The sequence below is a fragment of the Diadema antillarum genome, unplaced genomic scaffold (genome assembly GCF_040938485.1).
Source record: "Diadema antillarum isolate AM-2024a unplaced genomic scaffold, OU_Dant_1.0 seq00000609_RagTag, whole genome shotgun sequence".
NCBI lineage: Eukaryota > Metazoa > Echinodermata > Echinoidea > Diadematoida > Diadematidae > Diadema > Diadema antillarum.
In genome coordinates this window covers 397,485-541,663 of record NW_027271534.1, presented here as the reverse complement: position 1 = coordinate 541,663, position 144,179 = coordinate 397,485, and the positions used below count along the sequence as shown (strand labels likewise).

The window sequence follows — 144,179 nt, the reverse complement described above, 5'->3', positions numbered from 1 at the left end:
ATATTTGGGCTTTAGTTATCTTTACTGGTGGAATTGCTGCAAAGTGCTATGTGACATTTAAAGTGATACAATGCTATCCTGAATGAATGTAGTAGGGGTGGGGATAAGGTTATTCAGAGAGTGTTTGTATGTGGCAGCATTTTTGTAATGAAAAGTGCAGTCACTTTCTATTCATCACCGATGATTTGTGGAATCCTGTTTGTTCACCCGAAAATTCGTTCCCTTTACAAAGCTTGTGGATTAAAGTATAATTTTTTTTTTCTAAATCTCTTACTCATACTTATATTACGTATAATTACTGTTCCTGTCCAGAGTTACATAGCTTGTTGACCTGTCATTGAAAATGTGGGAAAGCTTCTCCCATTACACCTAATTGCAAAACTTGTTCACACCCATGCTGCCCCCATATATATATATATACATAACATAACATCTATTTATAGGATCATACAATATCAGTAACATGTCATGAAGTTATTAGCAATTCCAAGGTTTTCTATGGAGATGAGCGCTGTAAGTCATATATTTCATATAAAAATATTGTGTATTTAGTATATTTGATTCAAATTTTGAGGATTATGCAATTCTCTGTGATTTACTAATACTTTGAACATGCTATTATGAGTATAAAGAGACAAGATTTATGGAGATGACAAGTATCCTTTTTATTTTTAGTTCCATTTCTGTTGACTCAGGCGAAGAGTAAGGGTAAAATTGTGATACCAGATTTCCAGTGAGAACAAGAAGGTGTTAACTCCGCAGACAGACAGACTTTGTACATATTTAATGCTGTTTTGGTTCTCACATGTATTATGATATCTTTGGTGTGTATGTTATAAACATGGAAAAAGCTTTCCGCAAGTTGTCGTTTATTCGCGACCAGCCTCGAGAGGCATTTTTCTGCATAAGTGCTGCACATCCAGGGAGACTCTTGAAATGAATACCATACCCCACAGACCAGCAGGATCATGACAGTGGTGATGGTGTTGGTGGGGTGGGGGTGGTTAAGATGGGGACACTTGTAGGAGTCAATGAACCTCCTCCAAGTTTGCAAGCAAGAGCCTGCTCATTTCCATGATTTCATATCTTGACACCAAGGTTGAAGGGGGGGGGGGGGGGGATGGAGAGGGGAAGGGAAGGGGATAAGATTTACCCCCATGCACACACACACTCATGGCTCTCTTACTTTCAATTCATTTGCAAAATTCATCAGCTACTATTCCACTCTGCTGAAGGCTGAGCACACTGTCATTAGTTACCAATCGTCTGCACGTCCAATGATGGATGGCGAGAGGAGAGTGTGGCGAGATTTCAGTAGCCTAGTTGCTCCAAAGCTGAGATTGATTTTTTTTTTCTCATCAACTCTGCCCATTAGAATGCTAATTGTGTGTTTATGGTGAAGGCTGGTTTGAATGTAGCAACAGAAATTTAATAAAGTCAATTTTTGCTTCTCAGGGTATATTGGCAGAGCTTCTTAAATGTGAAATCATGGATGAAGATATGATATCTTAACTTTATCATTTCTAAATATTCAAGTCTTAGATTTTCAATCTGAGGAGATTTTCAATGTAAAATTGAAAACCTTTTTAACTTTTTGATGAAATATGTACTTGTTATTAGTATTGAATACTCTAAAAGCTGCTATTTTCAAAAGGGTTTAGTTCTAGCAAATTTTGCAAATTGCTGGTGAGCAGCAAGATTGTAATAGCCTTGTTCCTAAGCTGAGATTGATTTTTTTTTTAAAAATCTGCCTACACAGAAAATTCTAATGTGTCCATGGTAAATACAGTGATTTGGATATAGTAACAGAGACCCAGGTAGGGGCGCACTGAGCACGCGCCCCCTCTTTAGTTCTTGTTAAAACAAAAGAAATAAAAAGAAAAAATGGGGGTGCGTGCGCCCCCCTTTAATTTTGTCAAGGACTTATGGAATTACGATATTCCTGGATCCGCCCCTGGAAACCAGATAGAGTATGTTATAGTTTATTAGGGTACACTAGCAGGGCTTGGTTAAGGCACCACACAAGTTGTGAGTTTACTGATCAAGATGAGCCTTTCATAGTTGGGGATGGGCAGCATGCTCTGAAGTGCAAGTAAATGTCAAGGGGTGGAAGAGACCATCGACCATTTGAGAGTTCCACATTTAGACCGTCTTGTCCACACAACTTCAAAGAGGTCACAATCAGTGTGGACAAACAGAATTCATGTGGGATGAATATATTTCTGCGGGATGAATATATTTCTGCCTGTTTGATGTAGATATGAGATGTGAGAGATTTATCAGTCCCTCCTTGACATATGTATAGGTGTCCCATTACCCCGCTGCACAGATGAAGGTGCATACATCAAAGCCAGTATAACTGAAAACAATCTATTTTGTGCAGATACTACTCTTACGACATTTACATCCAATGGAAAATGTTTTATCTTAAATTTAATATTCCTTTACAAATGTCCAAGTCACAAAATGTTTTGATATTCAAAACCTTTTATTTTTTCATTTAAACTAAAGCTTGTAGTTCTCTGTATTGAAGAATCATCTTTCTGATAGTTGAAATGCCTAACATTGTTGCAAAGCCAATTGCTTGTAGAATTCTTTTTTTTTTCAAAAGTATGTTTGTCTTGAGGCAAGCACTCTTGCTGTTCTTTTCCAGTAATAAATCATTCATTAATGAAAGACTTTGAGTCTAAAGAATATAGTGGGAATATCAAGTTAAGGATATCCATATCTAGTGGTTGTATAGTGCAGTTTTGTAGTGTCTGCTTACATGTGGAGCTCTCGACATGATGACAGGTGATCATTTTCCCCCGATCTCTCTCCTCACTGTCTGTCCCCTTTATAGACGCCTGGACAAGTCATGTCACACCTGCCCCCCATTTGTATCTTAAAGGGATGGTTTAGTATAGGTGGAGAGGAGGGTTCGGCTTTTAACTTTTTGCAAAATACCAAGAAAACACTTGAAATAGTACAGAGCATACCATTCTAAGAGGAGTTCAAAGTTTATTTGATGAAAATCAGTTTTAGAATTGCTGAAACATCCAAAAACAAAGTGAAACAAAGTGAAACAAAGTGATTGTAATAAAAGGTGGGTCCCACCTTTTATTTGGATTGCTCTGTTTTGGATATCTAAGCCATTTCAAAACCAATTTTCATCAAATAAACATTGAGTTCCTCTTGGAATTACATGTTCTTCCACATTTCATAAGAGGTTTCTCATTATCTCACCAAAACAAAAAACAAAAAATGTTAGAAACCTGAAGATGTCTCAACCAGAACTATACGATCCCTTTAAGGACAAATGGCATCTCAGTGCAGTAATGTGTGTGTGTTTGTGTGTTATGTGTTATGCGTGAAGGGAGTTTGGAAGTATATGCCTTGATTGCCGGCATAAATGTATATGTAAATGTATATTTGTGTGTGTGTGTGTGTGTGTGTGTGTGAGTGTTTATGTGTATAGATATAAATGTAATGTTGGTTACAGTAGTGAGGTTGCTGCTTGTATAAATGCATTTTCAATGTTCATTTCTATACGGCTGTGTAAGAAAAGTATTCAAGGAATGCACATCACCTCATTATCAAGGGCACACAGAGAAGTCTAGTCCTTACATTAATTGCTGCATAGCTCAAATAGGCCATAGATGCTCTCAAGATGGATCCACATAAATTGTTCAGTCCATTCCTGTGGGGATGTCATAACGCAAGCTTGCTGTACCTCATTCCCAGGTCTTCTTATTCTCTATATTGTCCACACATTCCTCTCTCTTCTCATGCTACATACTCTCATCATCATTCCAGCGCATATTTCTTACCCCCTTTGTACGTTAACATTCCAAGTCTACCACCGCTCATTTCCAAGGGCGCAATGTTGCCCCTCTTCTCTCTTTCCTGTCTACCATCATGTAACAAAAGTTTTCTGTCAGATCTGCTTATAAATATATTTTCCTCTCCCCTTCCTAAGTTGGCAATCTAATAGTTTTCATCTTCCCCATCTTCTCCTTTCCTCTCAGTGACACCTTGTTAACAGTCAATTCTCATCCCCAGCAGCTCACATTTTACTTTTTTTTAATTCCTTTTCCCAGCAGGTAGATTTTCACTAATTCCCCAAGTCGCATTACCCATCTATTGTCCCATTGTATCCTCCCCTCTCTGCTACGCCCATCCAGGCCAACCGTACAATGCCATTGCTACTTGATCACAACATGTTTACACCACTGGCATCAATCAACATCAGTCCCTGCCTCCTACTTCTCCCACTTCTCCCCACCCCACCCTCAATCTTCCCTCCACATCCAACCTTTTCTTTCCACCGCGTCTGAGCCTGGAAGAATCACCGCTGATCCCCCATGAGCCCAATCAGGCCCCCCTCCGAAAGCCCATTCTGGCACCTTTCAGATCTCTGCAGTGCTACCTCAATAGACTTTTTATTTGCTCATTGCCATTTGGTGTGCTAAATTTATCCCCTGATGTTGAAAATTGCTCCAAATGACAGTTTGCATATAGTCTCAGGTTTGTGCTGGTTGAAATATTGCCGAGACACAAACATATATGTCTATATCTTTCTCTCCCTTTCTCTCCCCCTCACTTACTCTCTCTGCATATATTTCAAAGTATGCAGAGTTTAACACAGGTGCATAAGAGCAGTATGATTGTTTTCATGTATTAATGCTATACATTTAGTATTCATTTACACAAATTAAAAACAAGTATGCAATATTTTACCATTTACAAAAATGCCCAGGAATGTGCAGAATATGTGCTCATATTATTTGAATACTTGTCTGTGCATAATATATAGCACATGAAATAAAACAGCTATTATTCACTCTGTAACATTAATCTGTGACTGTATGTGGCACACCCACAAGAAGTTGACAAGAAGGTGTGAGAGTTGTTTTTTTTTGTGTGTGTCCAGAAGTCCTGTGTTACATTGACAAGGAAAAGTTTGGGTTTTGTTTTGTTTTCTGAGTTCTAAATTTGAAATTTGGAGAGTTAAAGCCAAGTTGGAGGGTGTTTCTATCAGTTTTGTACACCCGATCATTTAAAAAAAAAGTCTCCTTGTGTTGGTTTTCTCCAAGCTCTGTATGTGAAATTGTAACATGAAAACCCAACAGAGGCGCTGCCTTAACAGTTAACAGTAGACTTGCTGTATGACAAAATCGTGAAAAGAATGTTGTTAATGAGTGTGTTGTGTTCCAGATTAATTTGACCATCCGTTTGTAGTGGTTGCCATGGCATCTTAAATCTCTTCTAGTGACACCCACACAAACAGTAGAGTCAGTGCATTCAATAAATCCTGACTTTAAATGGCCATTATTTTAGAAAGGAACTTTTCAAATATGGATTTGTAATCATTTAGTTTAGTTGTTTGTGACATCAAGTTTTGATGAGTATGTATCAGTTTAAGTCTGAGAGTATCTTCTTTCAAAATTTGATATGAACTAAAAACCGAGAACATTTTGTCTGACAGCTTTTTATGAAAAGTGGCTATAAAGAAGTATTGGAGGAAACTTCGTGCTTTTTAAACAATAAGGCAGGAGTTGCCAAGTCAGACCTATCTACTTTGTAAAGGAGGGAGACCAATGGGGGTGGGGTGGGGTGGGGGAGGGGGATGGGGGGAGGGGGAGTGGATGACAGGTTTAAACTACCTGATAGACCTCTCTCTTTGGAGCATGATACCATAGAGACAGACCTCATCAGTTTGCAATTAGCTAAAATTTGCACACCTGGGGCTCTCCCCCGCTTCACTTCCACCGGTGCATTCCTGGCTGCATCTTGCGAAAAATTGCATTAACACGTCACGCGAGCCCGGCCTGGCGGAAGCTAATTGCAGCCTTCGCCGAGCGATCTCCAACAGCGGTGGAAGCACAGGTGTTTGGAGACTCACTAGTCGAGGTCAGCGTCACCAAGTGGCATCCGTGTCTTACCGTGCTCCCTTAACACCAAGTGATGCCCATTTATCATTTATACCCCCCCCCCACCCTACCCTCTCTGGTACCCCACCCCAATCTTACAGACACTATCTTCTCAGATGAGGTTAATGTTCGTAGGGCAAGACCCCAAGACCCCACACCTCTTGCCTGAGATTAGAGTTTGAGCTTGGTGTTGCCAAACTTTTTTTCAAATTCCTTTCCTCCTCCGTCTCATATCCATGAGAAGACTTCGCCATCTCCTCATTCATCTATGAGTTGCCAAGTGTTCACAGCATCTTTTTAAAAATTATATATATTTCATTTATTTTTTGCAAGTTTTGTCAGCTGGGTGCTATTCGTGAATTAAATGACATGTAAAAACAATCACTCTGATCCTGACATGAATGCGATGTGCACACACTCATGTACAGGCAGGCATACATACAAGCATGCAGTACACACTACCTGAACAAGGTGGGTGATGATTATTGTACACTATGATCACAAACATAACCACTCACAAAATTATGTGGAAGTCCCAATTCGCAAAAGATTAGACTCGCTGAATATCTTGCATTGTATACATTGATTAATGCCTGCCGTACCAACAGTCATCAGCTATGACTTTGTCATATATATTCAAACTTTATAGTGAGTGTGCAGAAACATGAATATGCTGTTAATTGGCCAAAAAGACAAACAAACAAACAAACAAACAAACAAACAAACAAACAGAATTAAATCAGAGTGTTGTTAATGGCTGGACTCTAGCATTCCATAGCTCAAGGACTTTAATCACATACATAGTGTGGGGTTTAAATCACTATTGTATTTTGTCTACCAGTTGGAAGAACAGCCAGGAAAATCACAGAGCTACCATGCTACAGAAACTCAAAATAACTTCTTTATTGGAAAACACAGAAAGACTGTGAAATTCTACCAGAAATCATTATCTCCAGATCATAACATTGTCCAGTGTTGTTTGTTTTGTTTTGTTTTGTTTTTCAGAGTTGAGAACCTTCACATTACTTCGGATTTGTTCTTCTTTATTTTGAACATGATAAAGAATGGCAAGAAAGCTGATGGGAAGGAATTTTTTTTTTAAAAGACAGTTCCAAGTCAATACTTTGAAGGGACCCACACTTGTAGCCTTGGTAATTATCATGTGTTGGAGGTAACTGGTAAATTTTTAAGCTTACAGGCTGTTCAGACACAAAAAATTTATACTGGAACGGTACAGCTATACCAAAACGGTATAGCTATACAATGAATTTATACGTCTGAACTTGATTAATGAAATGACGTAGAACGGAACGACGTATAGCGAAACAACGGTCAGAGTGTCGTTTCAAACTAGAACTCAATAACAAATCAGCACTCCATCGCGTTCATTGTGCGTTTGAACGTATGGTGACCATAGAACGGTATAACTGGGCGGGGCTTAATGGGAGTGAGCACAAAAGATGACCTAGTACCTGTCACTCATGACCATTAAACAACATGCGCAGTGAGAAACTGCACATCTATATGACGTTATTCCAGAATGGTCAGAATTAACGTCTGAACGGTCTGTCGGCCATACGATGATTCTTTATACGTTGTTTCTTTATCGAATTTTGGCATAAACTGGTGTGCGTCTGAACAGGGGGAGAGATGCAGCCTGCAAAGCTTCTAGGGGGTAAGGCATTTAAAAACATCATTGATCGATTCAAAACAATGCAGCAACGTGCTTCTCATATTTCAAAACATTCTGAGACTGTGAAAATATGCACTAGAGGTAGATTAGATAGTAAACATTCTATGTTAGAACAAATGAAAGTTTTTGTTTGTTTGTTTTTTTTTTCAGCCCCTTGCACCTTTGGCTGCAATATCGTCTGAAGCAATGTCCATGACCGTTTAAGTTGAGTATTAAGATGATTGATCACACGCAAACAAGAAACTCTGCGATTTTATCTAGCACCTTCTTTGCTTTTCGTGACAAGAGATGAGAATATGTTGACAGATTTGAGTGCCTTTGAGGTTGTTTTGAGCATGCCTTTTTCAAATTGTCAAGACATCTTTTAGAGAGTGATTAGACAGGCCATCTTTGCCAAGGGATGTGAGGCTTATTTTTTTTTCTGAAAGATCAATTCACATCAGAAGAGAAGCAACACAAACAACTGAACCTCTCACTGTGCCACAGCTGCTTGTATTCATCATCCTATTTTCTTTTGCAGTCTCAGCAAGGCAAGCGTAGACAGTGAAATGCCCTGCAGAAGTTTGACTTTAATGGTGATAATGGTGGTGATTATATGTGACCCGCTTCGATGAAAGGATCCGAAAGTCGAAGGAGGTCAATTTTCTGAAATGATGTGACATTATTCCTTTTTACTCTTCCGCTTTAATTTCATGTATACTACAACTCATAAAAGTACTCAGTTGCAGAAATAGTGATGATTTTATGATACCATGTCGAGTGGTCTTGGTAATCAACGTTTCGAGAAAACTGCCTTCAAAGTTTTCTTTCTGAGGCAATCGTGATCGAGGTGAGGTAAGACAGTTTTCACCCCATGACAATAGAAAGTCTGCTCGTAGCAAACTCCGCAATGTTCATTCAAGCTTAGCGCCAGCGTTCTACGCATGACCACTCAGTAACCAGGATGCCAGGCACTGACCAATTAGATCACTCCATGGTTGCTAGGGGCAGAGTCTATCTGCAACGCTAAATCCAAATCTTGGGACACCTTCCCATTCTTTTTAAAGTCGGACAATCATTGCCCAGAAAAATGCTGATTTCTTGCCTTTCCTTTGGTCATTTAGCTTTGACATTATGGCATATGATAGATGAAACATTATATTACAACATTATGAAAAAAACAGAAATTTGATAGCTTTGACCGAGTTTGACAATCTGATTTCAAACTCGATTTTCTCGGCTCAGCCATCAGCGACTTTCAGATCCTTTTGTTGTGGTGGGTCACGTGCGAATATGACAAATGGCTATATTCACATAGTTTATCATCAATTGGAGCATCAATTGAAGATTATGCAAATTATATCTCATAACTGTGAGTTACATTCACATAACGCTTATCATGCGTGATAGGATTCATAATCTATTGGCTAATTGAGATACACTCAAGAATAAACTATAGAAGTGCAGCACGTCACATGCAGTGAGCTTCATTTCATGCATGCTGAGCAATTATCAACTTGACTGCGGCTCCGCACAGGTCTGTGGCTATATACAGGCTATGATATGCAGTTTAGAAATCCATCATGGGATACAAAATTGGTGGCTACTGGCCACATTCAAAAGACAAGTGGCTGCTGTGCACAGGGTCTTTAATGTGGCTTTTTTGTCAGGGAGTTTCTTTAGTGGCCACATACAGCAGGTGGCCACTTAGACAGGTTTGAGTGTACTCACACAAACACACACACACACACACACACACACACACACACACACACACACACACACACACACACACACACACACTCAATAAACATGAATTTAGGCCACGAATGCAAGTACTCTTGTCTACATTTTCGAAACCTGGTATACCAGGCTCCCGTATATCAGCTGACACCACAAAAACCAGGTATGCCAGGTTCCCGTAAGCAGCAGGTTAACTGTGAGAACTCCTACTCTTTAACCTGTTGAGGACGAGTCCCGAGTATACTCGGGCAGATGTCTATGGGAAATGTGTGTTGTAGCAGAATCAGTCCGTCCTTAATGGGTTAAACTGTGACATCTGCCTTTCAAGTCAGTCTATTTCTCTCTGTCTTTCTCTCCTCCTCCTCCTCCTCCTCCTCCTCCTCCTCTTCTTCATCATCTTCTAGTTTTCCCTCAACCGTACCTGTTAAACTCCTCCAACGTCATCGTAATTGCTGGAATTCCTCACAGAGTTGGAGAGGGCGAGGTGAAAATGGCAAAATTAATTTTCCTAACCTAGACCCCCGCACACTTGCCTAAGCAGCAATGATTTGGTGATCAGCGAAAATCGTACGCAGGGGTTTGACGTTCGTCAGTCTCTAGGTGCGACTGATTGCCTGGCACCGCTAATTGTGCATTTTAAACTGCTTTTCTTTTTTTAGAGATGGAAGAGCTGAAAGTGTGCGAGAAGATACAACAGAGTGTATTGTGTGTGGAGAAGGGAATGTTAATCACAATATCCCTCTTGATGATGAGCATAAAGCATGATCGTTTAAATAATCTGAAAGGTGTGTTTACGCCGCAATCTTAGAGATGTTGTCCCCCCAAAAGAGAAAAGTGTAAAATAAAAATGATATCCTGAATTACATGCATAATATTCTTATCACAAGGAAAAACAGTGCTCCAGGTTTAGATGACTTGAGTTGATTCTTGTCAAAAGGTGAAAATAGGAAAATGGAATAAAGCATTTCATCGTAAACACACCCGTTTCAAGTGTATATGCTACTTCTCTATGATCATCTAGCTTTTAATATGAAATTATTTGTATGACTGAGCAACAACTGCTCTTTATGGAGTTATTACTATCCCTCAGTTAATGGGGGTGTAAATATAGAACAATTTGCTGTGTGACACATGGGTATAATGTGAAGGCCGAAACTATCACTTGGGATTACCAGTCTGCAAAATCTCATAAACAGCTAATCTCCCAGGAGCTCATCAGAATATAATTATAAAATGTCCCGTCTAACAGTGAATCTTAGGAACAATTATTGAATTTCATTGTCTTCAAATATAATATTTCCTCCAGAAAGTATTTTGCCTTTTCCATATAAAAATCAAGGCCAGTGAGAGGTCTCCTCAAAATTATGGCCTATATTTTATCAATTTTTTGCTATGCATCATACTATTTTATTCAAAATTGTTCAATTGCTAAATGCTGACAATGAAAAGCAGACTTGGTGATAAGGGAGAAGAATCAGTCATTACCTGCAAAATAATACTATTTTTGCAAGTTCTTGAATGTACATCTGCTTGCTAGCATCAGATGAGCACATTGCCATGCTTTCTCGGTCTACTGTCCAATGCAGTGTCCAGTGAGACAGACACTGTAGATACTGTATATGCCGTATATTTCGCGAGGTTCTCATTTTTACGAATTTCGTGAAATTAAAGACATGCGAAAATATTGACTCTGATTTCCGATGTGAATGTGACGTACGCTAATGTACACTTCTCCGTTCATTATAAGACTCTACTATCGCGAATTTAACCACTTGCAAAATCGTCGGGAATTCCTGATTGGCGAAAATTTAGACTCGCGAAATATATGGCATATACAGTACTGTGGAATTTAATCTGATAAACCTCTGCTTTCCATCGAAACTGTTCACATCTGTCGTACGGTTTCATTCGCAGGATCGTCATTCCTATGCAGCGTCCTCGTCGCCCCGGTCAAGAACGAGAACGAGGAGATCATCATGTGCATCCTCAACTTCGAAGACATCAGCGAGGCCAAGTTTGCACCGCCGCCAGAGGAGACGCCACCGGCCGCCGCGGCAGCAGAAAACAGTGTAGGCTATAAATGGCGGAGAGGAAGAAGTGAGTATTGCCTTGACTGCTTCCCTCTCTCTCTCTCTCTCTCTCTCACATGCACATTGTGAAATTTGCATTCACAGGAGCCCATTACCAGACCATTTTAAATACTGTTAAAGTGGATATTTTCGCGCTTGCCCAGATAAGAAGAGTTTCGCATGTTTTCAATCCCGTGAAATAAAGACATCAAGAACTGGAACATGTGGCAACCAAAAATATTTGCATGTTTTATTTTTTTTGGTGCTAGTTTCTGGTTGTGCAAAATGCGCGAAAATTTCAACACTGTGAAAATTTCCACTTTTACAAAACATTGATGCATAATTGTATCATCAAAACATGTCAGATACCATTTTCAAAGACTTTGTACTACATACAATGTAAGAATCATAATCTCTATGCTCGTGTATTCATTTTTCCTCTTTACTAGGAACAGCTCTTTTTAAATGGGTTAACCTGTTTCTAAAGCAGATTGGCTGAAACTCCTTTCTTTTTTGTAAAGAAATGCATATCAGGATTTAGATGTCTTATATCTATAATTGCTCTTGGCAACCTATCCTAATTCAGTGAAGACTTTACTTTTTACTTCACAGCATTCAGAATTAGCTTACAGGCATTATTTACCATTTGCAGATGAAACAAAAACCCAGCTACAGAGCTTCAAAATAGTTCCAGAATGTCAGTTAAAGACAGAAACAACCAATGTAAAAAAAAAAAATAATCAGTGGAATCGATGATAAGCATTGTTAAATATATAAAATGTGAACAAAAGTGTTTCTAGAATAAACTGTTTGCAGTTATGGTTTATTGAGGAAAAAAGTGATATCTCCTTATATATGGTAGGCTTTATTGCAAAATTCTATATGGCAGAATGTTTTGTGATCTTATGCAAATGCATCAAATGTGATAATTTGAATATCTTTTTTCAATCTTGCTCTCAGTGGTAAACAGTACCCTTAAATGGTTAGTGTCCACAGTCACTGCCAATTTTGCCTCTATATTAAGTTAAGAAAAAAATCTTTACTATACTGAAAGAGTAGTAGACAAAATCAAAATCACTTAGAATTCATGCACCTACATTGATATCAAAGATTGCTCAAAACAAAGAAGGTTTAAGAGGTCTGTATCCTTTTTTCTTAAGTCTCAGCTGATTTTTGTCTAATTTTGTATGCTGCAAACCTTGTAGGATTTAGCTTACCAGCCCTGCTACTATCGGGTAAGAAAATAACACGAAAAGGAAAAAAATAATTTTGTTCTAACACACTACAGGTGCAATCTGTCTGTTACAGAATCACAAATTTCACTGATATATCTCCATCTCAGTTTATTTCACAATCATATAATGGAACTATTATTAATTTCCACCTTTATACTAATCCAAGCCAACAACTTGACCACATCAGCAAAATCTTCCAGTGTAAAGGAAAGAAGAGCGAGAAAGTTTTTGTTACAAGGCAACATTTAAACAGTCATTTAAAACAAAAAAAGTTGGATGTACTTGATTTCAATATGAAGAGGGTACTATTGTATAATAAAAACCTGCTGTAATATAGTGTGCTCCTTGTAATACTTAACTGCTGTATCAATGTGCTGTATTCAATCTTACAAAAAAAAAACATACAAATTATTATTAAGGACACACTTTATATGTAAACATTGATTTTTCATACTTTAAGCTTAACAAACGAAAGTAAAGACATTGTTTCTTATAAAGACATGAAAGAAAGATATGTATGCAACTCTTTCCTCATCTGAACCAGATGTGCCTTGAAGTGAATCTATGGGAATTCATGTACCTCACATATAGCAGGTGGATGACACTAGCCATATTTATGGTATAAGGACCTGAGTGCAAAATTAAAAAAAAAAATTAAAGAATACATTTTTTTTCTCTATTTGGTAGGTATCAAAGACCAAAATGTCCTTCTAACAAATTTTCAGAATTCATTGAGCTTTTATTTGTGAGATATTTGGGGCTATTTGAAGCCTTATGATCAACTTTCTTCCTGTTTATTGGGGAAAAGGGCATTTCTGTAGATACACCCCTGAATTTACATGGATAGAGTTTGGCAGAAGGGTGTATCTCACGATAATTGTACACCTTTCTGCCAAATAAAATGGGTTGCAGTACTCGTAAATATGACTTGACAAAAAGCATTTGTGAATAAGACCATACATTTAGATACATTTTTGGAAGAACCTTATACAAGAAAGAAATTGGAAATGAGCAGAATATTCTGGAAGAAAACTGACTGTCCGCCTAAAGTTAAATAACTTCTTCAGTAAAGGAAGACACCAAAACTTCAATGTCAATTTTCTTGGCTTTTGATTTATCATATCAACATGTATTTAGGCCCTTTAACCAAAACGTGGCCACACCATTATGATCAAGGAAATATTGTATGAAAACAATTTGAAGTCATAGTAACACTAAGCACATCCATAGTGTGTCTTCCACATTTTGTACATTGAGTTAAGTAAACTAATTGAAAAAATAAAGATCTGCATGTAGATTATTTCATCATAGTATACTGTTTTGTGGTCAGTCATTAACCATTACTCGAAAAGAATAATGTTCCCTATTTGTCATCCAGATATCATATACCCTAATTTTGTTTCATGTGTTTCACTGTATGGTATTACCTGTATTTCAAGCAATTCTTCTGTAATTGTACATCTTTCATGATGATTTGCACATTGTAAATGCTTTCTGAACTTTTTATCTATAGATTTGTTCTATTTTGTGTCCACGGTATCATATAAGATATGTTACAGTCATAACTCATATTGACATTGTTGATTTTCTGAAATTTTCTGTCCATTATATATACTGATAATTTAAGTGAGTTTATTTGTATTTTTACTCTGAATTCATCATATGCATCTATTTGATTTTTCATTTTGCCCATATTTTTCTATGGATTCTGTCATGATATTTTTGCATTAACCTTTTCATACTTCTTCTTCTTCATTATGATGTGTGTATATTTATATATTGTGATATGATCAGTTTATATTCATATTATTTTCATATGATATTATTCAAGAAAGTGATATGGTTTCCAAAGTGTGTAACATTTGTGTGGAGTGTCACAACATATTTTGAAGTACTGTGAAGGAAAAATGGTTGTGATCCAGAGACGATTTAAGAAGTTTTAAAGAAGTTGTCTCCAAAGTAAATGTCTAGTTAAAAAAAAAAAGAAGAAACTCTTCACCTGAACTCTTTTTTGGCTATAATCGCTCATAATGGTTTTTCCCTGTCTAATCTTTTATATTATGATTTCAGTGCAGTTATACCAAATCTTCTGTGAAGGTAATTCCTGGATGAACATGATAGCAATTTTTGAACATTCAGATATGATGCATACAAAAAAAAAGAAAAGATAAGAAAAGCTGGTAAATATCAAGTTAAAAAAAAAGAAACTCTTCTCCTGAACTCTGAGACTATAATCACTCATAATGGGTTTTCCGTGTCTAATCGTTTACATTATGATGTCAGTGCAGTTATACCAAATCTGTGGAGGTCATTCCTGAATGAACATGATGCAAATTTTTAGACATTCTGATATGATGCATATTAAAATAAATAAATACATACATAAAGCTGGTGGGTTAAAACCAAGTGTAGTATTAAAAAGTAATACCATTTTGTTTTAAAGGTGTGATTTTGGATATGATTATATTATGTTTTTACACCCAAACTTGTGATCTATTCCAAAATTTCCCTCACTCTTGTAGATAAACTGAAAATAGCAATGTCCTTGCAGCGAGCACTTGACCAGGGCAAAGGTAAGATGGCGTGCTCCGACTTGTGCCCAATTTAACCTCCTCGAGACCTCTGTTAATAGCGATGTACACTGTTCCTGCATTTGTTTCAGTTTCTTTTCTTTTTCTGCTGCTGTCCCTTTTTTTCCTTGCCAGTACCAAAAGCGCTACAGCTTCCCTTAATTTTTTCTTTATTTCTTATAGCAATGATCAGAAACAAAATTACAGTGATTCTTTTCCTTCTGCAAGATTAGCAAAAAAAATATATATATTGCAACCATGGTCAAGTATTTCAGACTACCATACAAATGAATGCAGTCACACATCTTCTGGTTGATTGCTGATTACCTGCAGTAATACTAATTTGCACACATGATAATATTTTAAATCCTGCCTTACATTGACGTTCCTACGTGCTTTACATTGAGTTCAGTTTAAAGAAAAGATTGAGAAATTCCTTTTTACCTCATTTACAGTGGAGATGATGTAATTAGACCATGGTACAATATAATATTGTTGGAAATCACTGTGATTTTGTTTGCATTAATTCATGCATCATGATCATTTTTTTAACCACCCATTAAGCCTCAATGACAGATTCAAAATCTTAGTTTGGTCTGGAATATTGCATTTCAAGACTACCATCACCATCACACGTTTGTAGTGATTTTTAGTGGATTAACACCGGAAAATTCAGAAGATTGAAGTTTGTTTTTTTTTTCTTATATGACTTCTGCATACTGGAAAGGTCATATGTCACTGGCATGACTCTGACTTACGGCATCTTTGCACTCAAGTGTGTCGGGTTTTTTTTAGACCAATTGTGTCAGGTTTATTTCAAACAGCAGAATGCAGATGAACTGGAGATATTTCAAAGGCATGCAACTGACAAGGATTTTGAAAATGGGATTTTATGTCCTAGGGGATGCTTGCAATGACTATTCGCTCTTTGTGATGGATGCACATGTGATGCTAATAGCATCACATCCTGAAATGTTCGGTACTTAGAAAAATTTATGGTACAAAAATAAGTACTTTGCCACCATGGAACAAAGTGCATGACATCTCGGTTATTAGGATTCTGATGATTTTTCACTCTTTACGATAAAGGAAAAGGGATGATAAAGCTCAGGGATAGATATTTCCTTGAAAGAAAAAAAAATCCTTGTTGAAACGTGGAAAAATCATTTTGCGCTTTTGATTAAAGCATTTAGTGTCATGAAGCCTTTAACAGTACCAAAAAATAGGTATTCTTCTGTTCCAGATATTACAATTTTTACATGTTATGTCTTGAATAACATGACAAGAATGTGAGATCACTTGCATCTTTTGATTTCCATTTGGTTGCACTAACAACTTTTTACACTTTTGATACCATTTGACCGCCTAATATTTCGCCAAATTACTTGCTCTTTTTCTGGTTTTGTTTTATTCTTTGTTCACTTTTCTTTTGTTAATAGATGATTCTACATTTTATCAACACTGTAGTCTTTCAAAACTTCAAAAATATTAATCCTTATGTATAGCACATTGGGTCATATCCACTAACTTGAATGTGTCTTAAATTTGAACTTTTGCCTGTAGTTGGTGAGGAAATTTCAGTGTATTGCTATTTAAATGACTTGTCAAGTTATATAGGAAAACAATAAATACAGCTGTACAAGAAGAAAGCAAACAAGTGCTATTCCAGAAAACAGACAAGAACAGGCACTATTACAATATCCAGTATCCTATTTTTCTGTGATATACATTTGTATATTGTATGGAGAGTTCAAATGCAAAAACCCATGATATCCATTCTTATCAACTCGAGGTATTTGAGATTGAAGCTGGTGAAAAAAAACAAAGAAAATAATTAGAACGTATGCGGTGATTTTGATATCTTCAGAAATATTTTTGTTATGCAAGTGTGCAGTATCATTAGAAAGATTTGATTCTTCTCTCTTCTTTTTGATGATGAATTTACTTTAAAAAAGAACTTTGAAAGTGGCATTAAAAGTTTTGGAGATCATGTCACAATGGCAATTGTGTGATAGAGTGACTGCAGCTCACCAGCAGAGGGCGCTATGCCAATGACATTCTGGTGCATGGCTTTTGCCATGAATGAATGGATTTGCCCAATTTTTAGGCACACATTGATTGAGATTAGTATTCTTTGCAATGGATGGGAAGGGAAGGGGATTTTTATTTACCTCCTATGTATTTCCTTTTCCAAGAACAAAAAAAGAAGATAAGAATAAGTTTCTGCAGGTTACTGCTACTTACATTTCAGTGATATCCTAAATTCAATCGTCTTTCTTGGTTTCATTTTGTTTGGTCTCATGTTGGTACTTTTTTGTATGGGTACAGTTACCAAAGGATACAACGAGTGCAGCAAAGTAGAAGATATAAACCATTGTAGGAATTATAATTTCTATTAACTCGTTCCATACTGAATTCTTAAATCCCCATAAACTTAACACACAGGTAACCAGGTTCCCGTAGGTAACGGGTTAACAATGGCGTCCATGATATCGTGACATACAGGAAAGTGACATCATTGCGTGCTATAATCATTGTGAAATGAGGGATAAACCTACACAGGATATAATTAATATCAGGAAAGCTTGACTTAATGAATGAGCCCCATCATTATACATAATTTACTATACCATTACTATTACATTTACACTACAATACTATCTATGCATTACTATTTAAGGGAAAGCCTATCTATGCATTACTATTTAACTCTTTATGTGCCATGGTGATAACCCCCTGTGTGCCACGTTATTCTGAGACAGGAAGGTAGTCATGCTTTGAGAAAGAATTCTGTTTTTCCAATTTGTAGTACTTCTACAAATTTCTGTTAAGATGGGCATCATAGTAGGCAAAGTTAAAGAGGAATGCCAAGCTTTGTTTCGATATAATTTGTATGACGAATCTATTTTACATTTTTCTTTTGAATGACCAGTTGCTCCGTTACTGTAAAGGCATGACTTTTGCATACAAAACGTGACAAAAACTTAGAATATACTAGCAAATCTAGTTGGGAACACCGCTTGATTGTCAATCACCACATAGAATGCAAGCCGTATATGAGAGGAACAAAAGCACGAGAAACGCTTTCATTGTGCCGCGGGATTAGCAGTGATTAGTGATTTATCGATCGGTTTTGGCGGCTTTGTTTGTTGAGCAGAATATGCGAAGTTGGCACGCCGTCGACTGAGTCGGACGTGCGAACGTGGCACATAAAGAGTTAAGGGAAAGCTGACAAACTGGGGGGTGATAGCAAACTTATCTAGAACAAGGTCCCCTCAGCACCCAAGTAAAAATGACAGAAGGATCTTCTTCTACCTTTTAGGGGAGAATCAAAACATTAACAAACTTAACCCATTGAGGATGGGTTGATTTTGCTATAACACACATTTCCCATAGACACCTGCCCGAGTATACTCGGGACTAGTCTTTAATTGCTTAATCTTCCGTAAGAATTGTAAGAATCAGCAACAGGTGTGTAGTGTAGATGATAATGTTACACACAGAGTCATTTTAACGAATCTTTCAAGGAGATTTTAAGCAATTTACATCTCAATATCAAAGGAAAGGAACATTTGATTCTGGCCCATGATAGTGTGAAGGAAAATACAAGGACATAAATGACAAAAAAAAATATGGATGATATATTCAATTCTGCACGGAAATGGCACCAAAGATCCCCCAACACATAGGATGTGCTGTAGGAGAATTGGGGATTTTCCCTGAATTGCAGGCACAGCAAAACAGAGAAGATTAATTCGTGTCAGGAGCTTGTTCTTGGATGCATGAATTTTACATCTACTCTTTTTATATACTGTTTTCTATATTTTTCCTCCCCCCCCCCCACTATATTGTCACTACTGGTAATATATGAGGAGTACATACATCTTTTGTATATTCGTTGTAGTTCTGACAGGATGCTGTCTAGGGAGGACCTTCAGAGGATGGCCATTTATCACTGCAGCCTAGTCTTGCTGCTACCCCCCAGGGGTTTCGTGTGGGGGAGGGGAGGGGGAGGGGGAGGGGAAAACAGATATGTCTCTTTTGTGCCAGAGGATTATGTTGCTGCTTTTTATCCACTTTTCCAAAATTGGTCCTCTTCTGTGTACACTTTGCTTTTGCAATAATTTGCTTTCCTGGTTTTGATACCTTATCAGTGATGCTGAGTTGTAGCATTGATTGCAAGTGGTGGACAGGTGTAGAACCGCCTTTTCTATCATCAAATATCATTAGATTCTTAGGAGAGGAATGGTACCTGCAGAGTGGAAGGGAATGAATATTGTTGGCCAAAAGCTTTTTCCAAACCATCCCTTATTTACATATTTTTGTTTGTAAGCACAAGTTTGTGTAGTGTAAAGGAATTTAATGGGCTAGCTGTTACAAAGTTTGAACCTTCGTTCAATTTCTTTGAGTATGTTGTCAAACTGTCACAAACAGGTACTGTCGAAGTTCTTCTTTTGTACTGATTAGAAAAGTAAGACAGATGGAATACCTTATGTACTTTTCCACATTTGCCCCCCTGGCCTTGGGTTACTATTACACAGTACTAAGTCCAGTTGCAGACATTTTTCGAGGTGTCGGGTATGAAATGAACCCCCATTAATATGTGTTGCAGCATGTATAATCTAATATCTCCGTTTAAAGAGCAACCCGTCATAAAGCTGACATCCGATGAAGGTGTGAAGTCGTACGCTCCATCGTGATCGAGGAAGATGATGGTGATGATTATTCCGATTTCAGGCCCACTTTTGTTCCTCTTCCCGAGGGATTGATAAGTGCTAGATCACACCTGCAAGTGGAGTTCGTGGGAGGTTCTTTGGGGAAGTTCTGCGGAGATTTGAATCTAAATTTCCTGAATGAGAAGCTCTAGGGGAGTCTATAAAAAGATGCTTCTTTTTTGCGGGGTCACTCATCCCATTGTGAGGTCTTGTGTTTTGCAAATTTGTCTCTTTTTATTCGGTTCATCATTAATTCAATGAGGCCAAACTGAGGTGAAGAAATTTTGACTTTTTTGCCCCATCAGGCTTACCTTTTCCATATTCGTCTTGTTCATCAAACAAACATGTCATTTAAATATTTTGCCAATTATATATATGAAACTGTCATCACACATTGTCAAGACGTACCGTAGACCTATTGGGAGAATTAATGCATTATGGCGGAGGAATAACAGTCGCTATAGTGACATTTGTAGCTTTATTTTTATTTATTGACTCTTTTATTTATTTTATTTTATTTTTTATTTTTTGTTCTGTAGAAGATGATGCTGGCAACCTGCAGTTGTGCACATATTTGAATTAATGTCCCTTAGCATTTTTTTCTTCAAAAAACACTGACAAAATGTGCTCATCCACTTATACTTTGCTGCTATCAACCCCACAAATCAATGTATTCTTTAAATATATTTTCCCCACGATGGCCGATGTGGCAACAGCTATACCATTGTACAACCAAACTGCCGAATAAAAAATAAAGCAACAAATATGCTAATGTCAAAACTGTATTTAGCAAATACCTATGTATTTAGCAAATACCTGATTATTTCACATGATTATATGTATTGTGCTAGAGCTAGGCAGTCAAAAAGGTAATTCAGCTTTCTTTTTGATTAGGCCTACACTTCCTGCGCTTTTCTGCACACAATTTCCATTGCTTTACAGGAACATTGAGATATTAGTGCAATAAAAAATATTGTATTGCCTTTTTGACTGTCTGCAAAAAAAAAAAAGTACATATGCCCCCCACTCTTTGTGACACTTGACATTATGCTTATAAAAATCTACTCGATGTTTAATAGTCCCAACCCATATTATGTGTGTATTGTATGATAGACTGGAGTGTATAGTCCATGTTTCACCATCTTAATTTCACCATCATATATCATTGTATACTCCATGTGTAAAGTGCCATTCACTGATGTAATATGTAAAACTATGGCTAGCTTCAGTAAACTTTACAAAATATTTCTAAGGAGCTTTAAGTAATTTCACTCCAAAGTAAGGAACATTAATTATTAGATTAAGTATTCTCATCCCTTCATGTCACAAAATAGGACATGGTTTTTGTTGCATAAAAGAAAAGAAAATATAAATATGAATATGTATGTTTTATCTAATGTTTATTCGACACCAACAACTTATAACAGCTGCTTTATTTAAAGTTGACCAGTGAGGTATGGAGAGTTTGAATATTCATCAGTATCTAGTGATCAGAAAAAAGAAGAAATAAAAGGAGAATGAAAGTTTGAACTAGCATTTCAAATTTCTTCAGGTTTCAGGGCGTAAGATGTAAAAACATTCCTTTGTGTAATCATTGGTTTAAGGAAATTTGATGATGAAAACTCAAAAAACAGAAGCATTATTTTGGCCAGAATGGTTAATGTCTATTAATTTCTATTTGCACAAAACTCTGTAACCTATTTTAGCAATTAAAATATCAAACCTTAAAAACAGGAGTATTATTCTGGTGAAGATAGTTAATGTCTAATAGTTCGTACTCACAGGAAACTCTTTCTAGTTTTCACTATATCCCTACTTTTGTATCAATTTTATTTATATATTTTGTTGTCTCATTTTGCTATTTTTATTTATTTACCTGATTTTACAAGCACTGTATCATTGTTTTCTTTCACATAACAACTTCATTAACCCTCATATCATATTCATATATCTATGTTTGCATATCTATAGCAATCATCTTATTTTTTGTTCACTTCTTTTACATTCTCTTTTTGTTTGATTTTGCAAAGCCTATGTATATTTACGTTTTACTTTCTTTTCATATTTTCATCTCTTTTTTTGTATATGTTTCTATCAATCCTTGCTTCATATACTCTCATTAATGCTGTAGAGTAGTTATGATTATGCATATCTAGCAGATGCAAAGTGCAAAAACGCTTTTAAGAAATACTACCTCAGATATCATGTATAATTAAAGTTTGTAAGCTGAATATTGTACATGAAAGTATCTGTACTGTCAGTCAACGTACACCTTTATGATATTTCCAGTGTGACAGAAACACTGTTATTGTCTTTCTGTTAAGAGGTCTTTTCTTGCTGTGATTACAATGACAGTATATGAAGAGTTTGTTCGCAAAAAACGATAAGTCCATTTTTGAAGATTTTGGAGTACGGTCTCTGTCATAAAGTACAAAATAACACCTTTTAAATGATATATTTGTCACTACATGTAAAGGTACATTTTTGAAGTTATGGTCAAAAGAAGCAAAAATTTTCTTATTATTCTCTCCATTTTTCTTGACCTTTAATCGCAAATATCTCCATTTGGCAAATATGGACTTATCGGTTTTTGCGAACAAACTCTTCATATGTATCAAATGTCAATATGGGCTGTTTTGAGGACTAATAGATTGCAGGAGATAAAGGCCCATAGAGAGAAATGTGTACTTTTTTATAAAGTTTTAACAAACCAGGAAATTGTTTCAAGCCATCTGCAAGGACTGTCCAATGTGCTGTAAGATAAGGACGAAGTATTGACAGTGCATTGAGTCCCATGCAAGCAAAAGTCCAACCGCGTTTCTTTTCTTTCGACAAAGTGGACTTTACATGTGCAGAATAACTCAGATGGCAACATTACCCTGTGTCATTGAAAAATGCTGTATCACAATAAAGCCTTGTATTATGTGTGCCCTGTATCACTGGTCGCCAGTTGGCTACTGCAGAGCTGCAGTTTGTGAACTGTAAAAAGTTAAAGATGTGCTTGTATCGCCAAAAAAGTAAGGAACAAATGAACACTTTGATTTTTTTTTTTCCGAGCTGAAAGTTCCTTTCTTTTTGTGATTGTTGTCAATTGTTGTTTTAGTAATATCTGCAGCAGCAAGTATCAATGAAACAAAGCAAAAAAAAAAAAAAGAAAGAGAAAAAAATGGCTGCAGCAGTAAAATGGCTGTCTTAGAAGCTGTAGTAGTTGTCATATTAGTAGCAGAAGTAGAAATAAATTAAAGAAGTTAAAAGAGTTACAAATTTTGATTTGAAATGCAATGATGCCAGAGAAATGGACGAAGTGTCTGTTCATTCGTAGTGCCTCCATTTCTAATTATTCATGAACCATACATATTGAACACAACTTAGGTTCACATTTGGATTATCCCACTACTGTAAATGTTGATATTTTAGCACAATTAATTTTTCCCCACTGAGCGGCTCAAAAACATATTTGCAGGTTCTTGAATTCACAATGTGGGATTGTCAGCCCATTCAAAATGTGCAATAGAATTGTGAAGATATTGTCATGGGTTGTAGAATTTGTGCCAGCCAAAAGGAGCACAAAATATGCAAAAATTAATGTGTACAGCAAAAATTTCTGTGTTTACAGTAACTTGATGCTACATGGAGTGATGATGTCAAAGGTCAAGGAGCAAGGTCATACATGTTTAAACTCTTACCAAATGAGAAATGAAGCATGACAAGTTTAGTGAAGATAAATCCCGGCTAGAAAAGTTGACAGTTTTTGAACTGAGATGCAATGAGATAAGATAACAAGCATAGTCATTATGTTCATGTAGTGGATGTTTGAGGAGATGACGACCAGGTAGGTATTGTATTCATACCAGAGCAAATTAGATAGAAGAACTGCAGCTGGCTGGAGACACATCAGTTGATTTTTTTTGCAATGTTGCTTTGTATGATTTATGACACTCGAAACCCGCTTTGTCAAATATGTAGCAATAGATGAATTAATTTGTAGAACACATTTTGTAAAAAATGTTGTAAAAATTTTTGTAAAGTCCGCGTTAAGATTTATTTCAATTCAATTCCGTCTCTTCATTGTCAGTTCTATTCTTATCACTCTGTGATTTGTATTTGTTTGATGAGTGACCAAGTTTCCCCTCTTTTTGGATCATGTGCTTTCCATTTTTTATGTCATTCCGTAATCTTTTAAAGATTTTTAAAGCAGTCACAAAAATAACTGAAGTTCTTTACTTGACTAATCTATTGCCTACCAGAACCAATTTGATCCTGTATGAAATGTTGTTATAGTTTGTTATTCTAATTGTTTGTAAATCAGAAAACAAAACGAAAAAAAAAAAGATTTGTAATTTTGAAGGTTTCTTAGTAGGCCTCTTTTTTGCTTTCTTGGATCAACGGACCCTTTTTCATTTTGAGAATATTGGACCTTTGGAAAAACAAACCTTATTTCATATTTAGATTAATGAACCTTCAGAATAACAAACCTTATTTCATTTTCAGAATAACGAACCTTTGGAAAACAAGCATTATTAAATGTTCTCAGTGAAGAACCTTCTGAATAATGATGGAATTACCAAGCCCTGCATCATTTTTGGATTAACAAACGTTTATGTGCAAGGACTATCTTTGTGTATCTCAGAATTTCAAATCTTCAGATTAACAATCCTCATTTCATTTTTGGATTAAAGAATCTTCAGAATAATGGACATCACTCATTGCAAGCATAACTGATGTTCTGACTTGACTAATCAATTGCATAACAAAACCACGGTGATCCTGTACAAATCTAGGGAATTTCAAAAGCTCAAAGGAATTGGTGTAACCCATCAAGTCCCAAAAAAAAAATTCTGCCACAGAAGAAATCATCTTCTTATCATTAAGTTGGTACCTCTGAACTTCACCACATGTAAATTCAATTCAATTCAATTCCATTCAAATATATTTTCATTTTTCAATAAAAATGAAATGTGCATTTCAGTTGTCTAGTGTTGGAGAAAGATTACACTGAACTGGTTGAAATCAAATAATAAACATATTTAAAACGATAGAGTATTTTTAATGAAATGAATAAACAGCACCAAAACATGAATCTGTGGTTTGTGGGGCTAGACGGGTTACAGACCCAGTTGGTTTGAGATTTGTATTTTGCACCGCTATCACTTGGAGATCCTAATATTCTATCCCCTGTATTGCTGCACATTTGAATTTAGATTTTGTATTGTCTCTTGTAAGCTTCAAAAGTGCACCAAAAGGACTAACACTATACCCGCACCTTAACAGAGTATTTCACCCAGTATTCGACATTTGATGCGATCTTTGATGTCAGATTGTAATCATGTCTGAGCACTAACATTGTGAAAAAAATTTCAGTCGTCATACATGACACTTTGTTTTTATATTTACTGCTCAAAAGTGGGTTTTTTTTACCAAGAAAGAAAAGACTATTTATGGTTTTGTCAGAATTGAAACATACTGAAGATAGGCTTTTTAAATGTTAATTTTTTCATCATCATATATAATATTGACTTTGCGATTAAACGGAAGCTTCTTCATCTGAACACAAAAGGAACAAAAATGATATGAAAAATACCAAAATCTATCTGTTTTTCTGGAAGAAATATTTTCATATTCCTCTCCTACCCATCCCCCTAGCCCCAACCAAAGATAGAAAATGTTATCTTTGTATTGGTCAACAAAGAACTATGTAGTTCTGCAACAAAAATGTTTAGAGTTAGACAAATCCATTTCATCACTTTGATTAGAATGGCCCATTTTCTTTCTTATCCAAGATTGTAATCATGAATTATGAAGATTGGATTAATTCCCTTTTATTTTGATTGTCATGCCCCCACTCCCACCCCCACCCCCTTCAGATAACCATAGGACTTTCAGGCTTAAGCTGCCCCAGATCTACCGGCAGCGGGACAACGCCCAGGCCCCCTCGGGACCGGCGGAGACAGACGGGGAGAGGGAGACAGACGCCCTCCAGGGTCAGGCTTGCTCCTCATCATCGTCCGCCACCGCAATGGAGCCTGAGAGCTCGATGCCACTGCTGAGCCTCAAGAAGCTGCCGTCGACCAACGACCTGCCGACGTCATCCACGCAGTCGACGAAGTCGGTGCACTCAGACTCGCTGTCGGCGGGGGACATGTGCAAGCAAAGCACGGAATCTCTCCAGCTGAGGTTAGCGTAAGGAAATAGAGTCATGTCAATTCTTTGCTCTGTAACTGGCTGAATCAAAAGTTGTCTATTACTAATAATGGTAACGATAGTCATAATGGTCTATTGAAATGTAAAGTTGCTTGTTAGTGCTATCACTAGTGCCTGCACTGCTCTTACAGAAGGCACCAGACATAAACGCATCATCAAGTTTAATATATGTCAGTATTTGTCCTTTCAAATTTTCAAGAGTTTTAAAGAAAATCCATCAGAAATATCCATGTTTTTGTGGTGTTTTTTTTTTGTGTAAAACAGGAAACAGACCTCAAATGGCAAAATCCATTCTTGTATATTTACACTCACATCCCTGAAATAGAATAGATAGATAGGTTTTATTTAAATAGTTATTCACAAAGTCAAAAGTTAACAGTCTGTGCAAGACATTCATTTGTGCTACTGAAAATTTTCTGAGGATAATTAGAAGATAACCTAGTGGCATAAAATATAACGCAAAATATTTTAATCTGTGACTTTGGTTGGGGATGTGCAGAAGAGACGGTTCGGTTCTCGTCAACAACGTGGCAGCCGCCAACCAACAGGACAGGAGTCTGACGGTGGACAGCGCCACCGGTGGCAGGCACCATCCAGTCGTGAAGACGTGGTCGGACCAGAGCATGCGGAGCGGAGTGAGCCTCCGCCGCGCCTCCTCGCTCGACACCACCGACAGCTTCAGCATACGACCCAAAATGCGCAATTCATACCTAAGTGACCTTGGTGAGTTTTGCTATTGGGAAAATGGAACGAGATTGCGACAAATCTCATTTACAAAAGGAAATATATTTTCTGTCGGCCAAATGAGTGCTAGGATATCGGTTCACAGGTCATTTCTTTACTTGATATCTCATTCAACCTTTACAGACAACTACTTTGATAACATGTTGGCCTGCTTCATGAACTCCTCAGTGCAGTTGTTCAATCACTAATAGACATCCATTCATCACCCCATATCCATTCTGTAGTAGAATGATCTTCATTTTGGTCTTTAGCAACATCATGCTTGCGTATATTACCCAATTCACATTCAGGTCAAACTTGAGGGTAGTGAGATAGAATGAAGGCAGATGGATGACCAAAGTTTAATGAAATTAAACTTGGCAAGTTAAAGGGGCATAGTCCCCGTAGTGTAGAGGGCGCTGTTGATGATACTGCCGATCACCGTTAGCATTGATACGAAGATTACTGAAGTTGAGCTGTCATCAAGAGTAATGTGCGTAGGTGTTGCTGACTAACGTTGCCTTTGTTGTCTTCTCTGCGCATCGCGCAGTCTGTAGTAATGCCAGGGTGCGTGCATATGTGCTTGTTATTATGACATCACAAAAGAAGTTTGCTTAAGCTGTCATCCCCCTCAGCCGAATCATGAGTCGAACTGTGATCCGACCACTGACTTCAGTGAATCGGATTTCTTTGGACTCGGGGAAGTGGGCCAAAGCATAAGCGCTAAAGAGGAGTCGATAGCGTAGGTCTCTGTAGGAAACTTGCGCCGTGAGCCCGCGTACGCATTTGACTAAAACACCGGGACCATGCACCTTTAAAACTGGGTGCATGAGCACATAAAGGGCTGACAGGGATTTTATGATAGGTCAGTTTTGTAGCAAAAGAAGCTGCTGAAAACTGCTTGTGAAATAGTGGCGAGCCAACGGAATAAAATGGAGTCAAAAAGGGACCTGAGCTTACATCAGTTTTTGTTACACTCTGTCCAGCATTGGTCAATCATCATCGGAGGCACAAGGTTATGTAAGTTAAAGGGACTGTACAGTGCTTGTTGAGGTGAGAATTCAGCTTGTGAAATTTTGTGAGATATTTAGAAACCACTCTATGAAATGTAAAAGAGCATACAATTCTAAGGGGAATCAAAAATTTATTTGATGAAAATCGGTTTTGAAATGACTGAGATATCTATAAACAAGGTAAAACAGAGATCCTAATAAAAGTCTTGGCCTGCCAATTTTATTAGAATCACTTTTTTTGGATATCTCGGCCATTTCGAGGCCAATTCTCATCAAATAAACATTGCATCGTTCTTGAAATTACATGTTCTTTCATATTTCATAAGAGGTTTCTCCTTATCTCACAAAAAAATGTTATAAACCTGAATCCTCACCTCAACTAGTACTGTACAGTCCCTTTAAGGCTTGCAGGAAGATTGTACTGTAATCCTTTTGAAATTTGTGTATAAGCAGAGTTAATACTGTAAAGAGATGCAAGAAAGAGTATGCCAAATAGGGTTAACCTCCAGTGAGCCTGAACAAAACACGACTGACCACTTTGACAGGCGACCCACAATTCGCAAGTGACCCTGATAAAGTCAGGAGAAGTGGAACGTTAAGTGGGACAAATCTCATTACGGCAAATTTTCTACGCGCGACCGATTTCTATGATGGGGCGAATGAATGCTAGGATATCAATTCATTTGGTCACTCCTTGCGTGACAGTGCACCATCAAATGAAAATGGAGATTACAAATAACTTCTGTCCACATCACCAGGTTAGGTGCACTCTGTCCTGAATTGTTCGAGTGTAATGAACAAGGTCATGAAGTTATTTATATGAAGCGAGGCAAGACGGAGGAATGAGTCCCATTTGTAGATTTGAGTTAAACAGTTAAAGTTGTTCAACGTACAGTATGCAAGGATGATGTAAACGATGCTTTGATACCAAAGATGTCAAATTCATTTTTCATTCTCCTCTGATATTTCTTGATGCAGTTTCTTTCTAAGTGCATAGAAAAGGCCTAACAGGCTTTGCCATCACTGTCCTCAACCAGCTCTTCGGCAAACTCAAAGCCATGCCAACGTTATTGTCAATTTTATCTTTAATTTCATCATAAGTGACACTGTCTTTAACCCGTTGAAGACGTTTTGATTTTGCTACAACACGCATTTCCCAGAGATGCTTGCCTGAGTATACTCGGGACTCATCCTCAATGATTTAATCAATAAGGTTTTTTTTTTTTGTGTGTTTGTTTGTTTTTTGTTTTGTTTTTTTTTGTTTTTTTTTAACCAAACCTAAATAGAATAGTTCAATAGTTCTAGAGTCTGCAAGTGAAAGTCCACATTATAGTCAAGTAAACTTCTCATTGATATCATAGATTCTGATATTAACAGAAACAGTGAAAGCTTCCTCAAGGTCAGCAATAAAAATAATGATGGAAGGTGTAGAATTTCAAATCATTCACATTTTTGTCCAAAAGAGTGACGTGAGTCACAAGCTGTAAACATAATGTAATGGCAAGTTTCCCATTCATGTGCATACCAATCTTGACTGAATTTCCATTTTGACATGTGTTCATAAAGAATAAATCTTCTCCTTCATGTAAAATTGTTCAAGAGATGATTGTGTCATTATGACATTGTTATGAGAAGGAAATCCTCACTTGTTGAATTATAGACAAAAACCCCTGTAATATTGCATAGTTTAACCAACTGGAGAGGTATAATGCAATGATACCATTTTCTTGTCTTATTCACTGCTGTAATTGTGATAAATGCTACCTCTTGGCAAAGACATGATAGTCTTCAAAATTTGGTAAATTCCTCATTTTTGTGTGATTTAGAAAGCTTTTTTGTTCAACGTACCTCTTCTCTTTGAATAAACGTGGAGTGAAGCGATCCCTTAAAATTTCCTCTCCAACCAAATTTAATGTGACTAGCCTTTCATCGCATCATAAAAGCACTATCATTCATATATTCATAATGTTTTGATACGTACATTTGAATTTGAATATCTCCTCTGGCAAGACATCCCACTAATGGGCTTGCTTTCCTGCCCAAGCAGGCAGTTAGTTGGTCTTCGTTCGTAGTTGCCGTCGCAAAAATTGTGGGTCGCATGTCAAAGTGGTCAGTCGTGTTTTGTTCAGGCTCACTGGAGGTTAACCCTATTTGGCATTCATCAAGAATATATCTTTTCCTTCATGTGAAATTGTTCAAGAGACAATTTTGTCATGATGACTTTGTTATGAGAAGGAAATTTCTCATATGTTGAATTAGACCAAAAAAAGAAAAAGAAAATAATGTATGATATCGCACATACTAGCTAAATGAAGAGGTATAATGCAATGATACCATTTTCTTGTCTTATTCACTTCTGTGATTGTGATAAATGCTATCTCTTGGCAAAAACATGATAGTCTTCAAAATTTGGTGAATTACCCATTTTTTGTGGGATTTAGAAAGCTTTTTAGAACTTTTCTCTTTGAATAAATGTTGAACGTGGAGTGAGGCGATCCCTTAAAATTTCCTCTCCAACCAAATTTGATGTGACTAGCCTTTCATCGCATCATAAAAGCACTATCATTCATATATTTATAATGTTTTGATACGTACATTTGAATTTGAATATCTCCTCTGGCAAGACATCCCACTAATGGGCTTGCCTTCCTGCCCAAGCAGGCAGTTAGTTGGTCTTCATTTGTAGTTGGCGTCGCAAAAATTCTCGTCACGTCATCGTCTGCTCGCTCATTCACTGACAGAGAAGAAGATCATTTGCCATCTGATTAGCATTCCTCGAGGAAAGCGGGTCGTAAAGTATGACCTTGTCAATTACCACGGCTAATTATTTCAGTGGCACTGATAAATACTGATAGCCCAGTCATATAATGCAAAATATCATATCTGTGATGACAACAACATATTAAAAGAGATGAAAGATGATGAAACAGCAGAGTCACCGCGAGTGATTTATTCATGACGAAAATTATCTTGTGGGATAAAAGATTGAGTCTGCCGTCAACAAGGAATAAAAAGAAGAGAAAGTTGGAAAGGGGTCATTTTTCAGACATTCTGTATGCATTAGGTAAGAGGATGAAATGACTTCTCATGGGACACATTAGGAACTGAACTCATGCCATACATTTCAATGTTGGTTAAATATCGTTTGCCATGTTCACGCAACCCCTGGTACACAGAGAGGATGAAGTTAATGAGGATGTACTGTCCTGCATGATGAAACACTGCATGCAAATTAAGAAAGTGCTGCTCAGGGCAGATTTTTTCCCCCTGTTTGTTTCAGTTTCTTTCTTGGCAGATTTTTTCCATCTGTTTCTATTTCTTTCTTCTTTTTTTTTTTTTTTTTTTTTTTTTTTTAGTAAAGTGCATTTTACCTGAAGGGTATTGCTTTTTGCCAAGCGCAGCAGTACTTCCTACATTGTACGTCATTTTTAAGATTTACAACTAATGATGATTGCTAAATATAGAGATTCAGAGTTACAGAGCTTGTTCTTGTTGTTACTTTAAAAGTAATATGAGGCTTTATCAGAGATGATTTATCCCAGGCAATGCCAATATTACCCCCCCCCCCAAAAAAAAAAACACCACCACCACCACAACAACAACAACAACAACAACAACAACAACAACAACAACAACAATATATTAATCAAGCCCGTGCAGTAAATAATTGTTTCAAATAGGAGCATATAAATGGATTTTTATTTTCCATGAGGAAGTTCATGTCAGGGCTTGGTGAGAAAAAAAAAAGTATGCTTTGGCACTAAAAGCAACTGATATTACATCCATAATCATCTATCCAATGGAGTTGATTCTGATGCAGCATTGCTTCAAATTGTAATTCTGAATTACTGTGAACACATACATTTTTGAAATACATTAATTTTTGCATATTTCGCGATACTTTTAAAAATTATGAATTAAAAAAAAACCCATGAAAATTATATCTTCACAATATTCTAAGCGCATTTTTAATGGGTTGACAATAATATTGCACAGCGCAAATTCAGGAACCTGTAAATATGTTTTTGAGCCACTTAGCAGCTGATGTTTACAGTACCGTAAATCCAGAAATTCTCTCGTGCATGAAACTTTCATGAATTTTGCGAGAAGCCAAGATTTGTGAAAGTAAAATGTATTCAATTTTTTTTTTACAATGCATTGAATGCCAGTGACAATTATTTTGAACAATTAGTTCCATAAGTATGTATGCACATTTATTGTTTTAATGCATTGTACATATTGCTTTCTTTGAATCTGTATCGATATAACAAGCAAGTGTTTAATATTGGAAATGAAGTTTCATTGAATTGCAAAAAAAAAATTGAATTTGCAAAAGTTTCGTGCCGCAAATGTTTCTGGTTTTACCATATTCAAAGTGTTGCCAAGATATCATGTTGCCATCAATCACCACCAAGTTTTTGAGGTGCAAAATGTCATTTCCCTGAGTCCACTTTCTTCCTCCACGCAGGAAATTTTGCTAAGAATCTACCCTCTGCGGCCTCCGACTCGGACCTGACGAAGTACCGGGTGCTGCGCAAGGACGTCTCGGTCCACAGCCTGCGCAGCCTTGAGGAGGTGCCGGTCGAACTCGGGCTCGACGACGACGACGAGAACGGGGACGACTCAGCCTCCACGGCGATGACCAAGAAGATCCTGAAGCCGGTCAAGGAAGCGACGCAAGTCGTGGGCAACAAAGTGACCCAGGTGAGTTCGCCGACAACAAATGATTCTTCATGTGCCACGTTCGCACACCTGGCTCAGTTGACGGCGTGCCAAGTTCGCATATTGTGCTCATCACCAAATGCTACAGGACAATGCTAGTGTTTCTCGCAGTTCTATTCCTGTCACATGTAGCTTGCATTTAATGTGGTGATTGACTATCGAGTGGTGTTGCCTACTTGATTTGCGAGTAAATTCTAAATTTCTGTTACTGTTTTGTGTTCGAAAGTCATGTCTCTACAATAATGTGTCTACTTGTCATTTGTCAGAAAGACAATCATAGATTTGTCAATACAATTCATATCAAAGCAAAGCTTGTCATTTTCTCCACAACATTGCATATTACATGTCGAGGGCAACCAGAATCTACATGAGTTACATAGATTTAAAAAATGAATGCTTCCCCAATGCATGACTATGTTGCTGTCTCTGAATAATGTGGCACGCAGGGGGTTTTCACCATAGCACATAAACAGTTAAAGAAATGCAAAACAAGTTGCAGCAATGAGGAGTTGATAGTGTGCCCCTCCAAATCACTGATGCCTGGGACCATGGTGATTTATTTCGAGCTCCCAGAAGTCGACCGCCCCCCTCCTTGATGCAAGTTGTGGGCAACACAGTGACCCAGGTGTATACATTGATAACAATTAAGAAATGAAAAACATGTTGCAACAACAAGAAGTTGATCATGTGTGCCTCCAACTCACTGGTCTGGTGGACTGTGGTGATTTTTTTTTATGTGCTCCCCATTGTTCTTCCCCTCCACTGGGTTGAAAGAAAAGTACAGTTGAACTTCTCGTATCCGGACAAGTCGGGACTGGGGCTCATCCGGATAAGAGATTTGGCCGGATACGGGAGACTCAATGCTTTATACATGTACATATACATACACATGTACTGATGTAGCCCATTGTAGTACCACATGTAGTAATGTGTATACTGCAACCTTTTCATAGTTACATTTGGGGATGTTTGGGGATGTTAAAATGTTTGAAGGTAAGCAATTTGGAAGGAAATTTGATGTAATGTATGTTAATCATGTTGGAAGTAATATGTAATTCATGTGTGTTTGTGTAGGAGTTGTCAAGGAGTTGGGGAATCCCCTTTCCTCCCGTAATTATTAAAAAAAAATCAAGGCGAGATTGCGTCCGTATAATAGAGAGATCCGGATAAAGGGAGGCCGGATAAGAGAGGTTCAACTGTAGTTGCAGGTGGCTCAATTGTCGGCAAGTTACATTGAGAGTTTGGGAAGCTTGCTTTTCATACATCTGAAACCAGAGAAAGTCCAACACCTGGTGAATTTTTTTTCTCTGCAAACAAGACAATGCTCAACATAACTTAATGCATTTCCTTTGTAAATTTAAGTCTTGGCATGAAGTGTTCTTTTTTTTAATGCGCTTTGGCAAAGTTTGCTGCTCGGATCAAACAATGGACAGAATTATTTCCCTTGAATTCTGTGGTTCTGTTTCTCTTTCCCTTTTATTTTGTATATTTTCCTTCTTTTTAATCTTTATATATATGTATATATATATATATGTATATATATATGTATATGTATGTATATATATATACACATATATATATATATATATGTATATGTATATGTATATATATATATATATATATATATATGTATGTATATATATATATGAAGAGTTTGTTTGCAAAAACCGATAAGTCCATTTTTGAAGATTTTCAAGTACGGTCTTTGTGATAAAGTAAAAAATAATACCTTTTAAATGATATATTGGTCACTACATATAAAGGTACATTTTTGAAGTTATGGTCAAAAGAAGCAAAAATGTTCTTATTATTTTCTTTATTTTTTTTTACCTTTAAAGGACAAGTTCACCTTCATAAACATAAGGATTGAGAGAATGTAGCAATATTAGTAGAACACATCATTGAAAGTTTGAGGAAAATTGGACTATCCGTTCAAAAGTTATGAATTTTTGAAGTTTTTGTGCAGTAACCGCTGGATGAGAAGACTACTGCAGTGTGTGAATAACTTAGATGTCACATGCGTACAACAATATAAGGAAAATATTAAGAGAATTTCACAAAATTTCATCTTTTGAAAAAAGTACACATTCCCCCGACTCGTTACCGACAAATGTTATGGGTAATATCATTCCCCCTGCCTTTAGAAAGAGTCATGTCAAGTGCTCTTTTATTATGCGAAAAAAAGTGAAAATATGTTGAATTTTCTTTACATTTTCTTTATACTGTTGTACGCATATGACTCACAAGCTGTAGTAGTCTCCTCATCCAGCGGTTCCAACACAAAAATTTTAAAAATTCATAACTTTTGCATCGATTGTCCAATTTTCCTCAAACTTTCACTGATGTGTTCTACTAATATTGTTGCATTCTCTCAACCCTTATGTTTATGAAGGTGAACTTGTCCTTTAATGGCAAATATCTCCATTTGACAAATATGGACTTATCGGTTTTTGCAAACAAACTCTTCATATATATATATATATATATATATATATATATATACACACATACATACATATACATGTACCCCCGTTCTTGTGGTATTCCATACAAATTTATGATGGTATAAGACCATTGTATTCAAAGCTGTTATCACCTCTGTTTGGTTTGAAGTTGAGTACAACTTACTACAGGCTTGATACTGTGGAGGCCCTGGAGCCAAAATTATCCCATTTCTTGTGTCTCACCTGATGCTGACGCTGTTACATATTTTAATCTCTTTTAAAAAACTTTTTAGTGTTTTGTTGTCGGTATTGTTGATTAGTGAGAAAAAAGCAAATGCTAAGGTTTTTCTAATTATTTAGTTCGTTTGGCTGATCATTGCGCAGAGGTTACTTCGTTAATGTCACGGCTAAGCATTAATCTGGTAATTGTGGGCTTCTTTAAATAAAAGGTGCCTTTTTTTCTCTCTCTGCAAGGCATATGCTAGTAATATCAAGGTTGCATAGTGTATTGAGGGATTGCAATATTCGGAGCATGAAGATAGTGCTTACATCAAAATCTGTCCTTCTTCAAGGATTACATGAAAACTTAGTCTGAAAATAAGCATTTCACCCATTTTGTGAGCTATCTGTCAGTAGTCAACAGAGGGCAGCATATACATGTTGATGAAGAAAATGTTTTCACATCAACAGTAGATGGCAGCATGCCACAGTGAGTCTCTTGCAGAACTGCACAGCTAGTGTGCTCATGCCATTGTTACACATGCTCTTTCTTTCTATCTATATTCCAAAGTCTAATCAACTGGGGGGGGGGGGGGGGGGGGGGGGGAGACACACAGATCCTATCATGACCAGTTTGAAATTTGAGAGGATACAAGTACTTATGGCCACAATTTAGAAACACCTTCTTTGTCACATCACACTGTACCTCCACCTGAACATGACATACATGTAACTCAACACACCTGAGAATCTATGTCGCATAGTTATACTTCACAAGATAAAAAGTGCTTTGATTTTCGTCTCCCCCACATTTCCAAGAAATTGGCTGTTGCGTTATCACTTTTGCGTAAATGGAATATTGTTGATTAAGATAAGATTATCTGTCAAGGACCTTTTGGAATCTCACATGTCATGTGAATTGATTAAAAAGTAACAGAGACTCAGTCAGATCAGGTGCGGATCCAGGAATTCTGAAAGGGGAGGGGAATAAAAAATAATAATAAATGGGGGGGGGGGGCGCACATGTGCCCCCTTTCATTTCTTTTTTCTTTTCTTTTTTTTTTCAACAAATATAACCTCATCATGTGCAATCCCCTGTATGATTGCCTTGAGCCTCTGAAACACTGAAACCATGTATTCCCACTTTCTACCTTAGAACTCCAGAGGGCACTATACCAAGACATTGAGTTGCTAGAGATGATGATAGGGTGGTATGCTTTGCTCAGCATGGGAGAGCATACAACTGAAACAACCATGGGGTGTACTGATATTGCGGCCACTCCCTACCCTATGATAGTGCGCCTTTCTGCTAAGATTGCCTTTCATGTTTTTTTCCTGATTCCAACATGATCCTTTTAATTTTTCTTCCGTTGCTTTGTCTCATTACTTTTAGAGCATTATCACGTCATACTGCTCAAAATATTCTATGTCTCAACTATCATTTTGTGTCTGTGTGTGTGCATGTGGGTGTGTCCTTGTCTGTCACTCTGCTCCGTTTGTCTTTCTGTCCATCTGTCATTTCTTCCCTTTTGCCTTCTCTCTTATCCTGTCCTTTGCTAATGTTTCCCTTAGTTTCTGCTATCATTATCAGAATCACTGGAGAATCTATAAAATCCTATCCATTCACGTGCCTCATATTCTTGCTGCCACCATATTAACAATTTCAACTTATTTTCCACATCCTGATCATCTTTTCTGCATACAATTTCAAGATATTTCTAAATTCCCTCATTTTCCTAGTCTGTTTTACCAGTACTTCATTTTGCCTCATGTTTATTTCCTCGTCTTTCCTATCTGCCACTGAGGTTACCCTTGTAGGCTTATCTTCAGTCTTTAAGTCCCAACAATTTTGAGATTTTTATCAAGATACAATTATTATTGAAATAATGAGATATCATTTTTAGAATCTCTTACAGAATGGCTGCTGAGTTACACATATACATCTTTTTGAACGTGTGTCTCTCAAATATTTTGAAAGATTTTAATTTATGATGACTGCATACATTTTCAGCAGGCAATTTGTGAAGGACTTGTCTGACTTTTCATTGAAGTTTTCCTTCAAGACTTAAAGAATATTCAACTTTCTTTCTGGGGTTTCTGACGCATTCTGAAAATACTCGTGCCATTGATAATGATAGCAATGTAATAAGGCTAATGGTAGAAATATTACTTATTCTAATAATGGTAATGATGATAATGATATTAGCATGACGATGGTGATGATGATGATCCAAGGGAATGGATTGTCTTTAGCTACTATCTCACCAGAATATTATACATCTCTCTCTCTCTCTCTCTCTCTCTCTTACTCTCTTTTTTTCTCTTTCTCTCAATATAGCCTTTGCTAAATAAAACAAAAATAAGCCATTTCAAAGAGGTTTCATCAGAATCAGATTAAGATATGAAAGTTCAGGAGTAGTTGCTGATGTATTATCAAAGTCTAATTGTAATATTTGCTCTAACCCGTTGAGGACAGTTTGATTTTGCTACAACACGCATTTCCCATAGACACCTGCCCGAGTATGCTCGGGACTCGTCCTCAATGGCTTAAGTATCAAGCAAACTCGTGAGTTAAATGATATATCTTGCACACAAACCAATGGGAGACATTTTTAGGTGGTGACATCATCACTACACTTAAATATTTCAACCCTGGTAGGAACCGACCTCACTGTTCAGTGAAAGCATGTGAAACTGTGAAATTCCACAACTGCTTTATAGTCAGTCTTTACAAAATTTCTACCATTATGTTCATATCAGTTTTACATGCAGTTATGTCACTAAACTTGAAGTTGGTGTTGACATGCACTTTAACCCATTGAGAACGGTTTGATTTTGCTACAACAAGCATTTCCCATAAACACTTGCCCGAGTATACTCGGGACTCGTCCTCAATGGGTTAAAAGATTACAATTTGCAGAGAGTACTATTTTACTAAAATTTCACACATCAGGGCCAGAGTTCTTAATTGTGATTAAAGTCCCTGTCTAAATGCTCTTTTTTCCCTTTCTATCTCAACATCATTATTCCATATTCATTATCAGACTTAGTAAAAAAAATGTAAGGCACAATACTCATTGATGTTGGATACATTATGATATGAAAAATTTACAATTTCTTTTGAAGTCAGCCACAAGCTGGTGCATTTTTCTATCATCTGGTTTCCAGTTCTTCACACGTGTTTGTTTTTGGTGTGTGCTTTTTTTTTTTCAAGTGATGTGCGCAATGCTCGCGGTGGTCCCTGTCCGCTGCTGTGCCCCTTTGGGCCCCCTCCTGTGGACGCCCACAAATATATAAATACGTAATGCCTCCTCGGTGCCACTCGCGGAATGCGGGAATGAATTATAGATGGACAGTGCGGTGAGAGCCACGCTGGCGGCGCGGCGAACCTCTAAAAAAAAACAAAAAAACACCAGAGACTCGGGGTATGACTCAACTGGTGATCGGTAGGTCTCAGGTAACAGAATAAAAATCATGTACCGCAGCAATAGAGCGACTGGGAGTGGTTGGCAACAAGCTGATATCATAGTGACGAACGTGACGATGACTCGTATTTGCAGAAAGATTAGAATAATGAAATGAGTATTCATTGCGGACCTTCTGTCCCTCATGAAGAGAGAAAAATGTTAATTCCCACTTGATCACATATCCACCTGTTGAATACACTTTGTGAAATATTGAGATTGATTGGTTTCACTTCACTATCATTGACATGTGTTAATTCATATTCCACACATATTTGTACATTTTACTTTTTTTTTTAATTGATCACTCCTGACCATTATCAACAATTGGCTAGTTGCTATGAAAATTGTGATTTTGGGAAAGACTCAAACAAATCCTAGAGGGCTAGGGATAACCACATTGGGAAAAGAAAATCTGTTTGTGCTAGATTGTGTCATCTGTCACTTATTTCTTCCTCTGCTACTTACAATTTGACACACAGATACACACATAAACACACACACACACACACACCATACACACACACACACACGCACACACACACACATACACTATGAGACATGTATATTCACCCATACTCATCAAATCATTTACATGCAAAAGTTGTCTCCAGTGATTTGTTTTTGTGTGTGTGTGTGTGTTTTTACACAGTTTTGTTGCTTCCCCCATAAAAAAGATAAGTGAATAAAATCAAAGAGATCGAATATTGAACAAGTTTCCAATACATTCATGCTACTCATTGCTAGGCCTACATAGTCTTCTGGATCTATGATGTGTTCCTGTGTTTCAGTGAGCCGCAAGGATGATGCAGATCGCGATCTGTTTTTAAATAAACAAGTCTCAAGTTTTACTGTTTTTTTCACTGAACGATCAATTCATTATACAGAGTGAATTTGTAAAACCCCAGAAATAAAAAAAAAAGAAAACAAACTTGTCTTTCTTTTTGCACATAGGGTTCAGTCTTCATTGTAGATTTTTTTTCTGACCATTCTTTGATAGGTTTTTCAGTATTTGAATATTTTCAGTTTGACAGGAATCTCTGTGCCACTTTTTCTCTTCATGTGTTGTTGCTGTAAAATCAGAAGTATTTGTGAAACTTTTGTGAATTTGCTGACCATGATGTTGTACAGCATTGCACTGGCATTCAGTATATTGTGTTGACAAAAATTTTTACTTGCCTCTTACTAGCCGCATTCACACGTACAAAATAGTGGGTTACCGAGTGCGCTCTGAAATTTTTTTTTTTTTGCAATCGTTCACACTCTACAAATTAGTAGGTTCGAGAGCGTGCTCCAGAACTCAATTTTTTTTTGCAACTGTTTACACGCACAGAAAAACACGCTAATTGCTAATTCATGAGAAATCTTTCTGACCAGCAATGACAGAATTTCTAAATATGTGCGTCAGCCATATGTTTCCATTGTATTTTTATAGTATACAGTTGAAATCTCTTTGAATGAAGAGGGTTTTTTTTCTTCTGAATGTCTGATTCATTGTTTTCTTGCTATACAATGGTTGCTATACTTGTATTTTTAAACTTTTGTTTCTGATTTGTATTTTATTTTGAAACTTTTGTATTTGTAAAATTCCATTTTTGTTTGGATGTTATTTTCTTGAGAATATGAAAATGAACTGAAATCAAGCTTGAAACATATCTGTAGATATATATATGAATATATTTCAAGTTCAACTCAATTCGTTTTCATACTTCTTAAGGGAATAACATACAAACAAGAATTATTTCTCTCCTTTGATGTAAAGCATTTTTTCAGTAAACATTTATTTTTCCCGTTCTTTTGAATTTCGTCAATGACACTCATAGCGCCGTGGCCACAGAGGCAGTGTAAGTACAGAAGCTGTCTTTTGGGTGCTTAAACTTCACACAGTTCGTTAATATCTAATCATATTGACCATTACTGGAGTGATTACAAAGCACCACACCTCATTAACTCTATAACCCTGTGATATTTTCACATTTATTAATCTTTTTGCAATCAGAAGAACTTTATCAGCTAAAAGAGGAGAGAGAAATATCTATATGGATGAAGACAGAAGCTGAGAGATACGGAGTGAGATAGAAAGAAATATGTATAGAGAGAGAGATACAGAGAAACATATAAAGATAAAAGATAGAGAGAAATATATAGTGTGAGAAAGATAGAGAGAAACATATAAAGATAAAAGATAGAGAGAAATATATAGTGTTAGAAAGATAGAGAGAAACATATAAAGATAAAATATAGAGAGAAAGATGGAGATATATATGTATAGAGTGAGAAAGATAGAGCAAAAATATATAGAGAGTAAGAAAGATAGTGAGAAATATATGTAGAGAAAGAAAGATAGAGAGAAACATATAAACAGAGCAAAAGAGAGAGAAAAATATATATAGAATTTGATTTTGAAGTGTGATATTTTATGATTAACATATTTATTTTGTTTGGGACTCACCACGTCACTGATTGTGAGCACTATTCACAATTAACCTAATTCACTCATCATGATTACAATATCATTAGAGGGACTGGTCCACTTGGTGATAGAGAGAGAGAAACATATAAAATTGTTGTATTAAAGTCATTCATCAATTATGACTTAAAAGCAAACGAGGAGCCTGCAGACAAAAAAAAAAGAAACAGCAAAGACTTTGGGTACATGGTGGAATTTGTTTATGTTTATCAACAAACACATTCATACAGCAAAATTTTTTGTTATTTTCATTACAGTAAACATCCGTCCGATATATTACCAAAAAAATAAAAATAAAAATCAGTATGATAATAACAAATTCAGTGATAAAAGTAATGACAGTGATAATGGCAATAGTAGCATCATCAGTAATGGTGATGATGACGACAATGATCATAATGATAACTATGATGATAGTGAAAGTTATAACAAGAAGAGTGATAATGTCAATTAAAGTAATCGTAATAATCATTATATAATGATTAGACAAATAAAAGTAAATGTAGAAAAACAAAAAGAAAAAGAAAGATATGTTGTATGTCAAGATTATAGGTTTTACTGTGATAATCATAAATCTCTATACTTACTATTATTGTCCCAGATACTGAGTATTGTTTAGTAATTTTTACTTGGCTACTATTTAATCAGTATATCAAAATTGTGTTTCATATATGCACTACCTCAGTCACACCTGCAATATTACTAACAAGTAAGTTGGACTGACCAGCAAAAACTAATATTTGTTTTCTGTTGCATTTTATACAATGGTATGGAGATTTTCCATGCTTTGTTCTATGTGCTGATATGTTCTTTCAGTATTACTCTTCTTTGTTTTCTTAATCTGGCAGTCCTCAGTTTAAAATTATGCTTCTTTATTACTCCCTTGCATTCATATCATTATCTTTTGATTTGTTACAATCATAAATATCATCATGGTAATGATTGTAATCCATTATGAGTTTATTCTGCTATTTATTTATTTACATATTCCATTAGAGATGTAGCTATGACACCATTTAGGATGAGAGGAATAGTCAAAATATGAGAATATTACCACGATTAGATCATGATTATAATCTTTCTGCCTTATCAGCATCAATATTACATGATTATGATATACTTCTATCATTATCTCAAATATTTTGCCAAATACATTTCATTTTCTTTTAGTTGCTCAAGTTTTGCCACATATATCTGGGTGTGCAATCAAGATATGGAGCAATGCATGAATCTCTGTAAAAACTACCTTGCATACAAGTAGAGTGAAATTAAATTAAAAAGGAGACAGAGAAAGAGAGAGAGAGAGGGGGGGGGAACACAAATACTGTTAAATGTAGACACTTTGAAAATAAAACAAAATGTACAATGTGTCTAATTACTCTTTTTTAAGGTCCATTTATGAAAGGGAATTCTTTTTCACCGTAATCATGTGAGGGAATTTGCTTTGTCCATCCTTCATTCACGATAACTTCACGGCTAATAGCTGCCAATAGACATGACCGTAGCACAACCTTTATGATTTGTTAACAGCAAACATCTTAAAACCATCATTTCTTCTAGCAGACTAGGCCTACAGAACAGATCATATCATCTTCACTCGGAGGCAAATGATTAATTATTATCTTAACACTGTCAAAACAGTAGATTTTAATATGTTAGCATTCATTACTCATTTATTTATTTATTCATTTATTTATTTATTTGTTTTTTATCTATTCCTGTATCTATTTATTTATTTATTTCATTTTGTTACTTATTTGTCCTTGTGTTTATTTACTTATATTTTTATCCATTGAAATGAATGTCCTCAATTATTCATATTTTAGAAATACAATTTTCTTATTTTATGAAGCCACTTATATGCAGAAGATGCTGGTAGTTATTAAAAAAGATTTGGTACTATGGAAATGATGGTCATTACACAGTAATACAATGGAAGTAATTTGAATTAAAAATATAATTGTTATTCTTTTAATGAGCAACAGTGCCAGTAAATTGCAACCAAAGAGAATTTATAGTTCTTTATATACAGTGTATATGTAAGATAACAAAACTGGCAGCCTCCTTTTGTTCTCTTTATGACATAATAATACTCACAATATCTTTATTTGATTAATTCTAATGGTTTATGTACAAGTGAAGCTATACTCTGCATAGTTTAATGTGTTGTCTGCTAAAATTTCAACACGTGTACTCACAGAGAATTGATCGACCACTATTTTGATGTGCCCATCATACTTCATACAATTTCATCATACAATATTTACTGCAACCATCATCCATGATTTGATGTTTGCCCTGTATGTTTAAAAGATACCTTGAGACTTGAGGAAAAATTTAAGGAAGAAGGAAGAAATACAAGGAAACAGTAAAACAAAAGGGAAAAAGATGAATACATCTACCTGTAGGTTTGTTCTTTGTCATGGTCACATAAGGTAAGTTTTCCTAAGACAATTTGATTGATATTGAATTGTATGTATTTATCTATTCATGTATATAGTTATTAATTAATTAATTGATTAATTAATTGATTTTTTTATATATATATATATTTATTTATTTATTTATTTATTTATTTATTTATTTATTTATTTATTTATTTATTTATTTATTTATTTTGCTGTGCTCTGTCCAGGTATTAAGACTGCACACACTCTTTTTGGGTGATTTTTGTGTGAATAACATTGTGTTCTAAGGTCTGTTGACAAGTAGATGTATAGAACATCAAATCTTAACACAGTGATGTCCATGTGTTCAATGGGATTCGGTTTTTGTTGTTTTGATTTGTTTGTTTTTCTTGGTTGTAAGTGCAGATTTGAATAATGTACATAGCAATCATCATGATAATGAGCCACTTGATGTGTTTTGATGTATTTCATATTTGTTGCATTTATTGATGACAGTCACATGAATATTTGAGTGTTTATTTGAATATATTATACATGTACATGTGTGAGTGTCTGATTTGGGAAATTGATGAAAATGATGTTTTCTAAGCCCATCGAGTTCATGAATGGCAGAAAAAGCAAGTAGCATGTGTGCTGATGCATGTACCTAGAACTCCCCCTGATGCGGGAGACACTATTACAGCCTTATTTGTCCTGCAAAGGGTATTTTCATATCACTCCTTCGACATATATTTCTCCTGCGGGAGGAATATTTGGGGACGATTTTGCAGCGAAGTAAGAAACAAGCGTGTATTGAAGAGTTATGTGTTGTAGTGCAGTGTGAGATCTTATATGCTCAGGTGTGGGGGCAGTGTGTATGAGTCTATGTGTGAGCATGAAAGGAGGCTGCGCAGGAGTCCACATGATTTGGTGGGGGGTTTTTTCCGCAATGTGCCTGATTTTTCAGGTGCAGTGGCATGAGCGGTCTCCATGCCCGTACCTTGTAATTGAAGGTGTGAATGTTTGCTCTGCTGCACATTATGTATGAGAGCTATGGATGTGTGTTTTTGGCTTTGGGGCTCTGAAATCTCCAGCAGTGGCTGCGATCTTCTGCTATATTCACTCAGTTTTCCTTCTCACATTGGTTTGCTCCCACCCCCCTCTACAGTTACCCTACTTTATAATATCATTTGTCTTCATATCTAGGATCATATTCTGATAATTGTGTCTGTATCTTATGATAACAAGAAAGAGTGACATATTTTACAACAGAATGTAGGTATTTTGTTGAGATGAGCAATTGTATATTGTGGATACCAACGATTATTAGGATGTTAGAAAACAACAACTCTTGCTATGATAGTTACAAAGCACTGTTTATGTAATCCAACATATGGGAAAATATGGTCACTATGGTTACAGATGAGATGGGCTGGGGTGTAGGGAAACGATTGATGATGATGATGATGATGATGATGATGATGACGATGATGACGATGATGACGATGATGACGATGATGATGATGATGATGATGATGATGATGATGATGATGTCCTTTTGAGCAATGTGTTTATCTATGGCCAAATCATTCATATGTCGTGTTTCATGCTGGTTTCAGCTGCATTGCCATCTTGGCTCTCCTCTGTGTCCCTGCATGGGAAGAAATGAATCCAAGGCTTTTTAACCTGTTGTGTGCTCTGAGTGCTGATTGACACAGAAAACCCCATGGCATGGTATACACTGTCCAAAGTCCCTGGAACTTAAAGGGTTAAAGCAAAGTAATTGCTAACCCTTTCAAGATCCCCAAACATTTACATTGTACATGTCAAAATAATCTTTTTATATGAATAATTTTCTGAAGTCCTAGAAGCTATCCCTGTAATGTGGTAATCTAATATTGAAGTAGGGGGCAACAAGGAAGTGTGTCTCTACAACATGGCACACAATGGCCACTTGTGTAATGTCGTTAAATTCCATGGTCACAATGTCCTCAGTACAGCTTTGGGCAAATCCCCTACTAGCTACTAGTGACTTACACATTCACGCAGACTGAAAGGTTCCCTGCATACACTTCATGCCGGCAGGCCAACCCCTGTTTCGTCGACATCGTGTTTAGCATATTAGTGGAGTTGGTCTTTTGTGCAATTGCAAAAGGCAAATGGTACAATTTCATTCAAACATTGCAGTGTGGTACAACTCTATGATGTTACACTGTTTTTTTCTTTCCAAATTACATTTGTATTCACCAGTGTGGTTTCCATGGTTACAGTTTGTAAATCGTATTTGATGTGGAGGGTACATGTAGGAGCAAGGGAAATGAAGAAGAGACATTTTGATCAGGTCTGAGTGCAAATTGTTAGTTGCACTGCCTCTGTAAGTGTACAATGCTGGCTTTTCTTTTTATATTTACGCATAGATTTACAAATTTGATCTACAAATCTGATTAAACACACAAACACATGCATGCATACATATTTGTATAGATACATATACTCGTAAGTGTAGGTTTACAAGTTTTGAGAGAGCAACTTCATCCGGGGGGAGGGGGGAGGTGCTGCCCATTAACCCATTGAGGACGGGCTGATTTTGCTACAACATGCATTTCCAATAGACCCTTGCTGAGTATACTCGGGACTCGTCCTCAACGGGTTTACAATTCAATAAGCTTTTATAGCATTTGCAATTGTGTTTAAACTGATGAATGTGGTCAAAATTTGTTATAAGAAATGATATGAATACACAGATATGGAAAATAAAGCAAGTCATATTCCACAGTGTGAAATGAAATGATTGGATACTAAGAACAAATGATCAACTCAGATGTAAATGACTTTGACCATTTTTTTTTCTAGATTTATTTTTCAGTTACAGACTGTCCGCTGGGTGAACATACCTGTCATTTCATACCCAATGTATACTTTTTGATGTCGCTATGAACCACTGATAAGTCATGGGAGTATTTGTCATTGATGCATATTGTATATGCAAGCTGTCATTTTGGTTGGTTTTTCTCACTTTGTATTGAAAAAGAAACATGCTGTTCACATGAATAACCTTTAAGCAAGCACCCATACACAATAATTTTGTGCTTCCTTTTTTTTTTTTTGCATGATAATACACTATCTAGCATCAATTCAGTGCCACGCCATGGCAGAAATGCAAGGTGGAGTTGATTTACCTTTTGCCCTTTTATCTATCAAACTCACATACTACCCAAAAAAAAAAGTGGGGGGGGGGGAGGGGGAGAGGAGTGTAAGGGTGATACATATCCAATCCTGAGTTGCAATCTACCTTTAATGGATTGGAGTAGAGTCCCAGAGAAGTGTTTCTGACAGCTCTCTTAATAAAAGGACATTATAATTTTCACTTGATGAAGGTCAATGAGGGTGGGGCCGCGTTCGTTCGTCCAACGCAGGGACGACTCTTGTCTCGTTATTGTTGTTATTTTGTGTGTGAGCGTGTGTGTGTGTGTGTGTGTGGATTTTGAGTGGATGAGTTTTAAAAGGCCCCGAGCACCAGGCACCCATCAGTACATTGGAGGCAGTTCTTGTAATTAATGAGATTGAGAGTTGTACACGCGGACTTCACCTTTTTTTTTTTCCCCACCATAGCTCTAGAGTACACTTCAAGCCTAATGCCCGCCAAGTTAATAGCCTGATGCTATAAATCAGTGGTCGGAAAGTGAGCCAGATAGGGCATCCGTTATACATCAAATGCCAAAAGTAAAAAACTGTTATCGGCCGCTCTTGGTTTCCACCTCTTAATATTGTATTTGTCGTGGTTTCTGACTGAGTTGTTTTCCATTAGTTTGTGATTCTCACTTTGGATCAATGTTCACACTGAGACTCTTTAAAAATGGATCTATCTCTATCGAGTGGGATACATAATACTATTATTGATGCGCAAGGGATATCAAATTAACGTTGATATCACTGCAGGAAGTAATGTTGGATGGGTATAGAGTTTTGTCACAAAATGTTACTGTAAGTGTCTGTAAAAAAAAAGTACATGTAGAAATTGGTTGCTTTGTAGAGATTTCACATTCTCAGAGAGAATACAAATTAGTTTACCTGTGCAACAAGTATGAAGTCCAGAATCTACCACATTAACTCCTCAAGTCAGTTCAGCTCAGTTCAGTTTTGCTTCATTGCTGCATTCCATTATCAAAAAAATGTAACTAAATGTTACAAAGTGTTGGCATAAATAAAATTCAAAATTTATATGAATAATATGTAATACATACATGTATATTACAACATATATAAAGTAAACATATAAAGTACTTTCATACTGGATGTAATTCTAAGAAATGAAGCACTGAAAGTGAAGTGTTAACAAAATAATCAAAATGCAGAGCTTGACTGGGAAGATTGCCGTTGGAAGATTCTACCAGGAGGGGGTAGGTCTTAAACTTGAAGTACCTCACATGGCATTTACTGTGGTATTTGCATCGTGGGTAACATTCCACCTTATTACAAATATACAATGATTCTTTTATCATGTGACATTTAGATTAGATTAGCTTCAGATTCAGAGTAGTCAAATTTACAGGAAATTTAAGATCCTCCTAATAAAAGCAGGAACCTACCCATTTACCTTTACCTTCAAAATTATGTTCCTTCCTCTTTGACAAATTTGTGGTTATATTAGGAAAACTTAAAAAAGATGGTCATTCACCCTGAAACTCTGACATTAAAGTCTCACGTTAAAAACAAATATCCAAATTATGAAAGGGAATGAAATCAACCTACACTGGACTGCAAAGTACTTGTCTTTTTTGTTTTTTGTTTTGTTTTGGTTTGTTTTGTTTTGCTTTTTTATAGTCATCACAATGATAAGGACATTAGGATGGTTGCCTTGTAAAGAAACAAAAAAAAAAGAAAATGTATCTTCTCTGTTTCCATGGCAACAGGAAGCATTCCTTGCATCCTATTCAGTGGAAGAAGCATGATGCTTTAAGGGGGGGGATCCTTTAAGCTTCTTTCGGCATGTAGTCGTGTTAAATAAACTGACGCTCCCTTGGGCTTGTCTGCTGCCAAGGCCAGCCACGAAGAGGCGAGATGTTGAGAGTAGAACGCTGCCGCCGTACGAGCGGCTGTCAGGAGGCCGAAACGAAAGATGCCGGCATGGATGCACAGGGCCCGCGTTGCATTGTGGGTGCCACCTCGTTTCCAATCCTGCAGTTCCCTCTCTCTCTCTAGCCATGCTGTAGCTAACCCGGATGGCGACATTGAAGAAATGTGCATCAAAATAGTCTAGTAGGATATAGGTGCATTGTATTTATAGCATGACTGTGCATATTACTCAGTTTCTGATGTATATGTTTGTGTGCATATGTGTTTGTGTTGTGCACAAAGTGGTCCATGTGTTATGCTTTATCTTCCTAGTATCTTGAACCCCCCTCTGCACTCCTTCCCTCTTCTTCTCTGATCCTCTTCTATCCACTGTCTTCTTCTGTACCCCTCTCCCCCTCTTCTCCCTCCTCTCTCGCCACTCTCCCTCTCTCCTTCCCCTTTCTCTGTTCTCTCTTCCCCACCCCCCATCCCCTCTCTCTCTCTCTATCCAACATTCTCTCACAGATCTTTCACCCTGCATCAGAATGTAGTAATAGCAATGGCAAGAGCGGTAAAGCTGCTTAAGTGGTAATTTTCTCCTTTTGAATGTTGTGGCATAAATTCTGAGCATACATGTCAGGGGCCATTAAAAGGGGCTTGGGGTCCTGCAACCCCCCCCCCCCCACACACACACACACACACACACACTCATACACACACTTACACTTTTAACAAGAAAAAAAGGAAAAAATCAAAAAAATCAAACAAGAAAACCCATGACTTTCAAAGGTTCCGCCCAAAAGGGGGGGGGGGGAGGCTGGTGTTGGTTGAAGTGTACTGTATGTCTGACATCATCGGATTCAAGCACATGTGCTAGCACAACATAAAATATCATGCATACACAAACAGACAGACACATAAAATCGCATGCAAATCGTGAGCAGATGGGATGTATATTCTAATCTTATGGTAAAAATTATATTCTTTTTTTGTTGGTAAATGACATCTGCAAAAGTCATCCTGTTTGAACCATGGAAGCACGTTTAGATTCGCCCCATGACTTGTCCTTTTCCCCTTATGTTTTGCATACACACTGGAAGGAGTCAACCCCTCTTGTTATAAAGTCAAGGTTTCTGTATCCTCAACTGATAAGTAAATAATTTGATTGAGGTATCCATTCATTGTTAGAGCTTTTTGTTTTCCAACGGCATTATGTTATGGCGCTGAAAGAAGACGTGTTGCCAAGGACCGCCTCTTATAGAGGGGTACACGCAAAATCTTTCCACATTGCGTCTGATGTCACTCTGTCAAGCTAACTCCACAGCTGCCTTGAAGATCTTTGGTGATGGATGATTGCTTAAAAATTTCATGCAATTTGTCCGTTGCCTGGCAACGCTCATGGTGAAAGCTTTCCGGAATGCATGGAATGTGCACACACGTGTGGCACCTCTCTACATGCAGTGTCGTTGCATCACCCCACATGCGCTAAATATATTTTGTAGATACATGTTCACTATGAGGTGTAATTCAAGACACTGAGAAAAATCTCTTCCATCGAAGGGAGGGAAGGAAAGGGAGAAAAAAGAGAGGGAAGGAAGGAGAAGAAGATGCAAAGAAGATCAAAAAAAGAAGATAAGAAGAAGGAGGACAAGGAGGAGAGAATGTAATATAATTGTTCTGACACGTTGCGTAAAAATAGATGCGACATTTTAGAAATCGGGCTTCATCCTCCCACCGGGCACCTTTCGGGTTTTCATCCCCAGCGCCGCTGCCGCTTTGCAGAAAACAAGTGTCTGAAGCGATCCCCGCTTCGAGCTGTCTGCGGCATCTTGGCAGCTCAACGCTTACAGCTTGTGGCATATTGGGGTATAGCATTGCCCAGGCTTCCATCGGGGGAGAGAGTGCCAATGTAATCCCATCTCTTCTAGCCTCATGACCAGGTGTCACCAGCAATTTCTCTCGCTGACATGAAGCGAACATCCACATGTACGGACTAAAAGAGAGTTGGGTTCTCACTGTGCAGTCAGTGAGGAATTATATGATTATCATCAATGTTGAAGATTTACAGCTGTCGTATTTGATGGGAGTCTGGGGTTCTGTGCAATGCAATTCACTGAGTGGAAATTCATGTTGTAAAGACTGTTTAATGAGTCTATTAAGCAAACTTATTTTGTCACTCTAGAGTAGTATTGAATCTTTATTACAGAGAAAATAACAGTATATAAGTGTATATATGATCTTTTTGTAGCTTTGTTGACAATTCTGGATTATTCATTTTCCTTCAATCTGTCATGGTTTTATAGCCATTTAGTCAGTTTCATTCTCCAACACCATGACATATTCTCCACTAGAGTCATCATATTTTGAAACTTCCATATGTGACCGTGCACCTCAAAACGAACATAAAGTCGCACACACTGATTTTGCGTGAGGACTGAAAATAAGTGAAGTGGGTCAACCTAGCGGAACTTGACTTTTTCATATTTTCTGAAAGAGCAAGTCTTCTTTTACATTATGCTAAAATTTGGTATTCTAAAAAGGGCAGGAAAGTGTGTTTTTTTTAGCAGTTTATCTCGAACAATTTTGGTAGAAGAGTGTGATTAGGTGTGTCTTTAGAATCCCTTTTTCATTTCAGAAAAACCTTGTCCACACTCTTTACTTTCAACTCTAATAACTTTTGAAAGGATAGTGCTGCTGCTTTGATAGTTGGTATTGATTATGGACAGAATGTGTTAATGAGGCATTCTTGATTTCAGTTTAATCTGATAATCCCTTCATTGTTGTTACTCTGGTGATTTACTTCCTGTTTTTTTTTTTGTCCCATTCATCGCACAGCCAGCACTGCTTGGTAAAGATTAAGCGCTTTAATAGACACTGTACTCCAGAGCCTCTTTTCTCAGTTCACACTTTTCCTGAGTTTGTGCTTTCTTTCCAATATTTAGATATGTTAGGAGAGCCCATTTGATTTGAGTTATACATCATTTTAAAGCTTAGAGTCTACTTTTTCAGAATGTGGTCTTAACTAAAAATTCATTTCTGGTGACTTTTTGTTTGTTTTGAGGTACAGGGTCACATATCCCCCTTCCCCTTCTCTCTTTCTCTGCTTATTGGTTAACCCATTAGTCACTGAAACGCCCCAAAACAGCCCATCTTATCAATTCCAAACTGCCTGTCCATTTTTCCGTAGTTTATGCTTGAACATTTTTTTTACTTTACATAGAATATATAATCATGTTATTTGAAAAAGGTCAAACATCAACAAATATATGTCAGAATTGCCTCTGTGACTCACCATTCTCTTGGTGAAGTCGTAGGCTTTCAAATGAACATGACTTATAAATAGACAAAAATAAACGAGCAGTAAGCCATCCCATATCAATTAGAAGTTGTCGAAATGAGAGCAATATTGCTGTACCTTCCATGGAACCATAGGCCATTATGTTCAGAATCTTTAGTGGATAAAGGATTTATGTGGGGAAAAAGGACTCATTGACATCTTTATACATTCTGATTATTCGACTTTGAGGGATCTTCTGGTACTGTAAAAGTGGATATTTTCGCGTGACTAATTTTTCGCGCTTGGCCTGGTCGGAAGAGTTTCGCGTGTTTTTAATTCCGCGGAATCAAGACATCACGCACAGGCACATATGGCAAGCGAAAATATTCGCGTGCTTTTATTTTCACGCTTGTTTCTGGTTGCGCGAAATGCGCGAAAATTTGAACACCACGAAAATTTCCACTTTTACAGTAGTAGGCATGTGTTCACTATAATATCAGGTACAGCTGTAGTACAGATATCCTAAGTTTATGACATTTCTGCTATAATCTGAATATGATCTGTGTGCAAATTGTGTGATTCCATCCATAACTCCACAGCATTAATAAGGATCTGCATAAGATGAATATTTATGATGAATACCAGAAATAGTATAGTGGTAATATGTATGATAATGCTAATGATGATAATACGATAAGACTAATGATAGTTGTGCTCAACTCCATTGATCACATTGTCAAGAAAATAACAGCGAAGACAATGAAAATATCAGTAACAATGATTTTGCAACAATGTGACAGGACTTGTGTGAATGATTTAAAAAAAAATTATGATAGTTGTGACAGTAATTAAACTTCAGATCATACTAATCATAATCATAGCCATAACAATAATGACAAAGAATTCTTACAGCCATAATAGCAACAATAACAAATAGTAGATGCAACATTGATTGCGACTGTTTTGCTATATAGTATGCCGTGCATATGTCTTCAATTGCATGCCGAGAATCCAAATGATTTTCAGTGATTACCCAGGAGATCTGTAGGCATTTCGCATCGAATCAAAATCGTCTCAGTATGAATGCCCAGCACACCCAGTTAGCTGCTTTGGATACATCTCAGGCTTACCCTCAATACTTGGCTTTTATTACCCCCATAATATCTCAAATCTTCTGCTACGGCACAGGTCAATAATCTCTCCTTCTCATGTTTTCTTTCTGGTTTTTTTTTCTGTCTTCTTCTTCCCCGCGATCATGAAATGCCCATTTCATTTGAGTCCCTCCCGGGCATGCCTGCGTGCCAGCCGCGATGGGTTTCGTTACGGTTTTGAGATAGGGACAAAGGGAGAGACAGACAGACAGACAGACAAACAGTGGGAGACAGACAGACAGACAGATAGGGATAGTTGAGAGAGAGATAGAGATAGATGAGAGATAGATGAGAGAGAATGAGAGATAGATGAGAGAGAGAGAGATAGATAGTTGAGAGAGAGAAGTATACCATATACTCCCCTCTCAGGTAAGTGCCACAGTCTCTGGTGTGTATGCCATATCACAATTAAAGTGCATTTACCCGCAAATGAATTGGGGCGGGCATACATACATACTGTACTGGATTTCCCATTCCCGATCATTATACTGGGTCTATTTCAGTCCATTGCGAAGTGCACTGGAGGTTATCTGAATGTGTTTTTAGGTTTTTTTAATCAAATCTTAGTAAAATTTTATTCACTTCTGTTTTCATGTGTATATAAGTGTGTAGACATGTGAAATATATTCCTGGTCTAGAGATATTTATATGTATCTATACATGAGCAGTATTTTCATTTCTGCCATGATGTGAAATATTTTACTGTGTGAATTTGCGATTAAGCCAATCATTCTCTGTTTCTTTCCCAATGACATGAAAGAAAGATTCGCATTTGGATTTTGTTTTTGTTTTCCACAAGTTTCCCTCAATTATGTTGGCCGAAATGCTTTAAATGCAGCTGTTTGGGGGAGGGTTCTGATTTGTCAGGGTTTCTTTTTTTTTTTCTATTTTTTTTTAAACAAGAAATGGCATTGATGGATATTCTCCTGTTTAGATACATACCTGTCTTTCATTAAACCTTAACTGTACTTTGTTTGCCGATTGGCATGCATGCTGGAATGTCAAGCTATTGAAGGCATAATTTACTATTTGCAGATGAAACAAAAACCCAGCATTAGTGCTTCAAATAGTTCTAAAATGTGAGTCAGGGATAGAAACAACTACTGTAAACATTGGAATCCATATAATTGATGTTAAGTATTAATAAATACACAAAATGTGAACAATAGTTATAATAATATCGTTTCCAGACTAAACCATCTACAGTTACAGTTTATTGAGAAAAATACAGATATCTCCTTATATTTAAGGCTTTATCGCGAAAATTTTATATGACAGGATGTTTTGTGGTACAAGAGACCTACACATATGCATTAGATATCATATCTTGAAAGTTTTTAGAATCACTGTTCCCAAAGGTAAACAGGACCTTTAAAGGGCTCATAAAGGGCTAAATCAATCACTTCTCTTTTTTCCCCTTGTTCATACTTGTATAGAAGATAGAACTAAAGTACATGGCATAAGAAAAACAGTGTTCTTTTTCTCACTTCTCAGTAACGTGCAACAACCTTATTTAGTAACTGTCTTGTGTCTTCCAAGATAGTCATCAGAACTGTACCAGACCAGACGGATATTTATCTGCAACATCTGTAACCCCAGTCGTGACAGTGATGTCATTCTAGAAAGTTGTAGCTGCAGCAGATTTTTCCTGAGTTGAGACACCACGAACATAGGACATTATTTCGCAGTAATGACTCCATAATTAAGTAGTGACGAGGAAGGGCATGTGTCTAATGGAAGGATGTATGCAGCGAGGCATCTCGGAAGGTCACTCCGCCGTATACGTCTGGCTCCGAAATATCATTAAAATTCATTGGACGTTGTCAGGACCACAAACAGGATGGCAAGTTTCTCATAAAAAAAGTCTCTTGGCAAGATGATTAGACATGACAAGGGGTTGTAATGAGTTAGAATGTGGGGGGGGGGGGGGGTGAAGCAGAAAAGCACATTCTTTTTTCTTAAATGAATAATCGCCGTAGCGCCAGTGTATCACTGAGCTAAGACGTGGGGTACTTTCCTGTGTTCTGATGTGGAAGATTACCCCAAACTTTGCCGTTCACATTTTTTCTGTAGTTTTCCAACGGCAACTTGAGTAGGAAGGTTCATGTTTTTTGCAAGACACAGGCACAGAATGTAATGGTTATGTCAGAAGGTTTGGAGGAAAACAATCTATTTCAGTCTAACACATGCTATTCCTGTCTCGTACATTTCTATTTCTGTCTTACATGAACTGCTTTGCATGCTTGCCAGAATGCTGTGAAAGATTCTCCTGCCAAATTGTTATTGCCTATTGATTCGACGAGGAACATATGTGACCGTGCACCTCAAAACGAACATAAAGTCGCACACACTGATTTTGCGTGAGGACTGAAAATAAGTGAAATGGGTCAACCTAGCCGAACTTGACTTTTCATATTTTCTGAAAGAGCGGGTCTTCTTTTACATTATGCTAAAATTTGGTATCATAAAACGGGCAGGAAAGTGTGTTTTTTAGCAGTTTATCTCGAACATTTTTGGTAAGATAGTGTGATTAGGTGTGTCTTTAGAATACCTTTTTCATTTCTGAAAAACCTTGTCCACACTCTTCACTTTCAACTCTAATAACTTTTGAAAGGATAGTGCTACTGCTTTGAAAGTTGTCATTAATCATGGACAAAATGTGTTAATAAAGCACACCTAATCTAAGCTTAATCTGATAATCCCTTCATTGTTATCGCTCCGGTGGTTAACACCCTGTTTTTTTGTCCCTTTCATGGCACAGCTAGCATGGCTTGGAAAAGATTAAGCGCTTGAATAGACTCTTTACTTCAGAGCCTCTTTTCTCAGTTCACACTTTTCGAGAGTGTATGCATTCTTTCCAACATTTAGAGAGGTTAGGAGAGTCCATTTGAATTGAGTTATACATCATTTTAAAGCTTAGAGTCAGCTCTTTTAGAATCTGCCCTAACTAGAAATCGATGTCTGGCGACTTTTTGTTTGTTTTGTGGTGCAGGGTCACATGTTTTCTTCAAAGATTAGTCCGATGACTTTTGTGAGAGAGAGATAACATCAGTGCATCTGCCATGTTTTTATGACCATCTCTAAATGAAGAAGACCTTGTTAGAGTCTGTTCTTTCCCATCAGTGTGTGTCCAGCACTCTTCACACTCCTCTCCCCTTTCTTCCCCGTCCTTCCACAACGTCTGCCATGTGTCTCATTAGTCTAATTAGTGGTGATGAGGTTGTTAAGATGGTATAGCGTGATGTCACGGCGGTAGGGATGGATGGGTTGGGAGGGGGAGGAGGGAGAGGGGAGTGGGACGTTCTCCTATACATACATTGTAAAAGGAAAATCATTCATTCAATTCAATTCAATTCAATTCATTTATTTTTCATTATTTATTTTTCATTTATTTCAAATCAAAGATTGGTAGCAGTCTCCTTTGATGACAAAGAGCACATTTTACACAATGCGTGGGATGGAAGTGGAAGAATTCTCCAAAACTAATCAAAGTAGGAATGTGAGAGGTAGGGAAAACATAGCAATATGATACAACTTGTGACTTCTTACGAAGCACTCACATGAGGCTATACCAGCTTCTTTTTTCTTTTTTAGTTTCTCCATGGATTTTGTGATGGGAATTTGGAATGGATTATCTTTTAGATGATAAACGCTTTGGATTCAGCTCATATCTCTCAGTCAGAATTCAGTATTAACAATGAAAAATCTACAAACTCTTGAGTGCATTTTTGCTTCCTTGTAATAGATGATATATTTATGCTTGAATTCAATCTCTTGGTAAATCTTTATGAGAGCATTTCATGAGCATCTAGAGTTTAGGCTGTATTTCATTAAATCCCAGTTTGTATTTGCCATTGAAGTGTTAGTTCATTTGTACATAGACTATGAAGGACCCAAGTGCACAAATGTAGTTTAAATCAAATCCAAGGTTTAGATTTAGTCCATGGACAAGAATAAGCATGAATTCATTCATGAATGCATTCATAATGTCATGCACACTTGATACGCAGTTGATATTTGCATAATCCTTAGGCTGGAATCAAACTCCCTGTGTGAAATCTGGCATAGGAGGTTTTTCAATCATTTTTTTTTTTTATTTTCACTGTGAAAAATGACTTATTAGATGAGACTGGAGAGTTTAAAGTATTTAAGTGATGCAGTTGTGTGGGAGAAAATGGATAAAGTGGAATTAAGTCGATGGACACAGAAAATTTTTAGGGTCAATGTGATAATAAGAGAACCTGTGTACCAAAATGACTTTAAAAGGGTCATCATCTACATAGCAGCCGGTGTTGGGATGAATCAAATGTAGTGAGGTGCAATCTTGAGATGCTAACAGATTTTTCATAATGGAGGGATGGGAGTTTCAAATTATTACCCCTGAGTCATAATCACTCTTTACCCCCCTAGAAACTGGTCACTGTAGAAAGAAATATCACCGAAGGATTGCCAAAGGAGCTGGAGGAATTGTTATTTGCTTTGTTAGTGGCTGCATAGTCTTTATTTTTTTTTCTGTTTGTGTGGGTAGTGTTTCGAGTTGCCAATTTTGCTGGTTTTCGTGAGATGCTTCGGATGAACTAAGGTTGATGTTGATTTAAATTCCACCGACACTTGTGACAGCAAACAAAATAAACAGCAGTAGGTAAGGTGTAATTCACATCAAGGAATGATGCATGTTTCAGAATTGTTCCACATGCAAGGTTGTTGTTGTTCTTGTTGTGTCTTGCTTTGTTTGTTTTATTATCCGATAGTGTCCTACCACTCCTTCCAAGGCCTGAGGAGTTGGCCCCTTTAATCATCAGCCTAATTGGGCTCACGCCTCTGTGCTCCGGTATTGACACGCCTCCCACCAGGAGAGTGTTTGAAGGATATGGCATCCTCCCATTCACACCTCCGCTGCCATGGCAACAGGGAGGATGTAGGTACGGAGGGTTAATGCACTGTGACTCTGAGGTGATTCGGGGCCTTATGCATCAACACAGTTCTGCCAAGGTCCTGAATGTCATCATTCACAGAAAGACAAAATGCTGCACTTGATAATGTCACAGTCTAAATACATCCAGTGCTATCACATCACAGGGAGCCTCAAGCTAAAAAATGTAGTTATAGAATCATGAAAGGTAATTGACCTGTATAGTTTCTACCAGACTCCTTTTTTTTCTGTTTTCCATTTTTCCTGATGAATATGAGTTTTTGTCAAGTAATACATAATGCCACAAATGTAATATCTTGGCATATCTACTACAGAATTTGCAAATTGCCATGGTATGATAGGTCATCTTGCGCCCCTAAGTGTAAATACTGTTTTCTGTGATCTTCATTTTGTGAAATTTATATATTGCTGATGTGCAAAAATGGATGGTTGAAAAGAATTTGACAGTCCAAGCATGATATCAAAGCCTAAGTATGGAAATCTCCTGCCAGCTTTTCATATAAGACACTTTTCTTTTTCTCTGCCATCATAATTCATTATGATATTTAATGTCAGTGAAAATCTTAATGACACAATCATTGATTTAAGATGGAATGTTTAAACAAATTTTCCAGAATCAAACAATAATCTTGCTTCACACCTATGCCGTAATAGACACTTTTTCATTTTGCTTGTTGTCAGTCAATATACAATTTTTGTTCTGCATATTTGCAAGGATCAAGAACATGTAGGGGTTGATCTCATCAACCATTTCATATTGGAAGAAGAAGTCTTATGTATCAAATTTATGGGGAAGTACCAAATCTGTGAGGCGATACATTAACAATAAAGAAGGAGAAATTTCATGTTAATTTCTTGTAGACATTCATGTCCTCCACTCCACTGATGTGTTTTTCTGAAAAAGGAAGAAGAAAAAGACGAAACTTCCTTCTCTCAAGGCAATAGGAAAGATGACATAATAGCATCAAAGAGGAGGAAAGGAACCCCTATTCCCTTCCAGAACATGGGTAAAAAAATGAAAATAAAAAGAAAATGTCAATCTCAAATTTCAGTTTGCCTTTCTCTGTATCTTGATACTGTATTTTGAAAAATCATGCATAATGCAAGGGCTTGTGCAATGCCACCAAAATTTATAGTGTAAAATATGCAGAATCAGAGTTAGAGGGCCATTACCAGACTCTGTGGCATTAAGCCTGTATTCTATGTGTTTGAGTGTATGTGTGTGGGTGGACGTGTGTGTGTATGATCAATATTTCATGCAAGGAGAGGTCCTTCAGAGACATGTTTGTGTCAGGACTAAACCTGCTGCTGATGAATTGTCCATGTTTAGATCACGGGCCAAGCCTTGTTTCCCCCCCCCCCCCCCCCCTCTCTCTCTCTCTCTTTCTTATTCGAGAAATCTTTGCTGTCATTCCTATAGCCTTCACCACACAGACATGAGTGATGAGCCAAGTGGCAGGTTACTACCACATCATAGATTTGTGAGCGGTCGAAATCTCGAGAGCCCCCCTATTCGGTTGCCCGGTGAAAAGGACGAGCAAGCGGCGCTTCCCCGCAGGCATACCGAAAGGCGCCATTATTATGTGTTTTTTTGTGATGCGGGCCCGATGCGTGGGTCGTCGTCGTCGTGACGAAAGGAGACTTGAAGTAAACGCATAATGACAGGTAGAATGAATAGGGCATAAATAAAGCCACAAAAAGTGTGCATGGAAGTGTGTTTATGTTTTATGTGGTGTGTGTTTGTGTGTGTGTGTGTGTATGTATGTTGGTAGGAATCTGGCATAACTATCTGTTAGCACTGATTGATGGCAGTTGTATGTCTACTAAATAAACCCAACAATAACATTTACAAATGAAAGTAGGTTTTATTTTTTTTGTACACTTCCTTCTCCCCCTCCACCCACCCCCCACCCAGATTGCTGTAGTTTTTCCCACAGAAAAAATGGAAATGATGAAGATATGTAACATCCCTAACATTTGTGCACCACATCTGCATCATCTGCACAGGGACAAATCCAATCAGTCAAAAGATCATGCATTATTCAACCATTGGTTTTTTAGTTACCTCCTCAAACAATATGCTTCAAACAACAATTTCTTATTTCTGATTTACACCTGGTATTATCATCACCTGGCTATTAATTGTTTACACCAGGTTGTTTTATTCAGTGTTTTTTTTTTCGTTGTTGTAATGACAACAATTCTTCCTATTTTTGATTGTTGATAATATGGTAATGTTGTGATCCGATTCACTCCAGCCACATGTGATAACGGAAATACTGCTTTGATTATTTTGTGAAGATTTTAGCACTTTATCGTTATGTACACATAGGCCCACATGGGGTGTTATATTTACCTCTTTTTGCACTCAGGAGCGGTGTGACTAGCATACTGATCATTATTCAACTTGGCGTCATATGCCACATGGTGCTTTCATCTTTTTTGTCTGCCTCTCTTAGCAACAGGTCATGTGATTTAAGCAGTTGTTTTTGTTCCTGGTATTATTTACCTGCTCTCTTTTTGCCTCTGAAGTCCTTGGAGCCTCATTTGAAGCGAAGGAGGCCCTCGCTTGGCATACTTGATGAGAGCGAGAGAGACAGAGACGGAGAGTGCAGGGCCAGTAAAGGGGCACGAAGAGGCAGGTTTGAGGGGTGTAAGAAAATCGTCCCACTTTAACTCTTTGATTTCCGCAGGTAGTAGCAATGCATCATGTGCCATTGGTATTTAAGCACAGTGGTCCGAGGCAAGTTAAGACGAGAGAGACTCCGTTGAGGTTTCATTATTTTCACATTGTCTCCTAATGTCTTTACCGGGATACCGAGGGGTCACATACTTTTCCTGTTTTAGTGCCTTCCTTGATCAGTAAACAACCCAGAGCATTAAAAGAAAATCTATAGGATGAACTCTCACGAAATGCCTTATAATACATTCAGAGGTGAAAAAGAGCACTGTCAACTGTAATCCCAACAGTACGGTATGCACCACTATTTGAATACATCATTCTGCGGCAACAAGACGGTGTTGGGCAGAGTGATTTAGTGGACGTTTCTGTGTGAGTCAGACAGAGTTCAGATGATAAGGAAAAGATCCCATTGTTGGAAATGCAGCTTTGAGGATATTCAATTTAAAAGAATGAGTGATGCAAAAGCATAGTATCGAATTATGTCCTTACATGATGTGTACTAGTGTCAAAAGTTTGAACTTTAGAGATAATTTGTGTGTGTGTGAATTCTGGGTGTTTTTCTTCCAAACAGAATGGTATGGAAAGCAACATTGACCACAGTCCTACATTTGTATAAAACACTCCCCATCCCCCCCCCCCCCCGAAAAAGGAAAAATGAATAAAACCATGCCATATTTGCATTTTTCAAAGATTTCGTTTATAACTATGAATGAAATAATATGGAAATTGATGCAAACCAAACTCATAAGTGTGACCCTTCAATTTCAAGCATAATTCCACGATAAAGTCCACAAACTTCTCTTAAGCCAAGACAAGTACAAGTTAAAGGTGTTTCTTTTTAAAGAAATATTTGAGAATGGATGAATTTGTGTACTGCTGAACCTCCAAGTGTTATTAACCCATTGAGGACTAGCTGATTGTGCTACAACACATATTTCTCATAGACACCTGACTGAATATACTCGGGACTCGTCTTCAATGGGTTAAGGTAATTCCAGCATTGGTATAAAAGGGGGATTCAAGCACATAGAAATGTAAAGAACAGGTGCATATTAAAGCAAGCGTATGTAGAAGTTGGCATTCTCAGTAAAGGATTGTAAATGATAGTGCATTGATCACTGAGGTATTTGTGGTGGGTATTGGCAGTCTGTCGTTTCACAGATGTAACATTTTCTCCGGTACCTTCTTATTCCCGTGGTGACATTTCGTGGCGAGAGCCACAAATAAACATTGTATCGATCATGCTTGGCTGCCATGCTGCACGGAGGTGGAAGATAGCATGCGCTGATGTATCCTATACAGTTTCTTATGTCCCAGTGTAGGGATGTGCAATATGGACTGCCATGTGTGCATGCGTGTGTGTGCATTTGTTCATACGGAAGCATTCACTATACCAGTACTTCACACACCCGCACACACACACACACACACATACACACTCACACGCATTCACACTTGTGCAAACCTCGCTCCGTGTGGGCGTTGATGTTCGAGATCATTGTGGGAAGCGTTCCTTTGTTTGCGCTTCTCGCGTCTGCCCATTGTTCGGCCTTGTTTTTCATTCCATTTGCTGCTCCTCAATTCTGTATGCAGTGAGCGCCCATTTCTGCCCAGATGGTTGGAAACAACGTCTGATGTAGTGGTGTGTATTTAACACCTAGTATTGCTGCTGTGCTTCTTCTAAACCACTCATTTTACAGTAATCACTATTATCGGTGCTACTTTGCTGTATCAGAAAGAAAAATGGAATCACAATTCTCATCACTGAAGTTGGTTTAGTAGTCCCTGTATGAGAAAGTGAATTATAGAATGGAACAGGAGGATAAAACAAGTTATTTTAGATCTGTAGAAAGTAAACCCTACCTTTCATTTCTGGTTTACATGTAAAGTACGAGTAGATCTTGCAAATGTATAAAGCAAATACATTCAGTAGAAGAAGATAAGACTTCTTCTACCATTTTCCCCCTTTCCTTTCATATGTAACTACTTTTGTACCTGGCTACAGTCAATTTACAGAGCTAAATGTCAAATATTTTAAAGAGTTCCCATGGCTTCTATCCTCGTTCTCATGAGGAAAATATATGATGAACAGAAAACACAGGAGTTTCGGGCCAATGTAGAATTACAGAAGAATGCTCTAATGAATGCGCAGTAATACAAAGAACATGTAGCACATGTTGTCTGCCTTGTTCACTACCAGACACTAAAGTCCCTATCCACTATCTACCATGTTACCATAGGCAGTAAGTTAACCCATTCCATACTGAATTCTGAAATCCCGATAGATTTAATTCACAGACCACCAGGTTCCCGTATGGAACGGGTTAAATCAACATGTTTGGACCAGAAACAAGAGAGAAAGAAAAAAGGAATGTTCATCATATTTTTATATATCCAGGGATTTAATGTGAAAGACCTTTTCAGCAAAAAAAAAAAAAAAACCTGATTTGATTTAAAGTCATTTTCTCAATCAATCATAAAAAAATGCATGCATTATAGCAAGCAAAAGTACTGTTAATAATAATGAGATAATAGATATGGACAGAAAGCCCTAATCAGCTGTTAAGCTGTGGCATAGCTTTTGTAAAAGACTCAGTTTTTTTAAATATTCTGCAAAAAAACCTAAAAATTTCAGTTTGAAAAAAAAGATAATCCCCAAACTAACATACATTATGGAACTGATTTCTGGACTATGAAAACAAGACCAATAACACCAAGAATCTAGGCTGTAAAGTTATTTGTAAAATACCCTTTATTGTGCTCTGCTGCCCCAGCCTGTGTGAATTATTTTGGAGGCTTATGTAGACATTTAAGGAGCTCTGTGGCTGCACAATGGTAGTACATGGCCGCAGCCACATTTGTTTCAAAAGTGGGAATGGGGGCCACTTCCAGGTTTCATGAGCTAGCAAGCAACAAAAAAAAGGCCACTTCCGGGTTTCTTCAGCTGACAAGCAAAAAAGAAAAAGAAAAAAAAATGTCTTCAGCACAAAAACAAAGGGCTTACCGCTCTCAGAGGTTTCATTCTATTTTTTTTTTTGGGGGGGGGGGGTAGGGGTAGTGCCACTTCCAGTTCAAAGAAAGTGTTGGGGGGGGGGGGGAGGCCAAAGTGGTGACACCCTATATATAAGTGTATATATATATATAAGTGTATATATATAAGTGCCTTCCCCCCTCCCCCCATTCTGCCGGCCCATGGTACTAAGGACGTATGGAGAAGTTGAGCTCGTATATCTCTTTAAGTCAGCCAAACAGGTTTATACTACGGCGGTCACCTGTCATTTGTTCAGGCCTTTGTCTTGTCTCATTTTTGAAGTGATGCAGTGTACTTTACTGCGTTAACAACACTAACAATAAAAAATATAAAGCAGAATAAGGAGGCCCGGGGATAGTTGTTGTTGTTTTTTCTTCAAAGTGCAGTGCTTAATGTCACGTCATGTTGAAGTTGACTGCCGTGAATGGAATGAAATCCAACAAAGCAGAGTGATAAAAGTTTCATCAAAATTGATGTAGGGAAACTTACGTCAAAGCGAGACGCGTGAGTCATGCAGCTACTTTGTCAAGCGCAAGCATGCCAGTAAGGTACTTCTGCACAGTCGAGGTGCTTTAAATATGCAAATCAACGCATGATTTACGAGTGATTGGTCGTGGGCATGTCTTTCGAACTGCAGACATAGCAGAATATAAGGAAGTTATGACATTGTTGAAATTCTTTGTGTTTTCACACAGAACGGCAATTGTGGTCGCACAACATGTAAATTACATGACCAGGCATTGATGTCACAGTCCAACAAATATTCCGCATGTTTGAATGTACACAAAAATGTTGTAAAAAACATGTTACAGTAGACAGTAGACACTCCAACCCCCTTTCCCCTGATAGTCACCAGTGCTAGGTTTACAACATCACAGCAATCATTCGATGCACATTACAGTAGGTTATATCTTGATATCATATCTGAAAAGAAAATTTTGTGCTGCTTTTTGTGTAGGTTTGTTGGGGACTTGTGAGAAAATGACAGTATCACCCCGCGTGCACTGCGTATGTGGTTGTAGCTGCACTCGCTTGTTTGTTTTTGAACATGAGAAACTTAGAAATCCCATATCTTGCATGCCCAGTTTTATTGAAACTTCCATTTTATCTTTGCTTAACTTTCTGTGAACTCTCTGTCCATGTGAATCCAACTAAGACACAAAGTGGATTTTCCACTTTAAACCATCTAGACCATGAAAGGGCTTTACCCTCAAGAGAATCTGAAGAATGTAAAAGCCCCCCCCCCCCACACCCCTGATATTAAGGTCTCGAGAATTGGTGTGCCTGGGACTTCGATCAAAGACAAACTGGCCACTTTAGACTCGAGTGATTGAGTTAGGAATTTGTCGAGTAATAAGTGGTTCCGAGGGAGGGTAGTAACCATCCTCCGTGGTATGGAAAGCCAACGAGACGATGTGCACGTCTCATCGAGTGTGCCTGTCGCCACGGCAATTCCTCGTGATAATCGTTCACGCTCCAGCCGCGATTCATTCTTGTCGATGAGGGTTATCTACAGCTTGTTTAGGCATGGAGACCATCGACTTTCGGTTCGCAGAACTCGGCACCGACTTGAACCCGAAAAATCTCAGCTGGCTTTTCAGCTTCTGTGCAGAGTCATCCTAATTTGACAAATGATCGAAATGCGCAACAGTGCAGACATTTTATGCACTTCCCTCATTGTTTGTCTGTCACTGTTTCCGTCTTGTTTGTTTGTCTGCCTCTAAATAAATGAATGTGTAAATTAGACACACACAGCACACACCCACACATACACACGTATGCATATATCATGTATTTGAATGTGCATCTGTGTGTGTGTGTGTGTGTGCGTGTGTGTGTGTCTGTGTAAGATATATACGAGAGATAAAACAATCAGTGATCATTGAATAGGCCTATCAAAGAGAAACTTACACCACGTCAAACCAGCTTGAATTATTCTACAGCTCACACACCTGCAGCATTTGTGTCTAGGTTTGTAAACGTATGTATGTGTATTGCTATATATCCATCTGTCTGTACAGAGATAGATAAATAGGTATATAGATATGCACATATATCATGACAAACATTGTCTTCTTGAAGTACTTGTGATTATACTTAGAGACACAATGCATTCATTAGCTGGGCATCCCTACGTTGCCAACGTTTTACAGTTTGTTACGGCAGTGAGTTTATATCTACTTAAGATGACTCAATTTTGTTCTCAGCACTGATATACTGCAGTGCTGCTTATATAAAGAGATACTGACCTTCTGCAACTAGCAAATATTGTTTTAAAGGAATTAGTCAACCACATCCTGTCCCTGTTTTTTCTTCTTCAAAATTCTCATGCTTGTGATGATATTTAGTTTAGTTGTTTATGTTTTTGAAGGAAGTATCTTGCAGTGATTTTTTTTTAGGCTCGCATCTGTAAATGAACATTTAACATGTCAGCTTTTGTCCTTTGCATTAAAGCAAAAATCATACTAGAAACTGCACTGAAGTGCTATCATTTCTGCTGTACTCCATTTCAAAAGTCTCACTCAAATCTGAATAAATCACATGTAGAAAACAGAGTATTCAGCTACCTAGTTAGCTCCAGTGGCTACAATAAACCTGTTTTAGATATTTTGGTGCTCAGAAACTAATTACACCTGATAAAGTCTGCTGAATACCTAATTAACCTTATATATGCCCACGCACTTTGCTATATTTGCCATCAGCGTTCAATAATCCAACCAAACTTGACCAAGCTGTAGCACACCAAGCCTATTCAGGTGTATTGTACCAATTAATGTGCATAAATCCAACACGAAGGCCATGGTGACACAAAAGGGATTAGGGGGATTATGTAATCCCTAAGCTGTTCATTGACATTTTTATTAGATTCCAGACGTCTGTGCTAATCGGCAAAGAAAGCACTTCCAGTTTTGATTTGAACCTCTTGTAAAGAAACCCGTTTAGGATATCATGATGTTTAGATTAATTGCTGAGAACTGCTGAAGGGCTGATTGAAGGACAAGTCCACCTTCATAAACATGAAGATTGAGAGAATACAGCAATATTAGTAGAACACATAGGTGAAAGTTTGAGGAAAATTGGGCAATCCGTTCAAAAGTTATGAGTTTTGGAAGTTTCAGTTCCGTGATCGCTGTATGTGGAGACTACCACAGCTTGTGATGTCATAAGTGTACAACCATATAAAGAAACTATAAAGAAAATTCAACATATTTTCACTTTTCACCCATAATGAAGAGCAAATGACGTGCCTCTTTCAGAAGGCAGGGGGAGTGATATTACCCTTAACATATATCAGTTACAAGTTGAGGGAATGTGTACTTTTTTCAAAAAATGAAATTTTGTGGAATTATCTTTATATTTTCCTTATATTGTTGTACGCATGTGACATCATCAACTGCAGTAGTCATCCAGCAGTGACTGCACAGAAACTTTAAAAATTCATAACTTTTAAATGGATTGTCCAATTTTCCTCAAACTTTCACTGATGTGTTCCACTTATATTGCTGCATTATCTCAATCCATATTTATGTGAAGGTGAACTTGTCCTTTAAGTTTCTCATGAAAAGATGCTAAAGACAACACAGCTTGTTTGAAATATTCAATCTATTCTACACAGCAGATATGTTTATGCTTTTCTGTTGTGCCTTTTTGAAAGATACCAACTAAATAAATAAATGACAAACAATAATACGCTAATTAATGATACTTATAACGATGATCATGACAACAATAATTACAGTGATAATAATTACTGTTTTTAATGATGATAGTAAGTCAAAGAATTATGCTTATAGCAGCAATGACAATAATACTGATAATGATGATAATGTTAGTAATAGCATTTGTAATGATGATATCAATCATAATATTAATGATAACGATAATCTAAAAGTAAAGAATAATAGCAAAGCAAGGAAGCTAGACTTGGTGGTATATAAATGAGAGTGCACTTCAGTTGTAAATACTTAAAGCACACTGGAAATGGAAGTAGTGATCATTTGCTATCTTTACCACAACAACAGCATTAGGGTATTGCAGACTAATTTTGACATAATAAAACATCACACACACTGCATTTGTTTTCCTAGTAAAACGTGTGATAAATAATTGGTCTTTATGGAATGTAACCTTCATGGGCTGCATAGTTGAGGCATGATTGAGGTCTTAATGATGCGCAGAATTGGTTTTCAATTGGCAGATGCTTGTACGTGTATCCCGTTTGCGAATCTCTCCGATACGCCGTGCAAAATGTGGCGATTCCGTGACCTTGCCGGCCGCCATGATTACAATGCTTGCATTGCAGCGATGATTGATATCAATAATTTGATGTATATCATGTGCTCACTTGATCACCTGCTATTGTAGAAGCCGAGCTCTAGCATGTCTCACGATGGTGGGAAACTCTACTGCAATTTTTTTTCCCCACCCAGTGATGTGTATATATTTATTTACAGAGAGGGATCCCTAAATTGGCAATGAAAAGGATGATGCCTGTTGTGAGTTCTTTCCCCGCACTGTTCCCCCCAGCGCGACCTTGTGCATTAACGACAGCGAAGAATGATGGAAGCGCAGCGATATGAGATGGAGCAAGGAGATAGACGGCTCCCTCGTTGGCTGCGGAAGGCCAGCTGAAACTGGCCAGATAGAAAAGAAAGAATCAATAGCAAGATAGGCAAGCAAGATCCTCCATGTAAGGTAGTGATGTAGGAAGAAGAAAAAACAACAACTGAGACCTTCATAATATGGAGGCTTAGTGTTTAAGCAAATTCACAGTGCATTATGTTAACCTTTTGTATGCTTTGCTCACCAAGTAGCAGAGAAAACCCCATAACATTGTGCACACTGTCCCAAGGTCCCTGGCACAGGAGGGGTTAAGGGGTGGGCCTGATATTATCCTAGTGCATCGTATACCAGTAATGGACAGAGACAAGGGTGCAAGGTCAGGTTAAAATAGTGATCATGATGTCATCGTTTATGGTAGAAAACGTTGCGTGCGTTCATCGGAATCATGATCAAGCTCATAATATACCAGAGGTAGTGATATGCTCATAGATTGCCTCCAGGGTGACCACTGCTATGGAGCAGCCTCTCGTTTCCCAGAAATGGCAAGCACAGTACTGCTGTCAAAATGTGCCTTGTCATCCGTTTTCTCAGAATGCCATCACATATTAAAGCAGTTAGAGAAAGAGGCTCTGACCCAGATTTTAAACTTTGCAGAAACTTGGGGTGTGTTCAAGGTGTCTTCTTCTTCTCCATGTGCATGTTCATTTTCTTTACTTTTTACTTGTAGTGAGACTGCCCCACCTCTTTTTTTTTTTACTGTTTCCCTGGAATTTTGCGCATAGCTTTCACAGGTGTTTCTCTCGGGCAGTGACTCACACTACGTGGAAAAATGCCAGCACACTAGTGTATTTCCCTTACCTCTTTCAGCTTGGTTCCTAAGACAATCATCACCACATTATAAGCTCACCTTCTACATGTATTCAATGCAGTATAAATGTAGCACATGGATTAGGGAAACTATGCACAGCCAATACAATGTGGCTGGTGAACAGACATACTTGACAGCAGTTACAACAAACAGAGAACTCTATCTATATTTTACAGTTTTGTGGAAAAGATATTGAAACCTCTGTAAAAGATATTGAAACCTCTGTAAAGACAAGGCCAGAATGTCCTGCCAACCCCCCCCCCCCCAAGAAAAATAGTGTAGTATGTGTCAAAATCCACACTTGCTTCGTCTTAGACTTGTATTTCCTCCTAGCTTAGTTTTGTATAAAACCACTGAATTCCGGATTAACCCTCTGTGTAGGCCTATGCTTTTAGTGCCAATTGCAACAGAAAAACCCATGGTACTGTATGTGCTGCACAAAGTCCATGGCGTGGAAAGGGTGAAGTATTGAGCACTACATTTGGAGGTGCTTTGCTTGATGTAAATGGCTGCAGACTTCAATTTTCTGACAAAATAATCCCCTCCCATAGTCATTCATTCACAAGTAGGGGGATTAATTATGTAAGAGATGAGCCGTCGCTTAAGTCACTGCCTTCCAAGTTTAACCCAAGGGTTAATATGAAGTGAGGATCCGTAGGGGTGTGGTATAGATTGCCGTCGGAAGATTTACGACCCCACCGCGACCAATTCAATCGTTTCTTCAGACTCGGGTCAGTGCTCAGCACTGCAGATGGAGTCCAAATGAAAAGGCAATAAATTCTAAGAAAGGAAAATGGGTTTATTATCAAATACTACTTTTTGTAGCTTCATGAATTATCTATGTGTAGACTCACCTTTTTTTAAGGTATATCACTCTGAACTCATTGTTTGAATATGTAAAGTAACTCCTCAGTGTGCTGTTTGCTAGGTTTTATATATTTTTGCTTATAAACTCAAAGTTTTAAAGGACTAGTTTTAGGGGTTTAAAGTTGTATGTAAAGTGCTGCTCTTCAATGTCTTATCTAATTAGTTGATGCATAATACAAACACAAAATTTGCTTTATTTTGAACTTAGTCATGATATATTCAAACTTCCTTTCTTTTTCCCCCTTTTTGACATCACAAGAAATTGGCTCACATCACCACTTGTTACATAACATAAGGGTACATCTTCCTTCATGAGTAGGTATTGCTCTCTGTGGTTTTTTATAACTTAGTACAGGGTCAATGAAGGTGATCCCAGTCTTAGGGGACCAATTTAATTTTCAATGAGCTATGGTGTCAGTTCCATTAACCCATCGAGGACGGGTTGATTTTGCTACAACATGCATTTCCCATAGACACCTGCCCGAGTATACTCGGGGCTCGTCCTCAACGGGTTAAAGGAAAGAAGAGAGAAATGGAAACACCTCTTGCTGTAGGTATGGTGTCATCCATTCAACATTAAAGAAGAAAGAGAGGTAACAGAGAAGGGAGAAGGGGTAGGCCCTATATAGAAATGAGGAACACACGCAAGGAAGTCATGAATTACTCAATCCACTAATGACACTCTGGTATGGATCATTTGATTTCGTGTGGAGGGGAAGGTCCCCCAACTTTGTAATTGTGCAGAGAATGGATGAGGCGTGCACTTGTGCCTCATACAACCTTAACACATTGTAGCTTATTTATTGCTTATTCATGCTAACTACAAAATGTTATGGAACATTTTGTGCACTTTTTTTTTTTCACAATGATCACCTGATAACAAAGATTTAGGAAAATTGAATATTATGGTTTAAAATTGAATACTATCACTTTTAGAACATCTTCACAGTTTCCCCCACCCCAAACAAAAAGAAAAGACTATTGTAGAATCTTTGAATACCTATGGTGTTGTCAAAACCTGAGCATGCATCAACTAAATTTTTGATGTTTTTTTATCATAGAGCCAAGATACTTTACACACACCTAGTCAAAACATAAAAAGAAATAACTGCTGTACTTACTTTATTGTTAAAGGGGAAGAAATTGTCTTCATTAGTTGTCTATTTTTTTAAATTTCAATAGTTGTTCTTTTGTTTGTTTTTTGTACACGTCTTGCAATAATCCGCTCATAGGTGAGGAGGAACTGTGCTGATATGCTTTGATAGATTTGGATTGAATTCGATTCTGGATGACATATCGAGAGTGGCCGAATGACTTTCCTCACCCTTAGTAGTACAGTTTTTCCGCTCTGACTTTCCAGAGAAGTTGTGGTATCTCCGATTGAGTGTTTGTTTGTAGTGAGTGATGGATTTGGGGAATAACATTGACCCCCTCAATATGCAATATCCGTCCACCACTGGGCCATGGATGCGCTCAGAGGAGACGGTCGCCGGGGAGCGTTGCCATGGAAAGAGTTTGCTTGCAAGACAGTTTGAAAGCATCGTCTTTTCTCTTTTACAAGGGCGGTTTAAGCCTTGGGCAGTTTGCTTGGGCGTGAAGAAATCAGGGGAGTAGTATGCCACGAGGCAGTATTTTTTGTTCTCTCTCTCTGTCTTTATTTCTCTCTCTGCATCTCTCTGTCTATCTCTTGGATCCTTGACAAATGTACTTTTTTGCAAGTTTATAGACAATAGGCTATGGTGGCTACGGTTGTTTCTGTTCATATTTGCTGGTCTTATGTCTTTGTTAAATTGAAAGCAAAATCTTGTGTTGTGTTGCCTCAAAAATGCATCGATGATATCTGTAACTAGCAGGTACACTGTGGTGTAGTAGATATTTAAAATATCTTGAATTTTTTTAATGTTTTAAAGGGGATGGCTAGTAGCTGATCCGTGGGAATCAGTGGGAATGCTGGAGATGATTGTTGCAATCAATTGTGGGATTCATTTAAGAGTACATTATATATCTACTGTTGTGTGAAAATTATTTGCTTCAGAACGGTCTCATATTCAAGTAATGTGCAGATTAATGCCCTGTCACTGACCAGGCACGCTAACCTGGAAACATTAAACTGCACATTACTTGAATATGAGACCGTTCTGAAGCAAATAATTTTCACACAACAGTAGATATATAATGTACTCTTAAATGAATCCCACAAGGATTGGAACAATCATCCCTCAGCATTCCCACTGATTCCCACTGATTGGTCACTAGTTATCCCCTTTAAGTCCTAGCAAGTGCTGATATTCTTCAACAATATGTGTAAATGGGTACCTGGTAATCCTAGGGTAATAATGATAATTGCAGGGAAGAACAGTGTCATCACCGAAGAGACTTTTCTGGGTAAAGAAGACCATTTTAGCATCATTGTCATCATCATTATCATTATTATTACCTCTTTTTTGCATTGAAAAGTCTAGAATGTTTTGACATTCAAACATTTGTAATCTTCATGAAGCATGTTACTACATCGTTTTGGCTCAACCAATGATATTTTTATGATTTCTGCATCGTAACTTCAGGCAGATTTTGTCCTCCCCCCCCCCCAAAAAAAAAAAAAAAAAAAAAAAAAAGAGAAGGAAATCTGGAGGCTGGCTGTGTTAGCATTTCTGTGGTTTTTCAGTCAAAGAAAAAAGTTATTGGAAATGATAAATCAGTCTGTAGAATCATGATGATTTTTGGATACCAATATAAGGAAATCAATATTTTCAAGCTTCACCATGTTTTTGTGATGAAGAAGCACAAAGCTATCAAACATTATACATATCAATACACATATCAATGCACATATGGCCTCATGAACAAGCAGAAAATCAGTTGGACCTCTGCTGAAATCTGTTGCTGAAAACGGTCGCACGAAAAAAACGCGCCGTTCCCAAAAATTGGGCGGTCGTGCATTTCACCCCTGCCCTTTGCTGCATGCTGAATACCAACACCTGCTGGAAGCTGGCTGGCTATCCACCGCTCTCTGTGTGGCCTCACATTACAGCACATGTTTGCTGCATAATGAGACATACATTGTACATTGCATACGCTCCCCAAGACATTGTCTTATGCGAGGTTCCTATTTCGTGGGATATTTTCTGTGCCGCGTGAATGCAAGTACACCCAGGCGGGGCAGACACGACAGTTGTATTTTTTTTACATTGGCGAAAACAATACATGATCTGTGCCACAGTTACTGATGTGGTTCATATTCTTATTTTCTTATTCTTATTGTTATTTTTATTCTGTCATTTAGATATTCCTCCAAAATATGACTCTGATATGAGAGTTGTCGTGAGGTGCAAAAAAAATAAATAAATGTAATCGCACTGATTCCACTGAGGTGAAAATTAAGACCTTGAATAATCATTGACAATGCTATCACTTCTAATGGCAGTCAGAATGTTGTATTGGCATGAAAAATAGCAATATCAGATCTATAGTGAATGTGTTGTAGATTATAATTTAAATCCTTAAAACATTTCATTCTCCTTGTCACACCTTTAATCACTGCAGATCTACAGTAAATGTGCTGTAGATGGTAATATATATAAAATTCTGAAAACATTTGTTTCTCCTTGCAACATTGCTAATCGCCGATTTGTGGCACTCCACAAATTTGCCATGCATTTTCCCTGTGATCTCTATCTACCAACTGTAAGAAATTGATAGTGATGATGGCAAGAGTTGATATCTTTCAAGATATCATTCCTTTCTACTCATTTCTTTTTTCATCCCAAAATAAGCTCAGAGGGCAGTGGAAGGCGAATACTGCTTGAAGAGATGCTAGCGATGAATTTTCTTGCTGGAGGGAACATGAACTCGCCCGATTTTAGTGTGGGTGTTAAGACATTGAAGGTCGCCGTATGAGCGTGCTGGGATATGAAAGCATTTTAATGAGCCTGCTATGGGCATTTAGCCACGATGCATCAAGTGTTCTCCGCTGTGCAGTGGAGAACCAGAGGGGAATTGATTTGGCCTCTTAAACCTTGAGGAACCAAGCCACCTGTTCATTGGGGGGTATAAGTAGTCAAGGAAATGGTTAGAAAGACACTCTTGGGATTTCATATCAATGCTTGACATGATTTGTCAGTGCACGTACTGCACAGTCAAGTACACCCCCTCCTGCTAGATTTGAGATGGTCCATGCTAATATATGCTGCCTGCAAATTTCCTACTCCTGTTGCCATGGCAACAGGAATTAGACTGCTTATAGCCTATTCCCCCTCTCCTTCTCATTCTGTCTTTATGTAACTTTTTCTTTCTCTCTTTCTCTCCCTCTAACTATCAGTCTGTCTTCAGATCAGATGACTGCCTTTTTTTTTTAGTCTCTTACTTCTGTGGAATATTTAAACCAGTTTTGCTGAATATAAGAAAGCCATCATGATAATTTAGGGCACCTTATGAGCATGAGAAAGGCTCTGAACATTTAGCTTACACTGCTTTTGGAGCGGCACACTATCTACTGCAGCACATTGAGCGCACGCTTTAGAACTTAGCATGTGTAAAAAGCGGTATGATGCATGCCGGGACTCAATTCATCAGTAGTTTCAATATGTGAATGCCCCTCCCCCTCCCACCACCTTCCCCCCAAAAAAAAGTTAAATGGAAAGAAAGAGAAAAGAATCTCTCTAATCATGCAACTTCAAATCTCATTAAAACATGTGGCTTGATTTAATGACATGTGTTGCATTAATTCTTCCTGTTTTCCATTTAGCATTGCCTTAACCCATCCAAGACTGGATTTTTTTCTCCCTCCCTGTTTGACCCCAGGCAATGAAAAATCAGTGCAGGGATTGCAAATTTCCATTAATCCTCAGAGAAACTTCCAAATTTTCCTTTTATTTCCCAAAAGGAAAGAAATATATTTCATGGGGAGAACGAAAAAGTCTATGCCGTGAGTGGAATTCTGTGGAACATCCTGCCGCGATGCTCCCTCACGTTTATGGCCCAATTAGCCCAATTCTCCCCCAGATCCCATCTGAAATGACTCACAAATGAAGATTTTTTTTTTTTGCACTTTGCACTTTGCACCACGAAGAGGTGGCAGGCCATTTGTTTTGGCCCAAATCTATCATCGTTAAAAAATTCAGTTAGCTAATTTGCATAGATGTGTGTTCAATGAGCCGTAGCACCGGATATCGTTTCTTTTGCATGCAAAGACATAGTAGGCAAAGTGAAATCAGTATTGCATGTTGATCCTTTGTACAAAAAACAGTTGTACAGATACTTTGAATTTACTCGCAAGTCCAATAGGGTATACCACTTGATAGTTAATTGCAAAGCTGCTTCATGTAACAGAAATGGAACTGCGAGCAACATTTTCATTTAAATTTCATAGATATGAGCAGAATATGCCCATTTGGCTCACCATCAACTGAGTCGGACGTGAGAACATGGCTCATAGAGAATTAATAGATGCAATTACTGTCAAGCATTGCATCAAATTCTGAATTCTCAATGAACCAATAGAGCAGCTGCGATATTTAAAAGGTAATAGTATGTTAATGTGGATAGTTTTCCCCAGTTCAAGTACTCTAAGGATTTTCTGTCACTGAGCTGTAAATTCCTCGCTCTGCCCAGTGCGCTCTCATCTCTCAAAGTATGGATTCTGGGATTATTTTTCCACTTTTCATTTCATAGTATGGGGGAAAGCTGCATGAGAGATGTCTTGTCAGCTATGTGACTTGTGACCTTTTACTGGGATTTATCATGAGCTGGATCAATTTTTGTTTGTGCATTATATGTGTGCATGTGTTTGTAGTGTGTGGGTGTGCATAAAGTTTGCTTTCTGGTGTGCGTGATTGTTTGTTTGTTTGTTTGATTGTTTGTTTGTTTGTTTGTTTGTTTTTTGTAAATAAAGAAGCTAATAGTGACCTTCTGTGAGATCATTATATGGTCACTTGTGGTCAGCCATGAATCTTGAGGTATATTTTATGCTATGTGTGTGTGTGTGTGTGTGTGTGTGTGTGTGTGTGTGTATGTTAAGGTATTGTAGGGTATCTGCAATGACTGAGCCAATGACTGCTTATAACCTGTAAGAAGACTAGCCCAGAGTATACTCTAACAGGTATCTATGGGAAATGTTTATTTAAGTTGATAGTTCATCATTGATTTCACTGTACATCGATTATGGTGATGGAGTGTATGGTCAAGTGGTTTTGAGGTGATAAATTTCACTGGACAGCCGTGAAGCAGAAAAAGGACAAATTTAGACAACGGTTTGCTTCAATTATATCAAAGTGTATTGCATGGCTGAAACTGCTGTTAGTGTAAGGGATCTGTTCAGAATTTCTCTCTCTAGTGCAGTATTGAATCCTGCTATGATGCCTGTCGTCTAAAACAGAGAAATATTTCACTGATAGGAGGAGGGGGCTAGATGGATAATCAAATCATCTACCCAATGCTGAGTTTACTTATATATTCATGAACTCTTCAAGATGCTCATGTGAACTTTTTCGTCATCTGTAGATGTGTATTATAGCACTGTATGCCAAGAATGTTCAAAAAATGAGCATAAGTCAATCCATATCATAAACATAGGATTTGATATTTATGAAATGTGAAAAATAGAAGATACATTGTACATGTATATCTGTTGAGTATGTATATAATGAGATACAAAATGTAACCACTTTCATAGTATTATCTCAGACTGATGGATTTCATGTTATCTTGATAGAAAAGATGTACAATTCCTTTAAGGTGTAGATTTATTCACGTACACTACAAGTCAATTAGTGAGTGCATCGGCTTCTCCAATTATGTGATACCGGTCTATGCAAACATACATGTATCTTCATCATTAACATTTACTACAGGTGGTTTCCCTAATGGGGAGAGTTCATAGATGAATGAGGGGGGAGGGGAGGGGGAGGGGGAGAGGGGGAGGGAGAGGAATATCACAAGGTATGTTTATTTGTGTGTTTGTTGAAGATGATGTCCACATGTATTAACTCCTACATCTGTAGGTGTGACAGATGTTTCTCTTGAGTGGGATCACTTGCTGTTATCATTTAGCCATGCTTTGTCATGTAGCATGAGTCTGTGTATAGTCTTTGCATGTCGGGTTGTAGCGGATGGATGGATAGATAGATAGATGGATGTATGGATGTACTTGTTCGAGTCATGTCTTCGACGTACCTACAGCTGAGCTAACAGCGCAGCTTGTGAGGCTGTGTGGTATATGGCCTCCATAATGTAATTGATTTCTGAGGGGGTAGAGAACAAAGCCATTTCAGCTCTAATTGCATTTCGCCGATGAACCTTCCAAGATGACGAAGATACGGCAGATAATTAAGGCCCTGGTAGTATAGAGAAGTAAGACAAGACCGGTATATGTCATATTGGAATCATAATTATGTACAACTGCAGTTTACGTGTCTCTCCGGTCTTTATTGATGAACTTACAAGAAGTACGCCTTCCAAGCACTTTTTTTGTTTGTTTCATTCTCTTGTCTTTTCTGCTCCCTCACCTCATGGATGTTCTCATTTTGTATCTTTTTGTCTCATATGCATACACAAGCACAGACACACACACAAACACACATCGAAGTACAGAGACAGACTGACACACTATGGGCTCACAGCGTGGCAGAGTACAGTGGGGGATATTATGTATGCACACACCCTCCGCCCCAAAGCCAGCATACTGTGAATCCAGCCAATGGAGTGTACTGTCAGCGGGCGAACCACATCCGTACACACACATACACATGCTCATGCAGAGAGAAAAAGCAGGGGGGAGTTTCTCCAGAGCACCACGGCTACTGACATGCACACACACACACAAACACACACACACACACACACACACACACACACACACACACACACACACAAAATGTTAGCCTTGTGTTAAAGCATAGAGTATTATATACTACCTTCTCTTGCATTGGTGATATATATACACTGCATTTGAAACTGTTTTTTTTTTCTCTCTCTCTATGGCTTCTGCTGGTGATTTTTTTTTTCTATTTGTCACCAGACTGTGCATATTGTTCAGACCACAGCACTTCCACATTTGGAGGCATGAGTGGGTTTGAGACGAAGCCCCTCTGTCGCCTAGTTGTTGTTTGATGTTGGCAGCCTTGGTTATAAGTGGCAGAGAAAGCTATAGGCCCTTTAATCAACTTGCATCTTGTTCAGTCATCTGTTCCCTTGGCTGTCATTTTGCCTTGAACAAGGGTCTTTTTTTTTTATTGTTGTCGTTGTTGCGTGCATGTACAAATGAGTGCGTTAGGCACGGGTGATTGCGCCATAATTGTCACTCGATGCAATTCTGGTAAAAGCCTCGCATCTACGACTAATCAGCATTGTTGATGGCTTTCGCTCAAAATTGCCATTAGAAGTACATCAAGAAGCGCATTCCCCGTCCATTCCGCTGGACCATCGTACATCACGCAGCCAGCCTTCAATTTCCACTCTTATGCACCCGGCGGCGCGGCCATGAGCTATCGCGTTTGCTAGCGCTGCCCGGTCACTCTGGGCTTCTCGTGCACTTTCTCCACAAAATCCGGAACATTATCGTGCAGATTTTTTTACAACCTCTTCATGTCAGCTCAAATTGTCTCCTAAATGCGACTGTGTGGACTTCTCATCAGTGAGCACACACCCATGTGCGCACGGCATACCCATCAGGCCATGGACACGAGAAGAGGAGAGAGAGAGAGCTGAGAGGGGGAGGGAAAAAAAAAACGAGCGGGGTACACGTAGAGTGAGGAGGAGAAAACGGAGAGAAAGCAACGACGAGGGAGCCCATGCTATCCTTCCGCTAAACGATTCCAGCCGGTTTTTCCACAAATAATCGAGGCTCGAGAGATGCATGCTAACGGATAACAGCCAGTGTCTGGCATTTTGCGCAAAACCTGCATCATTCAGCGACGTCGTATTTCATCTACCTCCTCCTCCCCTACTATATATCACTGCTCGGAGGAACCGCAAGGGCCGACATGTTTGTTTATCCGAGAGGAGCATCTTTGGCCAAATAAGTCCAATCTTGTCCTCATCAGCGGTACTTAGCATCATTCCCAGCGCTTTCTCTCGTTGGCCAAGATCTATTGATACATTTGTCCAGCGTCTATGCTCCGGCCATCTTTTTTATTTTTGAGACTCCCAAGCCATGTTGACGCAGTGGATGACTTAACAGATTGCTACCAGAATCCTGCCAATCTCTACTTGCTGATTCTCTCTCTCAATGCCGCGTCAGACATTCACAAATATCATTAAAAGAGAAAATGAAATCTTCAGACCGAAGGAGCTAAGTTCTCGGCCGTATTCTCCGGAAGTGTCCTACTTTGGATGGATCAATCTCGCTTGGGTTTCCCCTACAGCACTGATTGATGAAGCACACGGGAATCTTTCATCAATTAATGCTCTCTGTTCTCCCAGCGAGTTAAATACATGGACACCACTTCATTTTGCCACCGATGCTCTCGAGTTCTCCACAACACACAAGCCAATCTACAGTAGATGTGTACACATTCAACAACAACAACAACAAAAGAGCAGAGTGTTAAGGAGAGCCTTTATTTCCAGATTCTTTATGTAGCTTATCAGTCGCGCCGAGGAGAACCGAAATGGATGCTGAGAAAAGGCACCATCCACCGAAGCCATCTTGATACCCAGGTGGTAGGAAGGCATCTTTTAAGCGTTTACCGGAAGCCTCTCCATATTACATTTTTGTGCACCATCCGCAAGGCTTTCAGCAGGTGGACAGTTTTCACGCGTAGACGTTTTCTCAAAAATCGCAGAGGATTTTGTGTGGAGTGACCTGGGAATGGTGAAGTTTTCTGCGAATGTCAACTAGGTAACTCTGCCATTCTGTGTCCCTCTGTGGGTCATTTGTGGAGTCAGAAGTAGACTTTGTTTTAAACCAAGCCATCTGAAAGACAGGACTGACTTCATTTTCCCAGGAAATTGTGAACTCCCCAAATACTTTGCTGTGTTCTACATCTCCAAGAGTTACACATTTATTTAATTTCTTGGAGAAAAAAAAAAACAGTGAAAGAAAAATACACATTGCATCTGTCTAATATTCACTTTGTGCATAGTGATTGTTGGCAAGAATGTGGTGAAAGCAACAAGTTTGCGAGACAAAGCCCTGAAAACGTGGTTATTGATATCCGGTAGCTGTGGGCTAAACACTGGTTGTCCTTTCTTCTGGAATGTTCAGATACTCTGCAATTTCTTTCACCCCGACTGGATTCGTAATAGTCTGCAATGTGATATGTCAAGAGCCTCGAAGAAACAAACAGTTACCTGCATAGTGCACTTTTCTCAGTCTTGATCCAGTTTTCTGAGTGGTGCACTAGTGAAACATTGCTTGGTTAGGATCCTCCGGGGGGTCAGATTGGAAGAAGGGGGACTCTTTAGCAGTTTGCACTACTGTGCTGCGCACTCGCCATGTTGAGCGAACCAGTCTGTTTGGAAGTACAGAGTCATCAGCTCAGGAATACTCCTGTGAACAGTGTCTGTATGTCCACAATGATGCTGAGAGGGAAAACAGGCATGTACAAATAGCTTATCTGTGCTGAGTACTTCTCGAACTTACCCCCGTTTCTTCTAATCCATCCAATCCAGGAGGGCAAACTTACCCCCCCCCCCAAAAAAAAAAAAGAGAGAGAGAGAGAGAGAGAGAAATATACTATATCAAACTCTGTCTGCAGCAGCACTGGTTGGACATTCCGCATCTTGGATACTCTCTTTACCAGACTTCCACCTTTATGCTCGCAAAGATGGAGAATATAAGGAATAAATTCCGTCGGAAAAACACGACAAACAACAAAACCAACGGTACCGAGTTCCCGCACCAGGAGCAGAAGAGGGATAACACAGTGAGTAAATCACAGCTCTCATTTTCTTTTTAAATTTCCTTCAGCCTCTTCGGTATGCTCTGGATCATTTGATATTGACTTGATAGTGGCATTTCCACCATAGGTAGTGGGTTTTTTTCTCCGTAATGTGCAGTCCGCCCATATATTATATACCTGCAAAACGAGGAACTTCTCTTCAAGCTTGTATATTGACACTAATGTGTATGTGACAAATAGCAGCTGTTTCAAAGAATATAGCCAAGCCACAGATCAGGAATATGTTTCCTTTTGAGAAATTGCACTTTTGAATGAGGAACAACAGAACAAGAGAGAGATATATTGAAACAGAGAGAGAGAGAGAGAGAGAGAGAGTTATATGTTCTTCCCTTATTCAGATTGCTGTGACATAATTTTATATCTGTGTATTTTATGAAACATATAGATATGTAAATGTGAAGATTTTCTGTAACTCATTGAGGACGAGTCCCGAGTATACTCGGGCAGGTGTCTATTGGAAATGCGTGTTGTAGCAAAATCAAACCGTCCTCAACGGGTTAACTTTGTCTTTCCTTCAAGTTAGTCAGTCCATATTCCCTTTAGCTGGTGTGCCTCTTCTGTTATGATTTAGGTTCATTTATAATCCACTTCTTTGGAGAGATTTCACCAATGATAGAATGAGAGTTTCTTGTGGCTTGGAAGATCTGTTAGAAAAAACAGAAAACACAATATATTTTCTGCACCCTTCCAGAATTTAAATCACTTTTTATGTATTTTGTTAAGGTATTTTAGGATTATGTGCGGATGCTGCTTTAGCCATTTGGATGGATCTCATAGATAGTGATATCTGAAGTTGTATTGTCAACAGATAATGCTTGTCATAACACTAGCAGGCACAATCTGTTGTCAAAGTAAGAGGTTACACATTAACCCGTTGAGGACGAGTCCCGAGTATACTCGGACAGGCGTCTGTGGGAAATGCGTGTTGTAGCAAAATCAGCCCATCCTCAATGGGTTAAGAGGATTATATTCCTTGACGAACCAGGGCTCCATAAGCCTTCACACTCTCCAAGGTGGAATATTTAATCAGCACATGCATCAAACCTTCATCCACTTTACTGAATTTAGTTTCAATGAGACAACCGAGCTCATTAATTTTCTCAGTTATATACAAGTGTGTAGGTATATTTGCCCTTGAATAAGTTGTTACGAAATGAGCGTGTGTGCCTCACAGTATGTGTGACTGTAGAGAATGCATAGTTTTTAGCTCAAAAGTGTGAAATTTTAGCCACCTTGCTCATCCCTCTATATTCATGATATTCTAATTAATATCCTTATGCCTTTCCCAGTGTTACTGTGTTTTTTATTTAAGTGATTCTTTCTATTTTTGCGTATGCTTATAGGCTTTATGTAGATGTAAATGTGCATGTATATTAGTATGCACCATATATGCACATATAAACATATGTATGTAATACATATATATTACAGAATCTTTTTACATGTATTTTGATCAAAAATGGACAATTAGATGTTGAAAATACAAAGCATTGTTTGCATAAAGGGGATACGTCACGAAAGGGTCCATTTTGTTAATTCAAACAGCAAAGATAGAGACATCTCCTGGTACTTTTTTTACAAAAATATATATATTTTTATTGTTTATTTTTTACAAAAATACCACAGGTTTTATGGGAAATATGTTGTTGTTTTTTTTCCAGAATCCAGAATTTCATTACTACACATTATGCCTATTGGAAGAAAGGTAAAGATCTTGTTTTTTTCCAAAATAAAATCATGCTTTTTCACCTCAAATTACATTACTACACATTATGCCTATTGCATGAAAGGTAAAAATCTTGTTTTTCCACAAGAGATCATGCTTTTTCACCCCTCAGAATACTGCAATACTGTTTACAATACAAGGTTTGGCATCCCTGGAAGACAACAAAAGAGCCCCAGTCCCACAGATGCAATTACATTTATTTTCCATCAGTCATGAAAAGGACTTCAGATGAAACTGAAGGATCACAATAATCTGTACCTGGGAATTTTAGGTAAGAAGATTTATGGGAAGGAAGAGGGTTCGGAATCACATTTCAAGGAAACAAACGCACAAAACGAGGTCACGAAAAACAAGTCCAAGCAACAGCCAGACAAGACACATTGAGGTTAGTTCAAATCGGGATGTCGGAAGGAGGAGACTCTCGTTTCGAATGAGTTTAGCATCGGGGGAAATTGTGATTAAGGATCTAAAAAGGTCAATTTGTGTAGCCAACCTCAGCCGCTTAAGTGCCGAATGTGCTGATCTGACATTTTGGCGGGGAGGAAATGCACAAACAACCCGCGAGAGTGATTAAATTTAGCTTCTCTACGTCGTTTTTGTTTCTGAACACTCTTCCGCATCTCTGTTTGTAACCCCTCTGCCTTAAACGTTTGATGGCAGCGACACGTCCAGAGGGCTCATGTTCCTTGACCATTAACTCTGACTTTCTTGAAATGTCTTGGGGTATCATCTGCTTCAAGCTATGCCCTCCCCCTCCACCCCCCCCCCCAAAAAAAAAAAAAAACTGCTTGATTTGTCATGTGTGTGCTTGTTCATGTCATGTTTTTGCTCCTTTAATGACAGATGCTGTGAGACCCCCTTTAAGAAATAATTTTTCTTCATATTTTACACAGTAGATATAGATAGATAGGTAGACAAATAGAGAGAGGGAGAGAGAGAGATAGAATAGAGACATAGGCAGATAAAAAGAGAGTAAGTAAGATAGATATATAGAGAGATAAAAAGAGAGAGTTGGAATGCTAGAGATGAATATATAAATTGATTGAGAGAGAGAGATAGACAAATAGAGAGAAAGATAAATGGATGGTTTGTGAGAGACAGACAGAGAATAGAAAAGGCTGGTAGATACAGATATATCTGCTATGAATATTGCATATAATACCTTCTGAGGGTAGTCTTTGTGCACAATCTGGCATTGAATATATGGAATATGTTAATGTGTGTCTGAATACCAGAAGGATATACCTGCAGTAGATATCTAGAAATTGATGTAGATGTACATATGAAGAGTTTTATCACAAAATGAGCTAACTCCATTCTTGTTAAGCTGGGATATTAGTGTTTAAAGATAAGAAAATACAGGGTATTTTCAATCATAACTTCTGTAATATTACTTGTTATGTTGCAAGTGAGGTATTACTAGAAAGGTTTAATTTTGCTCTATCTGATGATGGACTTACTTTGAAATGTTTAAAAATGGCAGTTAGCCCATTTTTCGATAAAAATCTTCATATGAACAGTGCATATTCACATTCAATACTCTATAAAGTATGACATTTATTCACTACGAAATTTAACTCGCATATGGCAGCATATGGCAGCATATGGCAGTGGATTTGAAAGAGATTCAGTCACAGAATAAGAATCAGGACTCGCTTTCGTGCGAGCGCTATGCTTCCATGTCAAAGGTTACTGCAGAAAATTCCCAGGAATGTGCACTTTCTCGTTTCGAGAATGTCCTCTCGCTGTCTTCCGAAATGAGGATGGATCACGTTGCCACGTGCATGGCGGATGTACTTTTCCCGCCGCACATCATCTATTACTGAGATGTTCTTGCAAGGAAATTTTTTTTCTGGGATTTGAGGTCATGAAAAAGAAAAAAAAAATGCTTCTTCTTCTCTGCATGTGTTCCTTAAAGGCATAATTTACCATTTGCAGATGAATCAAAAACCCAGCATTAGTGCTTCAAAATTGTTCTACAATGTGAGTTAGGGATAGAAACAACCATTGTACAAATGTGAACCAGTAAAATTGATGTTAAGTATTGTTAGATACACAAAATGTGAAGAATAGTTATAACAGAAATGTTTCCATACGAGACCATCTACAGTTATGGTTTATTGAGAAAAATAGTGATATCTCCATATATTCTAGGCTTTATTGCAAAAATTTTACATGGTAGGATGTTTTGTGATACAACTCACCTACCAATATGTATCAATTGTGATATCTTGAACAATTTTTAAAATCACTGCTCCCAAATATAAACAGGACCTTTAAACTAGACAAGGAATTCCATGTGACCAGAGCACCAGGCAGTGACAGTCATAATTACACTGATATTTGTGACCGTGCACCTCAAAACGAACATAAAGTCGCACAAACTGATTTTGCGTAAAGACTGAAAATAAGTGAAATGGGTCAACCTAGCCGAACTTGACTTTTTCATATTTTCTGAAAGAGCGGGTCTTCTTTTACATTATGTTGAAATTTGGTATCATAAAACTGGCAGGAAAGTGTGTTTTTTTAGCAGTTTATCTCGAACGTTTTTGGTAGCATAGTGTGATTAGGTGTGTCTTTAGAATCCCTTTTTCATTTCTGAAAAACCTTGTCCACACTCTTCACTTTCAACTGTAATAACTTTTGAAAGGATGGTGCTAATGCTTTGAAAGTTGGCATTGAATATGAACAGAATGTGCTAATGAGGCATGCTTAATTTCAGTTTAATCTGATAATCCCTTCATTGTTGTTACTCTGGTGGTTTACTTCCTGTTTTTTGTCCCATTCATCGCACAGCCAGCACGGTTTGGTAAAGATTAAGCGCTTGAATAGACACTGTACTTCAGAGCCTCTTTTCTCAGTTCACACTTTTCCTGAGTTTGTGTTTTCTTTCCAATATTTAGATAGGTTAGGAGAGTCCATTTGATTTGAGTTATACATCATTTTAAAGCTTAAAGTCTGCTCTTTCAGTATATGGTCTTAACTAAAAATTCTTGTCTGGCGACTTTTTGTTTGTTTTGAGGTGCAGAGTCACATTTGAGACATCTTTGTCATGCTCACTGGGGGACCTTGTAATATTGGTGTGTGGTTTTCTTTTCTTTCTTTTATCCTTTTCTTGTTTGAAACAAATTTGCACATATGAGTTTGTCCATTACATCAATTGGAATGAAATATTTGTTTTGCCTTGCGGGATATTCATTTCAGGTGACGTAATTTTGGCAGGTTGCCAAAGATAGAGATGGATGAATGTGATGAAAGGGAAAGGAGTGGTAATTACATCGGGATTAATGAAAGAAAACCGTAATTTGAGTTCTTTAGTATGTTGCAAAACACATTTTGTTTTATATACTTCTGCAATTCATTTGATATAATCTCTCTCTCACTTTTGTGATGTGTAAGGAAGAAAAAGCCAAATTTGAGTTTTGATTGATGAGGTCACCAGCTGATGGTCTGCAAAGCTGATGAAGTATGGCAGAATATCTGTAACACACAGACACACATACATACACATATACATCACACATTTACACAATTATACAGATGTACACACACAAACAGAAATGTTTGCAACAGTATACACACACACACACCATTGTACACACACACACACAAACACACAACATACACCCACACTATACAAACAGAAATGTTTGCAACAGTACACACACACCATTCTCACGACACACACATGCAAACATACACATACAAACAGAAATGCATGCAACTTTGTATGCACAAAGACATTCACACACTATGCTACACACACACACACACATACACACGCACACACACACACATACACATTTGTACATGTGTATGCACGAAATACAAAGAGAGAGAGGGGGAGGGAAGAATCTAAAACTGCACCCCGCAAAGCATTCCACTGGTATAAATAGCTACCCTCTGTGATCCAGTCTGACAGGGAGGAATTTAAATGATGGAACTGTGTGTTTTTGCCTCAGCCCTCCATCCCACCATCCCCATCACGCAAAGGAAGAGACAGTACCAATAAAGAGAGGGGGGGGGGGCACACACACACAGGTCCCAGTTCATACCTACGATGGACTCGTCTGTCCAGAATCGGTTTAGAATCCTCGGTGTGAATAGGAGTGGTCCAGACTTTTGTCTGAGCTGGGACCATGCAGACAGCTAGATCAAGTTTCAAGAAGTGGGTCCTAAAGTGCTTTGCAATGTCTGAAGGAAAAGTGGGGAGTCTGTGTAAATACTTGCAATGCTATCCTCAGTATAAGCTTGGGATGTGCAAAACAAGCTGCAAATAATTCTGTCTGGAAAATACCAACTTATTTTCATTCATTCACATGGTGTGGAAAGTAGTGATTTGATTTGAAATGATTTGACTCGATTTTGTTTTAAAAGACCACTAAGGATGCAACAAAGGCTTATGGATAATTAAGCAACTACTGCTTTCAGTCCACTCCAAGGGACTAGGCAATGAGGATAAAGTGCCCTGTCTAGGGGCACACCCCACAATATTACCACGGGACTTGAACCATGGACCTTATGATTGCAAGTTGGTCTTCTTATCCACTGAGCCACTATTGCTGCTGTTGTAATGATGCTTGATGAGTTTTAAGTTTTTAAAGCACAGATTTTGGGCGGATAAATCCTGCTGTGTCGCAAGTTCTATTTTCAAGTACCTTTTGACATATATATGTTTTATTCAAAACTGTGATTTTACACTATATTGTAAAGGAAATCTCCATTTCCAAGCACCATGACAGGCTTTTGCATGATTTCCTCCTTTGACTCACTCATCTATGTAAATGTTTTGAATGTGATTTTATGAAATGAATTAATTGAATTGAATTGAATTGAATTGAATTGAATTGAAGTGAATCGAATTAAATTGAATTGAAGATGATGTGCTGCCCCTCAATTGCATAAACTCTGAATGCCTTCTTGTAGAGAATATGCCCGTACCATGGGTCTGAGCACAATGCAGTCATGTATATGTTGTCGTGGGGCGACAAGACTTCATAACTCAGAAATAGCTGATTTTTAAGGACAGGAAAAAATTTGATGTATCAAAAGGCTTCTATATTGGAATACCTGGCAATTTTCAGCATGCATACGTATGAGTGGAAATCGCTGATCTCTGTGGAAAATCAAGATCATTGGTGGAAATTAGCTGCTTGGCAGAGGTCTGCGCTCTCAGAGTGCTTCTCTAGTTTATGAAGCAGGCAAGATACATCAGAGCTGGAGGACAAGGGGAAAAGACTGATTGCCAACAAGGAAACAATCTATGTCCAGTCACTGGTCAGCATACAATTACTATTTAAAGACTGACTGAAGATAAAACATGCACATACACAAACAGACATAAACACACATTCATACAAACACACATACACACAAATGAGATAAGATGCATTCAGCATCTTTCACAGCCAGCCACATCTGTTTGTCCTGCGTACAGTAAAGTGGTGGCAAATTGCACCTGTGTTTATCAATGCATGATACCAGCCATGTCCGCGGCGCGTAATTGGACTCCCCTCTGCGCCTACCGCTGTCTTGGAAGTTATTAACTACGCTGTCCCTACGGGAATGCAGCGATAGTCCAGAATGAGAACTGCTTGTGATGTAAAGAGCACCTAATTGTTGCACAACATCGTAGCCAGAGATGTGTGTATTTACCACTCTTGAACTTGTAAACCATCTTCACTGCTTCACTTGTGCATCTGAATAATGACAGATAAAAACAGTGGTAGCCAGTAACCATTATATGTGACCGTGCACCTCAAAACGAACATAAAGTCGCACACACTGATTTTGCGTGAGGACTGAAAATAAGTGAAATGGGTCAACCTAGCCGAACTTGACTTTTTCATATTTTCTGAAAGAGCGGGCCTTCTTCTACATTAAGCTAAAATTTGGTATCATAAAACGGGCAGGAAAGTGTGTTTTAGTAACAGTTTATCTCGAACATTTTTGGTAGAATAGTGTGATTAGGTGTGTCTTTAGAATCCCTTTTTCATTTCTGAAAAACCTTGTCCACACTCTTCACTTTCAACTCTAATAACTTTTGACAGGATGGTGCTAATGCTTTGAAAGTTGGCATTAATTATGGACGGAATGTGTTAATGAAGTATGCTTAATTTCACTGTAATCTGATAATCCCTTCATTGTTGTTACTCTGGTGGTTTACTTCCTGTTTTTTGTCCCATTCATCGCACAGCCAGCACGGTTTGGTAAAGATTAAGCGCTTGAATAGACACTGTACTTCAGAGCCTCTTTTCTCAGTTCACACTTTTCCTGAGTTTGTGCTTTCTTTCCAATATTTAGATAGGTTAGGAGAGTCCATTTGATTTTAGTTATACATCATTCTAAAGCTTAAAGTCTGTTCTTTCAGAATATGGTCTTAACTAAAAATTCATGTCTGGCGACTTTATGTTTGTTTTGAGGTGCAGGGTCACATATGTACAATATTGCACAATCATTCAAAGCCAGAAATATGTAAATAGCCATTTTTTTGTACATGTAACCCCATTTTAATTGTGTGTTGACTGCACATCAGATCCAAGAAATAATGATGGTCATCCAGCAATGCTGTAATAATGTTATGAAATGTTGTAGCTAGATATGTATTTATTATTGCTTCTGCATTTCCATATCCCATGTACACAATGCTTTTTTACTGAAGGCCTACATATGTCTTAACAAAGAGAGAATGTTGATAGTCCATTTTTGGGATCATGATAGTATTATTTGACATTACTGCAAGAGATGTGCTTACTGCAGTTTCCATATTTCTGATTCATGTGCATTGTGTTTCAACTGTGTGTGTGTGACACAAGTGAGATTTAGACCATGAAGCTATTTGTGTGGGGGCACTCCATTATCTGGCTACTTGCACCTGTTTCTATGAATATCACTCAAGGTCATACAGTGAATGCATCTGTGTATGTGTGGGTTTGTGTGTGTGCGCAACTATGTGTGTGTGTGTGTACATAGTTGTGTGTGTATGTGCTCTGTGTGTGTGCTGTGTGAGTGTGTGCCCTGTGTGTGTGCTGTGTGAGTGTGTGCCCTTGTTAGTCATAAATGCATGTGTATTGGAATGAAAAAAACAATATGATGGTGTTCTTTTTGTCTGGCATCTTAAAACAGTAAAAATGATCCTTCTTTGTCAAGAGAGTGAACCTCTTTTGAAGAAATTATAACTGGATTCTTGGAACTCCTTTTAGTGGGTGTGTTTGTGTGTGAGTGTACTTGAGACTATTTTTCTTTTTGTACAACTGTTTATAAGAGAATTTTGTGTATCTGTGCCTATGCCAGTGGAGTAGGGTTGGTACAGGTTTGTGCTCTTGTGAAGCCTAATAAGTATATAAAAATTTCATTTCATTCCCCAGCACTGTAAAGCACGATATTTTTTGCGGCATGAAATTTTCACACGTTAGAGTAGACAGTCTTTTTTTGCAGTGTGAAGTTTTTGCGAATTGCCACTGGCATTTTGATGCATATTGTGTAGACAAGAACTTTCATGTGCATGTTAATTTTGCGAATCTTAGCTCTCAGAAAATTCATGAAATTAAAGTGCACACGAACATTTCTGGTTTTACAATATCATACCTGTTAACCCATTGAGGATGAGTCCCGAGTATACTCGGGCCAGGGGTCTATGGGGAATGTGTGTTGTAGCAAAATCAGGCTGTCCTCAAGGGGTTTAAGATGCTGTATCATTAATTGGGAGGCAAGGTTGGCCTGATTGAATCAATCTTCATTCGGTTCCCACCGCTGTGCATTCAAAAACCAAGTCTAGTGCAGGCCTGCTTTAATAGAATTGCCTGTCAGCAAATATGTGCACCAAAGAGTGCTCAAAGGTAACATTTGACTCCATTCAAGACTCTTTAGCTGTGTGTGTGCTGCATATAAAGCTAGACATGTTTTGATACAGGAATTTCCATAATATCTGAGTGTGGTCAGCTTCTCATTACATGACCTCCCCATGCAAACTGGGTCCATAAAACACAAAGACATTTGCCCCTTTTTTTTGTTAGTAGGGGGGTATTTTTTAACTTATAGCTAAAATTTTGTTAGTTTTACTGGAAGACACATATGATTCATAAATTGCAAAAGAAATAAAAGGTGGATGGGTGGAAGCATCTTATTCTCAGTGGAATTTTTAGGAGATAATATAACAATCTCTCTGTCTCTTTCTCTTTCTCTCTCACTATCTACATCATATATTTGTGTCTATCTGTCTATAATCTATCTACCTATGTATCTATCTGTTTGTCTATCTATCTACCTACCTATGTATATATCTGTCTATCTATCTATCTATCCATTTATCTACCTAAATGTATCTATCTGTCTATCTAACTACCTACATATGTATCTATCTATCTATCTATCTATTTATCTATCTACCTATATATCTGTCTATCTGTCTACTTATCTATCTATCTATCTCTGTCTACAACCCGTGTCACAGCAACCTTCTTTTTACACAACAAATTGTAAAAAAGAAAAGAAAAGAAAGAAAATTCACTTGAAAACTTCAAATATGTCACTCTCAGACATACATTTGTATGCTCTCCTCATTCGCATCCAATCACCTCAGAAATGGACCCTAAATGGAATTGGGGCACATCAAATCTGCACCCCTATAAATGGTGTCACACCTGTAAAACATACCCCATATGGCGTCACCACATGCGTCATACACACGTATATCCTCTAAATGGAGTATGTGGTGTAATATGTGATGGTAGGTCTATCTATCTAGTACAATACCCTGAATGGGGTTCTGAAGAAGTGCTTCATATACTAGTTGGAATCTAACAACATGATAACAGTTTCCTGTGATACAATAAGGAATCCAGTCGAACAGATGTCAAATTTGATTGTATTTAATCCACAACCATTACATAGAGTGCTGAATGTCGAAAAACGATTTTGTGACATAGGAGCAGTAGAAGACAATAGAAAGGAAAAAATGCTGCTTTTATGTAAACTTGCAAATGGCGTTAGACAGTTAAAAACATTTTATTTTGTAGGGAAAACGCTAATGTCACTGTATATTTAAAAAGATACCTATTTTCAGCACTTTTTTTAATGCAGGTATGTAGCGAGTCATTAAGAGCCACCATCCCCCCTCCCCAAACTAAAAAAAGAAGAAAAAAGTAGGAAAGGGATTAGGGTGCACACCTGCACAATGGTAAAGCATCTCACCATGTGAGATGAGGTATAGGCATCAGCGTCTGCCTCACCCAGCCAGTGGTGTAGGGTTACCACCACTGATGGATAGGTAGCAGAGAAGGGGGCCCAGAGAGGGGGCTACTGAAGATGGGTGTGTAAGGCAGGTAGGTCAGCTTTCACTGGAATTTAGCAGGGATGGGGGACATTTTTACTTAAATGAAGGACTTTATAGAATATAGGTAGGGGTCCTTTCACATATTAATCTGTATTAGATTTCAGCATTGTGTATGGTAAAAGTCACAGCATGCCTTAATTAACTTCAGTATAACATTTGGATAAAAAGTATAAGTTAACAAATACATATGAAATTTCTGGTATGACCTCATAGACTACGTGTAGGCTGCATCTTCATTCCCTTTTATTTTGTATGGTAATGAAAATTAATGGAAGCATATAGTGCATATGCAATTTTATTATGCTTCATAGAGAAATGATACTTGAAATTTCTCTCCAGGAAAGATGGACTTATCCATGCATCCATTATGTGATAAAAAAAAGTAGAAGAAGTATATAAGAAGGAGAAATGGTTGTGTACAAATGCCCTTTATTCATTGTAGCATTTTGTCAATGGTCAATGTTACCCCCGCCCACGTCATGTTTGATGATTTTTTTATGTATTTTTTTTTTTGTATGTGTAAGAGCCAAATGTAAGGAGGCAAAGTTACCCCACCTAATTTCAAGGCCCTTGTAAAAATCCCTAGCCAAAACAAACAGTTTTTCAGGGACAACAAAAGGGCCAAACAAACAGAATTTTGTTATCTACTTTTTGCAACTAATTAATAAAAAGTAAACAGTTATTACCCCAAAAATATGGCACTAAACCACATAAATGTGTTATGTACATGTAGGATTTCATGGGTTATGTGAAAACATTTGGTCAGCCTGAATTCCTGGTTGCACGCACGTCCACGCACATGTTCCACCTGGTTTCAATCCGTACATGGTCCGCATTGCATATCGGGGGCGCCCATCTTGAGTACTTGCAGGTCTCTCCCCGCTTTAATTCGATTGCAAGCGGCTGGCGGACGGCGCACCTCTCACCCCGAATGACGTCAATTTGAAATTCGGGATTTCTTGCGTCTGGTTGTGCCTCAGGGTGAATTCAATGTTCATTACATTCCTTTCTTTTTTAGCCCAAACCTCTGTTTATTGACTTCTAAGAGACAGTCTCCGGGTTTCTCCATGTTAAGTGGCGGCTAAAACGTTGGAGTGAAGTTGTTCTTGAATACTCAAGCTTTAACCCCTTAAGGACGGGCTGATTTTGATACAACAAGCATTTGCCATAGACCCCTGCCTGAGTATACTCGGAGCTCGTCCTCAACGGGTTAAGATCGGAATGGAAGGAAATAGAGAAGAATTCATGGCAACTTTCATCTTGATCCTGCTGAAAAGTCCTCATTACATTAAAAGTTTACAACAAAAAACCTGTGGCAAAGGCAGTGAGTTATACCTATACAAGAGTATAAAGTACAAAATGGTAAATACCTCAGACAGTGGACATATGTGACCGTGCACCTCAAAACGAACATAAAGTCGCACACACTGATTTTGCGTGAGGACTGAAAATAAGTGAAATAGGTCAACCTAGCCGAACTTGACTTTTTCATATTTTCTGAAAGAGCGGGTCTTCTTTTACATTATGCTAAAATTTGGTATCATAATACGGGCAGGAAAGTGTGTTTTTTTAGCAGTTTATCTCGAACATTTTTTGTAGAATAGTGTGATTAGGTGTGTCTTTAGAATCCCTTTTTCATTTCTGAAAAACCTTGTCCACACTCTTCACTTTCAACTCTAATATCTTTTGAAAGGATAGTGCTACTGCTTTGAAAGTTGACATTAATTATGTACAGAATGTGTTAATGAGGCATGTCTAATTTCAGTTTAATCTGATAATCCCTTCATTTTTGTTACTCTGGTGGTTTACTTCCTGTTTTTTGTCCCATTCATCGCACAGCCAGCACGGTCTGGTAAAGATTAAGCACTTGAATAGACACTGTACTTCAGAGCCTCTTTTCTCAGTTCACACTTTTCCTGAGTTTGTGCTTTCTTTCCAATATTTAGATAGGTTAGGAGAGTCCATTTGATTTGAGTTACACATCATTTTAAAGCTTAAATTCTGCTCTTTTAGAATATGGTCTTGACTAAGAATTCATGACTGGCGACTTTTTGTTTGTTTTGAGGTGCAGGGTCACATATGATACTTGCTCTTTAGAGTGAAGAAGAGATTGTATTCCTCTTATCTGTATGATACATCAAGCGGGAAGTTCACCCCAAGATTGAAGTGTGTCAGCTGGAAAAGTAGCATTTATTTTACGATACTGTTTGTGGTAGGCTACCATGTTGGCTTGCTGAGTTTGTCGGAAACAAATAGTAATCTTAGTGTTATGTTGTTCCATACAGTGTTGTTTATTGTCATAGTGGTATTATGGGGGGGGGGGAATCGGATGTGCTTGAATATTTTTGTTCATGAATGGTGTTTAAAATCACAGATGTACAAAAAATATTTGTTCAGCCAGAATCTATCTATGAATGAAAAATGAAGAACATGAGCTCAAGATGGTATCTAGTAAAGTGGATTATGAGCTCCCAGTTCATTACAAAATAATGTCACCTTTTTTTTTCAAGCAAACGTGATCCTCACATTAGAAAAACTTTATTTACCATGATATCTTTCAAATGATATTAGACAATATGCCCATCCTTTCCTTTCATTTTGTTGCATACATGCTGCCCCACCCCCTTTACATCATCTGCATATTGTATGCAAGGCACTTAAAGGTCAAACCCCCACTTACATTTTTAGTTAACTATTAGCATGGTGCACCATACAAAGGAATACATAAGGTGTCATCACTTTGGGCCCCCACACTTTTATGAACCCGGAAGTACGTAAGTGGCACTAAATAGAAATAGATAGAGATCTTGAATTGTGAGCGCGGTGAGGTTATGTTTTTCCACTGAAAACTTTTTTTTTTCTTGTCAGCTGAAAAAACCCGGAAATGGAATGGGGAGATCCGAGCTGAAGACCTTTTTTTTTGTTTTTGCTTGTCAGCTGAAGAAACCCTGAAATGAAAGGGGAGAGAGGAGCTGAGGACCATTTTTTTTTTTTTTTTTTTTGGCTTGTTAGCTCATGAAATCCGGAAGTGGGCCCCCATGCTTTTGAAAACGTTCCGCTGGCCCTGATTAGTACTTAAATCTCACAAACATACTCATAATCTGCACAGTTTTAAAGATGCTCTCCTTCTACAAATCCCAAAATGTAAAACAACAATAACATTAGAAGACTAAGAATTTACTTATGCAGCTCTTAAACTGTGGACTAATTTACCATCAGATATCAGGAAATCCCCAACTGTCACAATCTTTAAAGCAAGACTCAAAACATATTTTCTCATTTAGCTGTTCAGTATTGTTAAGCATATTAGAAGCTTGCAGTGCAGAAGAATGTATGTACCACTGGTACATAGGTTCTCTGCTTTATAAATTTATATAATTTTTATCATTATTATTCCATGATGAAAGGATTTGTTTAATGTAGCTCCTTATGACAACTTGTAGTTATTACTGCAAAAAGAAAAAGGATCTTGCGCATAAACCTGTGTCCATTCATGGCACGTACACTACACGCAGAGTGTATCGTGGCATCGTGTGCTAACCGCACGTTGCCGCCGTCAGAACTTTGTCATGCAGATTGGACCGATGCTAATGGCACTAATTACCCGTCCACTGGATGAGGGTTTAATGCTTGTCTGGCCATGCATGGAAGCAGTTGACTCTATCTTGAGTTTAAAGCCCAGAGGAATAGAGCTTCCCAACACACACCCCTAAATGCAGAAGCCCCCCAAAATGATAATGTTCTAAAGAGAAAATGACTTGTAGTTAAGTCACAAATAGCCACATTAATGTTTCAGTGTAAGCCAATCAGCCTCGTGACCTTCAAGGATGAATAGGTACACTCCTGGGTTTGATTGATGTTGTAATAAGTGTATGCATGTAGAGCATCCAATTTACATTGTAATTATACGTAACAAGTAGCCGAGAGTGTATCCCCTGCATGCAAACAGGGAAGACGGCAGTGTATTTGGTATGCGCGCAAGAGACCAGAGCTCAAAGAGTGTGGTAGCATGGCATCATCTCATTACCAAACAAAAGATATGTTTAGCTCGACTTCAAGAAGTACTTCTCTGCCTTAAAGCTCGGTGCAGCATAAATAGGTAGGCCTAATTGATGAGCTGTAGGAGGCCACTGGTGTGTACAGATCTAATGAAGATAACCTTGCATAAAACCGAATTGAGCACGATCCTATGTTGTTCAACTAATGCACTAAAACCTCGCCTTGAAAAATTGCATATTTGGGGAAAACTCTTCACATATGCATGTTTACGTCACTGACATGCATACCTGTAATGTAAATACACTTCTCAGTGTTTGACGAATAGAATGAAGTGGAAAACATGGCCAATGTAGCTGCTCAGATTGATATATATGATCATACAATTCCATCAGGGTACACATGGTATTTTCTGTTCATTTACTTGGCAGGCCACCATTCTTAGTCACAGACAGCTAGTTTTAACCCATTGAGGATGGGCTAGTTTTGCTACAACATGCATTTCCCATAGACACCTGCCCAAGTATACTCGAGACTAGTTTTTAACGGGTTAAAGTAGAAGGAAAAAACACTGATGTCAGTTGGTATAATTGGGATAAACACCAAGAACTTTTGCCTGTAATCAAAATCAAACATTTGTTTGTCCAACTACCTTCTTCATGAATTTCAAAGAATTATGAAGATTTAAACTTTTCAGTAATTACAAAGCATGTTACCATCATATTTTGAATTGATCTGCATTCTCAAATGACCTATGTCTGCATACTTTACTGTGTATAAACTTCCAAACTGATTTCTCAAATCTGTGTTTCTTTTTTTTTTTCTGGATGCTAGCCTTCTTTATTTTCTATTGTAGGTTTTTTGGGGGGTTTTTTGGGACAAAAAGTGCTGGTATGACAACTTGTGCATCACTGGAAAAGTTTTTGGTGTATGGAGAGTTGGGTGATAGTTCAGGAAATGGGTAATATCATCCGTGGGGTGATAAGACCTCTGATTATGAAATCATGAATGTAAAGGACAGTGATGTCTATGTAATATATGAATATGTAACATAATAACATCAGTGTTGATGTCAAATAATGTAGAAATATTGTTTTGGATCACATCAGTAATGGTAGTGTTTTAACACTCAAATCAGTCTTTTTGAAATACAAAATTGAGTTAGGAGTTTTTGAAATGAATGGCAAATGAGATACGAGGTCTTGTTACCCTAGGAGCAATATGACAGTTTTGTGACCATACTGTAATGGCAAAATGATATATATTCCATCATTAAATCTAGAAAATCTGTGTAAATGCTGCTAACTTTAGCAAATTTCCAGGCTGGTCAAAAACCCTGGAAACCAACTAATGAGCTCTGGATATTTGGCAAGGCCGTTAATTTCATGTCGTTCTGCCGCACCACAGATTTAGGGCAAATCCACATTTATCATTCTTCCTTTATACCACTTGGCATGGTGCAATGGCTACGGGATGAGTCAATTGCTAGCAGTGCAGAAAACCCATTTTCGTGATCCGCACTGGACTGCGAAAAGTCGGCGATGGGAGAGCGGGAACGAAATGAGAAGGGATGGACCGCGACTGTTCCTCCAATCTTGTATGCCTCATCAGGGCGGTGGACCAAACAGAGGCGGCTCATGCATGAGGGACGATACATGTGGAAGCCACCGCCTTGCAGTGTGCTTTCTTTTTGTTCTATTTTTCTTTTCATCTTGTCATCGCCGACTTTTTCCATCTTGGAATAGCTTTTCTCCTTTCCTTCCCCGTCTGGCTGGCTCATGTAGAGCCGGTCTCATCGGGAATGGGGCGTACATGATGTTGCGCGGGGTCTTTAAGACCCGTCGGAGGATTTAGAGTACTGCACCGCAAGATGAAAAACCCTACGACGTTGGGTTGTTTGCAGAGTTAGCCAGCTAGAGAAGAATGTGGGGAGGCTTGGTGAGGGAGGATGGGAGATGCAGTGCAGCGGGTTAGAAGTAAATGAATTGAGATGGAAGGGGTATCAGTCTGATGAATGGTTTTACACCAGAGCTTTAACTTTAGAGACAGGAGATGCAGACATCTCTTCTCTTTCTATCTCTCTCTCCTTCTCCCTCTGTCTTCCTCTCCATCCCTCTCTCCATCTCTTCTTTTCCTCTTTATTTCCTCGTTCTTTCCACCCCCCCCCCCCCCCCGTCTTCCTTTGGCTTTGTTTAAATTTCAAACTCTAGCATATCATGTTGTTCCTTGGACAATGAATAATGTAGCCACTTGCCATTTGCATAAAAAACAACAATAATCAAAGCTTTTTCATATAATTTATGTCACAGCAAAACTTTGAATTTTCACTACAACTTTGATCATTGCATGTCTGGCATAAGCATATCTGTAAAAAGTTTCATGGTTTGGAAAACAGAATATTTTCCAAAAGCATGTGTTGTGGTTTCAGAATAATGTGGCACACACAGGGTTTATGCTGTGGCACACATAGAGTTAAATAGCAAGTTTACTTTGTATACATGTGTGGATTGAGTGAATGCAGCAATATTATAGTAGAACACATCAATGAAAGTTACAGAGTCATCGGACAAACTGTTCAAAAGTTACCAATTTTTGAAGTTTCAGTGTCGCCATCACTGGATGTAAAGACTACTACAGTTTGTAATGTTACATGCACGGAACAATATATAGAAAACGTGAAGAGAATTCCACAATCTTTCTTTTCTTTAAAGTGAACATTCCCTCAACTTGCTACTGACAATATTAGGGGCAATATTATTTCCCTTGCCTTCTGAAAGAGGCAAGTCAAAGTGCTCTACTTTCATTATCTGAGAAAAGTGAACATATGATTATGTTGAATTTTGTTTGTATTTTCTGTGTATCATTCTACGCATATGACATCACAAACTGTGGCAGTCTTCTCATCCAGCGATGGGGACGCTGAAACTGAAACAAGTCATGATTTTGACCACATTGTCTAATTCTCCTCAAACTTTCGCTCATGTGTTCTTCTGGTATTGCTGCTTTCACTCAAGCCACACGTACTGCAAGGTGAAATTGTCCTTTAAGAAGAAAGCCCGGAGCTGGAATGTCAGGAGCTTTTATCAGAAGCTTCCTGCCTTTGAATGCCAGTATGTCCCCATCATTGAATTCATAATAGAAGGAAAACCCGTCCATCAGCAGGTCTACACGTAGGGCGCTCAAGACAAATCTCGGTAAAAGCCCACTTTAAATCACCGAAACAGCACGGCACACGTACACAATCAGATCCTGGGCTTTTAGCACTGATCTGCCGAGGCACGGAACAAGTTTGCAGAGTGCGAAAGGGACAGTGATGTGATTGACACACGGCACGTCTTGTTTTGTCGCATACCCGCCGCTCGCCCGCTCATTATTCCCGTCTCTGTTTATGCAATAGACGGCGATTAGATGTGTCTGTTTATATCTCCCCCGTATCATCTTCGCTTATCCTGCTGCCTCTTGTGGATTGTTGCTGTCTCTTGGAATCAGGGCTTGGTCATCATATCGCATATAAAAAATTTGTTTTATAACATACCACCCCACCCTCACCCTATCTTGCCGTCATCTATTTTTGCAACGTCTACTTGCGTTGTAAGATACAGTCTAGAGTCTATCGATATTTCCGCATTTGTTTTAATGGTATGTCGCAAACCTTGTGAGTTTATATTAAGATCATTAGTCGGAGCTTAGGTTGGTTTTGCTTTAATTGTGTGTTTTTACATGTGTGTATGTGTGTGTATGTATGTAAAAATATGTAGCCAAAGGAATAGCTGTTCTATGAGTGGTGCAAAACCATAGATTAATTGTAGATGAAATTCTTAATTGAAGATTTATGTTGTACTGGATTTAGTTCCAAAGGGATGAGTATTATATATGATAACATATTTGTATTAATATGTTTGATATATCTTATATGTGTATTATGTATATCTATCTATAAACAAGTGTGAGCATTTTCTAGGTTGTTTTCTTCTCGTTATGTGGGACACTTGATGCATTTTGTAATAAAAAGGACGCCATAATGCCAAAACGATTACTTGAGTCAGTGAAAGGAAGCTAATCAAGCGCAGAGACACTCCGTGAAGGCTCGGTAATGAGTGTGGACTGCTTGTTTATCACCCTGCCTTGAGGGCATCGTCATCAGACGCGATGATCTGCTTCATCCATCTTTCTCTTGCTCGCCGAATCCTTCTCCCCGCTTAGAGGAAAGCGTGTGTCGATAGTGGCGAGCATGCAGAGCTTATGTAAAGTGGGACTTCATTCCCTGAACACCAATCCTGCTTTTGCAAGGATCACCCTTTCTTTTATTTTCGTCTTGTGCGAATGCCTTACAATCTTTGCTATGGGGGCGTTATTGTTTTCGGATTGGACATCAATTCGTATGCAACACATTCGCTGACAAGTTAAGTATCGTGTCCGAGATAGCAAATAATGGCATTTTAATCAGTCTGTAATGATAATGAAGCTTCTACTGCCCCCTGCTATTCCCAGGGTGTCCTTTTCTATACCCCTTTCTCCAACTGCCACTACTGCTACCCTGTGTGTGCTTTATATCATGTCTGTGTGTATGTGTATGTGTATGTGTATGTGTATGCCTTTATTCATATTTGCATTTGTGTGTGTGTGTAGAAGTGCATTCATAGTGTCCTTCACACAGTCCACACAATGCCGACACACACACCTGCTAACCTTGGACTTTCACACCAACCATGGATGTACATGTTGTATGGAGTTACTGAAAAAAAAAGATGTAGAAGGACATTGATTATGAAAAGCTGCATTTTAGCATGAATCAGACATTTCTGTTTAGTATAGATGATGCAAAGAAACCAAAACCAGTGCAGTGGTTTGAAGTCTGCAGTCTCTCATGAAACATGTAGTATTTGGGTTTTTTTTATCTTTTTGTTTGTTTGTTTTTTGCTCTGCTTGTACATTGCAGTGACTGAATGAAAGGAACCCTTTGGTGGGTGTGTTTATGAGGGCAGATCTATCTGCAATCGGCATGTGATGTTAATGTGGGATATTTCTTGGATCACAAAATCTTTTGAAATAAGTGTGTGCTGGAGGATAATGTGACAATTGTCCACAGCATTTAAATATATATCATGACAGAAGAATAGAAAGAAATTCAATGTTCCTAACGACGGTGACCAAGGAGTATATTGGTGCATGAGTTTGCTCTCTTACATCATTTCTTCTTCCCCCAGGCTTCATTTTAGTTCTCTATTTTTTTTTATAATGCTTTTGATACCTGCATCTCATTATATTACTCCTTGAGCTGATGAAGCAGCATGTGTAGTTTGTAGTCTGAAAAGTCTTGGATGCGTTTTGGATCGTGAAAAGGGATCATTCTTGTGAGAAATCTTTGTCGATATTGATGAGAAGCATTATACATGCATGTATGTATGGTATGCAGGTATAATTACACTTGACAAATATGATAGAGATCTTTATGCTTATTTCCTTACAGTTTGTGTACATGAAATGAATACATATTCAGAAATAATTAGAGAGATTAAAGGGAAAAATGTAATGATTTAAACTGAAATAAAGAAAAAACTATTTTCTCTTTTCTCCAGAAGTAGTATATAAAGAGTTTGATCACAAAACAAATTACCTCCATTTTTGTTAAAGTGAGATATTTGTGAGTAAAGCTGATAAAAACAGTGAAAATAATAAGAAAATTCGAGATGCTTCTAATCATTGTTACAAAAATGTTCCTTGTAATGAAACAAGTAAGATATCATTGGAAAGGTTTACTTTACTCCATCTGATGTTGAGGACAGGCTCATTTTGCTACAACATGCATTTCCCGCAGACACCTGCCGGAGTATACTCGGGACTTGTCCTCAGTGGGTTAAAAATGCTCTTATTCCATTTTGCTTTCAAACTCTTTGTATTGAAGACATGTTGGGCTTGGTTGTGAAGGGGTTAAGGAGATTCACAGCTTGTCATCAGCCAGCTGGGAGGGGAGATTAAGCGAGAAGACTTCGCCCCGCTTTCAGCCTGACACCTACTTCTGGCAAACAGCAACACGTATCCTCTCAGCCCGCAATATCCCAAATTGGTTGGGTAGGAATGCGAAATGCAATCCCAGCGACACGTGTTAGATGTGTCAGACTTTCTTTTTTCATTCCCAGAGGGGAATGCAGCCATATGTGCATGTATATATATATATATATATACATATACATACACATACATACATACGCATACATATTATATATTTGTATGTGTGTGCCTGTGTGTGTTTGTGCTGGAGTGTGTGTATAGACAGACAAATATATACACATATATGTTTTGACTCCGTAAGAAGACTTTAAGAGGGGTAATAAGGAGGAAACATAGTGAGATGGGGGGGGGGGGGTTGTTAACATCTGCTCCCCTACAAACACAAGAAATTTTTCCTTTCGTTGTCAACCCTTGCATGATTCGCCAGCGGCTTTGAAGACCATTGACGAAGATGGGTAGATATGCAAATACTTGAGGCATGTAATGCAGCATTTACCCGGCCCGTTGCGTCTGCCTGCGATTTGAGGCTGCTATAGCTGGCTGCCAAATTGCATTTGATGGATTCGCGGCAGACCCGCAGACGTGCGGATCCGCTGTGGGGGGGGGGGGGGGGGGGGGCACTGCCAATATTGGCTAGATAACACTCTCCGCATTGCTGATAATATCTCTCGTGTTTTTCTGTCTCAGTGCGCTTGGAGAGGCACCTACAAAATTTATTCATATTAAAGATTGATTGTTTTTGCAAGGGAGAGGCATGGATTGTTTGAATATATAAACAATTTTTTTAAAAATACATGTTTCTCTGGTTTCAAGTGTAAAACAATGAAAATAAAAATTCAAACAGCAAAAATTGAAAGCAGAAAAAAAAGGTGTAATTCTTTGTAACTATCGGTTTAAGACTTTGGAGATGTTTTCATGCTCAAAGGTTGATTCTTGCATTACTGAAAGGTGTTTGTTCCTGTTTGTACAATATTCCTCGATGTAGTATCCATTGCCCTTTAAAAAACAGGGGAAAAAAAGATGGCATAATTCACTACAGTCTTTTTAGGAGAAGTGATTGTACCCATTTTGCATGATTTTCTTTTCTAGATGTACACAATGTTTTGCTCAGTGACTAGCACTTTGTCGGGCTTTATTCAACAGTTCATTCAAAATCAACACAGTAATTGATGTGTGGATGTTAGCAGTGGTAAATCAGTATTCAAATTGTAGCAATTCTCTATTTTTAGTGGGAAGCCAGCATGAGTGTGAAAAGCTTTTTTTTTTTTTGGGGGGGGGGGGGGGGAGCTGAGCAGAGACCAAAGTCCCAAGAATTTCATAGCATCTTCCTGTAGGGTATACAGAGCCAGGGCATTTTCAGCCGGCTAGGCATCTTATCATCTCGTGGCAACCTGGTGGAGGAAAATCTTCCTCCCTTGCTCCCTCCTAATCGAATTAGAGGGGGAACCCATGCCCCGGATCCGACGTCCTGTGTGATTCAATTTCGAGGGTTCGATGACAGGGTGTGGAACAGCTCTCGATCTTGTCCTTGTCAGTGAGAATTGTCTTTTTTTTTCTTCTTTCCTTTTTTTTTTTTTTGCTTTCTTTTGTTGATTATAATGTCAGCCAAGTTGTGTGACACGGTTGTGGAACATCTCTTATTTCCAGTTTCAGATATTAGAGGCTTTGTGAAGAGAAGTAGTTTCATTCATGCTCGCGTGGTAGTCGCCCAGACGTCGCAGTGAGAAATTCCCTCTTCACAATGGAACACTGCTCGTATTAACCCGTTGAAGACAAGTCCCATGTATACCTGTACTCAGGCTGGGGTCTATGGGAAATGCATGTTGTAGCGAAATCAACCCGTCCTCAATGAGTTAAGACAATGTTCTAGAGTAGATGCATGTACATGCACTTTAACCCATTGAGAACGAGCTGATTTTGCTGTAATACCCATTTCCCATTTGACACCAAGTATACTAGGAACTGTAGTCTTCAATGGGTTAATAATTGAACTTGCAGGAGGCTGATGAAATATGACTTCATTCAACTTATGTCACCTGTCACTGAATAGAGACATGTTTTTAGCAAATTAGTGTGCTTGCAGAAAGAGAGAAGGAAAGGTTTGAAGCCAAGGGGCAAAGATTGGATGAGAGCCAAGATTTCTTGGTCATGCCTGCATTTATAACATGCAGGCCCTCCTTCAAAGATTACATTTTTCTTAATCTTTTTCTGTATCTTGCCATGTATTTCATTCTGATGCACTTTCTAGCATGAAACTTGAGAGACGGCAAAAAGAATATTCACCCATTGAGGACGAGTCCCAAGTATACTCGGGCAAGCATCTGTGGGAAATGCATGTTGTAGTAAAATCGAACCGTTCTCAATGGGTTAATGAAGAATTAAAGGTGACTCATCCCCAAGAGGACTGCTTTCTCAGGTACAGATCTGTCCTTTGAAAAGCATGAAGAAACACTGGGAGGTGAAAATATTAAAGGATAAGTTCACCTTCATAAACATAAGGATTGAGAGAATGCAACAATATTAGTAGAACACAAAAGTGAAAGTTTGAGGAAGATTGGACAATCGATGCAAAAGTTATGAATTTTTAAAATTTTTGTGTTGGAACCGCTGGATGAGGAGACTACTACAGCTTGTGAGTCATATGCGTACAACAGTATAAAGAAAATGTAAAAGAAAATTCAACATATTTTCACTTTTCTCGCATAATAAAAGAGCACTTGACTTGCCTCTTTCTAAAAGGAGGGGGAACAATATTACCCATAACATTTGTCGGTAACGAGTCAGGGGAATGTGTACTTTTTTCAAAAGATGGAATTTTGTGAAATTCTCTTTATATTTTCCTTATATTGTTGTACGCATGTGACATCTAAGTTATTCATACACTGCAGTAGTCTTCTCATCCAGCGGTTACTGCACAAAAACTTCAAAAATTCATAACTTTTGAACGGATTGTCTGATTTTCCTCAAACTTTCAATGATGTGTTCTACTAATATTGCTATATTCTCTCAATCCTTATGTTTATGAAGGTGAACTTGTCCTTTAATCACCCTTGATCTCAATAGCATGTATCCATCATGGCCTTGTATGTGTGTGTGGTTGTGTATGTATGTATGTATGTATGTATGTATGTATGTATGTATGTGTGCGTGTGTTTCTTTGCATCAAAATCTCTCTCATGACAAGATATGCACAAAAACTAACTATGGTACAGAAGCTGTAGAATCGTAAGTGCCCAGCACTAAGGCAGAACTTTGAAACTATTGTGTACATATCCAGACGTATAATGATCTAGTGTAGATATGAAGTGTTTAGTGTATAGCACCAAGGACACTGAATATTCATGGAAAGCAACATACAGTGACTTACATCCTGAGATTTTCATGGGTGTTCTTTTATAGTCAAAAGGGATGCTAAGATTAACTGTTCCAATAGATTTGTCCCCTTGAATGTATACCCCATCAATCTGTTTGTTGTATATGCTAATATGATATTGTGTTATTGGTACTGTGGAGGTTATCCCAACTCATGGCTTGGGTGCAGTATTATGGCAGTTGAGCAGAAAGAGGCCATTTAAAAACTAGCAAACCCTCTTAAAATAAAATAAACACAGATGCAACAAGATTTAATGTATGTGTTTATAGGGTTTTGTCAGTAAAACTGTCATTATTCAATCTCTTTTGGCAAGAATTTGTTATAATGTGAAAACTGTCACGGTCCTGACTACCTCATAAGGGGTTTGACTGTACGCCTGCAATAGAAAAGATCTGTTGCTCACTAGGTACGATGTAGTTTCATCATGGTTATGCACTTGCCCATGAAATACAAGTGCATGTACACGATCAGACATACCCATTTAGGAACAAAGCATCCCAGAAAAGTATGCTTTGTATCCCTATGTGAGCTTGTATTAGAATAAGTCTCCTAATGTAATATTCATCTATGTAGGAGGAGACATATAAATATATAAACCATTAAATAGTTTATATTAAATTATGATTGTTGAATATTTGTATGAGTTACATAGGTTTTAATAGCAAGAGCAAGTCTGGTTTTCATCCATGTAGTATATCACTGTGTAAGAAGTCTTTAGCTCTCTCTCTCTCTCTCTCTCTCTCTCTCTCTCTCTCTCTCTCTCTATCTGTCTATCTATCTATATACCAATCTATCTCTCTCTCTCTCTCTCTCTCTCTCTATATCTATCTCAGTCAATATCTCCCTATCTCTCTCTATCTCTCTCTATTTCTCTTTTTCTCTATCTATCTCTGTCTTTCTCTATATCTGTCTGTCTGTCCATCTATCTGTCTCTCTTTGTCTCTGTCTGTTTTGTCTCTCTGTCCATCTGTCTGTATGTCTGTCTCTCTTTTTCTCTCAGACACTATATATTTTTCACAATCTTTTCTTAAATTAAAAAAAAACATCTCTGTGATAAGCCTAATCCAATAACAGAACTCATTCCATCAACCCATGATATTAATGCTATAGCTCCCTCAAGCAGACCATGTCTCTACATCATATATCCCAGCATGCCGTGCGCATCACCGCAGCAGCAACACGCACAAAGCAAGTGCCTCCACCACAAATGAGCCTACCCTCAAGGTGACCATATAATTTTGCTAGTACTGCCGTAGTCATCCTATTGAAGCAATTAGGAATGGCGTTGTGATGTAACTGAATTGTAACCATTGCAAGAAGGAAATTGCCAGTTCTTGCGCTTTCATTCGGGCAGGCGTATGATGAAGTGCACTTTTTACCAGGTTGCATGCATTATATATATTCCATGGCATGAGTATCTGTAGCAAGTGTACAAAGTTATGACAGATTTGTAGTATACTGCCTCATAGGAAATTCGAGCTACTTTTCATAGAATGTATTGTTGTTGTTATTATCATTATTTCAGTAGCTTTAGTAGTGTATCCCTTCTTTATAATGCAATGTAATGTTACTTTATGCAGTCAGTCATCATACTAGTAATTGTGCTTCACCAGACTGTGCTACATGTTATCTCGCTATTGATGGGACTAGGTGGATTTTTTTTTCCTAAATGTAATGTTTAAACAACCACAAGGAGTCAAGGCAAAATAAGTTAACCCTTTCTGTGGCAATAACTTTGCACAGTGTGTACAAGTCTACAGGGTTTTCTGAGCCAATCGGCAGTCAGAGCACACAAAGTGTTAAATGAGCTGGAAGAGAGAAGTGAGTGACACATAATCAAAGTCTCATCCCTTAGTGTCTCCATCCTCTGTCCTCCGACAAAGACATATGTGGCTCTCCAGCATTGCCACCGCACGGAGGTAATGAAAATTCATCGTAATCAGGCACGCAGGAACCGTTCCCTCGCATTAGGACGGAATGGCGCACCGTTTTACGCGCCAATAAGAACCAGCGTTATTTCAGATTAGCTTTCAAGAGTATCCATGAGTAGGCACAGGGCATCCTTCAGATGAACAAGAGTTGATATTCTAAGCAGCTACAATGTACAACAAAGCCGACAATTGCGATCTCCATTTTACTTTGCAGATATACAGTGTAGGTCTATATCTGTATTCATGGTACTGTGGAGATTTTAGTGTTAATTTTACATTCTTAATTTCTGAGGGTGTGTTTCTATTGATCTGTATTATTAACGAGAGACAATTGGCTATGATTAAGGTTTGTATAAAGATTGGGTTTTTATTGTGATATGATGCAATGCATCTGATGTTACTGTGTCCTTTTCATTCGCTAGTAAAAACAAGGTGTCAATAATTTACATGATATGCAAAGGATTGAATGGAAAACTTTAGGAATGTGTTTTTAAGGTAGGTGAGGGAAGTATTGTTTAGATAAAGACATAACAATAACTCTCAGGATACATCTAATGGAAGAAAGCAACTGCTCAAAACTGCTTATCCAATAAAAGTGAGCCAGAGGAATAGAATAAAGTCGAAAAAGGGCCTAACATATTGACCCTATTCTAGCAGAATCTAGTTCATCAGAGGAAAAAATGAGCATTTTGCCTCTGACAAAAATTCTGCTCTACAGGAGCAAAGGCTCAGGCCCCTTTTGACTCCAGGTTATATGTAAATGTGAATGGGGCCTATCCAGGAATTACTGTTTGAATGTGAATGAGATGGCACCCCAGTCCACTCTTGCCTCTTGTACAGACCTAGAATACTGTATACGCCACACATTTGGCGAGTCAAAATTTTCACGAACCGGAACTTCCCGACGATTTTGACGATCGTGGAGTACAGTACTGAACAGAGAAATGTCTTCATGCACTTCTCATTCATATTGGGATCAGAGTCAAATATTTCTGCCTTTCTTTAACTTTGTGAATAGCACCTGACTTGCAAAATTTGCAAAAATATAAACCTCACGAAAAATTTGGTGGATACAGTAGCCAACTCTACGATGCCTGGGTGCACAGCCCAGTGCTTGGTGTAGTGCTACAGTGTTGTCCATCTTGCATTTACTATACTGAGGCTCATTTTTACACTCATCTACACACACATCCTGTGGTTCACTTGATTGCCCAGTGAGACAGGGAGAGAATGACAAGGCATGCCCATCTCATTCTATGCATCATCAAATTTCATTACCATCTTTCATCATCACCATTTTCTTCTCTTTCTTCTTCTTCTTCTTCTTTTTCTTCTTCTTCATCTTCTTCTTCTTCTTCTTCTTCTTCTTCTTCTTCTTCTTCTTCTTCTTCTTCTTCTTCTTCTTCTTCTTCTTCTCCCCCTCCTCCTCCTCCTCCTCTTCCTCCTCCATTATGTTAAACCCCAAGTTATATATGTGACCGTGCACCACAAAGCAAACAAAAAGTCGCACCCCTTGATTTCACACGAGGACTCAAAACAGTAAAATGGGTCAACTATTTCAATCTTGAGATTTTCATATTTTCTGCAAGAGCTATGTTTCTTCTACATTAGTCTTTAGTTTGGGATCATAACACGAATGGGAAAGTGTGTTTTCAGCAGCTTTTCTACAACCCCTTTTTGGGGGAGAGTATAGAATGATCAGGCATGTATTAGAGGCCCCTTTTCATTTCTTGAAATCCTTTGTACACTCTTCACCTTCAAGTCTAATAACTTTTGAAAGGATAATGCTACTGCTTTGTAAGTTGGTATTAATCATGGACAGAATATGTTGATAGAACATGCTCCATTTCAGCTTAATCTGATAATCTCTTCATTGTTGTTGCTCCAGTGGTTGACATCCTGTGTTTTGTCCCTTTCATCCCACAGCTAGTGCGGCTTGGTTCAAGATTAAGTGCATGAATAGATGCTGTACTTCAGAGCCTGTTTTCTCAGTTCACACTTTTCCAGAGTGTGTGCTTTCTTTCCAGTATTTAGATAGGTTAGGGGAGTCCATTTGAACTGAGTTATACATCATTTTAAAGCTTAGAGTCTGTTCTTTCAGAATCTGCCCTTAATTAACAATACATGTCTGGTGACTTTTTGTTGGTTTTGTGGTGCAGGGTCACATATAGTATACCATACATGTATGTAAGTACATACAGCTGTAAAGGCAGAAATATTCATGCTACATTGATTTTCATGTTTGGATTTAGGATCTTTCTCTATAAAGCTCTGCTACATGGGAACAGAAACTTACTTTACATTCTTTCCCATAGTTTTGTGTAGGAGGGAGAAAGAAGAACACTATACTGTTCATGTGTCATCAGGATTGCAATAACTAGGTAAAGAACCATGCCATTGTTCTCCTAGGTGGGTGTGTAAGACTAGTTTCCATGGAAACAGGTATCAGGGAGAACTTAATTTGCTAATTAATGCAATGTGGGTATGTAGGGGGATGAGGGGTAGGCCTTTACTTTCAAGAGAACTTGGTTGATTCTTGCCTGCATGCATGATGAAGTGGATTTAGCATACAGGGTAACAATGCAGTATACATCACCACGTAGGCAAAACAACAAGTGCCCGTGTCTAGAATGATAGAGTATGTACCTTCTCAATACGCCACTTTCCTCCCATGAAAGCCTATGCATGGAGGCCATAGCATATTTTTCAGATGATTGCAGACAAGAGAAAACGATGCAATATAATCAATGTCTGGTGGAAATGTCAAGGTCTGCTGGCAGAAAATTCCCCATATTCTTACCTGTGGGCCGAGTAGGCACAGTACTCCAGCATAACCGCCCACTCCCCTTCCCCCACCTCCACCCCCTCCGATCGAACTCTCGATTCGGGATTGACTTGACCTTTCTGCTTTATTCATGGCTTGTGGAACAACATTTGTTTGGCGGTAACTGAAGCAGAAGAACCAAGCATTACTGATTGATTTCCACTTATTGATGTCGGACGACGCCAAAAAGAAAGAGTGGGGGGGGGGGGCAATGGGCAATGTTGTTTGTAAGATACGGTTCTACCTGCACTGCTGGAAACTCACAGCAGATTAAACCTCACGTTTGTAATCAAACAGTCCATGGTGGAAAGGGGGAAAAAGTCGACACGAAACGATACGATAAACTTTGACATACAGTGTATCCGTGGGAATTGTCCAGTGAGCTGCTGTCCATGTAGATCTTGTGCTTATCCATGCAGACATCTGACACCATTCTCGTATAATTTTTTGTACCCTCGCATTGGCCGAGAGCATCCATCGAGGGCGAAGCGTAAATGCTGATTGTATTGATTTGGCAGGCAGTTCTTCAATATGCAGTCGTGGCTGTTGCTTTTACTTGCAAAGATAGGCGGGAGACGCCGTTGTCTGTGGTTTGATAATACCAGTGCCACTACACTGACATTAAGACTACAACTCTCGCCACTGCTATTACTTCTTATCCACCACATATCAACAACTATTATGATTATTAGAATTAGTTAAACATTAGCTCATGTAAATACTGAATTCTTATTCAAGCATCATAATGTATTGACCTTCTGGAAGTGCCATATAACAAATCCCTTTCATGGGGATTATGGTCAAACAATACTCACGGGTGGCAACAAAATATACAGTAAGAATTATTTCATTCAGCGTCAAGCAGCAGTGGCGGATCCAGAGGGGGGCACAACCGGCGCAGCCCCCCCCCCCCCCCCCCGTTATTTTTTGTTAAAAACAAAAGAAAGAAAAAGAAAAAAATGAAATGAAAGCCTGAAGTGGCAACAGAAATATTAGTTGCCCCCCCCCCCCCTTACAGAATTCCTGGATCTGCCCCTGAGCATTAGAAATGCTAAGAGTAGTAAGTGGGACATGTGTACAATTCTGGTGATGACAATGCATATTCATTATTAAACATGCCTGCTACATCAAGTAAGGCGCTAGGAAACAACCAGAAATTATCTACGCACCACTCAAAAAAATACTTGGAAAATCAGCCATTTAGGAATCTGATTTGGAGATGCATGAACATATTTCCATGTACATAGTGCATGCTGATATCATATTCATATCCAATATACATAACATAACAACTGTAACTGATTGAGATAATACAAAATGATGATAATGCTAAAATCAGTAATGCAAAGGATAATGATGTTTAATGATAAAAATAATGATAATGATGATAATGATTATCATGATGCCAATGAAAACAGTAATAATTATAAACATTTTTTTTTATAGTATGTAGTAAAAGAAAAAAAAAGGAGGATAATACAAAAATTATAATCATGACAATAACGATTCTGATAATGATAATGAGCCTTTGTAAAGTGCTATCTTCACACTAGCTGGGTGTTCAAAGTGCAAGGTTATACAGGCATTGATATGCCAATGTATGAGATAGACATGCATTATACAAGGTCCCCTGTTTATTGTCCATGAGTACATTCATCAGTGTCTGTATGGGCGATGCAATATTTTCGCCATGAGTTGATTTCATAAGGGGGCGCAGAAAAGGGTAGGACTCCGTCTGCTAACGTACTCGACCATCTAGTTGCTCAGTTGCTCATGGGAACACTTGTTACCAGCACAGAATCTCTGCAGGGGCCGTACTACATCTTTAGCAGAGAGGGGGATAGGAGGGGCAAGGGGGTGATGGAGGGGTTGAAACATTTCATCAGCATATGAGGGAGGGTTTTTACTAAAATAAGAGAAATGTGGCTGTTTATCTCATTTAATACTTCTGCTGGCTATACCTCCATCATCGTGGAAACCATCCAAACATCTTTTTTTTCTTTTCTTTCTTTTGCTCTGAAGTAAATGTTCCTTTATGAAATGCACGTTGTAGCAAAATCAGTCTGTCCTCAATGGGTTAACACCACTAGATTATGAATTATGACTCTTCCATTTCAGAAAGAGGGTGAAGAGTTACAGGGAGATACAATTATATGTCTGATATATATTTTCTTTCTGTTCGTATGAATTATTTGAATATTCAATTTGTGAAATATACCAGTATTATCTGTAGTGGAAAAAGTTGAGTATCCAGTGCGTGTTTGTTCAGTATTCCACTAATGCACCGGCCCGAACATTTCATTTCTATTCGATTGCACTCGTTGCGGTTTCCGCCCATCAATCATGACAATTGTAGATTGGATGTCTAGATTTGCTTCAGTGGCATTACCAGAGTTTATTTGATTTGTTGGTTGTTGTTTTTGTTGTCAGTGTGTGTGTGTGTGTGTGGGTGTGTGTTTTCTCTACCTTTGCATGAGATTAAATCCCAAGCATTTTTCCAAGGTCTTCATTAAATGTGTGCGTGTGTGTGTCTGTATGTATGTATGCACCGCAAAGTGCCGCTTGATGGATGGAAATGAAATATTAGCGAAAGCTGGTTTATGCACTCATAAAAAAAAAAAATCCTGTCTCGCAGTACAATCAGATAATACCGCCTCAATCCGTGTGCCTGACTGTGTGTTCAGGCATCAGATCAGCCAATCTACCAAATGTTACATTGCTCTATCCTCTGGACTTACTTTACCCTTTGGATTACTGGTGTTTTTGTTTTTTTTAATGTAATAACATGGAACACGTTTGAATGTCAAGGATGATGTACAGGGCTGCAGTAAATGTTCTCATGATCTCAGCCAGGCAGGACTTTGGTGTATGAGTGAGTGTGGTGTTCAATTGCCATTGTTGTTAATTTTGCTGCTGTTGTTGTTCATTTTGCTGCTGTTTTGAAATCCAAGATATCATAACCAAGGACAAACTGTGTATAATTATTTTTAGATAACTTCCTGTTGTATTCTAGGCACCTACACAGTACTCATTAAGGAGTAATTTAATAGTTGTTCATTACTGATGGATTTCATTTTGAAAATGAAAGTTGTTCAGATTTGAACAGTGTGCTTAATAGTAAACTGTCTTCTTGTGATGTAGTGGCCAAAGGAATTAGAATTTGGTATAGCTGAAATTCATGTCTTTGACTCTGCATGATACATAGAAATTGAATACCGTTCAGTCATACAGAAAATCATACATAAAATCTATCAATACATTATATTTTACAAATAAATGATAAATGCTCTATTCATATATTAGTCATAACATTTGTCAAAATATTTGAGCAAATACATTGAAATCAAGAAGGCAGCAATATAATTACATCAAATTCAAGAGAGAGAGAAAAAAGGAGTCTACCATCCCAAGCAGATGCTTGATAGTTCAGTTCAGTTCATTTATTTTCATTCTCATTTTTCTTTCAACAAAACATAACACAGAATAAATCAGGAATCATAGCATAGGCATATATACATTAGAATGTGCAAAATGAAAATTAACATATGTGACCCTGCACCTCAAAACAAACAAAAAGTCGCCAGACGTGAATTTTTAGTTAAGACCATATTCTGAAAGATCAGACTTTAAGCTTTAAAATGATGTATAACTCAAATCAAATGGACTCTCCTAACCTATCTAAATATTGGAAAGAAAGCACAATTTCAGGAAAAGTGTGAACTGAGAAAAGAGGCTCTGAAGTACAGTGTCTATTCAAGCGCTTAATCTTTACCAAACCGTGCTGGCTGTGCGATGAATGGGATAAAAAAACAGGAAGTAAACCACCAGAGTAACAACAAGGAAGGAATTATCAAATTAAACTGAAATTAAGCATGCCTCATTAACACATTCTGTCCATAATAAATGCTAACTTTCAAAGCAGTAGCACTATCCTTTCAAAAGTTATTAGAGTTTAAAATGAAGAGTGTGGACAAGGTTTTTCAGAAATGAAAAAGGAATTCTAAAGACACACCTAATCACACTATTCTACAAAAAATGTTCGAGATAAACTGCTAAAAAAACACACTTTCCTGCCCGTTTTATGATACCAAATTTTAGCATAATGTAAAAGAAGACCCGCTCTTTCAGAAAATATGAAAAAGTCAAGTTCGGCTAGGTTGACCCATTTCACTTATTTTCAGTCCTCACGCAAAATCAGTGTGTGCGACTTTATGTTCGTTTTAAGGTGCACGGTCACATATATGGAGATAAACATACATATCGGCAAAATACTAAGTTATGTTTGGAAGGGGAAAAAGAGAACTGAGAGGTCCACTAAAAAGCAATGCTTGCATATTGTGAACCACTAAAGTGTTGATCCCAGCCTCGGAAAAAAAAAAGAAGACACACACACACACACACACACACACAAAGAAGTGGGCTACTTGCCATTAAAACTTGCTTTGTGCTAACTAAATTAACAAAAAGAATAAGAGTGTGGAAGGAAGGAAGGAAGAAAAGTGAAAGTCTGTTAGTGTGCAGAGTGGTGAATTACAAATACAAAATTAGGTGCAATTTATCTTGTGCTTTTAGTTTTAACACTGTATTACACCTCATTCATTTTTCTTGTTTATTTTTTTGTTGCATCACTTTGTACATTTTTTTTCCCTTCCTACAATTTCGTGTGAAGCCTGGTAAGGGCTTTTGCAAATTTTTCCTCACTAGGTTACTATCTACTTTGTGAAGAACAGTCATGGGACAGAATAGGAAAAAGAGGTTGATGGTTTGTGTTTCTCCTTGTCCATGTCATTCTCCGCCCCAGGCTTACCCCACTCACTACCACCATCCCAGAGATGCCATTCACAGTGTGTACAAAAGTTTGTTCACTACTAGTAATGACAAAGTTGACTTGTTGAAGACTAGTCCGGAGTACTCTCAGGCTGGGATGAATGGAAAATGCATGTTCTAGGAAAATCAGCCCGTCTTAAAGGACAAGTTCACCTTCATAAACATAAGGATTGAGAAAATGTAGCAATATTAGTAGAACACATCATTGAAAGTTTGAGGAAAATCGGTCAATCCGTTCAAAAGTTATGAATTTTTGAAGTTTTTGTGCAGTAACCGCTGGATGAGAAGACTACTGCAGTGCACGATGTCACATGCGTACAACAATATAAGGAAAATAAAAAGAGAATTTCACAAAATTTCATCTTTTGAAAAAAGTACACATTCCCTTGACTCGTTACCGACATATGTCATGGGTAATATTATTCCCACTACCTTTAGAAAGAGGCAAGTCAAATGCTCTTTTATTATGCGAAAAAAATGAAAATATGTTGAATTTTCTTTACTTTTTCTTTATACTGTTGTACTCATATGACATCACAAGCTGTAGTAGTCTCCTCGTCCAGCAGTTCCAACACAAAAATTTTAAAAATTCATAACTTTTGCATCAATTGTCCAATTTTCCTAAAACTTTCACTGATGTGTTCTACTAATATTGCTGCATTTTCTCAATCCTTATGTTTATGAAGGTGAACTTGTCCTAAACGGGTTAATCCGTATGCCTGACAGTTGAAATTACAAAGTTAATCCAGATGCTTGACATTTGAAAATGTCCTCCGTTGCCTGCCCCTCATTTTTTTTTTTTTTTTTTTTGGGGGGGGGGGGAGATGGACATGGATGACAAAATAAATGGCCGATGGTCTCCTTTGCTTAACTCTTCTGCACATTTCATGTTGTTATGTTGTTTATTCTTTCTCCACCAGGTCTTGTCTCTTGGCCCAGATGTGCTTCCAGAGTACAAACTCCAATCTCCACGCATCCACAAGTGGACCATCCTCCACTACTCTCCATTCAAGGCCGTGTGGGACTGGGTCATCCTTCTTCTTGTCATCTACACTGCCATCATCACCCCCTACAACGCCGCCTTCCTCCTCAACAGCGAGACCGTCGTCTCGACGACCAAGACGTCGAACACGACCAACTACGACAGCCCCCTGATCATCATCGACCTGATTGTGGACGTCATGTTCATCATCGACATTCTCATCAACTTCAGAACGACGTACGTGAATAAGAATGATGAGGTTGTATCGCATCCGGGGAAGATCGCCGTGCACTACTTCAAAGGCTGGTTTCTCATTGACGTGGTGGCCGCCATCCCCTTTGACCTCTTACTCTTTGGGTCCGATAATGAAAAGGTGAGTCCACACACTTCTCTCATCCTTCCTCTTTAGGCCCCGTTCACACCCAAATATCATGCTGTTTTCTTCTAATGGATTTTGATTGTTTTGGTGATGCGATGCAGAAATACTTAAATCATTTGGGTATGGACACACAAAGAATCAGTATATGTTGTGCTCCCATCAGGATGCATAAATAAGCCCATTTTGTCTTGGCGAGGGGGGGGGGGAGCCACTCTTGTGATACTTTGCCTCCAGTTTTTTATGTGAACAGCATGCAAAAAGATAATTTTTTTGTAATCCTGTGATGGACCTCCCTGCACTAGTGTAGGTTCAGGTTGAGGGTGCTTGGGGTTATGTGCTAGTTATTTCTTAGGTGAGCAGTTCAGAAATTTGAAGTGCTTTGCATGCAGCAGAGTGAGATTTTTGGCCATGTGCAAACGCTGTTGAAGAAAATGGATTTTTGTAATTTGATCTAAAACCCTAAAGTCTTTTGTGTGTGAATGGGCCTTTTGATCCTTTTTCTACACTGATGGCTGAAGAGAATAGAATGCAGTCTTTGATGTGACTAATGCAGCTTGTAACATCTCATATTCATAACGTTTTACCCTTCTCCTATCCTTGCAGTCAACAACCTTAATCGGGCTGTTGAAGACAGCTCGACTGCTACGACTTGTGCGAGTGGCGCGCAAGCTGGACCGCTACTCCGAGTACGGCGCGGCCGTGCTCCTCCTCCTCATGGCGACCTTCGCCCTCATTGCCCATTGGCTGGCCTGCATCTGGTACGCCATCGGCTCGGCGGAGCGCAGTCGGCTGGAGCACAACATCGGCTGGCTGGACCACCTGGCCAACGAGACTCACCAGTACTACCAGGCCAACGTGACGAGCAGCGGGCCCTCGATAAAGTCCAAGTACATCACGGCGCTGTACTTCACGTTTAGCAGCCTGACCAGCGTAGGGTTCGGCAACGTCTCGCCGAACACCAACCCAGAGAAGATCTTCTCCATCTGTGTGATGCTGATAGGCTGTGAGTGCAATTAGCAGAGAAAAAAACCTCCTGTGGTCAATGAGAATCATTGAAACAAACAAACAAACAACTGATATTGCATTGTACTTCAAAGAGCTTGTGTTGAAATGCATTCTTCTCCCGTGGCTGATACAAATATATGAAAGCAAAGTGCTTGTTAGCCCTGAAATTACACGCAAAGGCACTTAAGTGTGTCTTCGTGAGACCGAGGTTCAAACTTGTGGGCTATTTTGCAGTTTGGGAAAATAGCCTGATATTACAAATGTGCGTCTTCATTAGCTCGAAAACAGCCCACTTGGGAGATTAACTCAAAATCCATGCATGCATACTTTGCAATCATTACTCAACTCAGCGGGCAGTTCGAAAGTGTTTTCCCCAGTATGATGGAATCGAGAACATATTGGGCTGATGGGGACACAATCCAAATAGTGCGCTAATATACAAATTGGCATGCTATTTTATGAGCTAGATCAAGAAAATTTTTCCAATTGAATAGTGCATTATTTGCATCTTTATTGCACAAATAGCAGCCAGGCTAATTTGACATCAGGCTATTTTCCTAACCACAAAATGGCATGTTATTTTGAAACTTTAGTTTGATGAAAACAGGCCTTTGGGTAACCTTGCTGAGCTTTTTTATCAGCATTCAATGTTTTATCAAAAATTTAACTAGTTGTAGATAAGCAAGCCCACTTGGGTATCAGAGACTCCAACTCTCCCGCTTTCGACGGGAGATCTCCCGCCGAAAGCCCATTTTTGCAGAATCTCCCATTCTCCCACTTGAGATTTAATTTCTCCTGCTTGAAATGATTTCTTACTTAATTTCATTGTATGTTGAAAAATAAACCTTAAATAGCGCGAGAGAGCATCTAGAACCCTAGACCGCAAGGGACTTTGCGCTCGTGATGTGCGCTTCGCGCACATCAAGTTGGAGTCTCCCGTTTGCTAGGGGTTTCAGGCAGGAGAATCTCCAGATCAGAAGGTGCTTGTGGTTGGAGTCTCTGGGGTATAGATAACAGTGTGCCTCAGTTAGGTAGGAATGTCAAAGTGACACTATAGGAATTTAGGGGAATTGCTATGATCTTGCCTGTGAAAGCGCTCCAGCATGCATGATAAGCAGCAAACTATTGCATGGTAAGACTTATTAATGACACAAATTATTTGTTTTCAGAGATGAGAGTTGAGCAGGAATAAATCCAAAATGTCCAGATACATCTCACAAGGTGCCACTTCTGACATATGTATAGTTTCATTCTGATCTATAACTTTGGAGCGATGATCCCAATTCCTCCTCCCTCAGCTCTGATGTATGCCAGCATCTTCGGTAACGTTTCGGCGATCATCCAGCGCCTCTACTCCGGCACGGCCCGATACCACACCCAGATGCTGCGGGTCAAAGAGTTCATCCGCTTCCACCAGATCCCCAACCCCCTACGGCAGCGGTTGGAAGAATACTTCCAGCACGCCTGGTCCTACACCAACGGCATCGACATGAATATGGTAGGCGGGGCATCACAGAGGCATGGGAGATTGAGATGGGTGGGGATATGGGGGGGAGGGGGTGGAGGAGAAATGATATTTATATAAAGATTGTATTGAGAAGAATTAAACACATACATATTCAAGAGAGACAGGTGCATGGATAGAAAGATAGATGAAAGAGAAAAGAAAGAGATATATGCGCATATAAGTATATATTATTCATCTCTCTTTCTACCTGCCTAACTATTTACAGATGAATAGATAGATAGATGAATAGATAGATAGACAGATAGATAGATACATGTAGATAGATAGATGGATGGATGGATGGATGGATGGATAGATGGATGGATAGATAGATAGATAGATAGATAGATAGATATAGACAGACAGACAGACAATTAGATATATGCTTGTATGGAATCATAATATGTATTTATGCATCATATGCATCAATGTATGTGCCTATATACAGGCAGATCGATTGATGCGTGTATGGTGGTATGGTCTGGAAAATCTTCAGGCAGATAATATGAAATAATCTCTATGTCCAAGTAGTTGCACTAGAGTGACAAATATATGATATGTTGTATTGGATAAAACTTATCATTAAGCACAAAACAATATACAAATATCTATCATAGATTTATCAAATCATTCTATTGATTATTGCACCAATCCTGAAGGTAAACTTGAGATTGGTTAATAGACAAATTATCTGTTGTATGAGAATGCACAAATGCTTATTTGGATGTTGTATCATCCTCAAATATTCTCTGTCTGTGTGCTTTGGCTAGTACCATACAGTTGGGAGGGATGAGAGATTCAGGCAATTCAATTCAATTGAAATGTATTTTAATTCATTCACAGAAACTGTAACAAAATACAAAGTATACGTTATTTTAACTTTTTTAAAAGAAATTTCACAATTAACTGTACATACAATTTCATTACATAACCAAATAAAGCAATGTACACTTGGAAGAAAGAAAAAAAAAAGGATGAGGATGATGATATGATGAGAGCGGCATGTGACTGGTGACTGGGTGTGGTCAAACCTGTTTCTATATCCGTGGAAAGCTCACTGCTTACTCCCAAGAGTTGCAACCTAGCACTCTATCTGGTTCAGATAAACCCAGTGTTCAGAGGGCAGTTTTAGTCAACAGGGATTAAAATGCATAGAATTTGTCTTGCCACAAGTGTCCAGCAAACCTAGTGACCGGCCCCTTGCTACAGTATGTACGTGCACACCCTGGGGCTTGTGGGCGGTCAGCTCTCAGAATTGCATGAGCTTCCGAGGGGTCTCGCGTTTCACGTCGACCACCACGTCTTGGAGATTTCTCCCCGAGAGTTGGTTTCCGCTCCATTTGACCCTTTCGGGAGTGCGTCATCCCCAGATTAGAATACTCATCTTTCCTCCATCCACCCTCTTCCACCACATACACACAAATACACACAGACACCTATAGGGACTTGCAAGGGAAAAAGAAGAGACAGACAGACATACATACACGCACACAGACGGAGAGAGTATTGGGTGCAGAAAAAGGGAAAGAGTGTATTTGTGACAGAGAGGGAGAGAGTTTCGAGTGCTAGTCTTAATCCTCATGTGTTATGCATCTAGCGCAGAACCTGTGAATGGCAAGGAGAGAGAGTGACATGAATAAGCAATGACAGAGATACATGTATATACAGACAGACAAACAAACAGACAGACACAGAGACAGCCTGTGTCAGGACGGAGATTCTTGTAGGTGGAATAAACAGATAGATGGATATACACATGTACAATGTGTATAGTCGGATTGGTAGACAGAGGGACGGTGAGATGAATAGACAGACAAACAGACAGATAAATGGCTGGATAGATGAATAGATGGATAGATAGATAGATGGATAGTTTAAAATGGGTATATAGATAGATGGATAGTTTAAAATGGGTAGATAGATAGATGGATAGATAGATAGATGGATAGATAGATAGATAGATAGCTAGATAGATAAAAAGATCACCAGAGATAGATGGATAGACAGATGGATGGATAGATATGTAGATGGATAGAGAGGTAGATAGGTAGGCAGATAGATAGATATATAGATATATAGATAGATGCATGGATGGATGGATGAATAGATAGATACAGACAAGTAAATAGATTTTATAGATAGATAGGTAGGTAGGTAGATAGATAGATAGATAGATAGATAGATAGATAGATAGATAGATAGATAGAGAAATAGACGGATAGACAATTAAGGGAGAGGGAGAGAGAGAGAAAAGAAATATCACATGAGCTCGTTCATCAGCAGGTTATAAATTCAATCTATTCATGTTACCAGGGACATATTAATAATGAATGCCCATGAAATATTCATCACAGCTCATTAACTTGACATCGGCATAATCTGAAATGGAGACATCATGTTTTCGATGCAATCCGACTGCCATTTCGAGTCGAAAGAGCAAGGAAAAATTATCTATGAGGCCAAAACAGGTGCAGATGACTGCACATTGATTTTTCTTTTTTAATTTGATTTAGGGCTTGCAAGACAGGGGCTTTGTCTTTGTATCAATAATTATACATAATATGTGAACTCAGCCTCACCTAAGTCACCCTTGCACAAGTCAAGAACTTGGTCATGTTAAAAAAAAAATTCCACCTGGGATGGAAATGAACATGTGCTAATTCCATTTTGTAAAAAGTTGAAATTCACCATTAGGTTGAATGATATTCTTTGGTCCTTTTATTATCTCAAAATTAGGTTTAACATACTCTATGTATCACTAGAGTCCGATGAGGTTGAATATGTCGTAAACAGAAAATAAATGTTTGGCAGCTTTTTCTGGCTTTTTCAGTTATGAATCACACAGGTATGTACTCGGTCTTCAGTTAGTGTTTAAGTTGATTTGTATTTTTATTGTTTTTATTATTTTTAATAGTATTCCTATTATCATAGTTACCATTATCATTACCATTCTTGTCTAATCATTATCATCATCATTACTACTAATACTACTACTACTACTACTACTACTGTTGCTGCTCTTATTCTTTATTCAATAATTTTGTTGTTTTTATCATGATGATCATCATCATTAGTAGTAGTAGTAGTATTTTTAGTTCTTTTTGGACTTGATTCAAATTGAAAGCATCTGAGATCATGTTCACCCGGAGCTTTGCAGAATAAACCATTCAAGGCACACCTTATCTGATTATCTCTCCCTCAAACAAATTCAGAATTTATTTCCCAGGAAGCTACATGTATATAGTCAGTCTAAAAATCAACAATTTGGTATTATTTTTCTCTGCCCCCCTCCCCACACACACAGGTCCTGAAGAGTTTTCCTGAGTGTCTGCAGGCCGACATCTGCCTCCACCTGAATCGCAACCTCCTCAACAACAGTCCCGCCTTCAAAGGCGCCAGTCCCGGCTGTCTGCGAGCCTTGTCCATGAAGTTCAAGACGACCCACGCACCGCCCGGCGACACGCTCATTCACCGCGGGGATGTACTGAGGGCGCTGTACTTCATTTCGCGAGGCTCCATCGAGATCCTGCGGGACGACGTGGTACTCGCCATTCTCGGTGCGTATCATTGTGTCTCCCCCATCGCATCTTAACCCTCTCTATACCATGAACCTTGGATTTATGGATTCAGTTCTCTTATCTGGCATATCTCAAATACTGACATGCAGTTGTACTTTGTTACAACTTAAGGGAAACAAATGGGCACACATATTGGCACTTCATATTCCAGTCGTTTGTAAAGTCATGCATAACTTTACGAACAGCTTTATGAAACAGGGCCCTGGCAGTTGAAGAGATAGATTGAAAGAGGATGTGCTTTCATTTCATTGTCATAATTTCATTTATTTATTTCCACATGGAAAGACCTGTTCAGCATAAACTGTTTTTCAATGGGTCAGTGCATGAAATCATAACAATTTACAATTTCAAAGTACAAGAATGCATAAAACAAGTCACAAATATATAAAAATCAGAAATATATGTATACAACATAACAAATGCAAAAAAAAATGTACACATAACAATCATAAACATGTGATGAGAGTATTCACTCTCACATCTTTGTTCACCCATTAGATTCAACATTCTGTCAAGTCCCAGATGCCTCATATGTATGTCCGTGATGATACTGTTGCTATCAAAACTATTGGTGCTAGAAACTTGTCTGTGCGTGTAGTCCCCTTTCAGCTGGTGAATGCAGATGTTGCTTTGATAATCACACCCACTGGGTTTCTCGACCAATACACCAAAATGTAGTCTATGTAAAAGCCATGCATATTGCCCTCTGCTGTATATTTACTGTAAAAGTGGATATTTTTGTGTGACTAATTTTTCACGCTCGACCGGCTGAGAAGAACTTCGCATGTTTTTAAATCTGCGGAATCAAGACATCAACTACTGAAACATATGGCAAGCAATAATATTCACATGCTTTTATTTTTGCGCTAGTTTCTGGTTGCACGAAAAGCGCACAAATTTCAACACCGCGAAAATTTCCACTTTTACAGTACTTGATCCATCTATTTTTTATGTGATGTATGTTTTTTTGTTGTATTTTGTAATTAGTATACCAGAGAAAGAAGAGCATTTGATTATGTTAATGTACTTGATGAGAAAAGGAAAAAAAAGTTGAATTGAATCATACGGATTATGAAGCTAAAGCCTGTGGCGTGACTGATGAATTTAATGAAATATCCCAGTACCTCAAGAAAGATTGAAAAACCTGTGATGTTTTAAGTTTTTTGCACAAAACGAAATATCCTGTGATGCCTAATTCAATCCCTTATGGTTCTCCAATTCAGGCAAAGATGATGTCTTCGGAGAGAATATCGCAGAGAGTCAAACTGTGGGGAAATCAAAGTGCAACGTCAGGGCGTTGACCTACTGTGATCTCCACAAGATTTTGCGCGATGACCTTTTGGAAGTCCTGGAGATGTACCCTGAGTTCTCAGAGCAGTTCACCAAGAACTTGGAAATAACCTTTGAACTTCGAGATGTGAGTGTGTTTTTTTTCTAAATGCTTTTCCCCGTGCGTTTTGATGCTTGATAAATGACCTACTATTGTAATACAAGGCTAAATATTTATTAGGTAACATGAAATTAATTATGAAGTTGACTATTGTCAGAAAATCATAATTGCCTGCATTACACAAAATCATCAAACATTTCATATTTCCAATATCTTGTTTGATAAGTTGCAGGACACTGTCTTGATTAGAGAGAAATGCCATTTCTGAGAGAAAAACCTGGAAATTATTTCTTTCTTTTTTGTGATATTGATGAAAGAAAATATATATAAAGACAATAACAATAGCAACTATAATATTCACAACTATATTCATAATGTTGATAATCATAATAACAATGATTATGGTAACAAAAAGAATAATCATAATGATAATGGTAATGCTAACAATGATAAACTGAAATAGAAAAATATTATTTTTTATATTATTATTATCATTATTATTATTATTATTATTATCATTATCATTATCATTATTATTATTATTATTAATATTATTATTAATATTATTATTATTATTATTATTATTATTGTTATTATCATCATAATTATTGTTATTAATATTATTATTATTATTATTATTATTATTATTATTATTATTATTGTTATTATCATTATTAAATAATTTGCCTTATTTACTGAGCAGGAGCAGGCATCCAAGCACCATGAGGAGATGATGCAGAAAACCAAAGTGGCAGAGACTGTTATCCTGGACGAGAGAGACAAAACCAACGACTTCAAATACCAACAGAAAGGTGGGAGCAACAAGAATGCAGTGATAATCTCAGTCTATATTATTATTCATTACCTTTTCATTTGTATTTTTCATTACATCTATTTTCATATCCAATGATTACAAAGTAACAATCAATGAAAAGGCCTATTGAGATTTGATTTCAAGTTACCACGAGCCTTATAGTACAGTATAAGACCTTCTACGATGATGATGAACATCTTCCGTACTGAAGACCTTCTGTGTTTGTAACTCATGAATGTCACTAAAACATGAACCATTCCATTATAGTGTAATAAAAAAAATGTTGATTGAAAATTATTTTGTACTATTGAACTTATGCTTAGAGACTGATATATTCTGCCCCTGAATGCAACTTTTTTTTTTTCTTCTGGCCCAGCCTTAATGCAATATAAATAAATTTGATGTCATGTACACCAACTTATAACATCATGTATAATTGTTCATCTTGGTTTTCGTAACCTGTTGAGGACGGGCTGATTTTGCTATAGCACGCATTTCCCATAGACACCTGCCCAAGTATACTCGAGGACGTGTCATCAACGGGTTAAATGATTTTTTTTTTAAAGCAATATCTGCAAAATGGTAGAAACAGTGGGTCAATTTGTCGGAGGTTAAATGTCCTCCACCTTTTTCCCCAGGAGTGGGGCACAAAGACGCCCAGGCGAGACGGAGCAAGTTTGCCCAGAACCAGTCCGGTAGCTCGGGCCACAACAGCATCCCGACGCTGGACTCCAGCGACGAGGACGAGTGCGGGACGGGCATCCTGGAGTTCTCGCCGGACATGGCCGGCCGGGACGTCACCCCCGCCCCGGAGATCCTCCAGGGCCACGAGGAGAACCGGCGCAGCGGGGGCGGGGGCGACGGGACCGGCGGCGGCGGGAGAGGGGGAAACTTTAGCACCATAGCAGGTATAGACTCCTCCCACTCGTGTTTCCCCTCCTTCAAGGATTGGTTGAATAGGGAGCAGCAAGGCAACGGGCAGGGTAAGGAGGATGTCCAAAACGCCCCTCTCACCTGTTGGCAAGCATCCAAAACTAGCCCCCTCCCCCTCCCCCAGCTTTAACACTAATTTTTGTGTTTGCCTGCATGAACAGTGCCTGAAATTAGCAGTTTAATCGCCCACAAACCCAGCGTGTGTATGTGCCTTGAGTTGTATACTATTAATACAGCAGCACATATTATTTGTAATAAGCACATATCATTTGTAATATGCACATATTATTTGTAATATACACATTATTTGTAATATACACATATTATTTGTAATATGCACATAGTATACTTTGTGTTCACAAGCCAAGGCACAATTAAACCTGGTATATTCCCTAACTAATGCTAACCAGTGACTGAGATAAATTCTGATTTCCATTTCAACACCCAAATTTTCCCACAGATCATTCCATAAGTCAGATTATCCTCAATTAATTGTAAAGTCAACACCTTGTGATTTTCCTCAAGTATCAGTTTTGAAGGAAAGAAAGACAAACAAGCTAAAAAATGTCAGAATGGATATAAAGCCCAAGACCTCATAGTAACTGTCAGGTTTAACCCATTAACATACCTACAAACCACCTTCTTGAAATGCCATGTACCATAGGTTCAGAGACTGCCTTGCATTATTAAACTAAAATTTAGATATTTAATTTGCACTATTTTGTGCACTCTCTTTTGAGAGGTTTTGATAAGTATTTCATTAGTTGTACCTAATATTTTGTTATTTTTGCTTCCTAGTATTGCTATTGATGTACACTGATTACTGCCAATTTTTGTTTATTCTCTCCAATGAATGTATTGTTGTACACTGCTTCCATTGGCTCTTTTGTTGTACATCATGTTTTCAAATATATTGTCATTCGAGAACCAGAAGGGCGTTATTGCATCATTTTTTTTTTCTGCTCTTTTGGGAGGGGTATTGAGTTATTGGTATCACATTGTAGAGGATGATCCCCTATACATTATGGTGTCAATTTGAAATAATTTTCATTTTCAGTAAAGTGTTAAAGAACAAAACCAGAAGGACACTATCTTTCCCTGATATTTGGAAGAGTGCTTATAAATCTACCCACGTTTGTAAAGTAAACTTTTATTTCATAAAAGCTGATTGTTTCCTCTTTATTTACAGGTGTTCACTAATTTTGAATTCTCTTGGAATATGAGTTATATCGACAACCTATTTAAAAAAATTCTTAAAGGACAAGTTCGCCTTCATAGACATGTGGGTTTAGAGAATGCAGCAATATTAGTAGAACACATCAGTGAGAGTTTGAGCAAAAATTGGACAATCTGTTCAAAAGTTATGAATTTTTGAAGTTTCTGCTCAGTCACGGCTGGATGAGAAGACTACTATAGCTTGTGATGTCACATGTGTACAGCGATATAAAGAAAGAATAAAGAAAATTCAACATATTTTCACTTTTCTCGCATAACAAAAGAGCACTCGACTTCTCTCTTTCAGAAGGCAGGGGGAGTAATATTACCCTTAACATATGTCAGTAACAAGTCGAAAAATGTGCACTTTATTCAAAAAGTGAAGTTTCGTGAAATTCTCTTTTTATTTTCCTTATATCGTTGTACGCATGTGACATCATACACTGTAGTAGTCTTCTCATCCAGCAGTGACTGCGCAGATACTTTTAAGATTCATAACATTTGAACGGATTGTCCGATTTTGCTCAAACTCTCACTGATGTGTTCTACTAATATTGCTGCATTCACTCAAACCACATGTATATGAAGGTAGACTTGTCCTTTTAAATGCAAAAGCACTCTTCTTGTTCTCAGCTGACAATATTAGGATGTGACCAAAAGATATCTACAGCAAACCACACTCTGAATTTGTTTTCCTCCCTGCTGTTTTTAGATGTTTTTATTAACCTCTGTTCTTCCTCTTGTAATCTCCTCCACTATCAGTTTGTCTTTATCTCTTTCCCATCCCCTGTCATCTTTTTGTTCCATCCTTCCCTCCCATGTTTTCACTCATTCTCACTTCATCCATCAGCCTATCCACTTCTGTTGAAGTGCTTTGAGTTTTATTAGAAAAGACGGTGTTTAATAGTGGTTATTATTTTGTTATTATTACTTATCTATGTATTTTTCTTTCTGTTTATTTGTTTACCTGTCTATTACCTCTATATATTTATATGTTGGTCTCCCCGTATTTTAAATCATGTATTAATTACTGTGATACGTGTCTGAGTATATCTAATCAAATTTACGTCTAGATATGTTTATACCCATGTGCACATTTAGTTGCACAGGAATCTCTTCATATGCCCCTTGAAGTGTTTTCTTCCAGCAGCTTATGACAGATGGCTAGTATCTGTCTCATTCTGCCATTTTTTCTGTTTGTTTCTAACCATTTTTGGTCTCTTTTTAGCTCCCTCCTTTGCACATATTATTGTGCATATGTTGCGTAAAACTGCAGAGTCAGTTTCATGTGCATATCATTGTGTATCATTTTTAATTGATCATTTCTTCTAATAATAAATGCGTGTATGTCAGATTTGGTTGGATACTAATTAGTGATATCCGTAGAAATCGATTGTGACAGTGCATCATAAAAGCTGCCCAGGAGTTTGATATTTGCAGTGGGTTAGAAACTTTGTGCTTTGGGACAACATGGCTCAGTTTCATGTTTGGGCATCTTTTGCAAAGTAATCCTTTTTCTTTCAATATACATTGTATATCCAGCTTGGAATCTCAAACTTATGTATGAGTTCAAATCTTTTAGCTTTAACCCTAACCAGGCCAGGCTTTTTGGAGTATTCTGTGGCCGGGGGAGGGTTGATTCAACGCCCCCCCCCCCCCCCCCCCCCCCCCCCCCCCCCGTCCGAGATCTCGGCCGTCAGTAGCGCAATCGCCATGAAAATTGGCACATGCATTACCTGTGGCGTAATCTACCAAACTATACAAAAAGAAATGGAAATTTTCACTACATTAATCAATTATGCTAATTTATGCATAAAATCATACATTTTGCTCTAAATTAGAAAGTAAAGCTGCTAGATTCCTAATATTTGGTGATAACATTCTTTGTTGCATTCCTAACAATATGCTTGAAAAAAAATCTGGTATCAAAATTAATTTCTTTTGTATTTTATTGTTTTATGCATTTCTTATGTATTTCCCTGTTTTTTGACCTTTTGTTTTTTCATTTTTTTCGTGAAATTTATGACAGAACCTTTTTCAAGCATAATCATGCTCAAATTAATTGATTTCAGCCTATGAAAGTGAAAATAATCATATCTTCCAGAAAAAGATGAGAAAACTCCATTTGCATAGACTTTATACACGAAATCATGTTTTTGAGCCATTTTTGGTCTGACAGGCATGTATAAAAGGACGTGCAGCATCGTAAGGGTATGCGCGATTTTCACGAAAATGGTGTCAAAAGTTGCGCAAAACTTGAAAGTAAAAAGTCAGCGAATGGCGCGGTCAAAAAATTCGCGCGGCAGAATAGTCGCGAAAAATGTCGAGAGGGGTTGATTCAAACCCCCCCCCACCCCCCCCCCCCCCCCCCCCCGGCCCTTTTAGGGTTTAAAGAGGCCTGTGTTGGGGGTGAATATTATATATCTATCTTGTACACTTGTGTTCATTAAAAATGTGCATAAAAAACCCTGAGCAAACAGTCAAAATTAGCACTGATATTTCAAAATAATCATGAATAGAATGTGGTTGGGTATTTCAAGTTTTAGGTTGATATGATAAGTTTCTTTTCTTTTTTTTTCCCACACACAATAAGGAATGGGTGAGTGAGTCAGTGTAGGTGAATAGACCCTTAACTTCAAATTTATTTATTCTTTTTCAAAAGTTATTTTCAAAGAGGGGGGACTCTCCATATCTTATTTCAGTTGGTCAGGATTGCCCAATTTAGATTTGTTTTGATAAAAAGCTAATAATCTCTGTTTTCAAATTTGGACTTTGCGTAGCTAGTCTTTGTGATGCACGGTCACAATATGCAGTGTAGCATGGTGGTCGTGACAGTCCACTTTATGATTGCAGAAACTGGTAGTATATTATCAGGTCTGTATGCAATTTTTGATGAAGAAACATGGCATTATAGAAATGCAAAAAAAAAACAAACCCCAGAATGTTCGGATATATCCTTCAACATATCTGACTAATTGGCTTCACACACTATACTGTAGAGGAGGCATTTCATGGTGTAGAGCCGTCTGTATTTGAAATCAAGGGCCTGAGATGCATTTTGAGGTTCGCAGTTTGGTGAAACTTGTGATGAGAATTATGATGACAAGTTAGCAATGCGCAACAGGGCTCAAGAATTAATCCTGCCTCCTCAGCAAAGGTACTTTTTGTTTGCAATATTTGTGAAAGCTTCAAGGGTATAAAGCAGAAAGAATAATGCCTCGATCTCATCTTGTATGAACTGACAGATTTAGATCAAGAAGTTTCGTGGAGCTGAGATGATGACAAAAATCTTGTTGGTTCTGTCTCCATTTGCAGGGGCGCTCTCGGGAGTGAATAACATTGTCAGTGCAATGACAGGGACGAAGGCGCTCAGTCCAGATTCCTCCCCAAACATGAAGCGTAAGGCGCGCCACCCCTCCCTAAACACTGGCCAGAACGGGAAGAACGGGCGCAGCGCTTCCCGCCAGCCCGACATCATCGTGGAGGACGTGAGCAGTTTTGTGTCCAACCCGGACATCGAGCGCCGCCTGGACGACCTCCAGCGCCAGATGAACCGACTGGAGGTAAAGGTCACCGGCGACATGAACTCTATCCTGGAGATCCTGCACCGCATGCACCAGACGTACGCAGCGCCCCCTCAGCTGCTGTCCAGCCGGGTCAGGCAGCAGCGGCCCACGCTGCCGCGCATGCGATCGGCGCCCTCGCACCCCGTCACCTCACAGAGCTCCAGCTCACCTGAGCGCAAAACCCACAGCACAGACTTTCCCGCCCCGCCCGCCAAGAGCAGTGGCCGGCACGGTCGGACTTCGGCTCGAAGCGAGCCCACACTTTCCTCGAGCATGCACCCGAGCGTGCCCCACGAGCGTGATGGTGTCTCGTCGCTAGAGAGCCCAGAATCGGTCGAGGACGGCCCGGTGAGCAGACGACGCCCCAAGCCACCCGAGAGCCTCATTCTCTCCTCGCTGTCCGACGTCTCGGTAGATAGTCACAGTAGTATACATTCGGAAGAGGCCGGGATATCTTCGCCGCTCTTCACGCAGCCCGGCCACATACCAAAGAGTAGCTCCATGCCGGCGCCCACGACGACGCGGATCTCCTGGAACGGGGCCGACGGCGATTCCTCGCTGCCCCCGATAAGGAACACGGACGTATAGCCCGTGATGCAGCCCAGTCCGGAGTTGGTAGCATTGTCTGTGCAATCTACGGTGTTCTCTTGAAAAGTTTCATGGCGTACAGTACAGATGTCACCCATTTCCCTGTGGTACATAGTAGTCCTATAGAGTGTTCCCCCTCTGTAATTTGAAGGAAAGCAGATATAAAGAATGAAGATGTATGAAATACATTTCCTGTCTCTTTTCCCTTTATTTATGATGCATTTTTATCAAAGTCAAATGGTGTACTTTATGAAATTTGAAAAAAAGGAGGTAGAGAGGATCTTGCTATTGGGAAATAAACGATGGGAGTTATTGCAAAGAGGAAAAGTTGGAGAAAAATGAAAATGAGAAAATCGATGCAATGGGGAAATAAATGAAGAGGGATTGAAGTTTTGTTTCTTGATGTCTCAAGCGAGTGTCAGAGGTTTGGAAGAATTGCAGTTGAATGTATACTTACAACCAATTGCTGAAGCTGTAATTAAAAAGCATCAATGTTGTGATATTGCCTGGCATCAGCTGATCACATATCATTATCTGAAATCACGTTTTCTGAACAAATCCGCATCAGGAACATGTGGACTCAGAAAAAGCAGGTCCATCAATTCTGGACAGTTTTCATGGATTTTTTTTTTTTGTTTTTGTTTTAGCACACTGCACCACAGTTACAGAGACAGTGAGTGCAATATCTAACCAACATTGTGAGATAGCTGATTGTTTAGCTGCTGCTTAAAAGACAAAATAACAAAATCACAACTTTTTGCCCTATCCAGTGTATTTGAACAACCAAATGTCTGTACAAATTTCATGTGGACAAACAAATGAGATGGAGGATAGTGCAAAAGTGTGAACGACCCTCTGAACAAATCGCATCTAAGAGAGGCTGCCCCATTATGACGCAATGTTGTCATAAACAGTAAAAAATATATATACATATAAATGTTTATTTATCTTTTATGTCATGTGCTATTCGTCATGAAGTCACACAAAAGTCTCTTGAGAATTCCATTTGGTTGTTCGCTAAGAGTACTGGAGTACCACGAGAATGAGTCTTTGAATTGTTGTTGTTATTTACCGGTACTTTCAACATTCCTGTTGATGGTTGTACGCAGAGAACATGCCATCTTTTCAGTTGTGTGTATCAGGTTCCCCATCTTCGAATATATAACCTTTGCGACTCTATGACCCCATTCACACTCGATGGATAAGAAGTACACTCTGAGGAATGACAATTGATTGCTGTGTAATGCAATGTAATCATCTGGGGGTCTCCTTCCAGCGAAGAGAGAGGTGGGATGCTTGTAAATATAGCTCTTTGGATTGAATTGGAGTTGATTTTGATTAGATCAGAAGATTGCATTTATGCATCTGCCTTCACATTCAATGTGATGGCACAAAAGAAAAAAGTTCTCGACTTGAGATCAGACTGACATTGTTACCATGACGACTAGATGCTCAGAGATGAGACATCTAGTGATCATAAGTTCTTAACAAACAGGGTCTCCCAAAATGTGAATTGGGTCATATAGTCTACACTGCATTATCATTTGGTCTCATCTTAGTCGGACTTAAAATCCAGGATGGTTCATTTATGATATCATTCCAAAAATGCTGATTATTCTCAAACCCTGACCCTGGAACCAGAAAATTTGAGCACAACCATTGCCAATGAGAACCTGTTTAGTCCAAGTTCCCACGACCTGAAACCCTACGCCAAATTCTATAGGCTGTGCTAGGAGACGAAATTGGGAAGCAAAAACAAATAGAAATAAAGCAAGCGATGCTTGCCACACACTTAATAGCTTAACAGTGTGAAATTTGCGTATTCTTCCTAAGATTGCAAGTTCTGTCATGGAAAAGCATTAATTGCAAAATCATCTGTATCTGTGTAATTGCGTCATGCAAATGGTCTACAAGTGTAAATGCATCGTAGATTCTGGTTAAAGCTATTACTATTTGCAAATTCTTCAGGAAATTTAGTCACACGTATATTTGTCATTTGAAGTGTGCAATACAGACATGCAGTCGGCATAGGAATTTTTTATGTACTCGAAAATGATGTAATTGGTATTTCTGATGTCGCTACATTCCTGCCCAAAGCATCGCAGTAAAATCAAAGCAATTCATAAATGCTTAGAATATATTAGTAATTCAAATCATCTTTGGCACTTCTGTATGCATGGCTTAATGACAAATTTACTCATATTTATTACTGAAAAGACAAGGAGAAAGTTTAATTCTTGCTTGAACAATCTTTGCAAAATGCATTTTGCAAAGTCCTTGCTTTTATCATTACTCACACTAATTTTTTTTTTTCACACAGTGCCATGGTTTCTGCTATTCAGTGGTGTGGTTCCATAAAGAATTATATTGCACAGATCCACAACATGAAGTCACTGAAACCCACTGTGTTCCTGTCTGTTGGCAATTATTGTCTAAATATTTGATTGAATACTACTGTAAGCATACATAAATATATACTTGGATGTAACAGCATACATCTATTTTAATACATAAGTTTCATCTCAGAGGTTTATGCTGAGTGGATTGTGGTTTTCTTTGCTTTTTTTTTTCATTTGTTTTTCCTGGGTGTTTTTTTTTTTGTAAGTGTACAATGGCATACAATAATACAGCTAATAAAGCATGCAGTTATCAAAGGCTATGATGTTTAACTCTGGAAATCTCGAGTATATGAGGTGGTAAATACTATGGACCACTCCAGATTATTCGGACAGTTGAATTGTTCCCATATATGCAGGGTAGAATGATTCTCATAAATGTCTCTTCATTCATCTACTTATGACGGCATGGTGTTCAATGGTTTGCCCACTGAATTAACAGGTCACATTGCCAGATTAGGTTTGTGAAGTCTGAAATGATACCAAGTTCGTATTCAGTACACAACAGCTCTTTTAGCTTAACCCATTGCGCACCTCAAGTGTGTTCAGACTGTTGCTATTAAAGATGCCATTTATACCCCCCCGAGTACCTCATATATCCCAAATCACATGTTATTCTACTGTCTATTAGCCACGGGGATAACGTTTCGAAGGACAAAGCACTCATTCACGTATCCCTTCAATTTATGAAAGCGCAGCAGGCATCAATGGAACTATAGTGGCAGAGATATATCTAGAAATGTGTATGAACAATGACAATTCATCATGGGTTACCAGGTTTGGATCAATGTGGCTAGCTTGTTTTCCATTCATATAAAATGCTGATACAGGGTAGTGCAGGTTTTATATTGTTTCTATATTAAGTGGGGAATTTTCAAATCTTGTTTAAAATGTTAAAATTGAATGGTGGGAATGTCCGCATTGAACATGTAGTGATTGCAAAGCTATATCATAGCCATATAATCATAAAGCCTATTTCAATGTAGCTAAATCCAGGCTCAGATGCAAATCAAACCATTGTTTCTTTTGTGAATCATTTTTTTTTTCAAATAATATGTTATCATCTTTGTTTTTATACCTCCTTGGAGTTTCTTTGGGAATATACAGAAACTCAGAAATAAGTTTAAAAGGCAATAATTTTTCCATCTTGCGAATTTTTTAAATCTTTATAGTCATTCATTTTTATTGTTTTTTATTTGTGGGGGTTGCACCAGTTAGCATATGGAATGGATAACATAACTACTGGTATACATGCATCAGTGCCAAGAAACGATGGATTTAGCCGCATTTGAAATTGAGCTTCACAGAAAATACTTGTGTGTAAAGGCATGGTGGAGTTTGCATGCATTTGCCGGACATGAATATATTCCTTTTACTTCTTGTGGATTTAAGCATTACCTCTGGAAGTGTAAACATATTCAGAGGATGTACTAACCTGCGGACATCTTGCTTTTTGTCCATATACACCTCTTGTGGTTATTTCGGCAGTGGTATATATTCTATTCTGCCTGTAGGTTTCATATATGTGATCATCATAAAATTGATCTTGCATTTTAAAGAATGTATATCTATACTCAAGCTCAACGTGCACAAGTTGCGAAGGTACGCACAATTCATATTTATCATTGCAATGTACATCAGATATCAGAATTGGTGATATGCAGTTTGTAGAAGTTACAGCAGCCATGCCTGCAATGTATTGTATGAATGGTACAAAAAAAAAAAAAACACTAGCACATACATTGTACTTCAACATGATAACATTTTTTGATATCACTAAAAGTGTGTGAAAACTCTGCAAATGTAGACAGATATTTAAAACATTATTGTACTGGAGTAATATACATGGATATTTTCCCTTTCTGCTTCTCCTTCTTCTTGCCGAATGCGTCGTGTCATTTTAGCGCAGAAACGCACAAGGGATGGTTTGGGTGTGATTTGAAGCAAAGGGATACAAAGTCAGAGAAACTGTCCCATGGAAAAGGACCGCCTGAAAGTGTGCTTTTTTATTGTGACCATCATTTTATTGTGACCATCATTTCATTGTGGTCATCAGGGTATATGTTCAAGGTCCATCTGACAGAGTGTAGGTTGAAAAAAAAATAAGATGACCACATTACGCACAGGAGAGGAATGCCGGATCTTTTATACAACAGCCCAGGGGTTGGTTTATATGGATCTAAGGAATGTACAGTAAATCAAAGTTTTGACAAGAACAGGATGAATTGCTTGGAGCTGATGATGGTAAGTGAGCTCTTGTCATTGCACAACAACCGGCATGTTGGAACGATGTCATAAATATTTAGTATGATGAAACGGCGTGAATGCAACAGAGCAGAGAGTTTTTGTTGTTGTTTTTTAGGAGAGTTTTTAACCTTGTTGTTTCCAATGGCAACCATGTTGTAAAAGATACCAATCATATATCTTGGTGATGGTTCTTCAGGGTTTGATAAGGATAAGAAATGAGTTTTTGCTGCTAGGACAGCAACAGTTGTGTGTGTTCTCAGAAAACGATGGAAAAGGGTCTTGTTCTTTAAAAATCACTGTTTGCTTGCTGGTTGCTGGTGTTTGACATTTTTTAATTGCTGCTGTCATGAGAATTGTCAAGAGCAGATGAAAATGTCAGGAGCAGGTGATGTGTCATGTCAATCAGATGGACTTGCAATGGCAGAGTATTTGGTGTCTGTGGGATGTGTCCATGGAAACAAGCTCAGAGATTGATTTACATAGCAACCAGCCGTAAGCATGCTGCATCGGCGAGAGATGCCAAATCAAACAAATTTGTCCTCTTTCTTGGAAACTCAGAGTCTGTACAGACACAGAAGGGAACATGATACATTTAGAATGGTTTGAGGTACGGGACTGCACTGTTTTTTTTTTCCTGTTTACACACCGTGTACAGGTTGGTGGAAGAGTGTGTTGCACTGTCCGCGTGCAAATATTTGTGAGGCGGTAAAACTCTTGCTACATTCGCATGTTTCAAAGACCCACTGGGAAAGAGTTCAAGGAGATGTATAATTGGATCCACTGAGGAAAATGTGCATTATTTGTTGTATGAAATCTATCCCCCCTCCCCCAATCCCCAGCCCCCATATTGTTGTTGGTATCAGAGTACAGACATAGGTCACTCGTATGCTGCTTTTTACTTCTTTGTAAATTTGTTTCATTGCCTTCATTTTCCCCGGACAGTTTTTAACCCTATAAAAGTCGCCGATGAAGAGACGAAATGCGAGATGCTTTATTGCAGATTTCCACGTCATCCTGTCATACTCAAAATATATCACTAGTTCATGATGTTCCTATATACAGTAGTGGTTTGTTCCACTTTCATTAATTTTTGTACCCTTGTAGATAGAAATCACAACTTTGGGATTGCTGAAATAGCTACATTGTATATTCCATTGTACATGTACATTGTAATAAGATACACATATCCCGTAATGCAGAATGTTTGAAATCAGTGCTCTAATCCAGTAATAATCTCGATGGTGTATGAAAGGGTGTCTGTATATTCAAGTGTAAAAGCTCTCAAATATTATGCAGTAGCCCAGGGCAAACTGTCATGATTATGAAGATTTTTATGGCTGTCCTAGCTACTGATGAGCATGAGTGCTCACTCGTTGAGAAAGGGTGAATTTTAACATGTTTACCCATGACACTTTTTCTTTTTGCTTTTATATACCTCACATGTTCTCAAAGTTTGAGTTAAAGTCTGCCATGAAATCGAAATTCCTGACAGGCTAGTGAATGCTCAGTTGTAGGGATTTGGGTTTTTAAGTTTCATTTTAAATAAGGAATACAGAAAAATGAATTAAAATTGGATGCTTGCATGTAAATATGCGGGTCCGTGCTGCAATAAGTTTGCATGTAGATACACAACAGCTACCATGCATATATAATCATGTCTTACAATCTTTCCCTTTGATACAATTGTTGATACATGATTGATTGCATAGTCAACTGCAATAGAATTATGACTTGCAAGATGACTTTTACAGGGTATGGCTTGAGTAGTTTGATACAATCATGGGTTCCATTTCATGAAGCTGTTTACATCGCAAAATGCAATCATTTGCTGAGTTTCTGATGTGGTAACATTGGGATGAAAAAAAAATGATCAGTTGAAAAGCATTCCAATTCATTATTACAATAAATTGTTGTTGCGGTTACTGCAATACACAATGATCACTAGTTTTGAATATGGGCACCTCATTTCACTAGTAGGAATTTTTTCCCTTTATTCAAGAGATTTTAGGTCAAAGCTGCATAAAGTTTGATAATCAGCGCAACATGTCTGAAGATGCCAAAATTACTTACAAATGTGTATAGCTAGCAGAGAACAGACACACGATCTCCATTGTGCTATTACAGTGATACTAACACCAGTAATGGAACTCAAGGTATGGTTAGTTTTGAAAAGATGCAATAAATAGATGCTTTTTATTCATTCGTGATAATTTTCTTGGGATGAGAACAATTCAAACAGAGATAGAAAAGAGCAAGAGAGAAATAATGTGGAATTCACATTTACAGCCAGCAAATGTATGTTTGAATGCTGTTAACCACATCGATTCTGTTTATAATTATTTTCTTATCAGTTATGAAGAGCATTGGTTCGGAGTGTCATTTAAATCTGAATACACCGACAGTTAGCATTGTATTGCAGTTGAGAATGATATGACATTAAATGCTGTGGCTATTGAAATATTATCATCAATACTTGGCCTTTTTAACTCTGAAATTGATGTTCGGTGTGAGTCATACATTCAGATAAGAGAAGGAATGCCATTCAATTCAATTCAATTAAGCCATTACCTCTTGGAAATGATGATTCCTTTATTGATACACAGACTTGTTGATTAAGCCACTTAAGACCCACACTATTGTATAATATATGTGGTTTGTAAACTATGAAGACCATGTACACAAATGAAATCCAATGAGTTAAAGAGTTTGCATAAGTATCCGACTTTTTTACTATGCAAAGGCATTTCTGTTTTGTATGAACTTATAGAATTGATTTTTGTTATCTAATAGATATTGTACTTTTTATTTCATTTTTTTAAATCTCTCTTTTTCTGTATTTGCCTCCGTTATTCAGATGAACATAAGATGTGAGTATTTCCCAAATGTATATGATATTTCTATATGATTATCTTGCTCTGCCGAGACTAAGTTGCATGTTGCCCTTATTGCATCAAATTATGAGAAATAGGGAACAAAATTTGCCAGTAGAACGAAAATATACCAACACCGTTTTAAAGTGCAGCTTCAAATTAAACTTATGATTATGTGCATTTTTGTCTTCTTCATAAGGCACAAATCAGCCTTTTGGAATAATGAAGAACGAAAGATTGCACGAGAAAAATCAATGCTCTGTTATCTTTAAAGGCTAACTTCTGTTTAGCTTTGCCGCTGAGCAGCTAATCATTATTTTTTTCTATTTCGTTAGCAGCTAATTGCATCTATGGTTTCTGCAGCAGAAATCTAAACTCTTTGCACAATTACATAATGAATCATGAGTGTGCTTTATCTACCATAACTATCAATCAGGAAGAAGTTTTACTTGTTGCAATTTTTAGATATAAGATCGTAGGATATATTAATATGTACTCTGTTCTTGCCCCCATTAGCAAAGTATTTTTGATCAAAGCCACAATATTTACTTTGATTTTGCCAACATATGATAGCTTTTGTTTGCACTCCAGACGGAAGTTCATATGCTAGAATTCCCTTTTGATAACTGTTTATTGTTTTGTTGTTGTTGTTTTCTTCAGTGATGTGATAATTTCTCAATGAAAATTTCTGACAGGTATTACCATGCTCTATGTTTGATAGCCATGGTGAGGTCGAAGGTCGAAGGTCAAAAGATCAATGTCACTTTGATAGATTATGATTATGTGACCCCAGTATTATTTTCTGATGGCACATTGCAGCAAATTAAGTGTCGGAGGTGGATATGCATAGTGTTCAGGGATCAAAGGTCAAAATTTGCATTATTTTTTTTTTCTTTGACATTCAAGTCTTTCCACTGGTTATGTTATGGCTAATTATGAGATTATGTGAGAATTAAAAACTGTTTGATGATGTAGTCACCATAAGAAAAAAAAAAGCAATGTAAAAAAAAATATGATGGAAATTATAGCTTTATTACGTGTGTTTTGTTTACAAATTTCCTCGGTTTTTTACCAGTAGAATAATATTTTTGTTCGTGATTTTTGTAGCAGCTCTAGCATCTTAACATGCAACACACAAAATAGATATGAAGTTCGGTGTTGTAAGATTAGTTATTTTATACTGTTGTCAGCTGCTTGAAATAAAGTGGAAATTGATTGGCCATTGATGTCACCTTCAGCTTTCATTTGGTGCAATGTCTAAAAGAGAATGATATACTTTTTATGTGGATGACTATCAAATGTTTACTTTGAACCGAACGATTTTTAGTGATTTTACCAAACTGCCTTTGCTAGCCAGTAAATTCCTTTAGGTAATGCTTTGCATCGTGAAATATAAATGGGACTTCATGAAAAAAAAGATAAAAAAACAATTTAAAGGCCCAATGCAGACTGAAACAAGAAGTTGGACATCCTTTATTTTTTGCCTTATCAAATTTTTTATTGTAATTTGTTTTTGTTGGTTCAACATGTCCAACAGATATTATTGTTAAAAAAAAAAGTAAAATGTTCTGGCAAAAAAAAAAAATGAAATGCAATTTCATGCTTTTAATGTTGATATTAATGATGCAAAGTTGGTTATTCCACGCGGCTGAAGGGTAGGGCATCGTTTATGGATGATGTCAATTAACAGGCAAATATATATATATCTGATTTGACATATTCAAACCGTATTTACACTATACTTCTGTACTTGTGGCAACGTACACACTACATTTGCCACTATTCTAATGGTCTTCAAGTATTTGTATTTTTGCGTGTATAGGAATTTCTGCAGACGATGATAAGGAGTATGCACAAAACTTCCAGATAGTGATTGTCTTACTGTAGTAAATGGAGAAGAATGTGTGTCTGGAAGGATGAGGCAGAATTAATTTTCCTGCTGTACAAAGTGTAAATATTAAACTGTGTATGAGGTGAATTATATCTATTATAACTGTGCTCCTCGTGTATCAAAAGCAAATTTACTTACGACAAAAAATTGGAAAGATGTTACATTGGTTTCTTTTTAATATAGGGAGTAAAAATGCAAGCGTTTTTACACAAGATACAAGTGTGAAATGCCTTCTTTATTTCAACTGTGACTGGATGCTATGATAGAAAGCTTGAATTGATTAATAGTGGTAGTATGTTTGTGTGTGTGTGTGTGTGCATGCATTGGCATGTGTGTATCTATATGCATGATAAAAACTGACTGTTGATATACGTATATAAACATACACGCAGATACATGTATATAATATGTGCATATATGCATATATATATATATATATATATATATAATAAATGCATGTGTGTGGTATAGTGTATATATATGTAAATGATTTTGAAATAATTAGGAAACTTCATTTTCAATTGGCTACTAGACAGTTACAACAAAAATGTCCGTCCTAAGCACATCTCGTATATCCATCAAAATTATTGAAATGTGATATCATTGCAGCAACTCTCCATCTATCTTTTACTCTCTGACATTGCATAAAATATGCGTTCATGAGTTTATATTGCGTGATTACAAGAAGAACATAAATGATTTGCTTCAAAACAAAATGTCAAAACTTGCTATTTAGTATAAATCACTCTATTTAATTACTTGAATTGAAATTCCCTGCATTTACTGCAAAGAGTTGTAGACCTTGGTTTAGCAAATTTTTCTTTTTTTTCCTCAGTATACTCAAAATCATTATGGCCATCATTTATCTTCAATTCATACAATTTGTGCAAATTTTCCATGAATTTACATCTCTTGTATTTTTGTCCTATCTTCTATTCTATTCAAAAGAAATCAAACGTAACCACTTCTATGTGGTGAAATGTACAATGGTCATTCTCTCATTCTTGGAAAGCCATGGGTATATATCATATCTTTTGTTAACAAATCATTACTAATCATACCCAGATTCTAGTATATATATATATATATATATATATATATATATATATATATATACATAAAATATCTATATATATATATACTATATATTCCTTTCTCGTAAAAAATTTGATAAAAAACTTCCTTTTTTCATGCATTTCTACTATTTAAAAAAATAATGTGGTTTTGAATACCTATCTCTATTCCTACACCCACTTATCACTCGCCACACTTTCAGAATATCATATATTCATTTCCATGTTTCCATATTTCCACACACACAAATACACACAAACACACACACGCATACACGGAGGGAGAATACTTGAGGTACTTAATATCACCATACTGCTCTTCTGTGCGTGTGTGTGTTTGTGTCTGTTTGGTTTTTGGTAGGGTTTTTTGTACATTTTCATAATCATACATTTACATGAAGACATTAAACCAAAAACAAAAGGAGTAAAAATGGTACTACATATCGTTAGATGTACGTGCTTTGACTTTTAAGTGGTTACATCTGGATGTTTTACATTTCCAGTCATATGTAGCAACCAAATTTGCAATGACACACACAAAAAAGAACAATAGCCCTAACATGTAGGCCTATATCATTAACAATTTGCGACTTAAATTTTTGACAATATTTTCAATTGAATATGTGACAAAAATGTTTTTAGTCACAAATACAATGCAAATAACATTATGCAAGGACAATTTCTTTAAGAAATGCAATTTAATCCCTTTGCAATACAGACATGTAAGTCAATGAATTGAGTAATATCAGTAAAAGTTGCATCAACATTGGACCTATCAAAACAATACAGACGTTGAATTTAATTGATATTTGTGATATATCACCGGACTAGCATTAATTAAGGGAAGCAGGGACTGGTAGAATGAGTACTGTGAGTAACAGGTTCTGTTTGTGAACTCCCAAAATTAATTGCTTTGATCATGTTTGTATGCACACAAGTTTAAACACTTGTATTTAAATAAACACGTTATGTACACCATAAAAGAGAAAATCATCCTCCAGTAATTTATCATGCTGTAGCTGCAGTTCAACACCAACCGTTTATTTGCAAAGTACACCCTGCCCTTTGTCAAGTGATTTTGAATACGGAGCGAGAGAACAATAATAACTGTTGTCATACCACATCTCAACATTAGACACACTGGCGTTTATAGGCTATTGTTATGTCTCGGTCTGATCGGGATTCAAAAATAAGTTTGAAAGTTGGCCGATCTGAAATATTCACATATAGGTTTGTTTGAACTGAGACTATTTTCATTCATCTTTTCTCATAATACGTTGCTGATGAAGACTTCTGCAAAATAGACTTACCGTAAAGTGAATGAGTTACATTCCGAAACTATAGAGGTCGCGATATTCTGGATGAATTTGGACATTTGCTAATAATGGATGATGAGAAACAATCTACAACTCTGGCAGGAGATATGGGGACACTATAAAGTTTTGTACTCTGAACTGAAGATAGAAGTTCAAAGAAAGACAAGAAATGCAAACAAGCAAATAAAGTTGGCTGTACTCGTACTTGTATATAATAGATCAAGAGATTACGTGTGTACGTACACAACGTTTGTTCAGATGTACTGCCTATGCCACAATTAGATATAGATAAAAGAATGACTTGTTTGATTTGCCGTGATTGTTTGATTCCGGAAAAAAAATCTTTCACTCGTCCAAACAAGTCTGTGCACTGTCTTGACAAACACAAGGTTCAGTCGTCTACTATACGTGAATTAGCTGCATTACTTTTGTGGTAAGTATAAAAATGCATTAATTGTTTTTGCCCACTGATTATTGCGTTTCATATTCACACACTCTCATAAGCGGTACAAAGTGTTAAAGGGGACAATTTCTGCTGCATTGAACTGATGTTCTTATTTAGCGCAAGGTAACACCAAGGAGGTATCCTTGGTAACACTAGATCCCGGCCCTCCGTTCCAGGGTCGGAGGGACGGACAACGCGAATGGCGTGTAATCGGTTCTTTTCGCGCTTCAAAATCCGGCCAGAAAATTGTACACACACACACACACAACAACAACAACAACAACAACAACAACAACAACAACAACAAATGGGGGTGAACGTGTATTCGACTTTTAACAATGAAATGTTTGTCAGAGAGGGGATTTGTGTGTACGTGTGTGTGCGTGCGTGTTTTCTCTCTGTCTCTCTTTTTGGCATCCTGAGAAATTTGAATACGAGGTTATAAAAACATCTTTAAAATCATAGAAAATTTAATCAAATCCTGGAACAAATTGCCGGCTCCCAAAATTCTACGCGTTTTCAGGCCTCTACCTTTCTCAACTTCATTTATTTTCATCCCTTTCGAATACAATTATAAAAATCACAGGTAAATTGTAGACACAGTATAAGTATCAGTATTACGTATAATAAATCTTCGCTTTGTCAGACATTCGATCTATCGGGTTGTAAGCGTTGAAATTATTCAATGAACAGGATATTAGTGTGCAATGAGCAAGATTTTTTTTTTTACCATTAACAAACATTTGTCTCATGTTTGGTTTCACGTGAGTTCCGGGATTCTATTTCGACCAACAACAACAATTAACCTCATGCAAAGTATGTACTGACAGCTTACCTATTAAGACGAGGTGGGTGTAAAAAAAATGAATCTGTATAATCGATGTTAAATATTGTTAAATACACAAACTGTGAACAATAGTTATGATAAAAATGTTTGTGTAGATTAAACCGTGTACAATTACTCTTCAATGAGCAAAATACTAATATCTCCTTGTATCTTAGGCTTCATTGCAAAAAAAAAAAAAAAAATGTTATTTGGTATAGGACGTTTTGTGATACAACAGACGTACCGGGGT

At 37.9% G+C, this 144,179-nt stretch overlaps 1 protein-coding gene across 1 annotated transcript; it reads left to right on the top strand.

Annotated features, from left to right (window-relative positions):
- Nucleotides 1-32,395: 32,395 nt before the first annotated feature.
- LOC139735933 (potassium voltage-gated channel unc-103-like) lies at nucleotides 32,396-131,010 on the top strand. Its single transcript, XM_071646686.1, has 9 exons — nucleotides 32,396-32,557; nucleotides 115,829-116,263; nucleotides 116,873-117,272; nucleotides 118,573-118,772; nucleotides 122,086-122,338; nucleotides 123,583-123,776; nucleotides 124,453-124,561; nucleotides 125,202-125,546; nucleotides 130,027-131,010. The coding sequence occupies exons 1-9, from the start codon at nucleotides 32,492-32,494 to the stop codon at nucleotides 130,863-130,865; spliced, it is 2,841 nt and encodes a 946-aa protein (XP_071502787.1). The 5' UTR covers nucleotides 32,396-32,491; the 3' UTR covers nucleotides 130,866-131,010.
- Nucleotides 131,011-144,179: the final 13,169 nt, after the last annotated feature.

What these genes read in the sequence shown, in the direction of transcription:
- LOC139735933 (XM_071646686.1), top strand. Translation starts at nt 32,492, where the DNA reads ATGACCAAGAAGATCCTGAAGCCGGTCAAGGAAGCGACGCAAGTCGTG. An exon ending in TAACCTTTGAACTTCGAGAT is followed by an intron (nt 123,777 to 124,452) that starts GTGAGTGTGTTT and finishes TTTACTGAGCAG; the next exon opens with GAGCAGGCATCCAAGCACCA. An exon ending in CTTCAAATACCAACAGAAAG is followed by an intron (nt 124,562 to 125,201) that starts GTGGGAGCAACA and finishes CTTTTTCCCCAG; the next exon opens with GAGTGGGGCACAAAGACGCC.